The following is a 125,978-nucleotide window of genomic DNA, read 5'->3' as shown; positions in this document are numbered from 1 at the left end:
ATTGTCATTCTTCATTTTGTGTTCAGTTTGCCGTGAACAATTGATGTTTTTTATTTCTTTCTTCCGAACTCCAAAATTGGCTACCAATCTGTTATTATCAATTTGTGACACACTGGTTAGTAGTTACCACTTCTGAAGCCAACAAGACACTTTAAGAAAATAAAATAAGGAGTTATAATTATGATATTAAAAAATCAATAATTAAGATGTAAATAATCATTTAATTGAGAAAAAATATAATTATATAATTAATCATAAATGCATGTCGATTCAATTGTGATCTTAATATTTTATTTTCTCTTTCAAGTAAATTTATAATTTAAAAGAGTTAAATTCAGTCAATAAGCTTTTTTTTTAAAAAAAGAAAAAAGTCCATGAGAAAAATAGTATTTTACTCGTTACTTGACGCCTTGAAGCCCACAAAGAGTTGGATTGGGCTTTAATGGGTAAGAACTTATGATGCTTTGCTATTCCTACCTATATTTGATAAGTTAACCTCCAAATCTCCATTGTTTTAAATTTTTAAAAACAAAAATACATTTGATGGAATTACATTTTCATTCTGTATTTCGATAAACGTTGACATTATCAGTGTTATTGAAACAATCCAACTAGAAAACAAACATAATACCAGTTCAATTGAGTTAATGGATTGTGTGTCATTAAATTGGGTTCAACCAGTAAAATTTATCCCAAATGCACCCACCTATTATTTTCAAATTTTATCTATTTTAGCCTACCAAGCAGTTAGGGGTGAAAATGAGCCGAGCAGCTTATCGAGGGCCTTCGGCTCGGCATATGTAAGGCTCGGCTCGGCTTGTTTACTATAAAGATCAAGCTCAAACTTTTTAAAAAGCCTTTTTAGATAAAAAGGCCAAGCTCAAACCATAAAAAAAACTTGTTAAGCTTGACAAGCTAGCTTGTTTAACTAATAATAATAATAATAATAATAATAATAACTTTATTTTATCAAATCTTATCTTATCCAGATTTTATTCTATCTAGATTTTATTTCATCTCATCTCATCTTATCTTATCTAAATTTTATTTTATTTCATTTATGGGTTTGGACTTAAAATAGATTTGTAAGCTTTGGGGCTGAGGACTTATATATCAACACAAAGGTTTTAGTTTAGGGAGCTTTTTTCAGAGAGGAGAATAATTCTAGGATTTTAGAATTTCAGTTTTTATTACTGTTCATGCACATTGTTCACGTAGAATAAAATTCATTTTTTGCAAATCATCTTTAATCCATACATTTTTTCATATTATGCTCTTTTTATTTTCTTTTGATATACTTTGTGCTTTAACGACTTGAATTCAATATGATTTTGTTTATCAATTATTTTTGGATTTGTACATTACTTATACGAAATTTTATAAGTTTCTTTTTTTAGTTAGTATTTCACTAGGTTTTAAAATAATTAATTAATCAAAGACGTCTTTAAGCAGACTTTTAAATAGACTCGTGGGCCAAGTCAGGCTTTTATATAAGCCGAGCCTTGTCATGAGCCAAGCTCAAGTCTTACGTATTCAACTAAGGCCGGCTGGACTCATTTCCATTCATACATGCAGATGACGCTTGCTCACCTTCTACAACTAACAATTTAGATATCCAAAATTTGTTCAATTAAAAAATAATGAATAAACAATATCTCAATAAAATAATGCACATTTTTTATATAGTTTTTCTAATCATTGGGTTTGTTTGATTTGCAAAAAATTGAGAGCCCAAACCGATTTGTTCCATTTTTTATTTGAAAGTTTATTATATGACAGAACAAAACAAGTGATGAGGGAACCACAACACAAACTGATTTATTCTATGTTTAATTCGAAAGTTTATTATAGACAACAAAATAAAAAATCAATATTGTCCTTCTTATATACTCCTCCATCTTTCGTAAGTTTTCTACTTCAGTTCAGTATCTATATTTATATTTATACCAATATACTATAATAAAACAATGTCGTTCTTGTACACGTGTTAACTTTTGGTGAAAAATTTTATCTCCAAAATCTTTTTCTTTTTTTCTTTTTTTTCACTTTTTTGTTTTTTTATTTTCCCTTTTTTTATCATCTATCTATTTTATATAGGATTTATTATTATTATTATTTATCCTACTCAAAATTTCTTTATTTCTTCTTTTTCAATTTTTGTTTTAACGTTTATTCTTTCCTTTTCTTTTATTATTTTATATTTTTCTATCATTTTTATTTATTTTGTGTGTGTTATTTTTTTTCTTTTAATGTTTTCTCTTTTATTTTCCCTTCTTATTTATCTATAATAAAAATAATATATATCTAAATTCAATATCTATATCTATATATCTTCTATCTTCTATCTATCTATATACTATAATAAAACAATGTTCTCATTAGACACATGTCAACATTTTGTTCCTTCCAAAAACTCTCTTTTTTTATATTTTTTCATGTATTATTTTTATGTTATTTTTTGAGTTTGATTTTATTTTTCCATTAGAACCGAAGACAGTGTCCGAAAGAAAGTTAGCCAATAACTTATATTATCTATTACTTTTATTATTGATCACAAATTTTTATCTTAGACAAAGATTAGGAATAAGAATCAGAATGAGAATAAAGACATATCTATTCGTAAACATCACTTATACATTTTCTTTTGTTAAATAATTATAAATTTGGATGTGATTAAAATGTCTTTTAATGTTTGAGTTATTTTATTTTTTGGTTTTTAATTTTATTAAATAGAGATCAAGATGAAAAATACATATAATTATCTGTCTTATATTGTTGTCATGTCTATTTATATTAATTACTCATATTTTTTTATTATAAATGATTATAGATTTGGATAAGATTTAAATATCTTTTAGTCTATTAATAATTTTATTTTTTGATTTTTTAAAATTAAAAAAATACTTTGGTCCATTCGAATGTTTTTATTAGATAAATCTATCATATAAGGTTATATTATTATTATTACTATTATATAAAAAATAGTTTATCATGTCCTTTTGTTGTGCCCGGTAATATACTAAATTTGAATTCCATCCACGATTATCTTATTTTATATTATATATCATATTTTTTAAAATACAATTCCGAATTGTATTTATTTTTACCCAAAGATTTTCATCTTATTGTTATGTATTTATTGGACACAAAAAAATATAGTTTAAACTTTTATAACTCACCATATAAATATTGATTTTTTAAAAAACAATAATGTTAATAAATTAAATATGTACTATATTATTTATTTTCCTATTAAACATGAAAAAACAGTTGACTCCTCCATGCATGAGTATCTTGTTAGTTCTCTCCACATATTTGGCAGGTAATCCCTTGATAAATGGAGTTGTTTGGGGCACCCACCAACTTACTAAAATGTCAAAAATACCCTTATGGTATTTTTAGTTATAAATAGTAGTTACATTTTTTCATTTTTCCAGTGTCATTATTTTTTTTTTGCAAATTTTTCATAACTTAGTGTAAGTTGTTTCTGTTAAGAATGGTTTGAAAGCGTATTTGATCTCTATTGGTGTATGTTAATTTTTTAGGAGTATACGGCAATTTTTTGTCAGTTTTCATCATCAAAAAATGAGACGAGTGTAAAAAAAAGTTGACATAAGATTTATACAGATTGACGATCCGTATGACTCATACGAATCATCAATCTATATGCTCATACATCGATCCGTATGAGTTTTTTTTACTCATACAGATGATCTGTATGAGTTTTTTTTTATGGATTGTCAATCCGTATTGGGCCTATGGATTGTCAATCCGTACGTGGCCCATAAGATTATTTTTTATTTTATTTTTCAAAAATATAATTTACAATTTAATTTAAAATTAATGGTCTAAGAAGAAAATCAAACTTATGTCACTTGCATATTAATAGAACACTCAAACCAACTAAATTAATAGACATATTATGTTATAAACAAATAGTGTCGCTATATATAACACTAAAATTTCTAATTTATATTTAATGTATATGTAAATTTACATAATAAATTATGTAATGATTATTTTTTATATAATAATTAATTTGTTTACATCTATAAATTATAAATAAAAATGATAGGTTAAATAAGTATTTATATATGTAAAAAAATATCAAATTTATTTAATTATCAATTGCTATAAAAATATTTAAATACATCATTCAATTAAATATTAATTTTTTAATTATCAATTTTTGTAAATAAATTAAATGAATAAAAAAATTCTAAAAAATATTTTTTAAAAAATTAAAACAGATGGATTCATAAATAAATTTTAAATCTTAAATTTTGGTTTCAATATTTTTTATAACTACTAAATAATTATCTTAAACTAACAATCTGATTATATCTTAAATTTTAGTTTCCATATATTTTATAACAAGATTGATAAAAAATTGTTTCACCAATCTAATCTTAATTTTATCAATCTAATATAATTTTAGTAATAACTAATATATTTTTAAATTTGATTTCAATCATTATCATAAACTAATCATCTTATCATATTTAAAATTTTGATTTCAATATTTTTTATAACTACTAAATCAAATATATAACAATTTTGGTTTCAATATTTTTAATAACTATCAAATCATTATCTTAAACTTACAATCTGATTATATCTTAAATTTTGATTTCCATATTTTTTATAACAATATTGAAAATTAATTATTTCACCAATCTAATCTTAATTTTAGCAATCTAATATAATCTCAGTAATAACTAATATAATTTTAAATTTGATTCCAATCATTATCTTAAGCTAACAATCTTATCATATTTTAAATTTTGGTTTCAATATTTTTTATCACTACTAAATCAAATATATAACAATTTTGGTTTCAATATTTTTAATATATTTTTTAAATTTGATATTTTTTTACATATGTAAATACTTATTAAACATATTATTTTTATTTATAATTTATATATGTAAACAAATTAATTATTATATAAAAAATAATCATCACAATATTTATTATGTAAATTTACATATACATTAAATATAAATTATAAATTTGAGTGTTATACATAACGATACGATTTGTTTATAACATAATGTGTCTATTATTTTAGTTGATTTGAGTATTCTATTAATAATGCAGGTGACACAAGTTCAATTTCTTATTGGATCATTAATCATAAATTACATTTTTGTATCATTAATCGTAAATTATATTTTTGAAAAAAAAAATTAAAAAAAAATCTTATAAACCACATATGAGTTGACAATCCGTAGGCCCAACACGGGTTGACAATCCGTAAAAAAAAAAAAGCTCATACGGATCAGTGAGTAAAAAAATTCATATCCGTATAAAATGCTAGATGCACCAAGTAACACCCTTGATAAATTGAGAATATAAAATTCTTCAAGACTTTTTTATTTTTTTATAAAAAATAAAATTAAAAATATTAATTTTAAAGGAATAAAAATCATAATTCCAAACTTAATTTACATTTTTTAATTTTTATATATGCTATTATATTATATTATACATGTGAATGTCATCAGTTTTGTGAGTTGTTATTTAACACAAATGTTTTTAGGCTATATTTTTAATATTTTTCTTCAATTAAAATATTTTTATAAGTTATTATCACACTCCTTGAGCCACATGTTTTTTTTCTTCTTAATCTCATATATTAATTATCTATCTCTTTCAATATATCATTTTTTTTATCTTTACTTATTTTAGGATGTATTTTTAGTAGTTTTCTTAAATAAAAATACTTTTAGAAGTTATGATTACTTCGGTTGAGTCACATGTTTTTTTATTCTTAAATTTAATTTTAGTATTTTTAAAGCAATTATCAATAGTTAAAAATAACTTTTTATCACAATAATTTATCATAAATTTGAAATATAAAAAATTATTTATTACAAATTTTAACTATAATTTAATATATTTTTAAAATATTTTTTATTTTCAATTTAATTTTATGTAAACAATAAATATTTAACTTTACATTCCACAAACTAGGTTGTTGATTAAAATTTAAACATTAATATTTTATAAAGAAAATGTTAAACAAAAATAAAATTATATTTAATCTCTTGTAAATATTAAACTCAATTAATATTTACTATAAAAATTTATTAAATTAATAATAAATAGTTATAAAAAAATTTAGAATTATTGAGAAATAAATATAAATTTACCTTAACCGTTTAATTGAAGGATCACACAACATCATCGCCACGTGGACTCGTATAGTTGGTTACACTCAAGAGCCAATGCCACCATGACTCATGAGGCAGCAGAAATTAAAAAAAAAAAAAAAAAGAGTGTAAATAAAAACGTTTCTCAAATGATTTTTTTTTTTTTTTCCTCACCTTATTAATATATCATTTTCTCCGTGTGTCTCTCTCTAGAGGAAAATAAAAAGGGCAACAAAAACTCTCTTTCCCCCTTTTCATCTGAATATCATCGTCCTTTAATCCAAATCGCTTCGTCGTTTTACTCTCTAAATCGGAAGTTACAACCCGCCGCCGCTGCGGCGCTCGGCGTATCTCTGCCGCCGCTGCTCCTTCATTCGAATCTCGCTTTAACGCGATTCCTCAAACATCAACCGATTCTTCTGTCCTTTTTCTTTCCTACCTTCTCTTCTTTTGATATTCGCAGCCGGCGATTCTGTTTCCGGTGAGTCCTTATTGGAGGAGGAGCGCGCACGATTATTAACCTGTGCATCGTTGCTTGTCGCGGTTCCTTCCGTTTGAACCAAATTGCCGGAACTGTTCCGCTCTCTGCACGTGGAAAGGTGAGAGTCGCTCGCTCGCTCTTGCTTGCATCATCGGTTCATGGATTCGCTCATTGCGTAGTGATTCAGTTTCGGAATTAGGGTTCCGATTTCGGATTTAGGTTTGTTTTTTGTTCCGAAGGTCGCGCTCTGCAAGCCTTAAGGGTTTTAGTGACGAGCTTCGTTCAGTTTGCTGCTCGATCCGTTGCTTTCTCCCTTTCGATTCGGTTTTGCCGTTGCTTTTCGGAGATTAACTTGTTTTTGATATGATGCTGATGATTTTGTGCATTGCACGGTGTTGAAATTCGATTTTGTCGAAATACGAGTCTTAACGGAATTCAGTTTTGACCGTTAAACTAGGCACTCGTTTGAAGCAGTGCTTACACTCCTTGATCAATGTGGTTCATTCGTGAACTTAGGATAATGCATATAGGACTGTTTTTAACCTAGAATTTGAAGCTGAAATCGAATTTGCCATGCCTTGTACAAGTTCCGCTAGAATTGAACCTGGAGCATGGTTTTCTTATTTCATTTCAAGTTGCACATTTGCTAGAAAATGTGAGCAAATAAATAGCATGGGAATTTTAACTCACTTATTAACCAGTGGTTTGTAAAGGAATTGCAACTCTATGGAGTCACTGATGATTGAACACTTGAACCTGCTAACTTGTCTATTAAGAGCTAAGCTTGCTTGGTGGTTTTGTAAGTATGTATTTGTAGAAGTAATGCAGAAGATGTAAATTGGTTTGATGCTTTTCCTCTAAGTCCTCTCTAACTTGCTGGATGGTTGTAATACGGGATTCTATTTTGTTATTTAATTTAACTTGCATTCTTTTGTATTATATTTATATCATCAATGTCTGATCAATGGCATGAGCTGAGCATCATTCAGGATCTTACTGACCGTATATCACTCTTTGTTTTTTAGGTCTTGGGGACTGGGGAGACAGAGGATAACTGAAGCAGCACTTGATTTTTGTCACTCTTTTTTATATTATGATTAGTCATATCGACAGTCTGGAGAGTGAAGTAAAGATAATAGCAAGTTAGTCATATGTTACAGGATGGCTTTCTTTAGGAACTTTTCAAATGATACAGTCTCACATGGTGTCATGGAAGATAAAAGCCAAGGACAGAATGCTAATAGAGTTCATAGATCAGTAGGTAATGATTGTACTGATGCAACTTCTAGTGAGAAGGAATTTGATATGAACATGGAGGCACAGTATGATAGTGATGGCGAACCAGATGGTTCCAGTAGACTGCAAACTGAGGCAACAGCTGATGATGGAGATGCTGTGAAAGAATCAAACTTGCAGACTACTGGTAGTAAAACAGCTATGGTCGGAAGGTGGGGTTCAACATTTTGGAAGGACTGTGGGCAAATGGACCCTCAAAATGGTTCTGAATCTGGGCAGGAATCAAAAAGTGGATCAGATTATAGAAATGCAGATGGGTCTGAAGATAATTCATTGGATGGAAGAGCGGGAAGATTAGACTCAGATGATGATGATGGACAAAAGGAGGCAGGAAAAGGTCCAAGAGGTCACTCTGATGTTCCTGCTGAAGAGATGTTGTCTGATGAGTATTATGAGCAGGATGGGGAAGAGCAAAGTGACTCATTGCATTATGGTGGGATCAAAAAGCCCACTGGATCGAATTCATGGCCACAACGGATGTCGACCTCTGCAAATAGAACTTTGCATAGGAATTTGAGGTTTTCAGATGATGTTGAAGATAATGATGGTGAGGATGAAGATGATGATGATGGTGATAATGATAATGATGGTGATGATGCTGATTATGAAGAAGAGGATGAAGCAGATGGTATGTTGAACGTTTTATTTATATAAAGATTGTTTCTTAAGTATGGAGTACTGCTTTTAAATTAGCTAATGTTTAGCCCTTATTACCGAGTTCTGATTAGTGATGAAATCCTGTGATTTTTTAATGTTAACATCGTGCAGAAGATGATCCTGATGATGCAGACTTTGAGCCCGCCACAAGTGGTCATGCTGCAAACAAGGTCGTTTATTTGTGGTTATTGTTGTTGCTGAATTTTATTTCGTTTATGGTCTTTTATCTAGTAAGGGGCTGTATATGTTCATTAGAGGACAAATTTTGCTTTACTGTTAGTTTTGACTTTTGAAGTTAATATAATGTCTTGGTTTTCTGGGTTTTTTTTTTCTGAATATCAAATGGTTTAACTGTTGTTATGTTACAGGATAAAGATTGGGAAGGTGAAGGCTCGGATGAAGATGATGACAGTGACGCAAATATAGTTGTCTCCGATGATGATGAACCTTTCTATGCTAAAAGACCTAAAGGAAGGCAACGAGGTAAGATTGGACAAAACATAAAATCTACCAGAGAACGTAAAGTGTATGCTGCATCTGGTCGACAAAGAAGAGTTAAATCGTCTTTTGAGGACAACGAGTCAACAACGGAGGATTCCGACAGTGATGGTGATGAGGATTTCAAAAGCACAAAAAAGCGGAGTGTTCATGTCCGCAAGAACAATGGTCGCTCGTCTGCAGCCACAGGCTTTTCTTCGCGCAACAGTGAGGTTCGCACTTCTAGTAGGACGGTTAGGAAGGTATCATATGTTGAAAGTGAAGAGAGTGAAGAAGCTGATGAAGCGAAAAAGAAAAAGTCCCAAAAGGTACAGCTTTCATTATACACATCTGAGCATGGTTTCTACCTCCTATCTGTTGGGGTTTATTTATCTACTAAAATTAAATGTTAAATATTGATTCTCACATATAAGACTCAAATCATCATGTCACTTCGGATAACATGGGTTCCATAGGCTGTTTTCACTTGCATTGCAAATGACTACTGGTTAGACATTTTTTTCTTCTTATTGATTAAAAAAATTGGTAGTATGTTACGAGGAAGTTGTGGTTTTATTTAACAAGGATAGGTTTTACATATATTTGATGACAAAAAAGATTTATTTATTAGAAAGAAGAGAGGGAAGTGACAACTCCATTGAAACAACCATTGGATTTGAGTAGCCTAAAGTGGAGCCAAAAGGTCAATCCTAAATGAAATTAAGCTGCAGAGTAGAGAGACACCCCTAAAACCAAGTACATGAATGGGCTGCACAACTGTGTAGTTCCCAGAAATTTTCACCTACTTTTTACCATCACCATTTTAAACCTAACCTGCTAAAACTGTTCCAAATTAGGATACATCAATTACAACAAAGGCTTATCACACTAGGTGAAGGTTGGCTCCAAATTTGGATACATCAACGATCACAAAAAAGTTGCCCCAATATTTTTTATATCTGTAACTAGTTGTGTTTTTTATTTTTTTGGGGGCGAGGGGATGTGGGATTGCATGATTTAAAGTTCAGATTAATATGTTTCGTAGGAAGTGTAGGGTTTGAATGAATGCACTTGAAATCTGAAAATAATGTATTTTCTATTCCTCTGTTTCAGTTTCAATGTGATGGGAAAAAAATAGAAAATGAAATTATGTTGTGATGAACTGATGATTATTTAGTTATCTATTATTTTGGTGTTTCTTTTAAATTTTCATTATTTATAGCATGAACTATCATGCATAAGAGATAGGATTATTAAATTTATAGGGTGTTTTACTGAGGAGAATTGGAATAAATCCACTCAAGTCTTGTGTTAAATCACAATTCAGAAAATTGAGAATTTTTAAGGATATAGGTAGGGAGGTGATGCCTTTTATCCTTTGTGTATTGTCTTTAAGTGAGAGATCAGAGAATGATTATTGGCTTGAAGAAAGCTTATGAAATTGGATATTTTGTTTTAAGAGAGTGGTAGATGACCACTTAGTTGGTGGAGACCATTAGCTTATGTTTGTAATTTGTGCCAGCTGTTCTATTCTTTACTTTTGGTGTGGTGGTGGTGGAGAGATCTCAGGTATGAGGTTTGCTGATTGCTTGGCAGAGTTTAAGCTAAACATGCAAGATGGTAATTTCAGTTGCATTGGTTTTGATGTTTGAGATTTCCCATTCTATCTCTCTGGAAGGATAATAGATTTGTTAGTACAGAGTGGATATATTTCATTTTTTGTAGGCACCTTCTTTAATTCTAGTTCATTATATCTATCAAAAGGATCAGCCTACTTTAATCTAGCAATCATAATTTTATAAGGCTATTAAGATTTTTATTTATATGGGAATGACTTTCTGGTGGGAGTATGATATGTTATTACGATACCTCCTATTTACTTAATTTATACTTTTTATTTCTACTAATGTGATTCTTTTAAGCGTTCTTCAGGAAGAAATTGAAGAGGACGATGGTGACTCCATTGAAAAGGTGCTCTGGCATCAGCCAAAGGGCATGGCTGAAGATGCTCAAAGGAATAATAGATCAACAGAGCCTGTTTTAATGAGTCACTTGTTTGATTCGGAAATTGATTGGAATGAGATTGAATTTTTGATAAAATGGAAAGGGCAGTCACATTTGCACTGTCAGTGGAAGTCTTTTGCTGAGCTTCAAAATGTATGATGATATTTATTATTATTGTTTATTATGCATTAATGATGGATACACTGTTATTATTGTCTTTCTGTCTGTCTCTGTTTTTTATTATAACAATCCTGCTTCTTATTGTTTGGCTGTTTTACTGTTCCACATGTTGAGTTTGTTTGTTTTTTTTTTTTCTGGCCGAAATTAATACATTCTGTCTCTGTGAGATTGCAGCTCAGTGGTTTTAAGAAGGTTTTGAATTATACAAAGAAAATAATGGAAGACATCAGGTACAGGAGGACAATCTCAAGAGAGGAGGTAATTATTTGAGTTCAGCCAATCAGTTTAGATGTTCTGGTTTATTTAATAGGTCTGGAGGCTATGAATACTGCATAAGTTTTTGTGGAAATTTATTTGGAGGAATTAGTTTATCTGGAAAAAGAACATTGATATTATTTGTGTTTTTTTAATCATTTCTTGTTTGGTTGTTCCTGTATGCAGATTGAGGTCAATGATGTTAGTAAGGAGATGGATTTAGATATTATCAAACAGAACAGTCAGGTTTGCTTTCCTGCATTCCAATATTTTCATTACTTTGGTCTTGTTTTCTCTGATGTATAGCTAATCGCTAATTGGATTGTTTATTGCATTTTCAGGTGGAAAGAATAATTGCAGATAGGATCAGCAACGATAATTCTGGCAATGTTATTCCAGAATACTTGGTCAAGTGGCAAGGACTATCTTATGCTGAAGCGACCTGGTACACTATAAAAATTTAGTAATGATTTACTTATTTTTTTTGTTTCATTTTCTGTGCATCGAGTGTCTTCATGTTAGAGAGGAGGATGAATTTATCTCTAAGCATTGTGTACACTAAGTTTTAAACTTTTAGATCCTTATTTAGCAAGTATGGTGGTAGTATTCTCTGTTATTAGACATCTATTCTGTCTTAATGATTCTATGCAATTTGTCACTTTTGATGTACTAGGGAAAAGGACATTGATATTGCTTTTGCTCAACATGCTATTGATGAGTACAAGGTAGGTCTCTATTTCACTGTATTCTCATTATCATATTGGTTTTGAGAAGCTTGTTATTCGGCTATAGTCATTCTTCTTATGGAAGTTATTATCCAGCTATCTGGCTTGTATTTGGGCTTTGTGCAAATTAAGATGGCATGGCTAAAGGAGAGAGAGATTTGTTGTTGAACATAGAAGCACGACACATGGACACAATTATGTTTGTGAATATGGGTATGACTGTATGAGTATCGATACTGAGTGGATATGAGGACATGATTGGTTTAAAAAAATAGGATGCGGGATACAACTAACATTCAATAGATGCTCTTGGAGTCATCTCAAATGACCGAAGATAGAATTTCATGTAGTTTTTTATTCCTTGGTTTTCAGATTTGACTGTTTGCTTTTCTATGGTCTAGTCTTTATCTTTACTGAGCTGAGTTAAACTATCTTAGACTGTCCGTGGCCAAAATAATAAGCTTCAGAAATACAGGATACATTCTTGATAACTGTACAACTAGATCCAACATTTGTATGTGTCAGATACTATCCATGTATTGGCTGGTTTTTCTCGAGTGTCCATGCTTTTTTATTGAACACTTAATGGCACATCCTTTGAACTGATAAACAGGTAGTTCCCCTTGTGTCAAGAACACCCATGCTCTGAGCCTTTATTAGTAGGGATTTGGATCAGTACAGATGTTCGTCTTGTTTCATTGGAACTTTCCTTTTTTCTTCTTTGACTTTTCACGACAGGATCTATGTTCTCTTATGTTGGATTTTCCTTTTAATGTTCTTGGTCAGTGTGTATTTTTTCTCCTGTATTTCTGTCTTCAATTGAATTAAACTTCTGGTGCTGTGCATGCTTGGGTGAGAGCAGTGCTAAGAATGGTTATCCCCTAGGGTTGTTTTGGGAGTTTCACATCTGAAGTCTGAACCCACTGGGAGTAGACTAGGCTTGGTTGTTGTATTTATGTTTATCAGTGCTGTGCAATGCATACATGTTAGTAAGATTTATATATAATAATTTGTATATTATCTATTTATCTTACAGTGAACTTTTTGTTCTGCCATATTTGAACAGGCTCGTGAGGCTGCTATGGCAGTTCAAGGAAAGATGGTAGATTCTCAGCGTAAGAAGAGCAAAGGTTGGTAGACTCCTTGGCTTGTTTATGGACAATGATCTTTTTTCGATAAAACCTAGAACATTTCCACAGATTCTGTGTATGCACTTGACGTGGTTGCTGGTGTGGTAAACTTGTGTTATTATCATTTATCTACAACAATATATTTTCTTAAGTTCTTGGCATTAAATTACAAAACTAAAGACCTACAGTATTTGGTACACCTTTACCAATTGTGTTGTATAACTATAATTTGTTTAGTGTACCGGAAATCCACTTCTGTTTTGTTCATATCATGAGGGACTTCTCAGTCTTGATTTACTGGATTCTATTTCAAATTAGGTTCATTGTTTTAATAGCATGTCTTCTCTATTAAACATGGGAGCAGACTGGGACATGATTGACCTTTTTTTTTTGTATGAATTCCGTATTTCTTTGGAAAGACATTAGACTCTAGGTGTGACTTTTTACTAGTTTTATATTGTGAAATCTTTTAGGAGAATCTGTCATCTATTGCTTTTGACCATTCTCTCTCTCTCTTTCTTTTTTTTTTTAATAAAATTGCTTTATCAAGGAAAATTTATACAGTATTACTGTAGATTATTAACATAATTTTTAATATGCAAAACTACAATTTTTAATTGATTACATTAAAGATAAACTTTGTAGTTGAGAAAACCTTATAGATATAGGTCTAAATTTCTTTAGTGATTTATGTCCCACCATTTTATTTTACATGTTCTTATGTAATTTTAACATTGTATTAGACTTTCTTAGACAATTTGACTTTTTTTTTTTTCATTTTTTCTGTTTCTGGGAAAAGATGACGTGTCTTATTTATAATAATATATCAGATTATTAACAATTAACTTTGATCTGTCCATTCTAAAATTGCATTTTATCATTACTTAGGCTTAAATTTGAGAAAGTTGATTTTGGGAGGGGGGGGGTGATTGAGAATTATTTGATAGTTTCCTTTTGTTTGTAATTCCTGCCTTCTGAAGCCTATTTCCTTTTTGGTTCTATGGTTATTTTAATATTTTTAATACCATATAAAGAATATTTTGGTTCATTATTTCATGTACGGAATATAATGATATTATCTACCTAAGTTCTGATTTTAATATTTGGTTGTGATGTTTAGCAAGTTTGCGGAAGCTTGAGAAACAACCTGAATGGTTGAAGGGTGGAGAGCTCCGTGATTATCAACTTGAGGGTCTGAATTTTCTTGTTAACAGGTATGCATATCTGTATATTTGTCAAGGTACATTTTAATTTTTTGGTGTTCTAAATCTGTGTATGGCAGTTGGAGAAATGATACAAATGTCATTTTAGCTGATGAAATGGGCCTTGGAAAAACTGTTCAGTCAGTATCGATGCTTGGTTTTCTACAGGTATAGTATCTCTATTTGATTACACTTGCCCTTGCAATGTAATAATACATGCGCTTTTGTTCCTTGCACAGAATGCCCAGCAAATCCATGGTCCTTTTCTTGTAGTTGTTCCATTGTCCACTTTATCAAATTGGGCCAAAGAATTCAGGAAGTGGCTTCCTGATATGAATATTATCATATATGTAGGTACTCGTGCAAGTCGAGAGGTGAGACATTTCTCTTGAGTTTTTGGTTAATGTGTAAATGAAAGGATAAAATCTGTCAGATATATAACATATTTCAGCAACTTTTATTTTCATTAGAATACAGACTACATGTGAGTGAAGTTTTCTGTCTGATATGTAGAACATTTCAGCAGCTTGTCTTTTTAGATGGTAGATACATATGCTGAATGTGATAAGTGCAGGATGTAGTCCCTAACAAGTTACTTCATCAGTCCTTAAGATGTTAACTCAGCTTATATGTCCTACATCTCTGGTCTTTTTGTGCTGATGTTAGCATGGTCCTTCGCTATTGTTTAAGAACAAGCATTATACAGAAAATAATATGTGAACAAATGAATTTGGAAAGGGGGGGGGGGGTAGTTTAGCTTGGGTTTGTACCATAGAAAGCTCTTACTGAATTGTACTTGTTCTATGCTGTTTACTTTTTTTGTCTTGTCTTTGTGATCATTTTATTATGGTAGAGGATACGGGTAATACTCGTTTAGAATATGGACTTTTTTTCATGGTCACCCTAATCTCCATCTTTCTTATTATGATCATTATGAGTTGCTGTCAACTGTGGTCATGACTCTGTAATAGGGATCTTAAATCTAGTCATGAGCAATTAATGGATGTGATTTTCTTAAAGTTGTTCAAGTTTTGAATTACTGCTTTCAATGCTTAATCATGTGTGTAAGACACTATGCACCCATCTTTTAGGACCTTTTTCTAGTCCTAATCTCTATCATCCTTCAGGACCTACACTGATTTAGCTGCGGAGAACAGGGTATAGCTTTAGTTATGATTTATGGATTTTGTCAAGTCTTCCATGCTTCAATTTTTGTCTTCCTAGCATTTAATTACCTTTTTCCTATATTGCCATGGATGTTTATTTCTCTAATACCCTTTGATGTGCTTTGTTATTTCTTGCTACATGAAAACAAAAATTTAAGGTATACTCAGCTTAGTAAGTGGATGTCGTTTTGATATTTTTCTTTCAATTTAAATTATGTTTAAAAAAGGCTAGACTTGAACAGTTTTCTATGGTAAGATACCTGCAAACAGTGTAACATGTATGTTGGGGCTTAAATATGTTTTTAGTGCATCAAATTTTTGGGTGTCTTTTTTAGTCCCCCAAATTAAAATTTACATTTTTTAGTTCCTCTTGCGATAAAAAACTGTCACATATTGTGCATCCAAACTGCCAAAAATCAGTCAGGAGGGACTAAAAAAGCATTTCACAAATTTGAGGGACTAAATAATGCAAATTTTAATTTGGGAAACTAAAAAAGATAGACCCCAACTTTGAGGGACCAAAAACATATTTAAGCCTAAATTCCGCAAGCTTTTTATTTTATTTATTTCTTTTACATATGATTTTTGTTTTACATTTTGTGGCAGGTTTGTCAACAATATGAATTTTATAATGAGAAAAAACCTGGGAAGCCAATAAAATTCAATGCACTGTTGACTACATATGAAGTAGTTTTGAAGGATAAGGCTGTTCTCTCCAAGATCAAATGGAATTATCTGATGGTGGATGAGGCTCATAGGCTAAAAAATAGTGAGGCACAATTGTATACGACACTTTCAGTATGTAACATTTCTCTTAATTTATTTTTGTGCAATTGTTTATGATAGAGTTTATTTTTTATGGTTTGTTTTTTTGCTAATCTTTTAGGAATTTAGCACCAAGAACAAATTGCTTATCACTGGCACTCCTCTACAGAACAGTGTGGAAGAACTATGGTATCATTAACATTTTCCTTTAATATTTGACTTTTTCAAAAAGGAAACTTACATCTTTTGTGGGTTTGATGGATTTATTAATATTGTTGTATGGATAAGTGCTAATAAATGTTATTTACTGAATATTCCTCTTGTCTTTTGGTGAAGGTGCCACAGAAAATGCATATAATGATATTATTAACTGCTTGATGTGTGGTCTAGTAAATAATGAGTTATTTGTATATCATTTACATTTACAATAAACATTTAAAGCAGCTTACATCAATGGCATTCCTTCAGTCTTACCCCGCAAGGGTGCTACTATTCTTGTTTTTTGCTTTTTTATTACTGTATAAATAGTATGTATATTTATGCATGCTCACAAATCCACAGTTTAGTAGTTTTTGGGAGACTCCCTTGATTGATTGTTTCTTATTATATGTCCATTAAATTGATTTCTATTATGTGTGTTGTCTGTTATTTTGTTTCCTTTGGTTTTCTTGTTTGTTTGACAATTCGCCTCCCCTCTCCCTCCCTGTTTTGTAGGGCTTTGCTTCATTTCCTTGATCCGGACAAGTTCAGGAGCAAGGATGAATTTGTTCAGAACTATAAGAATCTGAGTTCTTTTAATGAGAATGAGGTATAAGTTGTCATGGATACCCTTTACATTTTTAATCTGCTCCTTGATTTTCCTTGATCTAGAGATTCTCGAATTTTGGCTTACTGTAATTTGATGTGCATAAATTATTTTATATTAGCTTGCAAATCTGCATATGGAATTGAGACCTCACATACTTCGAAGAGTTATCAAAGATGTGGAGAAATCATTACCCCCCAAAATTGAACGTATCCTTAGGGTTGAAATGTCTCCTCTTCAGAAACAGTAAGTGCAATTTTAGTTCTGAAAAATTTTTCCTTTGGAAAAATACTATTATCATAAGTTCACTTTCTAAATTCCTGTTGATGTATTCCTTCGTTTAGGTATTATAAGTGGATTTTGGAACGTAATTTTCACAATTTGAACAAAGGAGTTCGTGGGAATCAGGTTACATCCCTATCTCGTGTTTCTAACAATCATCTGTTCATAACATACATGGATCATGTGCTTTCATCTGTTCATAACATACATGGATCATATGCTTTCATCGTGATGATGATTATAGGAAATGCCTATACTTGATGCGTGGTTTCTTTCCACCATGCAAACTTCATTGATTGTCAAAAGTAGCAAGCTAGAGTTGGTATAGTTTATTATTATCATTTATGATTTTCTTATTTTTATCGGGAAAATAACATTAAATTTCCCTAAACTTTACTTCTTTTACAAATAGACACCCTAAACTTTGTTTTGTTTCAATTAATCCTCAAACTTTGCCTCTTTTGCAAATAGACACCATAAACTTTAAATTTATTATGATTGATGTTTAAACTTTAACCTTTTTGTAAATAGACATCTTGAACTTCAATTGTATTTCAATTGATCTTTAAAACTTATCCTTTTTACAATTTTTTTTTTCAAGTTATTTATCTTAAATGTTAATCATTCATTTTTTTTGTTACAACTCATTGTTCATATTTAAAATATAATAAATAATATGAATTTAGAAGATATATATATATATATACACACACATATAAGGGGTAATAATAAAATTAATAAAAAAATATTTTATTTTTGATTCTATATTTTATTATGTTTTAATGTTTGAAAAAGTTTATAAAAATAAAATTAATAAATTGTTGAAATTAAAATAAATAAACACTTAAGATTTCTTTTTGGTTGGTAAATTAACTTCAGTTTAACATAAGAAATTATTTATGAAAGGATAATATTTTTAATAATTAATTGAGATGAAATTGAAATTTAGGTATTTATGTGCAAAAGAGGTAAACTTTAAGGAATGTTTTAATCGAAAATATAGTTCATGGTGCCTATTTGCAAAAGAGATAAAGTTTAAGGATCAATTGAGACAAAATTAAAGTTTAGGGTGTTTATATGTAATAGGAGAAAGTTTAAGGGGTCTTTATGCTTTTTTCCTTTTTTATTTAAGTGAAAAAAATACAGTATAAGGTATGTTTATGTGCACATCAAGGAGCTGAGGTACATTTTTTTAAAATTTTGGTAATATATTCAATTAGAGGGAGAATATATTATGAATAAAAGAAACACCAAAAATGAATAGAAAGAAGAGGGAGAAGATATATGAAATGTTGCATCTGTTTATTATCATCTGGACTGACAAAATTATTAGAAGTTTTATTTCATAATGTATATTTATTTCTATATTATTTTCTCTTAAAAGATTATCTCTAATCTTTTTCTGCTAAATATCAGGTTTCTCTTTTAAATATTGTGGTGGAATTAAAGAAGTGCTGCAACCATCCCTTCTTGTTTGAAAGTGCTGACCATGGCTATGGTGGGGACTCAGGAAGTAGTGACAACAGTAAACTAGAGAGAATTGTTTTTAGCAGTGGCAAGCTTGTCATACTTGATAAGCTGCTTGTTAAATTGCATGAAACCAAGCATCGTGTTCTGATTTTCTCTCAGGTTTGTTGTTGAAAATTAAAACTGCTTTACTGGATGTGCTTCTTGATATAATTGGAAGCTTTTAGCTCAACAATGTTTCATCATACTTTTTCTTGAGTAGTTTAGCTCAACTATGAAATCTACTTTTTGTTCAGTTGCAATAAATGTAAAATGTTCTATCAGTTGTTTTAAAGATGATTTACTGGAATGTTTGTGTGATCAACTTTTTATGTGCCATTATTCACTTAAACTAAGTGGTGTGGGATAAATTTCAATTATGTATATCATATTAAACTATATATTTCTGCCTTTGGTCTCTTGGTGGTATTAATAATGCTCATTTAGCTGGTATTGCTATCTAGGGGTCTGCAAAAATCCGATTGGTAAAAAACCCAGACCAAACTGGTTTCGAACTGTTTTAACTGGTTCAGTTTAATATCCAATAGTCAAACTGGTTTAGAAAACTAGTTCAAAACCGAATTGGCTTTGAACAAGTTTTTAATTGGTTCCAACAGATGAACCAGTTCTGAACTGTTTTTTTTTTAAATCGAAAATAATTTTTCAGGTGAAACAATTTGGAACTGAATTGGTTTTGTAGAAACAATTCGGTTAATCAAATTGGTTTTGTAAATCAGTGCACTTCTTTTTTTCCGAACTAGTTTGGGTAAAAATCAGTTTGATTTAGGTTCAGTTTCGAATCGGTTTTTTTGCGCTCCCTTGTTATCTACTTTACCAGGGGTAGTTGAAAGAATAAGTTGTTCTTATGCTTCTAATTGTCCTAATAGAACTTGGGAAGGAAATTTGATTGAAAAAAATTTATCAGCTGTCAAGTGTCAATTACAATAACTCTTCAGTTACTGATGCGTAAACCATTCCTCAAAATATGTTACAGTACAAGTGCTCTAGTGAATCAATTTTGTTGTCTAATTGTTTTAAGTCCCCCCACCCCCAATATGCTGAACATTGTGTATGTGCATATGTTAAAGGGTGACGGTTGAGTATTTTTTTTATCTTTTACCTGACTGTTTAGCTTTTTATGTGAACAAATTTTATTGTCTACAGATCCAAAAAAATAGGGAAATTATTTGGTCAACATTGCTCTTCGAGAACTCAAATCCTTTTAATAATCTATGAACTGAAGCCAAAAATTCATTTAATTGATTAGGATAAACCTACTGCTGATGAAAATACTGATTGATCTATTATTGATTTCTGGTGAACAAAGATGATTGCTGGTCTCTCTGAAGTCTTAATTCTTTCACTATTGATTTTGTACTTATTTCTTGTGCATAATTCATGAACAGGTGGATGTGAAGATCATAAATAACTTCTAACTATTGATGCTTACCTAAACATCCTAGCCTGCTTTAATTTTTGAAAAAAATGAAATATGCTTTAAGGATTAATTTATGATGATACTAACTTAACAGAGGCGTAATGCAGATGGTTAGGATGTTAGATATACTGGGAGAGTATATGTCACTTCGAGGGTTTCAATTTCAGAGGCTTGATGGCAGTACAAAAGCTGAGCTTCGACAACAAGCAATGGATCATTTCAATGCACCTGGTAGTGATGATTTTTGCTTCCTTCTTTCAACACGGGCAGGAGGTCTGGGTATCAATCTTGCTACAGCAGACACTGTTATAATATTTGATTCTGATTGGAATCCTCAAAATGACCTGCAGGTATTCAGCTGATTTAATTTTATCATTAATCAACAAAATATTTGGTGTTTACTGTTACTTCTATGTTTTTTAGGCAATGAGTAGAGCTCATAGAATTGGACAACAAGAAGTTGTTAACATTTATAGATTTGTGACAAGCAAAAGTGTTGAGGAAGATATTTTGGAACGTGCTAAGAAGAAAATGGTATGTTTAAAATCATTAGATCATTAGATATCTGGTGCTGTTTTTGTTTCATTTCATCTCTTTTTCTCCACCTTTGGCATCCTATATTTTTATGTTTAATATATATTTTTATATATTTTTCCCCTAAAAGACATGCAATTGCTTATTGACATGCCTTGAGGTCAATAATTTTATGTCATTTTTCATGTGAATGTGTTCCATAGGTTCTGGACCACTTGGTGATTCAAAAGCTAAATGCAGAGGGTAGGCTGGAGAAGAAAGAAGCCAAAAAAGGAGGAAGTTATTTTGACAAAGTAAGGACATTTGGGAAAACTATAATTTCCTGTGAATATTCATTACCTTGCTTTCATCATGCCATGCTTTTGTAGATACTAACCACCAAACTACTACAGTGATATTGTCTTCTATTTTGTATTTTATGGACTGCATTGAATTGTTTTTGTTTATGCAGACTTGTTTTTTATTTTTTTTATTTTATTTAATTACACAATTACTGTACCCATCATTTGCTTCTGAAACGACAGAATGAGCTGTCTGCAATCTTACGATTCGGAGCAGAGGAGCTTTTTAAAGAAGAAAGAAATGATGAAGAAAGCAAGAAACGACTGTTAAGTATGGATATAGATGAGATTCTTGAAAGAGCAGAGAAGGTTGAAGAGAAGGAAACTGACGGGGAACAAGGAAATGAGTTATTAGGTGCTTTTAAGGCAAGATATGTGGACAGTACTGTGAATTTTGTTGTTTCTGTTTAAAAATTGATTTTTTTGGTTATTGTCATCTTTATTTCTCTTTACTTTTCACAGGTTGCCAATTTTTGCAATGATGAAGATGATGGAAGTTTCTGGAGCCGTTGGATAAAGCCTGATGCTGTATTTCAAGCAGAGGTTTGATCCTGTTCTTTTATAGATATATTCTTAAAAAAATTCTAAAATGTTGTTGAGTTTCTAAGAATGTTGTGTATGTAATGTTTGTTTCATTTAATGCTTAAAATGATTTTCTTTTACTTGCCTTATCTTTCTTGGTTCTTTTAGGAAGCTCTTGCTCCTCGATCGGCTAGAAATATTAAAAGCTATGCAGAGGTTGATCCATCTGAAAGAAGTAATAAAAGAAAAAAGAAGGAACCTGAACCACCTGAGCAAGTTCCAAAACGCCGGAAAGCAGAGTATTCTGCTCATGCAGTACCAATGATTGAGGGAGCATCTGTCCAAGTGAGAAATTGGTCATATGGGAATTTATCTAAAAGAGACGCACTTCGTTTTTCTCGTTCAGTAAGATTCTATTACTTCTCACAATTTTCGGAGTTGTCTCGCTATGAACAAAATCTATTCTTTTTTTGTATCTTCCTATATTGGAGACCTCTAAGCATTTCCTATATTAGTATATTGTTGATGATCTTCATCCCACTCATTCTCATGCTCTTTTCTCTTCCATTCTGAAAAAAGTTAGCTAACTAGGTGCTGTAGGATCTGCATTTAAACTTTAGAACGTAGAAGTTTGTACTGGGAAGATTATAAATCTCAGATAGAACCACAAAATTGTAGCTGAGCAGAATAGAACTGAATAGTTAATTCTTCATATTCTACTTAGCCTGTTGGACAGGCTAAATTTTTGGTTTATGCATGGACCAATGAAGCTATGAGCTTGAGGTGACACTGAATTTCTAACTGATTCTAGAGTTTGTTCCTTTACTAGTATATTTAATATAAAAATATAATTTGTGTTTCCATATACATTACTCAGAAGCAATTAATATTTGGTATTCTTTTCTTCAAGAATTGTATAAAACTCATATGGACTTAAGCTCAAAATGGACTCAGAAGTGTTTGCTTTCTCGAGTTTTTCTGTTTTTGTTACAGAAATGATATGCTTTTTATGGTCACATGTACTTGTTCTTTTAATTTCTGTTTAAGTACGGAGTGATCTACTCCTTGCCAGGATCTAAGATCTCTTCCTTGCTCCTTTTGTTGGATAGAGTTAATTGTTGTACTGCTCTGTGGGTCAGCCAGTGGGTGTGTACTGTGTTGGCATTGCATTTAGAGCTCCCTTGAGTTAATGAATAACCGTTTCTTTTTATTGTTCTTGGGGCTTTTCTAGTTTTGTGCTTATCATTTTTGTGTTTGTTGTTTGTGCATGTATGTCTTGTATATTCTTCATTTTGTTATTTTCTTTAGCAGTAAATAAATTTTTGCTGCTTTATGTTCATCCCCAATTAATTTGCCAGGTTTTGAAATATGGCAATGAGAGCCAAATCGACTTAATTGCTGCTGAGGTTGGTGGTGCTGTTGGGGCAGCTCCACCTGGAGCACAGATTGAACTTTTCAATGCTCTTGTTGATGGTTGTACAGAAGCAGTAGAACTTGGAAATCTAGATGCAAAGGTTAATATAATGATAAGTTCCCTATAACAGATAGGGTTTAAAATGGTTATTTGTATTCTTATTTTTGTAGAAGCTTATAACATGTAATAATATTGCATCCAGGGGCCTTTGCTGGATTTTTTTGGTGTACCAGTGAAGGCAAATGATCTACTTACCCGTGTCCAACAACTTCAGCTTTTGGCAAAGCGCATTGGTCGATATGAAGATCCTGTCGCACAATTTCGCGTTCTGTCATATCTCAAACCATCGAACTGGTCCAAAGGTTGTGGATGGAATCAAAGTAGGTGTTTCCTCTTATGTAATTTGTGTTATTATTATTTTGATTTAATTGCTGCTTTGCTGATTGTATTTTTCTTGTTTACAGTTGATGATGCTAGATTACTTCTTGGAATACATTACCATGGGTTTGGTAATTGGGAAAAGATTAGATTGGATGAAAGACTTGGCCTTATGAAAAAAATTGCTCCTGTAGAACTTCAACACCATGAAACTTTCTTGCCACGAGCTCCAAATTTGAAAGACCGTGCTAATGCCCTTTTGGAGCAAGTATGCAATTACCTAAATTCTAATTTCACCATTATGTTCTTTTGTTTCTTCTGTATTTACAATTTACGAATCTTCCAAGTGATCTTTAATTTTCATTTTTTTTGCTTCTTCTTTGCTCTTTCTTTGTTTCTAATGCTTTTACATGCTTCCTATTCTTCTATGTTAATTACCCTTCATGACATTGTTTGGTATTTAATGTTTCACATGTATTATATACCAATCACTAAGGTATTTACTAGAAAGAAGAGAATAAGAGGTGGAGAAACCACACATGTTAGTACAGTGGTCATGATGTGAATTGAGGGTAATATGCATGCTATTAGTTAGAATAGAGTTGACAAAAAGTCGTATAAGGGAATTTTGTTGAGTGAATGTATATATGAGTGTATAATCTCAGACTGATATCAGATTCAGAATCAAGAATATTTTAATACTTACGTAAATAGTAGATTTCTGGCCGTGTTTGCTATCATCTGGGCTATATGATTTACATGCATGCTTGTTTATTTTTGTCAATTAGTGGACTTTAATTTCCGAGGGCGAGCCCTGGTGCAGCGGTAAAGTTGTGTCTTGGTGACTTGTTGGTCATGGGTTCGAATCCGGAAACAGCCTCTTTGCATATGCAAGGGTAAGGCTGCGTACAACATCCCTCCCCCATACCTTCGCATAGCGAAGAGCCTCTGGGCAATGGGGTACGAAGTTTTTTAGTGGACTTTAATTTCCACGCTAATGATTGTCCTGCACAGCTCTGAATTTTGTTTGACTTGCATTCTTAGTATCCATTTCTGTAACATGTTCCAAGACATTTGTTTTACAAAATTTGTTTGTTTTTTAGTCTACCAAAGGAATGTGAATGCGAGCATTTTTATCATTGGTTTTATGCATTCCAGTGATTAAAGATGATTTGAAGCAATACCTCAATCTTTTCATGTGCATGTTAAAATTCCCCACCCACACCCACCAATTTATGATCTACTTTCCTACTAGGCCTTTTTAATTCTTCCTGTGGACCTTCATTTGTTGATAGATGCTACGTTCTTTGTTGAATCTATCTTCATTGTTTGTCACTTACCACGATGTCTTCATTTTATTGTTGTATAGGAACTTGCTGTTCTTGGTGTGAAAAATGCCAACAGCAGAGTTGGACGGAAGCCTTCCAAGAAAGAGAGAGAAAATATGATTAATTTATCACTGTTACGTGGGCAGGAGAAAAAGAAAAAATCGAGTTCTGTTAATGTCCAAATGAGAAAGGATAGATTTCAGAAACCCCAGAAGGTTGAATCTATAGTAAAGGAAGAGGGTGAAATGTCTGACAATGAGGAAGTATATGAGCAGTTTAAGGAGGTAAAATGGATGGAATGGTGTCAAGATGTGATGGTTGAAGAAATGAAAACTTTGAAACGTCTTCACAGGTTGCAGCAAACTAGTGCCAATCTTCCAAAGGAAAAGGTATGTCTTTCGGCTTCTTGCCTTGTAGTATGTCTTGTTTTTAAAAAATAATGTCTTACTGTTTCCCTCCTTTAGGTGCTTTCGAAAATACGCAACTATTTACAACTTCTTGGGAGAAGGATAGATCAAATTGTGTTAGAACATGAACAGGAACCCTATAAGCAAGATAGTAAGTTTTCATTCCTCTTGGAAAGGTTTTTGCTTTGTTCATGTGTATGGAATCCTTTTGTTTTTGTTGTTGGTCTCCTATTGGCTCTTAAGAGGATAGGATAAGATAGTTGTTGGTTAAGGGTTTTACGATTCTCTACTACATGTTGATTTTTTTTTTGTGTATGCTTATTTACAGGAATGACCGTGCGACTGTGGAAATATGTCTCCACTTTTTCCCATCTTTCAGGGGAGAGGCTTCATCAAATATATTCCAAACTTAGACAGGAGCAAGATGAGGCAGAGGTTGGCCCCTCTCACACAAATGGATCGGTATCTGTTTCATTTAGCAGAAATGGAAATCCATTCCGTTTCCATATGGAGAGGCAAAGAGGATTAAAAAATATGGCTACCTATCAAATGCCAGAACCAGTTGATAATACTGGGAAATCCGAGGCATGGAAACGAAGAAGAAGAACTGAAAGTGACAATCACTTCCAGGGTCAGCCACCACCTCAAAGGACCGTTAGTAATGGAGTCCGGATTGCTGATCCTAACTCACTCGGGATCCTAGGTGCTGGGCCGTCGGACAAACGCTTTGCTAGTGAGAAACCTTATAGGACACAACCTGGTGGTTTTCCTTCAAGACAAGGCTTCTCTTCAGGTATAAAGTAACCAGCTTGGTGGGATTAGAGAGGCTGATTACAAGAGTGTTGGCTTTCACTCTGCATTTATACAGCTTCAGCTATTGTACATTCTGTGGAATTTTTTTCTTCCACCCATGCGAATAAGACCTTGTGGGATCCCTTTTGGGTGTGTTTTGGCGGATATGAGGAATATCCCTACACTGGGATTCGCATCCTTGAAGATGGCTGAAGCCAAAAAGATCTAATGCAAGATGAAAAATTAGTCTTGCCAATTGTTTCTTTTTCCTTTTTGATTTCTACTCCTTCGAAGATGACCAAGCAAAGTGACATGGCGAACATCTTGAAAAGTGAAGAGTTTTACCCAATTCTATAGAGACATACTTAGGAAACTGTACATTGTCAATTCTGCAATTTATTGGATTTTACTACTCACTTCATAAAGTATTATGTTAGCTGATGTAGACAAAAATGTATTTGATTTTTGTGGTAATTATAGCTTTAATTTCCGAGATTTTGTAGCTCCTTCAAGTGAGTTTCCTTGGTGAATAGTGAATGAAAAGTGATTTCTCGGCTTCTGGCCTAAAGTTTCTTTCATTTGATTAAAGTTTGATGCTATTCCAGTATTTCATAGAATGCATGTACCCAGACTGAGATTGTTCCAGCATCTTTTAAGATTTTTGGATTATTCCTTTCCTTTAAATTTAAATGTCAATCTTTGACAATCATAACTAGTAATATAGTTTATTCTTGGATCTTGTTTTATTCTTTTGCTATGACCAGGTCTCTGGAAATCAAGAGAAGGATTCTAATGGTTCATGCATGGCTTCTGTTCTGTCCTTGATGCATTGGTTATTGCAGGCAGTAATTAGTGGGACATACCTTTTGTTCTTAAGTTTATTTTTATTGGTAGATTAAATAACTATTTTATATGATTGTAATATTTTAAATACAAAAATAACCAACCATTGATATTCATTGAAATCAATGATATAAATACTCTGTTAATTATAAATTTAACATTAAGTTAAGAGAATGACCTATTAAAACAATGATAAAAGTTTATGTATTATTAAGATAAAATGAGAGTTAAGGGCAGAACAGAAGCCATCCATTATTTTTCGTGAAGGTATCATTTAAAAATCAACGAGAACTATACACTGTTACAAACCTTATAAAAATCAACTAAATCAAAATGAAATCATATGGAATCAAAAATTAAATCTAATCGGAAATTAAAACTAGACCACGCAAGGTTTTGGGACAACAGCACAACCTCAAGGCGAGGTGTCGTTGACGAGCTAACATTGCGGTGACACTAATCAACATTGAACTGAATACCATGAATGCTTTGGAAGCCATGTGGTGCTCAACTAGGTAAGTAATGCAAAGCTTCGTCGTATCCATGCATTTTGACATGTTCATGCATTTTTATATATTGTGGGAGTTTTTCATGTTGTATCCATGCATCTTGACATTTTTTTCTTCTTCTGAAAAACTTGCAGTTTGTGCAAAACAAGTGTCCAAGAGCTTTCATGTAGAAAAGAACTAAGAAAGATGCAATTAGAGCATTGACATATGAACCACAATCGTGGTAAACTCATGATGGTCGTGCTATCAACCATGGCTGAGGTTAGCTGACCACAGATCACAAATTAACATCCAATCTTTGACCATGACCATAGTGGATTTTGTATGATTGTGGTAGAGTTTGTACGATAAACGCCAAGATTTTGTACGTTTCTTTCCTTTTTGTACTTTCTATGTTCTCTATCGAGATACAATAAGCACGAGGTAACAATCGTCGGTGGCTTCTTAATATGTATTTCGCATTAATTATTTTTTTTTTTGCTCTATACTCACCTTTCCTACAGAAACAATTGAACACAAAAAATAATAAGTAAACTTTTAAAAACAAAAGTGTAGTTTTTTCTTTGCCAGGGGAGAGCTATCTGAAACTTAGTATGTGAAATTAAGTGCAACTAGAGGCAGCAGACATGGATAAATATATAAATTGGCAGACCCATTATACTAATTCTAATTTGATTGATGAGATAAAACTTTATAAAATCAATCTTGGAATGAAGCTATTCTTTTGGGTGATACCTTTTTTTCTACCTTACAAAAAACACCATCTTATTTCTACTTCAATATTATATTCAAAACTTCAATTATGGATATGTTTCACAAATCAGGTAGCTTTTAGTTTCTTTTACTAACTAAACAGTTTATTTGACTGGTCGACAAACAAACTTTTTAAAATAATTTATAACATTTTTTTAGTCATTTTTAGGGTTTTTTGAAATAATACTTGAAATAATTTTTTTAAAGCTAGCTATGTGTCTTGGTGCGACAAGGGCTTCGCGTTTCTTGGGAAATATCCAAGTCTCACATCGGCTGTCTCACTCCTTGGAGTGCAGCTTATATATCTGGGCAACTTTACTTAATGCCAATTGGTGTTAAGATGAAATCTAACATGATATCACGCACCAAGCCCAAGAAATACTCTGTGTGAGGGGGTGTGTTGGACAATACCCAAGTCTTACATCGGCTGTCTCACTCCTTGAAGTGCATATGTCAATTGGTTTTAAGATGAAATCTAAGAGACACGTGGTGAACGTTAGTTCTATTTTCTAGTTTTTTTATATTTCATTCTCCTTTTATCCTTAAAGTATTTATTCTTGATACAAGGTTGTAGGCTATAATGGGTCCGACCAAAAGACTTAGTTCAATTCAAACTTCTAAATGATGCCTAAGTTCATTTGGACTCTATTTTGTATAGGGTTTTTAAGGCTAAGGTCACATAAAGATAAATATATTCATGTTCAAAATTCAAAATTTATCTAGTGAGTGTAGGTTAGGTCGATCACAACTATACCAAGTTGGGTCAATATGCCTAATTTCAAAGAGGGTCAAGTTCAATATGTATAATTTTTTTTTCGAGTAGCCTCAATTGAGACATAGTTATATTGAGTTAAAAAAAATCAGATTAATTTTGTGCTCACAATTTAGAATTTTAATCTTATATTTTATGGTGCAGGCTTAAGTTAGGTCGATCATGAACTTAATATGGGTAATAAGTTATAGCAAGTAAGGTTAAAAATCCCATATTCAATTTGAAATTTTAAAATGAGGCCCAAACTCACTAAAAGTTTGGTTTGTAACGTTTTTTCCACTTTTGAATCAAAACACAATCTGATCAAGCTAATGCTTAAAATTTGAAGTCCAAATCTTGCATTTCTTTAGCAAAATCCATGTGAAGTTAATTGACTACCACCTTTAGTGAAGATTAAATGAGAAGGGAATAAGATTGAATGGGAAGTGAAGAGTGAAAAATATATATTAAAATAGACAACACTTTTAAAAACTTAAAAATAAAAAACGTATTTTCAAATGAGTTAAAAAGGGTTTTGAAATTCATTTAAAAACTCCTTCAACCCTGTTTTATCCAAACAAACTTTATTTTCAAATTTTTGAAAGCAACAAACTAAAAACTCACAGCCACTTTAAATGCAACCTTAATTTTGTCTGTGTATTAATATTTGTTGTCTATCAAATGTTAATAGTATATTTTTTATTTTTTTAAAATTCTTAAAATTCATTTCCCCTTAATTTAAACAATTTATGTTTTCATTTAAATTAAAAAGAAAAACTTAAATAATGCACCTAATTCTTGGTTTATGGAGCATTTTGAAATATTTTCTTAATTGGTTGCCGACATTGGGCTACAATGGGTCATGTTAGATGCCCACATGTGATGTGAGTACTTACTGAATACTGAGTAAGACCAACACAAAGCTATTAGCAATGTCATATGTGATAGCCTCACATCAAGAAATCCTCACCAACCACCTAATACGAAACACGTGTCCACGTTACATTTGGCTACCATGGAACGATCCCCATAAGATGCTTCTTCAACACCACACCACACGGGAGCTTCAAGTGCACATGCACTAAGTCAACACGCATACTCACCTTAATTTTCCCGACACCATCACAAAAAAATTCAACACGCGGTACTATTTGTATTATTTTTTAACTTTGTTTTTTTTTTTTTATAAATAAAATGCCACAAGTTGTAAATTTTTATAAGATAAAGTTAGTGGATTATTTTAGGCAGTTTTATTTTGATTATGTGTGTAGGACGACAACCTATTAGACCAGGTTGTAACGTTCCCACTTGTTATTTTAAACCAATTTTGAATAGTATTAATTTTTTAAGTAAAACTTTATTTTTAATTGAAAAATATTATATCTAAAATATACTTAGGTTTTATCCTTTTCTCTTTCAAATTAGCCTCATCGAATTTTAATTTTAATTAGAACAACTTTTATTCTTTATGAAATGTTAAAATTTAAGCATATATAAAAAAATATTATTAAGAAATTTTTATTCATTACTTTGAGTAGCTAACTAGTTTCTCATGTTTTTTTTTTACAGTAACTAATTTCTTATGTTAGTAATGAAACATCCCGTGCAAAACCAAAATATAAATGTTAATTAATGCTTAATGAAGATAAAAAATATTAAAGTATATATTTCAAATTAAAGATACAAAAAATATTTAAAAAATAAATGTTTTTTACTAAATTAATTAACTTTTTCATTAAATAGGAAATATTATAATTATAAGCATTAAACAATGCCACATATTTTTATTGGTGTATTGATGAAATAAAAAAAAATTACAAGACTGAAAAGTCAGCATTAAACAATGCCATATACGTTATCACAAATCAAGGATTCTACTGTATTATAATACTCCTCAATTAGGTAACATTGTAAAAAGACTTCAATTGACCATATCAGGGCAAAGAGAATTCAATTAAAGGTTGCGTTAAAACTTTAAAAACTTGAATGCTTCCCTCGGAGAAAAAAAACGATTGGATTAGAACTTGCATGTTTCCTTTAAAGTCAGACCTTATATTCATTAATATGTCCGCAATAAATGCGAAAATTCTGAGCATACTACTATTAAAAAATGGTTAAAAATAACAAGTGGGGCCCTCACAGGTGGTGTAGAATAATAAGGTTGTGGTGGTACACACTCTATCTTTTCCTGCTTTACATGCCACAATCATGAAACAGGCAATGATGATGATCTGAGGAACCGTGTTTGTCTCGTGTCTCATCTCATCCATGAAGAGAAGGAGAAGAAGGGATCCAAAATCAGAAGAAAGTTACGATTTTTCGAGATGGGTCTGTCCAAGGAGAATCTGAAAGGTCTCATACTAGCTTTGGTGTCAAGTGGGTTCATTGGGGCAAGTTTTATCATTAAGAAGCAAGGCCTTAGAAGAGCTGCAGCAGTTTCTGGTGTCAGGGCTGGTGGGGGAGTTTTCTCAATTATAATTTCTATTTGGAAGCTTGTTTTTGGTTATGCATGGTTTTGTAATTTTTTTTTCTCATTTTGTAGGTGTTGGTGGTTATTATTATCTCTTGGAGCCACTATGGTGGGTGGGAATGATCACAAGTAAGCTTTAAATACTGTTTAATTTTGCTTCTATGCTTTTAGTATTGTCATTTTTGTTTTTTTTTTTTTTTGGGTGTAGAATCTAGATTTTCTTGTACCTTAATGGGTTTTGTTTTGTCTCAATAATTGCTTTTGATTTTATCCATTCATTGTATGGATTTAATTGGATTTTATTCTTAATAGAATTTTTGAATCCCGTAAGTTGGCTAGAATTAATTTCGTTCTGCATTGTATAGTGGAACCTGGATTTGATGTTTCAGAGGCTTTACTTATTTGCTAGATTTCTTTATTATACACACGCACATGGTAGATAAGTTGTACTGCAGTTGAAGGTTAATTAAAATATGCGAATTTTAGTTTATCATGGTCATTTTTTCTTTATCTGATTTCTTGCAGAATTCTTTTCTGTATGGTTTATTGTTCAGTGATTGTAGGAGAGGTTGCAAACTTCGTTGCATATGCATTTGCTCCAGCAGTCCTAGTTACTCCTCTTGGTGCATTAAGTATTATTGTGAGGTATTCCCCTTAATTTTCATTGTTGATTGAGAGTTAAGGTGGCATTAGCTTGTAACATTGGCGACATAACATGGTTGCTTCTTCAATGATGTTTGCATGGTATCCTCTAGTGCTGTTTTGGCTGACATTATTCTGAAAGAGAAGCTACACAATCTTGGGATATTGGGCTGTATAATGTGCATTGCTGGTAGTATCATTATTGTTATTCATGCTCCTAAGGAACAACCTATTACATCTGTTCTGGAAATATGGAATATGGCCACTCAACCAGGTTAGAATGCACTGTATTTTTTTAAAAATGCAATTCACTGAAGTTCCTTGATAACAAAGATATCCTCCTTGCTTGCAGCTTTTCTGGCATATGTGGGCTCAGTAATAGTGTTGGTTTTCATTCTGGTCTTCCATTTTGCACCAAGATGTGGGCATACGAATGTGCTAGTTTTTACTGGAATTTGTTCATTGATGGGTTCCCTCTCTGTAAGTAAATTAATTTACTGTTATCTCTCCTGCAATGTCTCTTTGATGATTGATCTAAACTTCAAAGTTTTGCTTACTCAAAGTTATCAAGTTTAAAACATATACAAACTAAGGGACCTGATTTCATGTTGAAAGTAATTTGGTTTTCACCATTCATTCCTATTTTCTATTAATGAAGTTCATTTCATAAATATAGTTTCAGCTTCCATATAATTTTTATATATTTTTTTTGTGTAGTTATATGAGACTTCTATGGCCTAAAGTTTTTTCCCTTTCCCCCAATTACATGGATAATTATTTCTGTCATAATAACTGATTTACTGAAAAATGTTTTCTTTGTAGTAACACTGCAATAATATGGTGGCTGATCTATATTGAATTGCTATAATTTTGCAGGTGATGAGTGTTAAAGCCCTTGGAACTTCTTTGAAATTAACTTTTGAAGGGAAAAATCAGTTAATCTACCCAGAGACATGGTTTTTTATGTTAGTTGTTGCTATATGTGTCATCATGCAAATGAATTATCTTAATAAGGTTTGTTACCTGATGTCTCTTAAAATTAGCATGCTGGGCCTGTCGTACATATATTTTTATCAATGACCTGGAAGTTCAAACATTTGACAAATTCTTAAGTTGAAATATAACTTCTCGTTGTAATTTGTAAGTACATAGGATGCAAATTATCTCTTTTCTATTTTCTGTTTCATCCATTCTATCTTGATCCAATTATTTCATAGGAACTGCTCTTTGTTTTGAGCCTTTTGGGAGGGGGGGAGAAAGATTTACTGTAAAGAGGAGGGAATAAAATACTAGGGAGGAGGATATCATTGGGCCTAAGAGGCTCAAAAATGAAATTATGCCCATGAATAAGGATCTGAGAGATTATGGAGAAGAGATAAACAAGTTTCACAGGAGGCAGAAGTGGGGAGGAGTGCAACATGTGGATGTGGTTGAAGGAGAGAGAGAAAATAACTGGTGGCAAGGGGAGAGAGGGAGGAGAGAGTGAGAAGGATTATATGATGGGTGTGATAACTGAATAGGGAGAATGACAAAATTGGTATCAATATTGGCTACCCTGAGTGAAGAAAAGGGGTTCTCTAATTTCTGCTATTTGTTTATTTTGTATTGTTCATCTTGTAAGAAGCTAGTCTCCACCTATTACCCTAGCTTTCTTTTTCATTTTCTTGGGTTGCACCACTGTAGCATAGGTTTATACTCAATTTATAGTATTTGGTGTTTTGAGGAAAATATAGGTGGTCTTGTTGCCAGACTCTTCCTTTGAATTGGAATGCAGGGAAGCTTAGCTACAACTTCATATACAATTGAAGGAAGATGACAACTGAACATAAAACAGAATGGAAAAATCTTACGAACTGAAACTCTGCTAAGCTATTTAAAAGATCTAGAATTCTTTTAATACCTCTTTTTAATATTTCTTAAGTTAATCTTATCAGACAGTAAGAGGGAAATTACATTCCACAGGAGGACTGTTTCTGATAAGATAATCAGTAATTGCTCCTATGATTTTACTAGTTGCATGTTAAATCCTCCATACAACATACAATATTACAACATGTGAATTCCTATGTAATGTAAATTCAAGATAGAACAAACCTCAGAACTCAAGACAGAGTACCCGACACTAAACCTCAGAACTAAGAGATTACATAATACAGCAAAAGTCAAATCAAAGATACAACAAAAGTAAATGGTTTTACAACAGAACTAGTAAAGGTTTGGTGTTTGGTACTCTATCATTGCTAACTGATAATCTTATCAGAAAGAGTCCCCCACTATCAATTGATTATAAGTTCTCTATACAGCATGCAACATGATTTTACTTTTATAGTATTTATTAGCCTGATTAGGCTGTTACTTTTCTGTTTCTTTACTTTTGTTGGCTTCTTAATCTGTTTGACTGTGCTATCCCTTGATGTAATGATTTGATCTTTTAGATGTTTAAAATGAAAGAATTGTTTAATTGTTGAAAATGCTGGCATTTATATTGCTAAACTAGCGGTATCAAGAACTCCTCACAATGACATAGTGATCCATTATATTTTGTGAAGTTTATTATTCTTTTTTCTTTATGAAGTCTTGTTTAAAATGATGTCCAATTTATATTCAATGGAAAAAGAAATCAATTCTAGAGAATTCAGATTTTCTGTGTATTATATACAAAGTTCTTATATATATGAAATTTTGGATCAATTACTAATTACTCTTCACTGACATGATTGTATTGTAATTATTTCAGGCTCTTGACACCTTCAACACAGCAATTGTATCTCCTATATACTATGTCATGTTCACAACACTTACAATACTAGCCAGTGTAATAATGTTTAAGGTATAATCAATTAGTTTTGGCATTTAATGCTAAATGCATAAGATGTTTCTGTTGTCTACGGATTGTACAAGAACCTATTTACATTTAAAAATAATGCTTACAGGATTGGGATGGACAAAGTGGTGGAACTATTGTGTCAGAAATATGTGGCTTCATCATTGTGCTCTCTGGAACAATAATGTTGCATGCGACTAAGGACTTCGAGAGAAGCTCTTCTTTTAGAGGTGTGGTAAATTTGATCATAGCACTTAATTCTGCTGCCACTGACTAGCCAGATGAATGCATGGAACCATCATTGATATTCTTTCATATTTGCATGTGTTGAAACAATTGCAGGTAGTGATCCTTTATCGCCTACGCTATCTGCCCGACTTTTTACCGGAAATGGTGACTCATTACTTAAGCAAGATGAGGAAAATGGATCTCCCGAGAGTAATATGCGCTCAAGAAGGCAAGAATTGTATTAGATGGTTAAAGATCTTAATTTATTTAATTGTAGGGGGAAGAAGAAGCCTTTCCCTGGAGAATCTGAATGAGATGCCCATCAGATTATACTACACCATGAAGCTGTAGGTACCAATGAAACCATAAAATGATGGAAGATTTGTGAAGCCATTCTTTTACCCTGAGCATCTTAGGAATTTATCCTCATAGATTTTAGTTCTGACTTTGAAAGATGGTTCTGGAACCAATGCTTACATAATGTATAGCTTGTCCACCGTTTCTTGTGTCATGAATGGTTTGTTCACTAGTCAAAAGTAGCTAATATGCTCCAAATAGTTATTAGATTGAGATGATTAGTTGTATTTGTGAGGCTCTCTTTACATGAACCAAAAAAGTGAGTGGGGGATGGAGATTATTAGTTTGTGAAAATTATATGCATGGTGATTTTGCTTTCTTTTTCAATTTTATTTATTTGTTTTCTTTGTCAATTTGACTTAGCATAGAGAGATTCATTTGTGGTTTGTAAGTAATGAGATATGTACAGGAAGCTAAGAGACTTCCCTCAATTTTAGTTTGCTATGAATAAGAAATATGTCCTCATTCTTACATTAACATACTATGTTTGTGAAGATCTCAACATTATTTGCATAATTATGTGCTATGCGCAACTAAACATATGTTATGAACTTAACCATTGTGGTGTGGGGGCTTCGAAGTTTCAACTTCTTTGATGAAGCCAAGAAGTGAACCTCACCTCAAAAGTGTATTCTTAATGTTAGCAAGGCACCTCGCAATTTCCCCAGCTGTCTCTTTCGTCCTTGTCTCAATTTGTGTTTAGAATAATGTTGTCTTGGGAAAACACAAATATAACGGCAAAAAAGGCATGTAAAAAACTGGGATAGTATAATAACCTAAATTCTAGTGCTCTTTTATATTTATGCAATTTTGATTTTTAATTGAATGATTTTTAGTTTATGTTTTTTTATCAAATTTTAAAATAGGGGTTCTCTTTGTTAGTTTGACATTCAAAATTTAACATTTGTTGACATTAGTCATCTACTTAATTGATAGGATGGATTGTAACTAATCAATAACATGAAAAACATTTCAGATATCAAAATATTTTTTTAAAAAATAATACAGAATTTAATATATTAACACATTTAAATTCTAATATGGATATTTTTTTAAAGATATTATGATATTTAAAATATTTTCCAAATATTTGATTAGTCAGATGTTAGTCTGTTAAATAATTAGGCTAGGGATAACTGGTATCAACGAAAAGATCTAATTTTGACATCTAATAGAATTTAGGCACTAAAAGTGTTTAATTAGAAGAAGTATCATGTTTGCACAAATAACATGTAATTTTGTGAAATACGACAATTTGCTGAATAAAACCTCTTAGAAAAACAATTAAATTATTAAATGCAACGAACCTTGAAGAATTGTTTTCTGGCCCCACCAGACCTACTTTGTTTGCCTGTCACTAATATTACCAGGACTTAATTCTTAAGTTTTCAAAACGCGACAATAGAAGCAGTAATTTGGCATTTCACAAGTTTATTGTATTACAACATCAGATTCAGTGGGCTTTAATTAATTAATTAATTAATTAATAATACTAATAATAATAAGGATCTTATTTACTAGTATTCTTAGAATATTATTAATAATCTAAAAATAAAATATTTATTATAAAAATTATAGAATAGCATAAAAAACTTTAAAAAATTATGAAAAATACAATTTTACGTATTTTAATTTTTTTTTCTTTTAAATTTTTAACCAATATATTAAGAGTATTAGTTATTAGTATTTGGCTATGATAATAAAAAAAATAATTGCAGAAAAGATATTTATGGAAGTTAGTACATAGGAGGCGGTGTCCGCGCGATATCGAAATCTAAGAAGTCTGCTCTGAATTTATCTGAGAGCTGAAGAGAGGGAACGAGTTTGTGAAGTAAAGTTGACTCAGTGGAAACTCGGTTGAACTCGAAATGGCGAAACTTGAAGCGAAGCTAGGAATGATCGTGGACTCGGTGGGGCAGTTCTTCTCCGGCAAAGACCATCTTCCTTATTGTGACTCTGACGTCGTCGCTGTATGTATCATCTTCATATTCTCTTTTAGGGTTTCAAATCTCACAATTTCTCTTTTCAATCAATTATGTATGTGTTTAAGTGTTTGAGATTGCAATTGAATGTTGTGTTGTGTGTGACACTGCGCTGGCAGGGATGTGAAAGAGAGGTATTGGAGGCTGAAAAACAATCATCTGAAGAGCATATGCAGGACTGTCTCCTGCGTTTATCATGGGCTCTTGTTCACTCCAAACACCCACAAGATGTGCACCGTGGGATAGCCATGCTTGAAGGTCTCTCTCTCTCTCTCATCTTGCAATTCAATTATGTATGTATGATAACTGATAGTTAGATGACATGCATGTATGTGATTTCATGGAAATGGCAGCATCTTTGCCTGCTACAAAGGACCCACTGCAGCAAAGGGAGAAGCTTTATCTTCTGGCTGTTGGATACTATAGAAACGCTGATTATTCAAGGAGTAGGGATCTCGTCGACAGGTGCCTCGCGGTATGTATCCATCTATCTAAGGAATCTTAATTGTGATATTTAATCACATTTATAATTTCTTATACATGTCCATGACATATCGATCAATGATTTTCTCATCAATGACTAAGATTAGTTACTTTATCTTTAATCAGGACTTTACTTTAGAGGAGACAAATCCTAATTATAATTATACATCATAACGTTGTTGCTTTTTCTTTTTGTGGGAAAAAAAAATATCACCACCCTGTGTTTTCTGCTATTGATTTCCCCTGATCAGTGTGGCAGAGGTGTATGTTTTGCACCTGAAGGAGGCCATGCTTGTGTTGTGTCTCTACTCTCTAGCATAATAGCCTGAACTATATTTGATAATATACTCTGAGTTTCAATGTGTAGCTAGTTGTCATCTGTATCTTGCCTTCAAAACGCATCATGTTTTGGAATAGTATTTGAATTCTGTTTACGCATTTTCTGAAGCCTGTACATATTTTACTGTAACAATGTGTTCACAGAAAGGAATACAATACTTCATTGTCTGTTGGGACGTCTCTTACCTGATGTCTCCGGTCCACACAATTTGAAATTGAGTTAACCACCTTGAACACAAACACTGGTTCCCAAGAATCATGTCCATTTTTTTACTCTTCTTTTCCCTTTCATATACTCAAGTCTTCATCAAGTCTTCACTGTTTCCTCTTTTCACTTGTTATAGAGGAAAAAGTTACAGATGCAATATCTTTAAGTTTTGGATTTTTTGTAATATACCTCTCCAAACCCAACAACAAATTCCAAGCAAGGGCAAAGCACACCTTCATTATTTTTAAAAAATTTCAAACTATAGCATATGCATCAATGCAGCATCTATGTACTTTAATGTGATATCATGTTAATGTTTTCTTCCTTAGCTTGCACCCGACTGGAGGCAGGCAGTGACACTCAAGAAGACGATCGAGGATAAGATCACTAAAGGTTCCCATCAATTCTTGATTTTCCACTTAACATTTTTCTCTGCTTCTTTTTTCTTGCTAAGAGCAAGAGGAAAATGGGTTGATATTGGATCTTATATAGCACTGACTGTTTCTTTTCTTTCATTGTAGATGGTGTCATTGGCCTGGGCATTGCCGCTACTGCTGTAGGACTTATAGCAGGTGGGATTGCAGCAGCTGTGTCTAGAAAAAAGTGATAGAATCATTTCTATAAAACACACATGATCTGATATGTAAGAGGCAAACATCTATAATACTGTGAATTTGCTGCATCTTACTGCTTTTATGAAAAGAAGGGCATGAACAATAATGTGTACAAAGCGGTGGAAATGATGTCTCAGTACTAGATGAGAGATGTATTGCGTGTCTTCATGTTTAAAAAAAACATATACCTCTGTACTTTTATCATTTCTATGATTTACTTTCTTTTTATGTTTTTATCTCTGTCAATACACCCCTCAACCTCCCTGCCCCAAATTTCTTATATAATGCAATCCAATTACGCTAATCTCTTTGAGACTGCATCTAACCTCCTTGAATGATAATGTACCAATAATTTCAAGTTCGGTCTGATCATTGTTGAAGATTTTATTCATTTAACGAGAAAAACTTAAAATGAAATTAAGACATATGTGAGGATTGTAATATTTATAGATTAGAACGGAATCTCTATGCCAACTGGATTGAATCAAATTTGGGAGGCATGTCCCACTATGTGTGCTTTCACCTGGAAATCTCGTATGACAACATTGACAACAAAAATGTGTTTTTCGTTAAATAAATTCAAGTGAGTGAACTGCAAAAGCGACTAATGTTGATTTTTTAGTTAAGCTAGGCTAATCAGGACACTCGCCTTGGAGGAGGAGTTAGGAAAGTCAACATTTGTGACTGCGCCGGTAAAATTGATCATAAATCGTTGCAATGGCAGAATTAGAATTGGGAAGTGAAGGGTAATAAACCTTTCACTGCTGATCTCCGTGTCATATCCAATATTTGGGTTAGATTTGCGTACGTCAATTCAAGATTAATGATCAAGAGTGTAAAGACTGATACAATTCACGCCAGCTTTGACCACTTGTTAATGGTTATGATTTGACATAATGGCTTGAAATTGCTCAAAAACCAGTCGTCCAAGAAAGAACTAATTCACGGTTGTTTCAAGGCACAAACAAGAAAATAGTTGCAACTCTGAATACCCCGAGGACCAAGGTAGGCCATCGCCAACAAGGCACTTTTAGGAAATCCCTTGAAGCTTCTTAATCCTAACCCACAAGAATCACTGAATCAACAAAAGTAGTTAAATGAAGGAAACTTCCGTGTAATTCCCTCTCAGTACACGGTCAAGACAAACCACAGAACATTTTTAAGGAGTTGCAATTGCTTTAGGTTTTGAAGAGTGAGGCATCGGTGGAGAGAGACCTTCCATCGAAGGTGAAGATTATGCATCACTCAAGTTTATGCTAATTCTACTCTTATCCGTAGCATTCTTTTTAAAAATTAAAAATCATGTAACAACATTGAACCATTAGCCTGTGAAAATATGATCACACGTTTCCTTCCAAAACCTCAATACAGGAGTACCTTGCACACATCATCACACATTTGATACTTTAATACTTCAATATACATGATTCTGAAGTAATAATTTAAGTATTAATTGTTGAATTTTCCATCTGCTGGTTTGAAAGCTATCCTGCATACACCATCAAACATTGATGTCTCCAATGTAATAATTTTGTTTGGCCATAGCATTCTTGGTTTTCAATTCAACACTTAAAAAATACAAAGTGTTTACTTAACTCGCACTAATATCGACATTAGACCATGAAACCACTTGTCAGTTTATATAATTGCAGATTGTATTACTAAGGAATCCACTTGACCTTTGCTTGTTTTTCTCATTTCTTGAACAAATTCTTTTATCTGGCTTTTTTTCCCTTGACAGTGTTGTACTCTTTTAGCAATCTTCCCCGATAATATATTTTGCAGCATTCTGATATACTGTTTTTTTTTTTTTTGTTGAATTATGAAATAATCAGGATATATATATCATTATATACTGATTATTTGATATGGAGTTACCAAGACTTTGGAAAATGTCTTATTGGACAGACTACAATTTGGAATTGCTGCCATTTTTTGGTCTTTTCGGTAGTGCTGGAAGCTTAACACAAACTCATTACTGCGGGATAACAAAAGTCTGTTAACACTACATTACCTGTTCCACATTGCTTGAGTACTGGATCTGATGTTTAATTGTGACAGAAACTAGAAATTCAGTCAAATGAAGGGATTATGCAGCAATATCGAGAAAGAAATGAAAAACGAGGCTCAATCATTCACATCGGTGGGATCCACTTGTTCTATTACAAGACAAAAGAAGCAGTAGGTTACACTTGGACAGCAATTTCTTCCTTCAGAACAAATTCAACTTCTTCATTTTGCCATGCAAGGGGAGATGGTGGAGAGTCCCATGATAACGGAGAAGAAGGAGGAGAGCTCCACTGCATTGAATGGTCAAACCAATCAGAAAATTGGGACATTGGCAATTCTACAGGTTCTGGGTAGCATTGAGGGGAATGAGGAACCTAGAGCCACAAGAAAAATGAAAATGGAAGATAGAGCAAATGTTAGACAAAGGGGAAGCAAACAGTAAAAAGCTTCTAATCAACAAAATGCTTAAATTCATATCAACTTATAGTGAATTGATTCTTAAATGCTTCAATCAAGATTTAAATTAAATCATCTTAAAGCATGTGATTTTTATTGTATATGACAAAAATGAAATAGTACATATACAATGGTTGTTCTCAAAGCATCCCTCAGCTTCAAATAAACCAAAACAAACTAAAAAAGGGGTCCGAGATACATTACCTTTATCTGCTCTAGGATAGATATGGAATCTGCAGAGATAAAATGGTGTAAGGAGTTTTATCAACATAATCTAATAATAATAACCATCAACATGATAGTCAGGGATATCCAAATTTAATTCACCAAAAGATTGAATAGGAGTATGTTCAGATATATTTTAAATCAACTCATCACACAAGAAATCCTTTTTGTCAAAAGTTTAGAATGCCAACTTCAATGCCAAATGTCAACTATCTCTTCATTGTATTCTAATAAAAGACAGCTAGAAATAATTTTCTTAAGAACTCACTCACATGCACAATCTCATCATAAGATTCAATACCACATTTTACTTGTAACTGTAAAGTTAAAAACTAAGTCATTGATTTAATTGATGTCAAAATTACAAGGTAACAATTTGTGGTAAACTAAGACAGTAAGACATTGATTTAATTGCACCATAAAGATTTTGGCAACTCATGCCATACATCGAATATTGAAGTAAAAGCCAGGTGGGGATTACCATCTTGTGGAAGAACTGTCTCAAGATTGAAACTTCTCATAGCAGCATTTTGAGCCTCGATGCACTTCTTGTGATCATGCAAGAACATTTCCTCCTTTACATTAATATCTTCCTTGGGTAAATTCCTTTTCTTAACCGGGGCTTCAGGGTGGTGAAGTGAACTTTTGTTTGTTATATCATTTAGAGCTTTTCGACCTGCAGTCCCTGAACCGCCTTTCTTTCCATTTGTCTTGGAATTCTTCGACTTAGTAGTCTCTATCCCGATCAAACGAAACCAACATAGTATGAGAAGAGTGCAGTACATAATAAATGGTCCATCAATAATGTTGCAGAATGCAAAGTCAATTTCCAAACTTTTTCATTACTATTTCATAATGAATCCACTATAGTTGCTGAAAATTGATGTTATAGGCAACATAACATAAAAATGCTTACTTTTGGAATGAAGATTCAAGTTTTCATCTTTGATAATCAGGTGGCTAGGAGCAACAAACTTAGCCATTATCCTATTTCACTTTTGTCAGAGAGCAAATACTTTGATACTGGACTCTGCAAAACAAATTATAAAACTTGTGTGAATAATAATAATAACAATAAAAAAGGGTTATGAATACCATGAAGAAGAAAAACCTTTGCCAGTATTAATATTTTCTTTTCTATAGCAAAATCCCATAAGTTTTCTCCCAATTCCAAGTATCAATTAACCAATCAAGTAAACTAAGTTTAATGAACATAAATCCCAATTCTTAAACATTAAAAAAATTGAATTCAGAGATATAACACAAGGAAAACAGAAGCAATAGAACAAACCCCAAATCACAGAAAGGTTAGAAGTAAAGAACGTGAATAGAGAGCAACGAAGGTGAATGATTACGAGATGCAGAGGGAGAAGAAGAAGAAGAAGACGACCCAAAACGTCACCGTTTGTTGGATTTTGAATTTTTTGTCGAAGCCCGCTACGGCCACATCTTTATATATATATTTGAGGAGTTTTGGACAACACAGCCCTTGACGAAATTTCAAAATTACCAACTTGCCAGCTTCCCTTTTAATTTCTAATAGATTTACGGCTAGACTACTATTATATATATACTTATTTAATTATATAAATTAAATTATTTTATTTTCTTATTTTAATAAATTAAATAAACATAAAAATGAAATTTATTTAATTTAAATTTAATAATAAGATTTTAAAGGTAACAATTTTTTTAGAAGTTTAAAATAAAAAAGATTTTATTTATATTTAAAATAATAAGCTTGCATGATTGATTTACTTGACGTCTTTAAAATTGAGGGTAAGTTGCAAATTGCAGGGACTATAATGCTTGAGAGTTGTAAAATTTAGGAATTATAAATTTTAGTAAGTTGTAAAATTTAAGGACTATATATAATAATAATAATCAGTTATACTTATTATTAAATGTCATATTATTGTCAATGTGCTACATCACCATTTTACTTATATTTTTTTCAGGAGAACTTATATTGTTAATAGAACCCTAACAACATAAGTTAATTTGCCTAATGAAAAAAAAATAAACAACTTAATTGATCATTATTTAATTAAGATCCTTATTTATCATTATTTTATTTTGGACCCATAAAATGTCATAAAAAGAACTGTTGGAACTGGAACCTAACCCTAATAAGGGTCCCAACAAGCCTAGCAAATCCACGATGGGTCCTAGCTGAAGGCTTGCACCATTGAAGGGAAATGGGGATGTAACAAAATATTAGGTGAGATTCAGTAAATAAAAATTGAAATTATAATATTTTAAATTTTTTCATAAATTTTAGTCAATAATAAAAATAATCTATATTAAAAAGTGTTATTTATCAAAATTCCGTTTATCAAAATTCCGTTTAAACAACACCTATAAATCAATTAAATTTATGTGTTGTTCAACGGAATTGAGAAATTTTTTTTTTCCATTTTAATTATGCCTGTTTTTTCTTATTTCTGTTGATGCTTTCTGAATTGCAAACAATTATCATTGTTATGGGTTTCTGTTTTGTGTAGGACAATTGTTCTGAGAAAGGAAACTGTTCATTCAAACTCCGGGTTGTGATGGGGATCAAGCCTCTTCAATGTTGGAGATTCAAGTCATGACAATACTTTTCATACATTCATACACTGAGAAGTGGAACTTTTGCTATGAAGTATTAGCTTTTGATTTGTATTTATGTTTTAGTTACTAGCACATGATTAATTAAACCATCAATGTTGATGTAATGGGTTTAACTTGCTGAAGTCTGAAATGTGACAGATTATTTAGAACTTATTGTTTGAAATATGTACTAGGATTTAGCAGCGGATGCTGATAATGTGCCGTTTCTTGTTGGGTGGCTGTCGTATCTTTTTTCTGTTGTATCATTTTTTCCCCACTTCTTTTTTGTTGTTTCTCCCTCACATTTTGTTAGCATAGCAGCGGTGTAGCATGAAAATATTGTGTATGATGTAGAGAGCTAACCATTTGATCACTGTAATCATTCAAAGCTGGAGAATTGTACATGTTTTCATGTATATATTGATATTAACTTTACTGATAAAGGTAGAATCCAGCTCCAGTTTTGTTTTATGGTCTTGTCATGTTTATATATCTAGTCTAATAGAATCCAACAGTTGAGAATTGGAGGGTCATAGTGTATTCATTTGTCTCTCTTTGCATCTTGAATGCTTCTAATACAGAGGAGGGAGCCAGATTTTTCAGTTTATGAAGAAAATTTATATTAAATTTTCATATATTATATATAGAGAAATGATACTAACATTCTCTTGACACTTTTTCTTAAGCACTCTCTGATCACTGAAATTTGTTGAAAATTTTAAAATTCGTGTGGTTTCATTTCTTCTTTAATGAATACCATTTATAATTTTGTATTTTGTAGTGAATTGCACATTAATAAGAGTGTTGTTGTGTTGCTGGCATTTGTCTTGTGAAAAATACTAGCAATATTTTATCACATATTCTTTTGAATACGTTTTTTTAATTGATTAAAATTTATTGAAAATATAATTGTGAATTTTTTTATATTATATCCTAATGATACTTGTTTTGATAATCACTCCATCTAGTCTTATAAGGAAACTGTTTAAATTTAAAGGACAAAACATGTCCTACTAGATACACACCAACCTTTGTATCTAGAACGATCTTAGATACAAAGAAGAAATGAGATATAGAGGTGATAATGTCCTAATCCCCAACTCAAATCCTAACGAGAAAGCTAACCTCCCTCTCTTTCTCTTTCTATGTGGCAATTTACTTTGTATATTGTTATTAATTCTTGCAAAGTGACATGTTGTCTCTTTGGCAAATGCATCAAATTATACAAATAGTATAAAACGATAAGATTGAATATCGAGTTCCACAAGGACTATGGTTATATATATATATATATATATATATCTAACAATTAAGTAATTAGTGATTCAAATCAAATTTTGTTCATTGATTAACTACAAGTATAAACTAAAAGGAATTAACTAAAAAGTAAGGAAGATGAAGGTTAAGAAACACAAATGCTCAAAGTTGTCAAATGGTGTTGTGATGAGTTAAAGAACGGGTTAAGAGTGGAGTATGCAGATTAGTCGATATTTTTTAGAAGGTGCATGCACAATGCATTTACTCCATATTTACTACTAGGGAGTAAATATATTTAATTGATGTGTTTTATCCTAATTATTTTAGCTTATTAGTGTATTACCATAGGTAAAGAGGGTTTCAAAAAATTTGCACAATTTTAAAGTAAAAATAAAAGAAAAGAAAAGTTAACAATGCTTCAACCTCCTCATCTTCTTGACTTCTCTAAACTCTCTCAATTCTTAAATTTCTATTCGCATATAATATTTTGTATGCAATATGATAGTACATCGTTATGGAATATGTTTCTACATTTATAGAATACCTGTATATTATAAATTAAAAGATTACTTCTTCTTTTTTACACAAATTCAAAGATTTTTATGATAATGTTTGACAAAATTACGAATTAAAATTATTTTAGCTTATTAAGTGTTTACTCATTTTTTGAAATTGAGCTAATGACCGGAATTCCATCTCAATTTAACGAAATTTTTAGAAGGTGCATGCATACAGGTACAAGAAACAGAACAACGAGCTAAGATGAGAAACAGAAAGAATAATAACTGATATATACTTTATTCTGTTTGAATTTATTCTGTTTGATATCTTATCTCATTAGTTTGGATTTAGTCTGTTTTCTCATATTATCTTGGTATTCTGATTCTTGTACCTCTATATAAATTCATTCTCATGTATCAAGCAAATTCCATTCAAACCATTGTTTCCTATATACCTTTTTTTCTTTCTCTTTCCGAGAGTGTTCTAATTAAGCAGTGAGTAATAATGGAGAGGAAAATGCACAATCCTACTTCTTCCACAGTGTTGACAATATTGCTACTTGGAGTGCTTTCTCAAAACCTTGTCGTCCCTGTAACATGCACTCCCACCTCCTCACCAACTCCCTTCACTGGAACAAGCTAGTAAGTTTTCCTAATCCTAGCTATTTTAATTTTTTTTTATGAAAAAATGTTAACTAATTTGATATATATATAATGAAAATTAAAAAAATTGCAGCTATTGGAGCAGTAACCCAGGAAGGATAAAGGAGGTGCTAGGGTGGGTGGGAACCATAGGCAGTGCATTTGGTGTGGGTAGTAGTAATAATAAGATTCCAAGCAATGTGAGCTTGGTACATGCACTTTCCAACACTACAAGTGATGGGCTAGGAGCACTGTGCAGAGAAGGGACAGCTTCCTTTCTCAACTCCTTGGTCAACAACAAGTTCCCTTATACAACCCCACAAGTCAGAGACACTTTTGTAGGATCTCTTGTCTCAGATATCGCTGCAGCAGCACAAGCCAACCTCTTCTTTAATGTATTTTCTATTTTCTTAAATAGTCTATATTATAATTAAATAGTTAATATATATTATAAGTAATTTCATTTTACGAATTAATTAAATACATACGTGTGCATTATATTGATACAATATTGTAATTATTTTTCATTTTTCAAAGGGTGTTCTGTGAAAATAAAAAACGGCATATACAAAATGTGACAGGGATGCATAAGTGAAATTAAACTTTATTAGAAAAACGATATCCATATTACACAAGACATAGAATCCATATTTATTAGTAGCGGGAGGCATGGAAACATAGATAAAGTGATGGTCATGGGTTGATTCGGCCCTCGTTAGCCATCTTGAAGAGGTTGGCTTGTGCTGCTGCAGCGATATCTGAGACAAGAGATCCTACAAAAGTGTCTCTGACTTGTGGGGTTGTATAAGGGAACTTGTTGTTGACCAAGGAGTTGAGAAAGGAAGCTGTCCCTTCTCTGCACAGTGCTCCTAGCCCATCACTTGTAGTGTTGGAAAGTGCATGTACCAAGCTCACATTGCTTGGAATCTTATTATTACTACTACCCACACCAAATGCACTGCCTATGGTTCCCACCCACCCTAGCACCTCCTTTATCCTTCCTGGGTTACTGCTCCAATAGCTGCAATTTTTTTAATTTTCATTATATATATATCAAATTAGTTAACATTTTTTCATAAAAAAAAATTAAAATAGCTAGGATTAGGAAAACTTACTAGCTTGTTCCAGTGAAGGGAGTTGGTGAGGAGGTGGGAGTGCATGTTACAGGGACGACAAGGTTTTGAGAAAGCACTCCAAGTAGCAATATTGTCAACACTGTGGAAGAAGTAGGATTGTGCATTTTCCTCTCCATTATTACTCACTGCTTAATTAGAACACTCTCGGAAAGAGAAAGAAAAAAAGGTATATAGGAAACAATGGTTTGAATGGAATTTGCTTGATACATGAGAATGAATTTATATAGAGGTACAAGAATCAGAATACCAAGATAATATGAGAAAACAGACTAAATCCAAACTAATGAGATGAGATATCAAACAGAATAAATTCAAACAGAATAAAGTATATAGATCGGTTATCTTTCCTGTTTCCTATCTTATCTCATTAGTTTCAATTTATTTTATTTTCTCATCTACTTTCTTGTACCTCTATGTGGTTACTAATAGTTCAAAGGAAAATTACATAGAAAATAAAATGAGTCTTTTTTTTACATAAATCATTCCTAACATAACATTATAGAGCGTATAATGTATTTTAAGAAAAATATACTTTAAACACATACTTTATTTTGTTCACACCACCCGTCACAGACATACTAAAACAAAACATACAACTCTGTCACTCGCACCACATGAAATCCTCTTTTTTTTTTTCCTTCACAATATCACACTCACCCATCAACAGTGAACATATTGAGATGGAATCCCGGTCAATAGCTCAATTTCGAAAAATGAGTATAAACACTTAATAAGCTAAAATTAGCAAAAATAATTTTGGTTCTTAATTTTGTCAAACATTATCATTGAAAATCTCTGAATTTGTGTAAAAAAAAGAAGTGATATTTGAATTTATAATATACTGCTATTCTAAAAATATAGAAACATATTCCATAATTTGAATTTATAATATACAGCTATTCTAAAAATATAGAAACATATTCCATAACGATATACTATCATATTGTATACAAAATATTATATCCGAATAGAAATTTAATCTTTCTGCTAAAATTGAAATTTTATTATTTTTAATGTTTCAATAAGTTGAAATTTAAGAATTGAGAGAGTTTCAGAGAAGTCAAGAAGATGAGGAGGCTAAAGCATTGTTAACTTTTCTTTTCTTTTTACATTAAAATTGTGTAAATTTTTTGGGACCCTCTTTAACTATGACAATATACTAATAAGCTAAAATAATTAGGATAAAACACATCAATTAAATATATTTACCCCCGGTAGTAAATATGGAGTAAATGCATTATGCATGCACCTTCTAAAAAACATCAACTAACCTGCACACTCCCCACTCTCATGCCTTCTCGAAACTTGTTGGAGTCATATATAATATAACATAATCAAGTTATACATCATATATTCTTTCGTGTCGTACGAGTGACAGAGTTGTGTGCTTTATTTTAGTATTTGTGTGAAAAAAAAAGTATATATTTAAGTTATATTTTCTTAAAACAAAAGGATATGCTCTATTATGTTAGGTTGAGAATGATTTATTTTAAGAAAATCTCATCTTATTTTCTTTGTAAAAATTTTTTTGAACTATTAATCACCCACCACAAATGAGATACGCATCCGCTAACATAAGATCCTTTAGTGGGGACAAAAAAAAAAGCACTATATTTCCTTCATGAAGGATACAAGGGTAATTTCATTTGGCGTGAGAAAAACCCTTCCTCAACCCTTACCCGCGAATGATGATGGAGAAGTGCAAAAGCACAGAGAGGTGAAAATGTTGAGAAGCTTCTCTCCCAGAAAGTTCCTAACCTCACTCTCTTGCAAGAGGCTGTACACGAGCGAAGGAGAGGCCGCACGTGCGATCCTTCCGAAGCTTCTGGTGGTTCAGCCGCGCGTGCGCCCGGAGAAGCTGTTGCAGGCGAAGCTGAACGAAGCTCTGTGCCTCGCGAACTCCCTCGAAGACCAGCGCGATGGCTACTTCCACACCGATTTCTTCGACAAACCGTTGCCACCTCACGTCCTCGTCCAGAACCGCCTCCCACGCGCCGACACCTATTTTGGCCGTGGAACCGTCGACAACATCAAGGTTCACATCGACGCCGCCGCCGAATCTAAGGTTGTCTTGTCTTGTCTTGTCTCTTAATGTGATTCGGTTATTTGGTCCCACTAAACCAATCTTATAACTCACGAGCTTTCACTCTCTTCCTTCCCCTTTTACCACTAAAGCAATCTTATAACTCCGAATTTGATTGTGACTGAGTGTGTATTAACTGTGACAGGGTGACGTGGATGCGGTTTTTGTTAATGCTATACTCTCTGGAATTCAGCAACGGAACCTTGAGGCAAGTGTTGTGTTGTATTGTATGAGATTATGATTTTTCGTATTAGTGGCATGGGGGAATTGAGGTTTATGTACTTGGCAGATGGCTTGGGGGAAACCTGTGTTGGACCGTGTGGGACTTATAATTGAGATTTTCAATGCTCATGCCTTTACCAAGGAAGCCAAACTCCAGGTGGGTGACGTTTCATGGTGCCCTTGCTCTCAAATTGAATTGAATGTGTTGTGTTGTGACTGTGTGTGTGTGGTTTGGATATGGTTTGGCTTTGGCATCTGTTCGTGCAGGCGGAACTCGCAGCTCTGTCCTACAAGAAGACCAGACTTGTTCGCATTCGTGGCCCTGATGGTCGCAATACATTTGGGGCTTCTGGAGAAGCTGAAGTTGTTAGCGCCCGAGGGTTAGTTTATTTCCTAATTTTCAACTATGAGGAGTGCTAGCAAATAGCAATGTTGTCTAACACACTATTGTTAGGCTAAAATTTATGAAAAACTAAAAAATCACGAGAGGGACTTATTAAATAAGAGGTGGGGTTCACAAAATTTTTAAATTTTCCAATCAATTTCAACCAATACTAGAGAGTTTGTTCAAAAGAGTGTGGTGGCATTTCTCGCTATGATCTTCTATACCAATAATATCCTTTGAATTGGACCACTATTTTTTTTAATACAGTGGTTAGAGAAATTTGGGGCTGGACAGAGTGTTGACATATTTGATAATTTTGATGTTGATTATGGACAACACTTCCTAAAATTGGATGAATTTGTTTGTGATTCCTTCAGTGGGTTAGCTGACAAGAATAATCAGGCACGGACATATACATGTTACTTAAATTGTTTGCCAGAATCTATTTCTTTTCGATTTTACATCACCAAATTTTTCTTGTCATACCTATTTAATTTTTGGTTTACCTTGCTGCTATGAAGTACGAACACAGTTGAAGATGAATGCACTTTTTCTTATAACTTATCCTCACTCTTTTATGCATGTGTATCTGAATGCACGCGTTATTCTGTGAATCTGGGTATCCTCTGGCCCACTTTATTGTAGTAGTTAACTGTTAATTAGAGTAACATCATCTAAATTCAATACTTGCCAATTTCAGGAGAGGAAGTGGGGGACAAGGTTTTATGAGTGGTGCTGGAGAAACTGAACTTCAGCTTCAGCGACGAAGGTATGACTGACATTTAATTTTTTAAATACATTTATTCTAAAGTGATATATTTCTGGTTTTCCCAACAAATCTCATGGTTTCCTTATAAACCTGTGTTGTTTTCAAAGTTTAATTTTCACTTTCTAATTGCATCAAGCTGTTGCGAATTTTTGCTGTAATTTTGCTTAGTGCAAGTAATATTTCCAAGGGGGGAATGTTGAGAAAAATGTTATGCTTTGGGTTATGTTACTTTAATCTGCACAGAATTAAAGTTTAACCCCACTACGCACAGGTCTCACGGACTGCCATTAGATACATCAATTACAAGTTGTATTGGTAGTTTGGTACAAGTTATGTGGTGCTTGCAAACTACAATGCTTGCAGTCTCATTTGAGATTAAACTGTTGTTGGTATATATAATATAGTCTTGCTGGATATTTTTGTCTGTACTCCAGTCTATGAAATAGGATCTACTCATTGGTGCGCTATCAAACAATTTTTATGATGATTTTTTATTATGCATAATTGGGTCACTGAAGTGTGAAATACCCTTAGAATCCTAGAGAGGAGAAATTATCTATTATCTCAAATTGAAGAGGTCCGCCGCACCCGGGCTTTGCAGCGTGCTGGTCGTAAGAGACGTGGAGGTTCATCTGGAGAAGGATTAGCCACTGTTGCTGTTGTTGGGTATACAAATGCTGTAAGTGGTCTAAATATATGTGTTTGCTACTAGTTGTAATCAGAAGCATAACTAATATGCCTTTCTACATGTTTTATTAGGGGAAATCTACATTAGTAAGTAGGCTATCGGACAGTGATCTGTATAGCGATTGTCGGTAAAATCACCTTTACTGTTGCCTTTGTGCACTTGTGTCCTCTAATTCTATTATAATTTTTAATCTTGGCCTTTTCACTTTCAATACTTAATGGTTCTACATGAATTGCAGACTGTTTGCAACAGTTGATCCTAGAGTAAGAAGTGCTGTTCTTCCTTCAGGGTAATTTGATCGGCAATTTACCATTTCATCTAATCTTAGAAGTCTCTTTTTTGTACATTGGTTGATAGTGTTGAATATATACACTTCACTATATATTATTCCTAATTTTATTTTCAGGAAGAAAGTGCTTTTCAGCGACACTGTGGGATTCATATCTGACTTGCCTGTACAGGTAATGGTAAAACATGAGCAAATTGCCATGTCAGTATGACTGTTTATTATTTTTATCAATATTATTCTTCAACTGTCTTCTTTGACAATAACCCAGCCTACCTTTTTCTCTTCTAATTTTTGTAGCTGGTGGAAGCATTTCAAGCTACCCTGGAAGAAGTGGTGGAAGCAGACCTGCTTGTGGTATGATTTTGCATTTCTTTTGTTTCTGGAGAACAGAAGTGGTTTTTTAGTATTATTTTTGCATATCATCTGATTTTAATTCTTTAACTAGTTTCAAAATCTCACAAATCTCTTCCTTTACCTCTTAACTAAAAACAAAAAGGAGAAAAATAAAAAGCATCAAAGTAAATGGTGATACAAAAAATGATCACTGCACTGAAGATTTCCATATTAGGGCTTTCTTTTGCTACAAATATCCTTGATGCATGGTGGTTTTATGCTTGTGATGTAGATTGTGTTGGCCTTCTTACATCTGGTTTCTCTTCATGGTACATAGGCTGTTACATAGTGTGTACTTTAGACTCAGTTTTGCTCTAATACTCAATTATTCATCTATTTAGAATTTAATCTTTTATTTGGTGATTGACTAGTCAACTGACAAATCTATCTTTCCTTGAAGCATGTGGTGGATTCAAGTGCTCCCAATCTTGATGAGCATCGCTCAACAGTGTTTCAAGTTCTTCAACAAATAGGGGTGTCAGAAGAGAAGCTTCAGAATATGATTGAAGTTTGGAATAAGGTAATACAAGTATATAACTTATCTTCTCTTCAACCAAAATGCAAGAAAAACTGTCGACTATATCTCTCTCTGCTCAATCTCTGGAAATGCTTAGATTGATATGGAAGAAGAATGCATGGATGTTGATGAATATCTTGATGATGAAGACAAAGATGGAGATGCTGATGAAAATAGCAGCTTCAGTGGAGAAGATGATGTGAAATCTGAGGTATTACCAGAAAGAGAGAAAGATCGTGCTGGGAGTATTTCTGGTGCAGAAAATGAAGGCATCAAGGAGGTTGACTGTGAGGGCATGGAAGAAAAAGAAGACTATTCCGATGGTTGGCTATATGATGATGATTTGGTTGATGAAGATGAATTTTGTTCACCTTCAACGGTGGCCGACCAACAAAATGAGTCCTATAAAAAGGACAACAGTGTCGTGAAAGATGGCTCGATAGGACAATCTGGTCCTCATGTGAAGACATCTGCTGTCACAGGAGTTGGGTTGCAAGAGCTGCTGGAATTGATAGATAAGAAACTTAGTGTTCAGAATAAGAAGGGTGCACGAGTGGTTGAAAGAAGTATCTATGACCGAAAATGGAGGCCCTCCCACAATCAGGAGTCTGGCATAGCAGTTGAACAGTAGATAGGAAACAGTTTCTTTCCATGCTTTCTTGCCATGTGCAAGTTTGGTTGCCATAGAAAAGTAACTGGCCCGGAGAAGTTTGTTGTTAAGCTTTTCCCACCACTTTGGTGGAGTCATTATGTGCTAATGGGACAAAACATGGCCTCTACAATCCAGAAGATGAAGTGTTTAAAAGCTGCTCGTGTTAATGTGGCTTTCTTCTGTCTGAACTCTGAACCTGCAAGTTATGAGCTTGCAATGGAGCATAGTTTTAGACTTTTAGTTCTGAAAAAATTGAATAAGTTTAACGTGTTTTCCTTCATAGCGAGTCACATAGGTTGTATGCTTCCTGCCAAAAAAATGGGTCCATCCGTGGACAATTGAAGTAATAATTGCATAATAGTGATATATAAAGTAACACCATACAGAGATTCATTATTTTTTTTCAGAATAGTAGATTTATTTTGTGCAAGGTTAATTATATTGTGGCAATTTGTATACACAATACAATCACCAATCTAAATATCACCATATTTCACCGTTTAATTAGCAGCTTGGAATCATCGTTTGTGTATAACATCAAAGTGATGTATTTGTTACCTCTCTAAACACCTTAGAAGATTTTTTCATGAACTTGCGCTGATAAAATTATGTAAATCCATAAGAAATAAGGACTGGACTTATTCAGATGAATACTTATGTTTTATGTGATTGATAGATTCACGTTAAGCATTCGGGAAAATGTATTGACATTGAAAAAAAACACTTGCAAGATTGACAAAAGTTGCAAAAAAGAAAAATTCCGTTGCCGGGAATCGAACCTGGGTCTCCTGGGTGAAAGCCAGATATCCTAACCGCTGGACGACAACGGATCTTTTGGTTATTAATTTATATTATATATTACATAACCTGGACCAACATATTCTCACTTTCAAATGTTATTTGTTACTCAATTTATTTATGCATATAATTTGATGCCATATAAAGTCTCGAGTGGTATATGACAATTATTTAAGGTAAAAAAAAAAAGGATTTTGCCAAAGCTAAGTTATTAAGGCCGATCATGAATAATCATTTTTAAGGGGTTATTAAGCTGCCAAGAGTCTTTGGTTCTTTAGCACTTACTTATTTTGTAAGTTACACAAAAATTCCTTGAGCCACTTCTTCTGTAATAAAAAAAGTGGAGTTCCTCAATAAGGTAGGGAAGTCATTGCCATGGAAGGGTAAAGTTTAGTTTTGAATTGCGATCCATGATGCATCTAGAGAAATCAATGTAAATTTTTTTGAATGGTCTCCACATGGATCAAACTAATTGCAGTGGTGCACCAAGTTATCACTCCTAGTAAGTAATCTTCCTCAGCTTGCAGGAAGGAAGCTTCTAAGAATTTTATTCTATTCATCCTCTCAAAATCATTTTTGGAAGAAAGAAATTAGAAATTTAAAGAACAATAAGTCAACAAGAGTTGTGTTGAGTAGTCTGACCATTGCAAACTTTGTTCACAACATACTAATAATCCAATTTTGGGTTCCCTTTTTTCACCCTTTATTTTGTAGTGGGTTGCAAAAGCAGTGTGGACAGCAGGTTAATCTTTGGGGCAATCCAGAAGATTATTGAGGCACGAGCTGCTAGAAAGAAGGAAGAGTATCTGAAAAATCCGGACCTTGCCCAGATTTTTTTTTATCAGCAACTGTTAGTTTTTGTTAGCTTTCCCCTCTTCTCTTCTCTCTTAACCATCCAACTCACCTTATATCTCCTTGCACAGATGTTAAACTATACAAATGAGAAAAGGTCATGTAAATACTAGTTATAATAAGTAACATTTTCTCTATTTTTGTTTTCATTCTGAACTTCACCGTGTTATATGACCATTAAGAAGCATCAATATATGTCTTGCAAGTGGATAAAATATTTAACTGAATAAGCTAGGCATGAAGAATCAACTATCATATGAATGATCCACACACATGCTTCTCTAAAGTACAATTTGTTTTTTATGAACAAAGATGAGTTTAATTAAAAAATATCAGCCCTGCATGAGCTATCAGATAGCCTTGGCATGATTCGTATATCATATTTATGCAGCTTTTTGGTGTTTCTAAAATCTCATAAACAGTAAACATACACTTATGACTTATCCCTGCTGCAATGTGTGCATGTTCACTCTAAAGTACAATTCACATTCAATGATTTTAAGCTTATCCAGAAAACATTTCAATGATTTAAGCTAAAATTTTGGATTAAAATATGGTATCGGATTCAATAGTGTGATTGTTCATGGTCCATTGATTTGTGCCCAACATTATCCTCAAGACTCACACCAGCCCTGCCTAATTTAGCTCTTGATTGTTTTTGTCTTGGCATAGGACGTACAGCACCGTGAGGATTGAGCATTGATCCATGACTCTGTGCATTTTTTTTGGTCAGTTTGTTTTCCGGAAGTGTGCTTAAAGATAAGAATTCAGCATTCACTAAAGCTCATATTTGCTTTTCTTTTTGTGTGTTGAAGCAAGAAGCCATTCGGACACCAATTGAGCAGCAGCACACAGCTTTTAGGTTGTCAGATATTCCTATAGACTCCAAAAATCCAACCACCGTCCCAGTTTTTAATTAAGTTCATTGAAGACATATTTTTATCTAAACATTCATTAAATTAACATCAATATAATCTTTCTTTACCGTTCATTAAATTATGCTATTTTGTTCTTTATTTCAATACATTGTATTATATTCTAAAGATATAAAGACTATTTGATATACATACATTTTTATATTTTTATTCAACCAAATAAATAGAAAAAATAGTTTTGAATAAAAAAAATGTGATGCCTTATTTTTTATGTACTCCATTTATTGATTCAAAATTAAATAAAAGTACGAAGATACAAGATCAATGCTCAATGGACACTTATTAAAAATGGTTAAATATGATTTTATTTTGATGTAAAATATGTCAGTTTTGATTTTAATTTTTGTAAAAAAAATCATTAATTTTTTATCCCTTAAAGATATGAATTGACTTTCTGTCAAAATGATATGAAATTATTATTTTTTATCTTTTGTATTCATTAACAGTTTATGTTTTCAACAGAAGATCAATTTACCGTTCGAGATAGCACACAAATAGTGTTTATGATATTACGTGGGCATAATTTTTAAAATCTAAAATAATATTATTTAAGTACCCAAATATGAATGTTAGATGTAAAATATAGTAATTTTTTTAAGGGATGAAAATTAAATAAAAGTATTTTGCAAGTATCAAAATTAAAATTTTCTCAATTTACATGAACCAATAATAATAATTTTAAATTTTACAAGAATGAAAAAATTACATAATCAAAATCAAAATTCACATATTTTAAAATGACTAAAAACATATTATAATATATAGTGTGTTTTTATTATAATTGTTTAAAAAATCATATGATAATTTTATTAATAAAAAATAAAATTACAAATGAAAAAAGCAAAATATAAAATAGAATGAAACATGAGATATAAGATTGGTTTGATAGTAAAAGGAGAAGGAAAAAAGGTAAAACATGGGAGTTCTATCCCCTCTAACAAAAAATTAACAATTAGTAAGTAACATTTACTAATAAAAAAAATTGAAACAAAATTTGGAAAAACAAAATAGGTAAGAGAAAGTGACCCCTCTAACAAAATGCATGGAAAAAATTGATAATATAAAAGTATACTGAGATAGTAGTTTGGGTGTGATTCCAAGTTGCAAGTTTTCTTTATCTTTGTCTCAACATCTTTCCACACACACACACACACACACACACACACACACACACACATATATATATATATATATATATATATATATATATATATATATATATATATATATATATATATTCAAGCACAATGTTAGGTGTTCATCAGTCTAGGTCAATTTAACAAATTCAACAATCTAAACCAATCCGAACCAAATCAAAAGTATATATTATTAATTCTCTATTTTTTAAATGCTAAAATTATTTATATTTTTATGTCGTTTTGTGTATCTCTTTTGCATTTTATATCCATCACACACACTCACAATGACTCATTTTAACACTTTCATTTTCCATTCTCACATAATTCTAAAAGAGCATCACATGCACACAGACACTCAGAGCTTCCTCCGCTTGTTGTTTTGCTTCCTCACAATGGTCATTAACATCGTCGAGCCTCCTTCGAACCTCTGCCCAGTCGACATTAGTAGTATAATTTTGACCTCTAGATCTTCTCACGATGGATTTGACTCATATGATATATGTCACTGAATTATTTGTTAACTTTGAGATAAAATTGTTATTTTATATATTTTTTTATCGAATATTCAATGATCTGAATTGAACCATTCATTCAATATCAATTTGGTTTTGTTTGGTTTGATTCAGACTAAGAAAAAAAATTATGAAATTCTAACCAAATCAATCCAACTCATGAGTAATCCTAACATAAGTTTAGGAAACCACTACTAGCATAGCATGCTCTCTTATCTATACAACCAACCTCACCTCTCTCTAGCTCAGCTTTTTCTTTTCAGATAACACTCTATCTGCACGCCTACGTACTTATCAGTCATGCACCTCACAATCATATCATCTGGGAGTTATACGGTTTGGATTGGTGGTAAACAGAAAAAGAAAGGAAAAGATTGTAAGTTTAATTTTTCCTGCTAACAAAATTCGGATAATTAATAACTAATATTTGAGACAAAAAAAATCATATCATATCACACACTAACCTCTCACTCAACAAATCAAAGTCCAACCGTTGATTTATTGTCAAATAATTAATTCCAATTTTCAACTAGATGTAACATGTAGCCATGATTATTGTAAATGGGTTTAGTGGTTTGTAAAAAGCTTAATTTTATGGATGTTTTACTAGGCCAACATAATGTAAAAGTTTAATTAAAAATAAGCTTTTGGATGGATATTTTCAATTCTTGTATTCGTGCAGTTCTTTTTCTGTTTTTCTACAGGTTTGCTAAATTGACACTTGTTTTGTTGTTGTTTTTGCTGCTTTCCAGCAACTTAATGGTATTTTGGAGAAGTTACAGTACATTTGTATGAAACAGCACTCTAGTTATGCCAAGCAGATGATATCAATGTCGATTTGGAAATAGAAGATGAATATGGGACATGCAGCTTAAAGGCTTGCACCAAAATGGTTTTGCATAATTGTTGTCATGCCATGTTGTATCAGATGCCACCGCAAGGCTTGCACCTTATTGTGTGTTCAAATTGATTGGTTTATCATCTTTTGTAACAGCCCTAAAACAATTTTATCCATGAAATCATTAGAAAGAAATTTGAAAACTGTTTCAAGCACAGGGTATTATGGTGTTGTAGGCAAACTGACTCTATCTCCACAGATGACAATTCGATAGAGTCATAGCACAATTGATTCCTACTCTATCTTCAACTATCCTATCTTCAGCACTGCATTACCATTTAAAACTTTCCAAATTTCTGTTAGTATACATTTAGTATCGATCCGTACATATCACTTACGGAGTGCTAAAGTGTATGAAATTTTAGTGAAAGTAAAGTACTAATTGGTCATTGGTATCATGGAAAAAGATATAAATCAATGACACATCATTATAATTAATCTTCCACATCCTTTTTTATCTTGATCAATCAAATTATATCAGAGATAGATTACATCACTAAAATCCAGTAGTTATATACAAGAGTTTATAAAATGAGTTACATATCTAATGTAGCCGTTGCATCTAATACTTTCACATCTCGTCGCAAACATGAATTTTGGACATGCATCTAAAATTTCAACTACAACATTTTATGTAGATACCTAAGAAAAAAATCTATTAGATGTATATGTAATGGGATCAATATCACTGATCATAAAAGGGTAAAAAAGGCAGAAACAATTTTTGGTATGTTATGCCAGCATTCCAAAACTTCATGAAACAATATGAATTTTCATATTCATGGTGCCAACCCTTTAGTAGTGGAGGCTTAATACTACAATCATTGTACCTGTAGGGCCACCAACTAAAAACCACTCTTACACACAACACCACTTGCATTCGGAAAAACATAGCCATATCCATTTAACCAAACAAAGAAATCTCATTTATTTCATTCAAAATCACCAAGAAACATCTTTTATTCCATAAACATAAAACCAATAGATATCAGAATCAAACAAGGGAGGTAGAAATGTAAAAAATGAAATCGTAACGTGAGACATTAGATCCTACTCTACAGCATAAGAGGCTTAGGATTGGAGCATAGGATTTCTTTAAGGACCATAAATGAAATTAGGCTGATTAATTAATGACCATAAGTTTAGGAAAACATTAGAAAAACTTCGAGTAAAAGTGTTGCAGGTCATATACTTAGTTTGAGCATTATAGCCTTATTCTCCTACATCAACATATACACTAGCTCTGAGTATGATCAATCTAAGTATACTCACAAATTGCATTCATAATCAACAATGAAATCAACCAAACAGATGCAAATCCGAGATGGTTTGGTGCAAATTAATGAAATCAATCAATGAAAACAAAATTGAAACACAAATGAACATATAGTATGCAATTTAGAACGTAAATAAATTCTATATCAATTAAAATGCAACGGTGTTAAGGTTAATGAATAAAGTGGCGTAACCCGGTAGGATCTGCTCGTTAGTCGTTAGATATGTCCCCAACTCAGTATTACTACAACTACAAGTGCAAGAGCAGGAAAAAAATAAAGATATGCAATTGGCATGGCCATGTATATTTAACTACTTAGTGCCGTTTTCCCCATGGCTAAAGGAATTTATATCCCGTGTAGAAGAAAAATTTGCAAATGCATTCGCTTATGAAATTTACACTGCGGCTCCTTTCAAGCAGAGCCTGCAACCTAATAAGAATTTACATTTCTCACCCTCAACCCCCCACACAAGGTACATCATATAGGGAAAAAATGGAAAGTGAAATCAAAGTGAAAAGAGAAGAATAAGAAGAGGAATTACAAAATCATAATCAATCCCTATTCTCTCCTACTATGCCAATCCCCAGCTACCCTCGTTGTTTTATATTAGATGGAAGCCAAATGTAATTGATCAGTGTGATCTTGCTCTAATCCCAGCCAAAATGTCGCAAAAATATCTCATTTACAAGTTGTCATGTCAATGAGCCAGGTCTTCACTCCCAACACCAACAGAAGACTTGTCAATCATGCGCACATTGTACTGTTCGTATACTCTTCCGCGATTCTCAGCCCACCATTGCTCTGCTTGCTTCTCACTGAACCGCTTCCGACTACAATAACCAACCTTAAGGTTAAAAAACTTCGGTTATAAAATTGTTTATCGTAAAATAGTGTGTAGTTATCTGAATTGTCCCACCAGATACAAAACTGTAAACATTACGGAGGGAAAGGGAAATTACTTTCTACTTTCAAATAGAGGTAATATGCAACTGATCAAGACATGAAACATAAGAATATGCAACCAAATTGCCATTAGAATCAAAATGTGTCATTGATGTAGGAATAATTCTTGTCAAGGCATTAACACCGTGTTATATTCTACTTTTTCTTCTATGAAAGTATATCATATTCTACATTAACAAATATCACAGATGAAGTTCTGTAAGTTGACAGAAAAACAATGTCTACAGAGCACTGCATACCTGAAGCGAACTCTCTTAAGATCTATTATACCTCCTGGAAGGGAGGTGAGTGTAATATATACACCAGGTTCATCTTGTTCAACCCATTCAGTTTCATTACGGGATTCACTGTCCTTAGTTCTGCTCCCATTTCTATTTGTTGAATCTGATTGGCTCTGTTTAGTGTGTCCTGTGCTACGGCTACTGACAGTGCTTGATCCATTTGAATGTAAATGGTTGTTTGATCCAGTTAAATCTGCCTCTGGGCTTGTAGCTTGAATATTTAACCGATCAATGGAAGCATAGCTAACATCATTGGAACAAGGATTGGAACCAAAAGAAGCAGTAAGAGTCGGTGATTTCACAGTCCTAGCAGCTCCTACAGGTAGCCTCTCAGCCATGTCCTTCAACTACTCAGCACAAGTAACAAATAAACATTGGATCAGTTGGCCTTGTTTTGATACATCGAGTACAAATCTAGAACAAACCTCTAAGCTTAAAAGATATCTAATTTTTTTTAAAAAGAAAACCACTATTTTGGGCATAAAATTGATATTGGGATTGACTGTAGGTGTAACATTTCATGGCTTTATGATTTATTTTTAGGGTCAATTAGTAATTCAGACAACCTTGAATATGTTGCTTTAGATAAGAAAAATTTCTTTGAGATAACAGTTGACTTGTTTCAAAAAGAAAAGAAAAGGCTCCCACTCATTACAAGTAAAGATCTTTACTCTTTTTAGCTTTCTTATGAGTTTTTGGCTGTAATGGTCTAATTTGCTAAATTAGTTTAAGGGATTAAAGTTTCTACCTGGGCTGTAAGTGACTTTATTACTTCCTTTGCTGCTTTACATTTGGCAGTTTCTTCCCCAGCAATTGCTATTGCATCTTTTAGCTGTTTAGTTGTTCTTTCCAACTCAACTTCTTGAAGTTGAGCCTTCCGAGTCAGGTTTTCCACCTACAAGGGAAAAAACTACTTGTGAAAAAAAAATGAATTGTTGACAGGATAAGCTCTCTAAAATTGATTCATTGAACCCTCCTTAATGGTAAAGGAAAAAGTGCACTATCAAAATAAAAATCTACTCACTGTTAGTGTTAATATTTTATTATGAGATAGAAGTATAAATCACAAACCCTGATTACCTTCAACAGTGACTTGCCACATGTTCTGCAATGAAATAATACATTAAAATTTACATGGAAATACCTCATCTCTAGCACACATGTGGTAACTTTATGATGACCTGGATTTTAAATTGCAATTCATCTCTAGATTATTATCATACAATACAGCAAATAATTGAGCAATTCACCGACTTGCAATGAATAGGCATCTTGCTATCTACATCCAAGCATAATAGTATATGAACTAGCATGATAGCATATGACTCCCTTCTTGCCTTCATTTCCACAGTGTCTAGCTCATTTCATCAGACATAATTCACATAAATTAACATCATAACAGATGACCAGTTGTAATACAAAATATGGTACCATGAGAGTCCATTTTGTTAAATTTCTATTCAAACCATTTACGGCAAGAAAGTGAATACTGTTAGTGAATGCATAAAGTAAGATACCTGTGATCTTAATTTAATAACCTCCTGACTGAGACTATCATTAGTCCTCTTAGCATCATCCACAACTATATTTGGGGATGTAAGACCTCCCAGTGTTGGGGTTGGTGTAGTCGAACGAGGTGGACTAGGCCGTCTAGATATTGGGGATGTTGCTCGGGAAACAATTCTAGATCCAGGAACAGAAGCAGAGAAAAATTTCTTTGATGATCCAAAAACAGGATTAAAAGATTTAGAAATATTCGATGCTCCCCATTGTGAACCCCCATTTGGAATGGGCGAGACACGGCTGCTGTTGAATTCCAATTTCTTGTTTTTCTTCGAAGATCTGCTTTCCACCTGTTTGAAGGATTCCATTGAAGAAAACCTGGCAAGTTGATTACGAGATCTGGAATCCAATTTATCATCCTTATCAATTAACTCCAGAGGCCCCTGATTGGCAACTCCTCTTCTGCTCACAGAAGAATGAGATGAAGAATCAGTTTCTACCGTTTTCCTAAGTTTATTAAAACAATTATCACAGACACGATAAGGTTTGTTGGGGTTTGGTGCCATCGAAGCCTTGAGAGACTTCTTACTGCTACATGAATGACAAAAAACAAGTCCACAATTATAACAATTGTGGCGTTTTCTTTTGAAATTAAATGGCATACGACAGCCCGAACACATAGACTGGTCAACACCAGATACCCACTTATGCAAACAAATAGCTGCAGTGAAATTAGTTCCACAAGCAATACTTTTGACATCTTTGTCTTTCAGAGCTTCTACTAATGTTGGGGTATTTCTATCATCTGTATCGCCATGGCCTAAACGGCCATTTGCACCCTTCCCCCAAGTGTAAACTTCAGTCCTTGAAGTTAAGACGGCAACATGATATGCCCCACAAGCTATCTCCTCCACAAAACTCTCTGACAATTTCCATTCAACACAGATTGGTAGCTTCCCATCAGCTTGAGGAATTCCTAACTGGCCATAGACTGGACTACCCATTGTATAGACATGGCCCTTAGTGGTAAGTGCAACAGTGAGACTATGACCACAAGCAACTTGACAAAAATTGGGTTTAACATTAACAAGGGCAACACGGGTTGGAACAAGTTTTGCTTCCTTATCACCATGCCCAAGTCGACCTTTGTCTCCATCACCCCAAGTAAACAGCTTCCCCGAAGAGCAGTTGCTGGAACTTGAATTTCCAACCATGACTTCCACAACTGCAGCAGTATGCCAAACACCACATGCAGCCCGCACTGTTCGAAGACCCTTGAGAGACTCTACTTCCCTTGGTAATGAAACACTTTTCCTGTCTCCATGACCCAAAGCACCAAATGTACCATCACCAAAAGTAAATAATTGACCAGCAGATGTTACAACAGCAGTGTGCCACGGTCCACAAGAAATATATGAAACATGTATGCCTTCCAAGGGGCCGTTTACTCTTTTTGGTACCCAGTGGCTCACTTGATTTCCATGTCCTAGAAGGCCACAATTGTATGTGCCATTACCCCATGTATAAAGATCACCAGAAAGTGTAACAGCACATGTATGATATTCCCCACAAGCTACAAGTTCAATATTTGTATTACTTAGAGCTTCTATAAGCTTAGGATGGAGAACATCAGAGTCAACACCGTGCCCAAGTCTGCCGCCTGCTTCTTCCCCCCAGGAAAAAATTTCGCCTTGTTTGGTCACTAGGGCCGCATGTCGTCCACCACAAGCAATATTCTGTACATCAAGAACTACTGCAGATTCCAAAGATTTGGGAAATAGAGAATCCATTTTTACACCCAAACAACTCCCAACTCGGTGATTCCCACCACCCAAAACACCATCACCAGTGCCTTCCCCCCAAATGAAAACATCCCCTAGAGCATCACCATCATCATGACCAGAACCTTGGCTAGATGTGCTAACAGCACTGGATAGACTAACTCTAAAAGCATCCATACCCATTGTCTTCATCTGACCATGCATACTGTCTGATCCTCCAGATGACACAGAATGTACTGAAGCACTGGCAGAATCTGGAGGGAAGAAACCCTTCTGAGGGACAGCATACAAAACCACATCTAATGCTTTATCCAAACCATTCTTAGGGGGGCTCTCGTATGGACTATGAAGGCGAAGGTGATCCCCACTGTCCTGAATAGGACAAATAAATATTATCTTAAAAACATATTCAACTGCAATAGAGAGAAAAAGGGAGAAAATAGAAGGGACATAAAGAATAAGTTTATACCTTTTGCAGGCTTTCATTACTGCCAAAGGGAGAATTCATGGGAGAACTTCTTCTGGTGTATGTTCGAGGACTATTAGCTTCAGATGGAATACCATCACTTCTTGACTCTGTTCTCCACTTCCGGTGATGGCTACGAGAAATTAATGCTTTCAAACCACTGAACCAAACTTCAGCTTCATCTTTATCCTTGCATATCTAGTAGAAAAGAATCAGACCACCAGATTGTGTTAGTTAAACTTATGCATACAAAATTTATTGATACTGTTCACAATATCAATAACATCTGTACAAGCAAAGCAACAGGCCAACTGTAGCTAAAAAATCCAAAGTGGGGAGGAATGAAGAAACTCATACCAAGTCCAGTGACCTATCATTGTAGATAAGAGAAAATGACTGGTATTCTTTCTCAGGTCGTGGATATCTTTGAAAGATAGGCTGAAAAAAGTAGGAGCCATGTTTTATCAATCATAACAGAGAACCTTATCACTTGAAATGACTTCACTGTAGATGCTGAAAGTCACGAAAGCATGAGTAATGGCTTTTTAGATAAATGTCAACTTATTAGACTAGGACACTGAAACAGCACACAACATCATGTTCCTCAAAGCAAAACATAATCTAATACTTACCACAAACAAGCCTATTGTAAACTATTCATAATACTAAGGAAACAAAGCCTTTTACTGTAGATGGATAATGAAATAAATCATATTTAAATTTCTTGACTTCCGGCACATGGTGGTCACACTCACATCACAAGTGCATATAGAGAAAGGTGACACAAACTGTATTAATCATACAAACATCAAATTGAACAGAACTGTCAGAACTAGTTATCTCAACATGATAAGGCACTGTTGGCTAAATCTGATGAAGCAAAACAGTATCGTGATTTTGCACTGCCAATCTAAAACTTACTGTGCGTTGCCCAGATATAATTCTAGAGACCTGACTCAGTTTAAGGTGCTTCTCTTCTTTCCCGGAGAACCATATCAAAACAGATTCGTCCTGAAAAAAGTAGAGAAACCAAATCTTAATTTTTGGCAACTGGAAAACATCTAAAAACAAACTTTAAATTATGAAAATAATATAAATAAACCAGCAGCAAGATTAGGGGAATAACAAAATAATCAAATGGTTTTCAAACCATGAAATGGCATGAAAGTGATTCCATAAATGGCATGCATAATCACCACCAAATACAAAAGTGTTTGATATGGTGTGGTGGTCAATAATAAGGTAACATGCATGCTTACCTTCAAATATACATTCTAGATATGCAGATTAGAATGTTTGCTTTAACAAGATTGAGCAAGTTTTTAAAGGCAGGTTTCCCATTTCTTAATATTGGCACAATGGGTGTCTTAAGCGGATCAAATCATTCTCATGTGGGAGAGAAGTTGTATCCAACCATACACTAGTAAATTTTCCCTGTAAACTAGTCAGGGCTGCCCATAATTATTACGACTCCATCAAATTTTCATAATGTTGTTACTGCAAACACTTTGGAAAACCTAATCTTAAGCTAACCTAATTGATGTTAACAATTGATTAACCTTTCTGTAATAATTGTATTTTTTCTAGTAGATCATGAAGTCTTTAGATCTCCTAATTTTCACGGTTTAATTTGTTTGACAAGTACTTCACATTTTTGCTCCTCTCTTCCACAAATTACTCACACTATGCCATTCAACTTCAAGGTCCCCTACCCTACAATCTCTTAAAAGAAATATTTCCACCACTATCTAAGAAAAATAAATGCAAAATAAAATCAAATATAGCAAGACCAAGGGTTTGAGCTTGGTTTTGAAACTATATGGGGACAAAGTTATTAATGCCAAATACAATTCTTTACAAAAATGAAACACACTTTAACAAGGATTAATTTAATTTGAATCTACTGAAAAAGTGTACAAAACTCACATTGGAAAGACGGAAGGGGCAAATCTTGGGCCTTCCCCTTCTTCCATACTTGAGCAAGCAGGCCCCTTTCTTTAAAGCAGTAATGGCCTGTCAATAAGATCAATAAAGGACATCAGCCAGCATATACAACACATCTGAAGATAAAAGAATACTTATAAGATAGAGGAATCATTGAATAAGCATAGTTTATGGATAAAATTCAACTGACAAGCACCAAGAGCAGCTACTGAAGTCCAAAAATTCAACAACATACTATCTATTAGTCAATATAATAGTAACAGTATAATGCATTTGACTTGTATTCCTGTGGCATAACATGGTATCTAACACCCAAACAATCTATAAAAGTGAACGATAATTAAATAGAAAGATCTCCGAATGGTCAAATTAGTGAAACATAAATTCAAGAAAAAAAAAATTAATCTAATATTCACATAGTCAAATATCTAGAATGTTTAGTCCACTAAAAAAGAAACCAAATCTTCGAACAATACTCAGAAATCATAACACATACTTAACTACATATAAACAGACTCCTTAAGTAAGTTATTAATTAAAAGAAAATTTCCTAAGCAACTAGCTTGACCTGATGATAATAATTTCTAGCTGGCAGTCAAACTAAGAAACCAAATTCATTGCAACTGGACTTCCATCAATATCTCCAAAATCTTTAGCTCTTAGCGAAATTTAGCCAATTACCTATTCCCAATGCCCCCCAACAACAGCAAATAAGAACATTACCACCACTGTACAGCGCACGCACACCACATAGATACGCAAAATCTAAAAGCAAACAGTACTGCAGCATGAAATTCAAAGCACGACGCTACTGAGAAAAGGTTTCCAAAGAAATGGACAAAACAAAGATAGATAGATAGATAGATAGATAGATAGATAGATATATACACCTGTTCAATGTCTCTTTCCACAGGACCGGTTCTGCTAAGATCCGAAGCCATTCTACTAGTCCGCGACATCACGCAAAAAAAATAAAAAAACAAGAATAGCACTAATTAGAAACTTTCACTTTCTCCTCAAATCTAAACACTAATCTTTCACATTCACCAGTTTTCGTACCCGAACCCTTCCATTCATCAATTCCCACACTCAAACCCTCGCTCCAACAGCTCCGAGCCTTCTCCGGCGCGCGAATCCACCATAATTATACCTCCGTCGCGCACTCACCGAACTAGAGCGTTGTTCCGCTGCTTGATGCGGCGCAGGAACTGCTCGAGAGTGCTCCGAAGTAGCGATTGGCACCGGCGCGAGGTGATAGGTTGCGGCGGAAGGTGCGATCGAGGTTCCGGCGGCGATGCTCCGCGGATTCCGGTGATCGAGAGGTCGGCAAGCTCGCGGCGGCGCGGCGGCGCGGCGGAGGAGGAGAAAATCGCGGCGAGGAAGTATGATCTGGAAAATCAGTTGCAGAGGAGAGAGAGGAACGGAGCTAGAGAGAGAAAGTGAGGTTTTAGAGAGAGAAAGCGGAGTGGAATTATAAAAAAGCATAAAAAAGAAACAGTGTCGTCTATGGCTGAGGAGTGAGTGTGTTGAGAGCTCAATACAGAAGCAAGCAAAATTCATTAATTTAAAAAAAAATTAAAAAAATTAAAAAAAAGTGAAACGGACACAGAAATCGCCCTAGTTGTCGTGTGAATTTACGAGTTTGCCACTACCCTACGCTTTTACTTTTTTGGTTTTTACGTTATTGTTCTGATTAAATTAAATTCTTTTGGTTGATAAGAATGTAAAAAACACAGGCATAACATAAGGAAAAATGTTTAAAAAGAAACGGACAGATTTCAATAATAAAATAAATATTTGAAAAAGGATATAGTGGTCATGGTTGAGTCAATACTACAAGTATTATTATTTATTTATTACTGACTAAAAACAAAGCACAATTATTTAAAAAGAGAAATGAAAAAATGAAGAAAAAAAAAGTAGCTTTGGAAGGTGATTTTGTTACATTTGAATATAATTGCAGTTCCGAAAATGCCGGAATCGCTAAAGATGAAATTATTTCAGGATTAATCTTTTAGGATTCCTTTTTCTATATTTGGAGCAGACTGTATCATTAAAATGATTTTATTTTTTATATTTTACGAGAGATGCCAATAATAGTTTTTTAAGTTAGCATCAATTACCTTTGCACCTCTTCATTCAAAAAATTATGCTTACCTCTCTTGCACTGTCCTGAATTTATTATTTCTTAATGTATTATGTGCATAATCTATCTATACATGAAAAAATAGAGAAACTATTCATATTTTTTTAAAAAAAATTAATAGACGTCAATGTATAAAAAAATACTATAAGTATAAATTTTATAATTGTAAAACACATATACATGTAATTAATACTAGTTTCGAGAAATGTGTAAAATTTGCTAGTTTCGAGAAAAGTTGATATAGTAGTTATTTATTACAAATAAAATTTGAAAATAATCGTGTTGGTGAATATGAAAAAAAAGTAATGCAAATGAAGATCTTCAAAGTAGATGAAATTATGAAATGATATTAAATAAGAAATATAGCTTAAAAATATAATAAAAGACTATTCTATTTCATAAAAAATCGCCTTTTAAATAAATAAATAAAAAATTTCAAACTTGCAATTGTAAAGCAAAACATTATCATTTATATATTTAAATTTAATGCTTGATTTGGATTTTTTATGTATAAACTATCTTTAAACAAAGTAATTTAATTGAAATACAGCATTTTGTAATAGAAAATTGTTATAATGTTCATATTTTTATGTTGTTGCCTCGCCAATTTTTCTTATTTTAGTAAGAGGTATTTAATACATTTCGATTTTAAAATCGTACAATTCAAAAGATTATTATTTTGTTAAACTTATTCAAATTTAATAAATGTATATAATGCACAAATACTCGTTAATTAAAATTATAACTAAATGCTTATTATTTATCCATTATAATTATAAAAAATAGGATAAATAATTATATTTGTCTCTCTAAGTACATAGCGCCTTATAAATTATCCCTGAAAAATGAAAAGTCAAACTTTAATACCCGAAAGTAAAAAAAAAAAAAAAACGATAAATTCATTCATTCCGTTACCAGTTAATGGAAGATTCAATATGACACATTTAGGGATGAATTTATCAGCGCTTTACACATTTAGGGATGAAAATTATTATAATTTAATTTTCATCTTTTTCCTTTTTTTATTCGTTGGCATAGCATTATAATAAGTACTAAAAAATTAGAAAACAAGTACAAGTTATAACAAATATTATAATAAGCATAATATTGATTAATAAGTATAATATGTTGTTCTAAAAATTTTATTATGATAACATTAAGTAGTGACAAAGTCAAGAGTTAATCATAAATTCCTAATAAAAAAATGGAACTCAAATCGGAAATTTTAGAACAATAAACAGATTATACTTGTTAATTAATATTATGTTTGTTTACTTATTTTTTAAGTGTTTTATTGTAATGTTATGTAGACAACGATTAAAAAAAGGAAAGATGAAGATTAAATTATATTTTGGATAAATAGTCATTTTTATCTCTAAATGTGTAAAACGCTGATAAATTTATCCCTAAATTCAATATGTAGGCTTTCTCATTAAAAGTAATGAACGAAAGTTAACAGATGAATAGATCTTTCGTACTTTTTCATTTTCAAAAAATAAAATTTGAATTTTCTTTCATCGGAGATAAATTTATGAACATTATATTTTCATGTAGGAAAATGATTATTTTTTAAAAAAATATTACTCTATTCATGCCACCAGCGGCGTTCATATGCCTTTTATCATCTCTGAAGAAACATTTTTAGTCTGAAATCCTCTGAAGCATGTACAATGAACCGGTAACACATTAACACTTGATACATCATCATCTATCAAGTAGAAGTATATGTATCAGGTAGAAGTATATGAGATAGTGAAATGCAACTATCAATTTGAAAACCCATGTCTCACTTTTGGTGTGACATATGAAAATTACTTAAATTAATGAATTTGAGATATTAAAAAATATAAAGATGCTATATTTTTTAATACTTTTCATCCTTATCGTGATGGTGCTAAAATTTCTCTAGAACCAATTGGCCCGCCGCACCTTGACTAATTCACTTTCTTTTATAATTGACTAATTCACTTTTTGGATAAAAAAAAATAAAAAAAAGGTCCCCCTTCATAGATTAAAAATAAATGACCATCATTTTTTACTAAATTACTATGATATAAAATTAAAAATAAAATAATATATATATATATATATATATATATATATATATATATATATATATATAGTAAATGATAAAAAGTTTAAATATGTACTCTTTTTTAAATGTAGTTATTTGTGGTCAAAATTCTTACCTGTCTCTACATTCCTCCTTTTCTTTTCGACACAAAACATTCTTACTTTCTTTATCATTTAGCAGGGATATTACATATAAGACCCTTAATCACGAATAAATTACCTAGACTTGGGTCTATATTAGTGACAATTATCATATGAAGGCTTCGTTTAACGTTAGTAGTTTTCCTTAATCAAGCCATTATTGTTAAAAGTCTTATATTGGACTTCTGCCATTACTTAAAATATTACGGTTTCCTGTTTTATTCCGCTCTCTTATAAGGTCTTTTTTTTCATCTTTTCCTCTTGTAACTATTGCACCATTGATCACACATCAACCTTGTAAGAGCTTAAGTTAATAATGCTCTTGGTTACTGGACTCTCTCCCTTTAATTCTCCTTAGCAATACAATGCCTGTATAGCTTTTCCACAATCCCATGTTCACATTTTATTATGCTTCCATGTTGTTTGTCGTAACTATGACAATCACTTTGGATATCTTTTCGTTAAGGCATTGAGATGTTTCAATATGTTATTGTTAGATTGTTTTTGCCTATATGTAGATTGAGAAACAATTCTTAAGGTTGACCTTTACTAAGAATTTCTAAACTTATATTTTAACTCCCTCTAAAAAAATTCCGGCTTTAATAAAAAAAATTGTGTATAATAAAATAAAATTATTTCTTTTTTACTTTATTGCATTTTATTGTAGTTTTTATTTGTTAAAAAATAAAAAGGAGATATAAAAAGATGAAAAGGCTAAAATATGAAAGTTTAAAAACGTATAGATGAAATAAGTGAAAGTTAATTAATAAAACATATATAAATATTTTTTAAAGAAAATTATCGTCACAAATGTTAACATAATACATGAGAAATGTTTTAGGTTTAGTTAGAGACGAAACTAACGTTAATATGTTAACACATCAGATTTAACCCAACCATCATCTATTTAAGCTGTCTCGAGCACACTGCATGCAGCTATAGCAATAATTAGGCACTGAAAGCGCAGTGAGCTGGTTCTTATCATAAGCCCCTGTTTGTATTATTCTTTTTCAAATTAATTAACTTTGTGGGTTGCTTTCACCCTAGCTTGTTTCATGAGGTTGATGTGTGTGAAGTTATTAATTAACTCCACACACAATCAAATAAAGTGATGTAACAAAATCAAAAAGATCTAGCAAATGGGGACATGCAAAAACCCACCAATTCCATTGGGTGAGTGTAAAAATTAACTATCTGAAAATTAATCAATATATCCATGCATGTGCACCATGGCTGGAGTTCACAAAAACCCATGATACCCTTTGGCAATGGCACTTGTCCATCCAACCCTTTGTTAGTGATTGAGACCAACACCACTGTCCACTGGTGTGGTACACTTTTTTGGAAAAGTTGGCCCTTAGCCACAAGTCATAGAAATTCATGGTCCCCTTCTTCTTTCCCTCTAGTGGTCCTAATTGCCCTACACTTTCTAACTTCTCTTAGTCCCACATTCACAGAATTTACACTGTAGGGTGATGGAACACACCCTTTACCACATGAAATCAAAAGCCTTTAATTTGCTCTCGATCGAACCTCCTTGGAATTCATAATAGTTACGTTACTTTCATATCATGTGGGAAAAGTGAAAAGGATACCATGTATAGAATTTGGAATGTTTTTAAAAAGTATGCACATATGATATATAAAATTCACTAATTTACAATTTTATCTTTGTTTCTCCTGCTGTATTGAATTGGCTGGAGATAAATTAAATTGACACATTAGCGTGTGTAAGTTCACACACAAATTTAAAAGATTGTACTTCCAAGAGTTCCTTTTCAAATTCATGTCCTCTGTAAATTTTTATCCATGAATCACTACCTATGCTAAATTTGATATGTTTATTGATTTTGTTTCGAATATTCACACGTTAGGTCACTAATTGATATGTGAAACATCATAATAGCTCTGAGTTGTTCCAAAATATTTTAAGAATCAGTTATGAGAATTTGATAATGAGTTGAAACTTGCGTATCAAAAATAAAAAATTTATCTAGGATATTCTAGCATATTAGTGTGACACTAAAAATCTTCTGCGTTTTAAACGAGTCTTTTATTTGCCAAAATAACAATAGAGATTTGAATTTGAGAGTGTTTACTGTAAGTATTGAAAGTACTCACCCACACACTTTGTCACTTCAATTTGCCAAAAGAAGAGTAGTAATACTATCGTTTGTAGAGGAATATATGTGACTTGCTGAAGGGGTTTGAAATTATTAATATATTAACATATATTTTTATGTAATGGTTAATGTAACATAAGCTAATTATAATGTTATTAGTTTAAACCTTAATCATAGAACTTTGCAGTATTATTTTGCAAAACCGGTACATGTCAGTTTAACCTAATTAATACTAATTAAACCTATTTTAGATTTGATTATTGATCGGTTTGCATTGCTTCAATTGTATAATCAATCTAATAATTCATTACCTAACTAATTTACCAATTTAGATGTTGAATCAAATAGTATGACTTGATTTTGACAACATGTACTACTCACTACTTATACTCTTCTACATTTGCTCCTTCCATCATGAATAATATTCTCAAAAGGAAAAGGAAAATAAAGATAAAGCAAAACTATTGAGATTTACAATAAGCAAAACTATGAGGAGTTAATTAAAGTTCAGATAAAAGCAAAAGTTAAAGATAATTAAACTATAACAAAATTTATTTGCATATTATTATATAAACTAAGCTATATTTTCATGACATGGTGCTATTAACCAAGGATGGATATTAATATATAATTATTTGGAATATGGGGGTAATGTATGTAGAGATAGATATTCTTCAAATTGAAGTAACGTTTCAGTTTGCAATTATTTTGTGAAGTCGACCAAACCTTTTAAAAGCTTATTAATTTGTCAATTTTGACCTATATGGGAGAGAGAACCTATCATTCACCCAATGTTTGCATTAGTGCTCTTCTTTTAAGCATGACTATTGTGGGGGGTTACTCTTTCGATCCATTCTGCGTGGCTAACTGTGGTCCTTGCCCTACAATTATTAAAGAGAAACTATCCAGCTTTTGTCGTAATTTCATGTTCTCGGCTCAGGTTCATAGTATGGTATTATACATAATCCTCAATTCCCTATGGAGGATCGATCTGCTCCATATATGATGTTAAAATTCATATTGAAGCTAGATTTTCTTAGCTTTGAATATGGGAAGCTGACTTGAATCTAGGGCATATCCATGCCACCTTTCAGTTTTTGAAACTGTGATGTTGGATGTTCATTTTACCAAAAGTTAATATTTGTTTGATGATATTGTAAAAAAATTGTCTAAGTGTACAAATTATTGAGTCCTTAACTAACTAGATATATAGTAGCACCCAATAAAACAAGTATGAAACACATTTTCATGAAAAATAATGTATGATTTAGCAATTTGAATTCGCACGTATACGTACACGATAAATTATAAAATTTTACCAAAACGCTACCCTATAAAAAGAATCCGACACAAGATTTTAGCCTTAGGTATCCTTCTTTCATTTTCAAAACGATTCTGCTTTTGGATGCATTAATAAAAACCACCTAAATATCTAATAGTATGTGAGAAGGGTTGGGCATACGATTTATCAACTGAATTTAAGAGCGTCACAAGTTAGATTTAGAAAGTTTAATACCCTACACTAAACTTTTGATGTGCGAACACCGTAGAAAAGAAACACACATGTTTATTTGTTAAGGTTGATGAAATCTTTCCTAGTCACATGCTTCTTACGTATCCAATTCTGCACCTATTAATTAATTAGTTCATCCTTATCTTGTTTTCACGATGACTAAAATAAAGAACAGGGTACGAACTGGTACATACATCATTTAACAGTTTCCTAGTCAGGTATCCATTGTACAAGGATTTGGTGGTTGATGGAAAGAAAATCCAAAAGGTAGAACCAATTCACACAAAACAACACACACATTTGTACATTTTGCATAAATAAATAGCATTCGGCATTCATTAGGCCTCTGAATCGTATTAATTTAAGATGCAATTTGAGGAGAGATTTCTAGATGCACCACACCTCACCACCCACACACACCGCATCACCACAACAATTCTTGTTGCCATGGGCCACTACCCTAACAAAGGTGATTTTTATTTTTATTTTTTTATGATAGACCGAAAACACAACCAAATTAACAAATGAAGGGTCCAAATTCAAAATCACTTGCAAAAATATGTCCCAACTTGAGATTGAGATTGAATGGTTAGATTTTTCTGTATATTAGCCATGGAATAATTTCCTTTGTTTATATTCATCATTTTCTAATCATGTGAGACTTTTATTTATTTTTAATCATAGGAGAATGAGGAAGGAAGGAGGAAATCATTAAAAAAATAAAAAATTGGAGACACAAGGATAGAGATGAGATACAAACATGTTTTTAATCCTTCCATATATAAAATAGAATAGCTATTTCGAAAGAGTGTTTTTAGTTATTATGTAACGAGATTTTTTTAGGTTTTTTTTAACAAAAAGAATTTCTAGAAAATCTTTTTCAATTTATCATTTTCAATATCTTTAGTTATAACTTGAATTTCAATATTTTTAAAAAGAAAATATCAATAATTAAAACTAACATTATATAATAATATAAATTATTTATCATAAATCTAAAATATAATTATATATTCTAAAATATTTATATATTACCGATTTTAATTATAATATAATCTATATATTTACAAATATTTATTTATTGTAAATTTTAGTTATATAGAACAAATATTTATACCGTGCAATGCACAAGCAATCATACAAGTTAAATAAATGTTTTATAATTATTGAATAATAAACTAATACAAGATTATCAAATAAATAACATGAAAATATTAAATTACACGTCCTACAAGATAAAAAATTATAATATGTATTTAAATAATAATAAAAAAAATTCAAATGTAGATCTTATATATAAACGTTTGTTTAGTTAAATAATATGAGAATAAAAAATTAAAGACATTAAAAAAAATAGTTCAGGTTAGTTCTAATCTAATTTTGAGAAGCTTTACTTGGTTTTTGACTGAACTTTTACTATATTAATTTTCTTTGTTGCTCAGACTAAAAACTTAACTAGTTTCTGATCAAATTGACTGGTCTAATTTATTAAATTACAGATATAAAAGACTAAGATGGTTGTTAAAGCATTCTAAAAAATGTTTGTGATTTAGAAGGGAATGATTACACATATTTAACAAAGTAACACGACGGCAAAATGTTCATGTTTAGCCAAGTGTGAAATAGTAGTATTCACACTAGAAGTAAGCACTAATTGAGGCACACTCTTGTAAGAGCCACAGCCCTCGGGAAACTCAATACACCTCTCCTATACGCAAATCTTGTCCTCAAACAAATCTCCCAAGAAAGGGTTGCTTACTTTAGGTTCAGAAACAGGAAATCAGTTTTTCCGTTACAATACTTCTATTATCGTTAAGCAAGAATGATAACTTAGTATGGGGAATATAGGCCATTGGACTAAAAAGTTTAAGTCCCAACCTACTAATCAATATTATCCTCACTAGATCGACATGAATGTTGAGTAAGCAATGCAAAACTTGTGAAAATAATTGTTAAATCATAAATTAGAAGTAGCCAACACTCCAAAACAAGAGATCAAATTGTTAAATCATAAATTAGAAGTAGCCAACACTCCAAAACAAGAGATCAAATTGGAGCAAATTAGGATGCCATACACACTACCATAATTAAATCAATAAAAGACAAGTGACAAGTATATAAGCTGCATTAAACCTACCACAAGTAGCTTCAGGAAATGAGATTTTACATCAAAAGAATAACCTGGGGTGTATTTTTTTTCTTTTACAAAGGCAAATAGGTGAGCACAAAAAACAGCAATGGAGCGAGTTGCTGCTATTATTGCCAGAAACAATGGTTCCCACGTTACAGAGAAAAATGTATGTCTTTTTAGGCTGTACATACCCAATGGCTTAGAGAAACCCCACAAACTTGCTACCATTTTATCAACAGCGCTTAATAATCCAGTGAGGAACTGGTGTCAGCAGTTTCATCCTCGCTAAAGCTAGAAGGCATCTCTGCAACAGATCTGCATGATCATACAAAATGCCATTAGAAAAGAGACCTCTATACATATCCCATAACAACTTGATACAAAACTTTCTAAGGAAAAATTGTAAATTGGGTAAGACCATGAGGTGTGGAACTAATCCATGCAAGGGTATAGGCTTTAACATTGACCAAAAGGTGGTTCTAGTGGGAAGTTTAAATACTTGCACTGCAAGTAAATTGCCCCCACATGGAGGTCGATTTACTTACTCCACCACACCTGGTGTTTAGAAATCCTCTTTTACTAAAAGAAAGCTTTTTAGACAAAATCTTGTGTTTTGATTATTATCTTTTTTTAACTAAACACACATGACGACTGGTGATAACACTACATGTTTGAATGTTTGATCTTTACCACTAACAAAAAATTATACTTGATTTCCAACAATCATTACTGTCTACTGCCTTACTGTTAGCATGTGCAATAGAAGAACCCTTATCCCATTTTCATGAGGCAAGCAACATTCATCTGAAAACAAAAAATCTAAACACAAAAATAAATACTACTAAGGTTGTATTTGGCCCCAGCTTTTTTTAGGTTTCTTTTCTTCTTAAAAGTAAAAGCTCTTCCAATTAGCTTCTATATAAACTGTTTTTGGGGTTTAGGGTCATTAAAAAAACTACTTATATGTTGAAAGGCTTTTTTTAAAATTATATTTGGCCTAACTTCTCTTTTTAAAGAGAAGAGAAACCTAAACAAAGTCAAGTCAAACGCTACCTATATAAACACACACACACAATCTAAAAAATTTCTATTGAGGACCCGAGTGATCATATGATCGTGAGAAAGAAAAAGAAAACATACATATATACCCACCTCTGAATTTTCTTTAGTTCCATCTCAGCAACAGGTGATTTTTTCACATTGTATTGTTGAAGCATGTCAACTTTAGCTCGTTTTGCAACCTATAGACGTAGTAAAGCAAAACATCATATACATGCTTGGAAGGAGGGGAGAAAATTCAATAAGAAATCAAATAATCACATTCCAGGACAGTTTAGACATCTAAAACCAACCATGATTTCATTTGAAAGCATCCCTGCTCCCTCTACATCGCAGTATGTATTTTTTGCTTTCCTGTTCCCCTTAAACATCTCTTCCTGCACATTTGACACAAAATATAAGCATTTTAAACCATCAGTAATCAGGACAAATCGATCATTACAAACACAACACACAGAGAAAGTGCAAATATATTAGTGAACCTTTGCCATCCTAGCAGATAACCCCCGTTCTTCAGTATCCATAGGAACACGGGAATTATGGATTGAACTAGAAGGTTTAGATTTTACATGTTCACTCCTTTGTATATTCTTTGGATTGATGTTATCATAACCATGCAGCATCAAGGTTTTCTGCTTAACTGTAAGCTTCTCTTCATAGTGATCACTATGGTTAGAAGCAGAATCAGATCGCATCCCCTCAACACCATGTTTAGTGCTCATTCTATGACTCTTATTGCTATTATAAGCAGATGCTTCTCCAGTAGAGTCTTCATACAAATCTGGGAAAGTGTTCCTTCCAGGAAAATTATTGGTATAACCGTATAAAGATTGCCTTTGTTTTATGTTCTGACATGCTTTCTTATCTTGTTTATCCTGGAAATCAGATTCATGCAAGGAACCAAAGTCAGCTCCTTCCATATGCGAATCTTGGGAACGAAATTTAGTATAATATGAATCATATCTCTGCAAATACACAAGTAAAAGAGAGTGAGAAAGCAGGGAAATTTGTATCACAGAATCAATGTTGTTATGTTCATAAACAGGATAAGTTTAAAAGTGCTCAACAGCAATTAAAAGATTTTACTGGAGGAATGAGTAAACACAAGTATAAAATTACTGTTAGTACTTATAAGCAAGCATAGCTTCTAGTCCAATGGAAATGTTGTCAAAATAATTTGAACTAATGGAAATGTTGTCCCTAGCACTTCATTTTTTCTTTCCTCTTAAGCAAAGGTAAGAAAAAGGGTCACATTTGGCTCAATAAAAATAAACATTCCATTTTAGCCACATTTTATTTATCATTCTTGGGGAATCACCATTCTTTGTTTTGGGAAAGAAATCTCATTCCAAGGATATGCTCATTCCCACTAAGAAAGGAATCTTTTGCTATTTTGTCGAGTCTTGACAAATTTTATCTTAATTTTTTTTTTTCTTAAATTTTATCTAGACAAAATGAAAAGTTGTCCGCAAATTGTGTACGCATTCAACTCATGTGTCGCATAATATTATAATGTTGATAAAATTATCTATTTGCCTTCCAAAAAAAAATATAAATTTTGGGAGTCAACAAGTCAGAGCTGGGTTTTGTTCTGAATCTTCTGACACAGCTTCAGGGCTAGTTTTAAGTAAATTATTTTTTCTCATCAAAAGCTTGTAACATAAATAATTAGGTCACTGTCCAATCTTTCAAAAATGCATCATATAATTTAGACAGACAGTACTTAATTACTAAACTCATAAAAAATGCATTAGAAAGGTCACTTACAGAGCTAAGACTGGGTTGTCTTTTTGCAGCAAAGATTTCTGGAGAATTCGAAAGCAGAGGATTTGCAACAGAGTACGGTTCTGCCATAGCATCCATTAGATTATAATGGTATGAATCTCAATTCTCAACCTACTCTTAAAATGACTCAATGCAGATAGAAAAATGGTCCACAGTTAATGAAAGCGCAACTTACCATTAGCTGTATCTGCAGTTTGGCATTCAAATGCCCCTGGAGGAAGTGGATCGAATTCTATACCAAGTAGTGGACCATCTTCCAGATAATGCCTTCCTAATTGCTTTCTAACAGCAGTTATAGCAGCATGCTCTATCTCGCCCTTCACTTTCAAATATCCTGATGGTTTGTGCCCCATCTTAACTGCACCTTTGGGATTTAGGGGTGGAAGAGCTCCATTAGGTGTAAGATGTCTAGAAGGCTCCATATCATACGGATCCTGACCTTGAGAAAACCTTTCTTGCAAAAATGAGCTGCTCTCAGATGATGTGTCATCCACCCCACTAACATTTTCAGGATAATGGTTCCTACGTCTGTGGGTCATATCTGCAACTGACAATTCGTGATTGTAGAGGCCATGGCTCTCAACCTCCTTCGGATCCAGATACCTGTGATCAGCATGCTTACTGCTTCCGCATGAATCTTGCCCAAGTCCACTGCCACGATCTTGGATGACACCACTTGAACGATCTTGTCTCCCATTAGCAACGGCTTCATCTTTCATCAATCTTTTATCTTTTAACCTTCTGTGGCAAAACCATCCAGATATTTGCTTTTCTGTCAATCCTAACTCCTCAGCAAGTACTAATTTCATTTCCTCCGTGGGGTATTTGTGCTCTGTTAACAAAGGTAAAACAAGGAAATTTCTCAAAAATTACCACTTTGCAAAATGCATTAACACCCATTTACAAAAAAAAGTATTCTTACCATTATAAAAATCCTCCAAGGCTTTAAGCTGCGCCGGTGTTTTCAGCTTTCTTTTCTTATTTTTCTCATTGGAGACTTTATTTTCTTCTGATTGCAATTCACTTGATTCTAAACACCAACAGAAATGCAGGAAGTTTAGTACATGTCTTTTGTGTTGGAATGGAAAAAATAATTACAGTAATATATGCAAGAAGACACAACAATCAAAAAATATCTTATGACATATTAACCACTCAAATTGATCCACAAATGTTATGGAATCAAAAGATACAACTATATGCTGAAGTCCTGAACAGTTATGACAATATGGAAAAGGATGCATGCATGGGCAATTAAAGAAATCCTAGAGAACTTCCTTTAGGTGCGAAGTACTCCTCCAACTCAACTCAGATACTCTCTGAAAGGAAACTATTATTCAATAGCAAAAACCTGCATAAGGTCAACTATGAGGGTCTATATATAGACCATCAAAATAAAGATAAAACCCCTAAACATAAGATAATGATAATCAAATAAAAAAGATAACAAAAACTAACTAATTACCCAAAATGTAAAATATGAAATCAAAATTAAAATACTAAATAATAGTATATATTTAGATCATAATCCAATCTCCATCACAAGACAGAAGGGAGCTGCAATCCCAAGAGTGAGTATTGTGCAGTTAAAAAATCAGGGAAGTGAACAGCCAAATAAATCAAAATTTAGATAGTATTGTTCATTATCTGAGATATCAATACATTCGAACTCTATACACTAGTGTTGTCTTCCTGCCATGATTTTGCCATGACTCGCAACCACTGACATAATACCATTTTTGGTATGATACAAGTTTGATACAACCAGTTTATTTCATGAAACTAATCAGTTACCTGTTCCATATTCCTTCAGAGTTTTCTAATCTCAACTGAGCAAAGAATAATTTTAAGAAAATTTATAATTTCATAGAGTCTTTCACAAAGAACCCACGATTTGTGCCAAACAACACTAAGTATGAAAGAACAAGAAGGGGAACAATAACAACCAAGCCTAATTCCACCCATTCCACACGAAAAGTAGATCCAAGCCTAGACGCAGTAAATGGTCATTGACGGAACAAACAAAAAAATCTCCAGTCCATAGAAAAAGAAAACGTGGAAGAGAATAATTAATGTATGAAGACATAAAAAAACTAAATTTCAATTATGATCAAAATTAATCAAACCCCATCGGTACCCTTCAGTTTGACTCACTTTTTCAGACCCCAAATACCCCAAATAGAAGACCTTGGAGCTATACCCACCATTACCACAGCATAACACAAACAATCCATATTATGGGTTCCAACAATCAATTTAAAAGCATGGAAATTGAAGTAATCTGAGAAAAATCAACCACAAAATCAGAGACCCAAATCTCTGATAAAGCCAAAGCTGAAGAGGAAAACACGGTACCTTCCATTGGGGTGAGGAATTGCGGTGAACAACGACCTCTGTTAAAGTTTAGGGGCGAAAGGAGCAAAATTTTTCAGTGGCTTATGAGAAAAGCGAGGGCCCCCGTTTACGGCAAAAGGAAAAGAGAATGCAACAACATTAACAAAAAAAAAACGTGTTTGTTGTAATTGAATGCGTTTTCAATTTGCCCCCATAACTCCTCTTAGGAACAGAGAAAGGAGCTTATGGTGAAGGTGGAAAGACAAAAGGGAGAAGAAACAAATTCAATTCGTCTTATGTCGTATTTTGCTTGCTTGTTCCAATCAATCTTTGCATTCCCAAAAAATAAATGAATAAATAAATCAGATTTGCCTCCACTAAATAAAGTAAAATGCATTTTAAATAATACATTTTATTTTAATCGTAGAATAAAAAAATTGTAACTAACAGTTTGTCCAGCAAAAAACAAAATCTTAATCTTAATGATAGTAATATTATTGTTATTTTATTTTGACCTTAATGTTATTTTAGTCCTCGTCTAAATTTTTATTTTATGAGTAAATGTAAAGATATCATAATTGTTAGTGTGTATTTGAAAAACGGTTATATCCACCCTAACTCAAGTTATTTTTTATTAACCTATACTCCTATAGTTTCTTCTCTTGTTATGGTTTTAAGGAGTGCAAACAAACGTTTTGATTTAACGTTATTTTCATCCTGGTCTAGATTTTTATGAGTAAATATAGAGATATCATGAGTGAAAATTGAAAAGAAAAGAGAAAGATTCAATAAAAAGAAAATGGAAATCATATTTGTTACTGTATATTTGAAAAGACGGTTATGTCCAACTTAAGTCAACATATTAGATTGATCTTATTTACAGCTATCCACGGATCTGATTAAATTATATTTTTTATATTTATATTCAGTATTGTTTTAAAAATGTAAATGATAAAATTATTATTTTTTTAAATATTTAATATCATATTAAATATGATAACATTAAAATTGACTAAATAGATTAATTATATTTTTATTTGTGCATATATTCTCTCTAAAAATATTATATATATATATATATATTTTTTTTTTTTCTTTCTCAAAGCACACACACACATATATATATATATATATATATATATATATATATATATATATATATATATATATATATATATATATATATATATATGTGTGTGTGTGTGTGTGTGAAATTCATAAATTTAAAACAAAAATAATAAATATAAATTTATAATTATTTACATTCAAATTTATTAAACCTTTACATTGAAAAAATTTATTTAAATATAAGAAGACAATTTAAATACATAAAATATTAAAAAATCAAGGATGAGTATCAGTTTATAATCATACCATAGGATAGGATAATTACTATGTCACAACACATCACAAGATTGCACATAATTATATTTGATTCAATCAGTGGACATCGATATAAGATTTGATGATTTCAAATATGTCCCACCTGATGATATATTTATTTTAAAATATATATGCATTTTAATTGAATCATTTATATTATTTTGTGGTTGTTGCATCTTATAATTATCCAAGTCATTTTCATTAATTATACTGACTTGCTACCACATTAATTTTAATAAATTTTGATTCCATGTTATTTATAATTATACCTTTTAACCATTTAATACAATTTCACTGATAAAAATATAAACATAATTATATTATTGTAATTGTAACCTGTAACTAAATATATTTTTTTATGGAAAATGTTTTATTTGATCTTAGAAGAATAATATTGTCAAAGTCAAATTTAAAGTTGTATTCAAATTAATTACATTTAATTATATTTATTATTTCTTATTAATATATAATTTCTATATTTAAAGGCATTTGAATTGATTATAAATTATCTTTTCAACAATATAACAAATTAATGAATTTATAAGATTATAGATTATTTTCTTTTTTATTTTTTTTTCATCCTATGGGTACTATCTAGTTTATTATAAACTATTCATTGTAAATGAAGTTTTCAAGTATTATTTATAATTTTCAAAATATCTAAACATTAATTATCAGTCTTTTTCATGAGCTTATCATTAAAAAAAATATCAAATATTATAATTTATTAAACTAACTTATCAAATATTATTTTATAAACTATATATTTTATATTTATTAACATCTAACTAAGAAAAAAATATAAAATAATTAACTTAACTATAAAATTATTAAAGTTAGGAGTCTAATTTTACAATACATAATTATAATAATGATTCTAAAAAAAATAATTATAGGTGTGAGTAGTTTCACATTTATATAATTTTTTGCTTATATAATTATAAGGGAGAAAAACACTAGGATAAAAAATTATTTTCATTTTCAAGTTTTTTTTTTAAAATATAAGTTAAGAAGAATCTAAAAATAATAAATATGAATATAATTACTAAATTTATCTATTTATTTAATTTTTGGTTGATATAATGTTAATATATGATAATTTGGAAATGTATTTATTAAAATATTATAATTTTTATTAAATAGATATAATTGTTAATTATTTTAAAATAAGATTTTGAATCCTTACCACAAGAAAAAAAAGATTTTTAATAACTTGAACTTTGTTGAAACATCTAGTAGGAGGGTTCATTCCGAGTGTCTTGTGTTCCCCTTGGCATCAATGGCGAAGACACTACTCACACAACATTCTCAGACCTTCCTCCTCCATCAATCTCACCGCAGCTCCACTCACGCGGGTCCCACAGTCCACGACCTCGTCCGCGCCCGCAACCTTCCCGGTGTTGTTGCGGTACGGGGTTGTTCCTGATTTGATTAGTTTTGGTTCTGTGATTGGAGTGTTCTCTAGGAATGGGCGATTCGATAAGGCGTTGTAGTATTTTGGGAAGATGAAGGGTGCTGGTTTGGTTGCTGATACGGTGATTTATACTATTCTTATTGATGGGTATTGCAGGAATGGCAATGTGGCTGAGGCGTTGAACGTGCGTAAGGAGATGGTGGAGAGGGGAGTTTTTGCGGATTACTATACTCTTACTACCCTATTCATGGGTAGGGCTCTTGGTTTGTTTGAGACGCTGACTCAAAGGAGCCTTGTGACGTATAATACGTTGATGGATGGCTTCTGCAAGATTGGTGAAATGGAGAAAGCTAAGGAGTTATGGTGTGATATGGTGAGCAGGGGGATATTGCCCAGCTACGTATCATTTAGCATTTTGATGAATGGGTTTTGCAGTTTAGGACTTATGGGTGTGGGATGAAATGATAGAAAAAGGTGTTAAGCCCACGTTGGTAACTTGCAATACAAATTCCCAATATATAAGGTTGGGTATTCTTTCATTGAATGTCATCTAAATTTGCCTCATTCTGTTGTAAGCATTGAATATGTATTCTTGTGATAATTTTACTTATTCCGATGTATATTTGTTATGTGTAAGTAGGTCTAGTTGTGGACTATGCCAATGCCATCACTGGTTCTGTATATCACAGGAAGCACAACCCTGGTGGATGTCTTCGGAGCCCGGACATAATAGTTGAGCCTTCCTGCCTTGGTTAGTAACAAAGAAAAAAGGAGACACCCCTTACTAGTTTTTTATAACTGTGCAATTATGAATGCCTTGGTATTGCTTGTTTCATGCTTATATATATATGTATATATTTGAATTTAATTAAAATTCTTTCTTGTAATTTTCAATTTGAACAGAAGAATCCTGTATGTTTTAGACGCTTGGAAATACAACCCGTCCATGTTTCTAAGCATGGTTTGCAGGAGCCAGGAGGGGGACTCCACCATCTTTCATGAACTTCAGACTAATGTTTTTGTAAGTATATTTTATTGAAGGTGGAGCCTGGATAGAAGTCATTGCAATTATGAAGTGTAGCATGGGAGATTGGAAGTTGAAGCATTCTTTTTTCTTGCTCTCAAGTAGCATGAGAATGGTCACCAGTCACCACCTAAGTTCTGGTTCAAGTTAATTTTAATGCAACAATCGCATACCAATTAAAGTTTATTTAACAGTTATACACATGTGAAATTTACCGTGGCTGGTTTGTCTGATACAATTATACCTGTCTTTGGGGTGTACTTTTTGAGAGTTAGAAAAGCAAGCAACAAATTGTAGATTTTTTTTTTGTGATTTTTGAAGATGATCCACATGGAATTGTTTTCCCAATTTGAAGCTCTTCCCGTATTGTTAAAGTGTTGGTATATCCACAGGTTAAGAGGGATGTAAATCTTTTAGCACATTAGTTGCAGCTGCATTGTGATTTGAAGGTCATAGGTTCAATTTAAATCCTAGAAACAGTCTGTTGGGACTTAGGAAGTTAGGATCCAGTTGCAAGGCATGAGACTTGAGTCACATATTGGAAGTATGGCATGTTAGTGTGGGATTTACAACAACAGCTAGTTTTTGTGGTGTGGTTCTTCTAAAGTTTCTCATCAATTTGTATCAGAGCCTTTCACTATGTCTCCCAGCTGCAAACAAGTGGTGCTGGTTGCGATGATGGCATCACTGTGTTTGACCGGAGCTAGTGCATATCCAACCCACATGGGCGCAGGCAGGGGCTGTGGCCTGTTTAGTGTGGTGGAATATTGGGATCCAAATTCAAGGTATGGAACTTGAGTCCTACATTGAAATTATGAGATTCTAATATGAGGTTTATATGGCTTTGGACTCTCCAACTACAACGGTTAGCTTTTGTGGTATGGTTGCCCATCATATCATTTGCAATATACATACTATACTCTTCACATTTGATGTTTCGGGAGATGGGGATACTGTTTGAAATTGAAGTCCACACTTGGTATGAGAAAATTCAGCAACATCATTACATAAGCAAAAATCAGGTAGCACTTTCTTTAACACATTTGCAAGCTGTACACATGCCAGCAGTAGATGGTGTGTGTTGTCTTTGAGACTCTTGACACTGGCATAACAACATCATGCTACTGAGTTCTAATGAGCTACCACAGGCTGTCTTAGAAAGATGGATTTAATTCCTCTGTGAAATAAAGCTGTGCACTTTTAAGAATAAAGTGCAATTGTAACCAACGGTTGAGATTATGATAAAATGCGCGTACTATGTACACTATGGAAGTTAAGATTTTATCTATCTAACTATTGAATTATATAGTGTTACCTTCATGAGTATGATTTATATAGGCAAAATTATAACTATCATAACTTTACTTTTTTCAAATATTAAAGTTTCATCGATGTAATTGTTATACTAAAAGTTATCATGGTAAATTTTGTCTACAAAAAATTATGCAATTTATAATCTAATTCATAATTTGTTGCATCGCAAAACTATTTAAAATATAAATAAAATCTATTTATGGTTATCATAATAATGATGATGATTTAATTGCAGTTCTATATTATTTTGTAAGATGCAATAACTCATAATAATCATAAAAATAAAATAACTCGTCTATAAATTTAATGTTAACCATCAAAATTTTGGTTGTAGTTTTGTTTTTTTATTCATGCAAGCAAAATGAAATTTTTAATGTTTAAACTTAAGATAAAGGCTCTTAACAAGTCCTGCTTGATGCGGGCCTGGCTAGAGGCGTAAAAACTAGCTAGGGGGAGTTTCTTCCTATACTCTAATTTTTTTTGCCAACACCCTCTTTATTACATAAAAAGGTAATCTAGAATGTAAACATACATTCAGAATTACCGTTTACCCCTCCCGTAATGAAAGTGAGTCTTGGTAGAAAATTTGTAGAGTGCATGAAGTTTCAGTCCTAACCAGTTTGAGTCTGTAAAATACTATTTTGAAAACTATTAAGGCTTATTCGGCTTGATATTATTTATTTATATAATATATATATATATATATATAGACAAAAAAAACTATCAATTTGATCCAGCTCAACGGGCCAACGAATTAAATCAGGCCAGAAAAATAGTTCGTGAAAAATTTGGGTCAAGCCATATCAGCTAGTTTTCCATACTTAGTTCACTGAGTAGAATTGGCTCAGCCCATTTAACAACTCTATCCTAATTCCCAAACCATTTGATAAATAGATATAAAAAAATGTAATAAAAGTGAATAAATGATGCTATGTTTTGGCTTTGCTTTCTTTGTCTGCCTTCCATTTGCTTGGACCAGATTATAATTTGAAGCACAGGAATGATGCATTGTAATGACTAAATCTTCCTTTTAAAGAATGGATCAATTCACCTTTTCCTTCAAGTTTAAACAAAATACCAAACCATATTCCATTTCACACAACAAATTAACTAGCGCAGACACCCAACTTTATATTATTAATAATCATATTAGCAAAAAGGAATGATCAATGTCAGCTTTTCATCATTATGCCCGTTTGAATGGTGAGATTCGTGCACGCACGAATCATGATCCGGAATGTATATGGACCTGTAGTTTGTTGAGTGGGATGATATCATGATGAATTGAAGTATTCAAAAGCCTTCAAATTAGAAGCAACCACAATAATGTATCAGCCGAAAAAATAAACAAGCAACGACAAATGGATTATGACCAGAATACATAGGAGGGGTATATATGATCCATTCAGCTTAATCTGCTTACTGTTGTGTTGGATGATATAAGCATTGCTATATGTCTGTAAATATTTAATGTTAATTTAATTTTGTATTGCTTAAAAAATATGTGTCTGAAAATGGAAGTACCTGAAAATGTTTAGTTTATAAATTGCTTAAAATATAAAGAGTATATTGTTTATATTTTATAAATTCAATGTACGTAATTCTTAAAATAAAATCTAAGCATATATATGTGACTGTCGTAACAACTACAGCCAATTAGGATTATAATTTTGATATGTTGTAGGGGTTCACATGAGAGGCTGAAGCTAATATAATATTTTATAAGGTCATTTTTGTAGATCCTAACCCTATCGGGTCATCTGTTGATACATGATAATGATTAAGAATGTGTTCATCGATTCCATAGTTTGATGACATATAAATTTAAATATTACAAGTATAATTATATTAAAAACTAAAGGATGTTGATTGTTGAACCATATATATTCTAATACCAATTATATATATCAACAACTATATTCACATATTATACTAGCAATGAATTTACTTCACCTAGTTAAGCATAATGAATTATTGTAAATTAAAAAACATATGTATTATTAATTATCAAAATAGTTATAAGTTCATTAGACATCAAACAATATTAGGATAACTAATTAAATAAAAAAAAACCGATATTAGGATAACTCAAAGCATAATGCTAACCAAACCCAAAAATATATGAAATCGAATGCTTAAACACAAGCCACCCCATTGAACTCCATGGAAAAATGGTTTATGTGATAAGAGAATCCCCATTATCCCCATCAAGAAGGTAGCAAGAACGATCCACAATTTGGCCACAGGGATTTTAGTCTATTAATCTAGCAACATCATCATTGCTTTGTCTAAAGATGACATGCTAAATTGTTTCTAATTGACTTGTATTAGACATGGGAAAAATTGAATGGGGACCTAGTTAAGAATGCTCCTGCAAATTGCTCAATCAGACAAATTCAAATTTGCCCAAGTGAAAAGTTTAATTATATTTAGTATCATCCCACAAAGCACTTTTTTTTTCCTTCATGAATATGAAGAGAAAGAGAAACTGCGGCTGCATGATGTTTATAACGGCTGAGAGGTTGAGACTAATGATGAAATTGACAACGATGGTAATGATGTTCATACGATCAAAATTAAGAGTTTTTCAACTTTTCAATGAACAAAGGGGATATATTTCAATATAGTTTCATTGTCATTGCTGATGATGGAGGAGAACCAATATACATAGATATATATATACTGTGGAAACGGATAAGTATGTGGTCATAGTAAGTATGCTTATAAAATTTATTATCTTTAATTTGTTCATTAATTTCCCTTTCTTTGACTGAACAATTATCTATTGATCAAGTGCATCATATAAAAAGTTAAAAACCACCTAATAAGAACTTTGGCAAAACAGTATGCGATGGCAAGTTTTACCATTCTTAGTAGTTATAAATAAATAAATATACGTGCCAACGATTATTGTGACTTGGATAAGGACTTGTTTTGAACTATGTACATTATTTTTATCGGCGAATTATATATGTACATATATAACTATGTGTTTTGACGATGGCATTTAGTAAAGAGTTGTTAACTAAGAATGTTGAAAAGTGGTAACTGCTACATTTGACAACAAAAACCTGACAGCATGAGAAGTACCTCGTCGTTGATAATTAAGAATGCAAAAACAATATCTTGAACATGTAGTCATTTTACCCAAAATTTAATTATCAAAATTCATCTTCACGTGAAAATGATAATATTTTATTCTATCAAAAGGTAAACTATATCTTTAATGTACATGTTTAGGTACACTAAAAATCTTATATCACCTAAGGTGGAAGATAATTTATAGACGCTTATCTCTTGATTTATTGAGGTATGAATAAAACTGTCACAGACCATCAAACATTGAAGCTAATAATATTTTACATGTGATATCTCTAAAAAAATGTCAGTCAACTTTGAGCTTAGAAAAAGATCAAAAGTAATAATTCATAAATACTATTTTTTAATTTATCAAAGATAATTTTTAAGGACAAAATTGTTATAGGCCACTAAATACTAAAATAAACAATACTTTTTGTTACAGTACCTAAGATACAGCTATCCTATCCATATCAACACACTTGAGCTTGTAACAGTATATAATGTAATAACCAAAAAAAAAAAATATTAAACTAAGAATGACAAAGATATATATATGATGACTGATATAGTAGGCGCACAATTATTTCAAATTTTAGTTCTTGGAAAAAAAAACACATAACATTAATTAAAAAAAGTCTCGTTTAAAATTCTGCCTTGCATCCTAAGTGTTAATTTTTTGAAGCGCATCATCAATCAAGACAAATATATAGCTAGATACTTATTAAATTTTGAGCCTTAATTTGTTGGTAGCTACAGTGGTTGAGACTTGAGACTGTGGCCACCCATGTCAGCTCAACTATTTTTTGTTTGCTTTTGTTTGGTAATTTCTTGTCTTTTGATGACAAATCTGATGCCTATCATCGTATTTATTTGAAGTTATCTCACTGATTGATTTGATTCGATTCGACGGACCCAAAGAGAGAAATTAACTGTTTGGATTTTGGAAGAGGGCATCACAAATCAACCACCAAAGTTGAGGAAATTGCGCAAAGGCAAATTGTCAATAGTTTTTTTTTTTTCAAGGCGAAAATCTATTTCTTTGATCATCTTCAAATTTTGGTTGATTAAATGTTTAAAGACTTTCTTTGGGGTGGTGTTTTTCTTAAAAAAATAAATTTGGTACACGGGAAATAATTTTTCTTCAAATTTTGTTATCTGTAATTCTCTTTCTTCAATTTTTAAATGGTTAATTAATTTATAATTTTTCATTTCTTGTTGCAAATGCTAGAGTTACCAAGTTGAAGTTTCTTTTGTCTAATATTTTCTTAATCATGGTGACGATGAATAAAACGACAATTATATTTTGGAGCAAAAGAAGATCAGTAAATTACACTTAAACTACTATCATTTCTTTCAAAACAATTTTTTATCGCCACTAGTTGAGAAAATCAAGAAACAAAAAAACTTTAAACAGTCGTCTAGACATGCCAATTTCAAGAATTGTGCAACTAACCTCAACGCTTTATTTTATTTTTTTTAAAATAAAATATCTATACAGAAGAAAGTCACTTGACAGTTAACATCTGTGTACTCTTTTCAAAACTACTTAGAATTTATTATCCCTTTATTGCCCAAGGTTTAAGCTAAACAGATTGAGTAATGCGCAAGTTTTGTAATTGTTGATCTACCAAATGATTGTCACAAATTAGGGGGTGTATTGACCTGTAAATTTGATTAACTAGCTAATACTAGTAATAACATTTCTATAGGGTTGGAGCAAAGTGGTCGTAAATTTAAATCTTTCCACTAATATAATATACTAATTATTAGTATTTATTCATAAAAAAACATTTATGTAAGTTGAATTCGCTCATCAAGTCAGTTTATCTTTCGACAAAATTAATTGAAAAATTTGTTAAAAATTGAAAAATTAATTTATTAAATTATAAATATGATAAAATTAGTTGTTAAAATAGATAAAAAATGTAAAATGATTAAAAAATAATAAAATTTTGATTTATTTAAAAAAGATAAACATGAAATTTGATAAATATATTAAGGATAAAAAAAAGAAAATATAAAAAGTTAAAAACTAATATTTTAAAAAATATTACTTTAAAAAATACTATAAACTACTAAAAAAAACTTTTTAATTAAATAATCAAATAAATTTTTCAATAAGAAAAAAATTAAAAATTAATTAGATGTCTTGTCAAATATAATTTCAATTGACCTAATTATAATTAGGTTAAGTTGTTTGTGAGGTTAATAAGTTTCAAATTTATTTACCCAGACTCCTCACTTAATATTGTATACATATTTATTATATATGTAATTTAAGTAATTGTTAGTGTTGTTTGAGACATGTATTATGCCATTTGGGATATCTATTTTTTTTTAAAATAGTGTTTGATTTATATAATTGAATTGGTATTTTAATTTAGACATATATTAGAGTCTTTGATAACATTGTCCAAGTTTTTATCATGTTTGAATTGAAATAGTCTATCCATCTGTCATTCTAAACTTTTTACTTAGTGTACATTATCATTTTAAGCAAGGTTTGATTGTACCTAATTATTGTTTTGATTGTTAAACACCTCTAACCTAACCTATATTGTCATTTTAAGAAAGATTTGATGGTTTTTTTTTTATTTGCGAAAAAGAATGATATATATAAATGGGCACAAGGAATACCCAACCCATATACATGTCAAAGAATGATAGCAAGAATGAGATTCTGGCAAACATTTTTTATTAAATAAATAGATCAAGTTAGAATCTGTGATTTGGAATGTAAATCAAACTCGAGTCTTGTAAAACATAACTTAGGTTAATTAACTTATTTCCACCTCTATTAACTAAAAATTCTTGCGTAAAAAAAAACTAAAAATTATTGCTTACCTTATGCATGCACGGAAACACAGAAGCCATCAAATTCTAGTCATATATTTAAGGAACATGTACAAGTACAATAGCATTTATATTTATCAATTTATGCATCTCTTATATACAAGAACTGAAGAACGGCCAATTGTGTACACTCCTCCATTACATATATATACAGATTTGAGATTTGAATTGGCTACTTGTATATGCAGATAGCTACAAAGAAATTAACACTATAAATTCTGCACAAGTATGAATCACGTGACACTCAAGCTGAGAGTATTCAAACATTTATATTATTTGCACTGTAATCCATGCTCATTAAAAAAAAACTAACCTACGTGTTAAGACGCCGTGAAACTTGTTAACATTTGGCTTCAGAAACCTTAATCCAGCACATATTTTGTTTTTGATATCCAAATTTAAACACAATTGTTTGTAAGTTTAATATATAATTATTTATAATTAGTGAATGCATATTTATAATAAGAGAAATGCAAACATACTCGCTAATGTTAATTGAAATTTATTAAAAATTATAAAATTGTAAAGGTTTTATTTTTTTATGTGTTCCTACTTTTTATTTATTTAATGTATCTCACTCATAATTTCATAATTTTATAATTTTTAATTTTGATAAATAGAAAAAAAGTACAAATGTTAAAAAAAATATGTAACTTGCACTCCTCTTGTAATAATGGGCACGTTATATTAACATTTGTACGATAATACTATTAAAACATAAGGAAAAAAGAGAGACGTACGTCAAGTCTCAAATCAATGTTTTCACAAAAAAAGAAAGAAGGTCAATATCCTAAACATTTTTTATTGGTCTCAAAATAAATTCATAAGATTCTATTTTTCATAGAATCTATTATTGGTCATTCTCGAGGATTTCATTATGAATGCCAATATTTTAAAGTGTATTGATATAGGTTGTTTGTATAAAACAGATTTTATTGAAAGAAATAAACTAGTTACTTTAATGATTTCATATTTCTCTTTAATGTCCATATAATGATAATGTAAAAATAATTTTACATTATTTTTATCCAATCACAAATTATCGTTTAAATTAAATTAAAATAATTATTTTAAAAAATTAATAATCTTATTATATATAGGAAAATGTAATTGAATTATCGTGTAAAACTTTTTACACCATATGTATAACAATTATTCTAAAAAATTAATCTCTAGCTAACAGAAAAATATTTTTAATAAACAAAAAAATAGTACAAGTTCAATTTATAGGAGTAGAATTTGTAAAAATTAAAGTAAAGCCTTTAGTCGTCAAACATCAGTATATCAAGTTGTCAACAATTTTATTAAGGCCGGTATGGTATCTTAAATTTATTTGTTTTTTTAAGTAAATTCGAAATTTTTAATTTTGTAAATACGATATTGGTGTAAGAATATTTTATATTGCACCTTTTAAAATATTTTAATTATAACATTTAGTTAATATTTAATTTTCCATATAATATGATGATGACAAGAATAAAGACTACAAAATTCTATATTAGCAAGTAATGAACCACATTTATCATGCAGTCTTATAATATTAAAATTGAAAACTCCCCCGAGTTGGAGCACTATGTATTTTTCCACTCTTATATGTTCATCATAGCACAACTACCCAAAACAAAAAGAAAAAGAAAAGAATAGAAAAACTATAAATTAACACGGTAGGGAGTCAAGGATACAATTTGTCCTAAAAAACGGTTTTGGACTGTCCTGGAATATTCAATTATATAAGAACAATGATTAATGCCCAAAAAGGATAAATTTATCATGTGTCCAAATCATATTAGAAAAATGAAAATTTTCATTTCTTTACTAGTGCAAAAAGGCCACCACCACTACTAGTCTTCACTTGTCATCTGTCTTAATAAAATAATAAAGTTTCCAACTGCCGCATTGTTTGTACTTTGCAGTCACATGCCCTAATCTACAAGAAAGACGTAACTATTATTGGAACTTTCGAAGTATTCTACAAAATTAGAAGTCTTACACAGGAGTACGTACACAAATAGAAATTTGTATATATTGGCCTTTTACATTGTTATAAACATTTTCCACAATTACGTACAGTAGTTTTTTTTTTAACGATAATTATAGTCGCAGAAAATGTATATGTATCATATTTTTATGTTATCATTTTCCGTCAATTTACTTAGGGAAGGGTCAGGTAGGAGAGGGAAAGAAGAAAAAGTATCGATCTATTGAAAAACATAAAATCAACTTGGTTCTCTTGACCTGTTTATTTTCTATGTTTAATTTGTTTTTTTCTTTCTCGTGAGCATAAGTAATGAAATTCATTTTAGTTTGTTTATCAACTTGACACTAGTAGCATTCATTTTATCTTTAATTTATCTCTTCTTAGATGTGGAATTTATATCTTCTTCCTCCCCCCTTGTTACAACTTAGTCAATGAAAAAAGAACATGAAATATGAACGTATAAGAACTTTTCTTCTTTAAAACTATACATTTCTGCACGTAATTAAATTACGATTGTTTCTCAGGTGTTCTATTGACAATGTAAAAAGTCAGCTCTTTAGCTCCTTGAGGATAGGTTACACAGATCTGTATCACATGTGAACTTTGAACAATTATAGTTATTGTTCCCATTTTAGTTATTTATTAGTTCAAATTACAAAATTATTTAAAAATTATAATCGCATTCACATTATATTTTCTCCTTGTTTTTCCGAAATAAGGAATTTATTAATAGATATGCAATTTGACATCTGACTAAATATAAATAAATAAAAAGCAGCAAATTGACACGTGAAAGTCACAAGCTTGGTCTTAAACCGACAACGTGGGTTCGATTAATATCAGCCTATGACGACGGGAACTTATGGCTTTGAGTGACTTGCACAGACTTTCGTTTTGAGAACCAATCAATATTAGTTGAAAAGCACCAAACTAACACCTACTGATTTTGAAATATTAGTGCCCTTAAATTGTGAATATTAAATTAATTAGTTGGGTTATTAGATTAAAAATCAACACATTTTTAAAGCTCAAAACACGGATTAGATAGACTCAACGAATTCATCAAACTTAGAGATGCCTCCGCGGATGATTTGTTCGTTCATATTTTCAATGACGTTGGCACAAATGAAAGAGTAATACGTTAGTTAATTGAGATGACTGGATCTAACTTAGTCGTTGGATAATGATTAAATTTCTATATCAAAATGAGTATGTGTGAAGATAAAGCACAGAACTTAGGTTTGATTTATTTTTTTTAATTAAGCTGCTTTTCTTTAAAGTGGTATTTTAATTATTCGGTGCATCTCATAAAATAAACATTTTATATAATTATAATTTTTATTAAATAAATTAGGGATTCTAATTTATAATATTATTTAAGCTCTATTCATTAATAATGTAGAAGTTTTAATTTTATTGTCGTCTTCACACCATGTAAAGATGATAAATATGACTTAAGTATCTTTTACAAAAGATAATAAATTTATTATATATGACGATTGTTTATTAAATGATATTATAAAAATTCTGTATAATATTAGTGTAAGGATTATTTTCTCTTGATAATATACGAGCATATGTAAAAACAAATTTGAGTTTATCGGTAAGACTTAAACAGAGAATTCGGTAGGTTGTGCTATCATTTTAATCCAAGAACAAAATTATATATGGTTGATCAAAATTTTTTGGAGATAAATTTGCTAACGTCTACAGGATTTTTTTTCCAAAAAAAAAAATAAAACTGCGTACACGTCTTCTACCCAAGAGAAAAATTTTCCAACACCTTTTAATCTTTAAGATGTGAAATTTATTAGTCTTTAATTGTATAAGTACTTCCGCCCCCACGCTGGACCGCATAAGGTACTATTCCTACGCAGTTAATCACAATTAAGTAAGAATTTTAACATCTTTTAATTTCTCTTTTAGGTCTTTAGAACAAAAATATCTCCGCATACATGAATTATAATCTTCACACTAAAATAGGAAGATCCCAAATACTCCCCCTATAGTATTAATGGGAGGAGAAAAAGGGTAACCAACTAGGTTTGAATATAAATAGTAAAAGGCACACAAGGTCAAGGGTTAAGCTTGTGAAGTTCGTGTATGAGTAGCCTGACACAAGAGTGTGTCCTAAAAGAGCCCACATATCACGATATAGAAAGTGAAATTTTCAAAGCCGGCATGGCTGACCAGACCACCGACCCCATCAAACTTTTTAATTGATTGTGCCAAAAAATTAAAATAAAAGGACCACATTAGTTTATCCAAAGTCAACATTATCATTATCTTTATATATATAGCATCATAATCTTCCTAATCTCTTCATCATATTCTTCTCTAAGCAGCTAGCTAACACCACTTCTCTCTCTCCCTCTAGTTTTTCTCTCTTCAAATGGGAAACTCATTGAAGACTCCATGCTTTCAACTCAACACCAATTCATCATCATCATCAAAATCCGTGAAGCTCATATTTTGGGAAGGAACATCAAGATCCCTAAAGGGAAAACACATAGCCGGTGAGATCATGTTTGAGTTTCCTGAAATGATGGTGTGCCATGCAGACTCTTTCTTCATTGGACAACCAATTCCTGTTCTATCAATTGATGATAAACTCATGCCTGGCCAAACCTACTTTATTCTCCCCATTGATCTCTTTGCATGCAACAACCTCACCGTGGCTTCCATTTCTTCCCTTGGATCTTGCCCTAACAAGTCCCCTATCAAGTTTGGTGCATGCCCTTTCGAGTACTTGAAGGGCTCTGATGGAAGGGTTGCTATTAAGGTCATGCCAGAGTTCATCACTAGGCTCATAACTGGTGGAGATCAGAAAGAGAATAATAATAATATTGTTGGAACCCCTGGTAGCCCCTCTAGTTTTCTGTGTAGTACTCCTGAGTTGCAAAAGCACTATGAACAGCTTGTGAAGTCTAAGGATCAGGTGTGGTCTCCTAAGCTTGAAACCATTTCGGAATACAAGATTAGGTTTTCACCATGCAGATTCATAGGATTAGAGTGGAAAGAAAAAGAAAAGCCCGTGGAAATGTTTACTAGGTAGTTCAATTTTCTTAATTAATTAGAAGTACTCCACACATACATAACATCAATTTGTACACTGATATATACATTAATTATATTTCTTTCTGGCCTTTCAGGATAATTAGCCACTCGTTTTGATTTTGCCTGGTTGTTAATTTATAATTTTGTGAAATGATATTACGGAAATTAATTGTTTCAACTTTTTCAAGAGCTGTTAAATACTAGTATTTCTTTGTTGATGTACAAAGTGAAGCTAATTGCATTTATTAACTTGCAATTGTTCTCCAATTTTGAGTCATGTTTAATCATCTTATTCATTGTGACTACTAATTAACTATATATTCATTTGTATTATATCTGTTGCAAGTGGAAGAAATTTTGCTGCAGATTGGTTTAAAAAGATTTGACTCGTGGTATTCGTTTGTATTACGTACATCAATAATGATCACAGACGTACCTTTCTTCACTCAGTCATCTATTTGGTCTTCATTTGTTTCGATCTCTCCCTCTCAATTATAAGTTCATTTTCTCTAAGTTTTGTGGTATATATATATATATATGGCTTTCGTGTGTAAATAACTACAGATAAAATTATTCTGATCATTAATAAGTGAGCAAGAGACAAAAAATTAATTACAAATTCTATAGAGTAATCATAATATATATGTGGACACTTTGATATATCAAACAGTTGATTAACACTCATCATTTTTCTTTATTTTTCTATTTTTATCACCTCATTATATTGCTTATTATACATATACTTTCCTCTTTTCTTTATTCTAGGTGTCAAATAGACAAGAGGTGTTCATGAATATTTTTGAATTCTATTAGACTGCCAGTTACTGTTTCTATACATAAATTTTGAAGAAATTACATAGATAGAGCTATACAAAGGTGTCTTGAGATGAGGAACTTTGAAGACGAACTTGGTATGAGACATCAGTTTTGCCGAGAGTTGAAGTTACCCTTGAGGAAACCTTCATATATATAGATCGACTCTCAGAAGTTGAGCATCTGGAAAGCATATAGTGTGTCAAAGAGGAAGTTAAGCTAAATGTGCCTTGGGAAATTAAAGCCTAGTTAGGAAGCATTGTATGTCCTCACATGTAAATATTTTGATGAGGACGTTCTCCTAGCCAAGACGTACCTAGGCTTCCTTCCCCTTCGTCCTATAAATATGCTTTGTTTTTTGGTGAATTCCTATAAATGTGCTTCAAAACCTATGTTATGTTATTAGATTGATAGAAATAAATGAAATAGATGGAAATAGAGCACATAATTATTAGTTGTCATTGTATAGATTATTTTTTATATGCAAATACTTCATTTCACATTTTCATGACATTTTTCTTCTGTATTTTCCTTTTATCATCACCTTACACTTCTATTTTTTTTTTAATTGTAAAATTTATCATAAGAATGTGACATAGGAGTGGCAAGATTCTTTTAAAAAGGATAAAATATATACTAATAAAATGAATTTATGTCATCCATTCATTGTATATAATAGGATAGATATAGTCCATCTATGACAATTACAAACAGAAAAGGAGTACTTGGAGATTATCAATAACTTGCCACAGAAGCAGCGCACTGTGTTTTCCTTATGATACAATATAACAATATTCATTATTTGGGGCAAGGCATAAATGGAAGACTCTAATGACCAAACTAGGATGCACTTTTACATGGAGCAGGAAATGCACTGAGCGGTACCGGTGTACGTATATATACTGTATACAAGCAATATTTGGTTCAGTACTCGACACATTTTCTTTTGATCTTTTTATGGTTATGTTTGGATATCTAAAATTAATATATATGTAGCTACATAAAATTATGGGATAAAATAGAATGCAATAAGATTACCACAGACGGAATGAAGTAAGATTTTATTAGCTATATATAGCTTCTATTATATTCCTACAAGACTTAAAACTCTGCGAAACCAAAACAAGGAGTCGTTGATAGGAGGATTTGGAAGCGGGACTGTATAGGAATATATACAGTTAAATTTGCATATGGTGTGCTACAACAACCATATGACCATGATTCCATGAATACCCTTTTTTTTTCTCTATCCTTATGGGGTATACACAACTAATCAAACATTTCAGCTTATGTATGGAGGATGACACTTGACAGGATACAATTTAAACAAAAGAGAACTTGAGAAACATCATGCATATTACAAAAATCAAGATGTCAATTGCCCATTCTACCTATTGGAGGAAAAAACAACTGCTCATATATATGTTCTCTTGCAGGTTTTCATCACACATTTGGAAAGAGTGTTATAGGTGGCTAGGGGGTCTGAAGTTGTTGTATTGCCCATAGAGACCAAGGTTCATTTTCTTCAACATATTGGTGGCCTCTATATGGGAAGAAAACTAAGATTACATGGTGGGTTGCTATTATTTGGACTTTATGGCTACATGGGAATAATATTATTTTCAACAATAATTGTCCTTAATACTGAACATGTACTTGAAATTAATTAAATTTAGATCTTGAGTATGGCTATCCAACAGGGTGAAAGAGTCAAGAAGTTAGTGGTCAATGTACCCCATGGAATGTTTGAAGGGGATGTAACTTGTAAGATCGTAGTAGGTTATGGGTTATAGGCATGTGCTTTTCTTGGATAGAATATTTGTCTATGCTTTTTGAAGGGTTGCAAGTGCTTCAAGTAGAGCTTTATTATTGGTAGGGTTTCTATATATATTGTATACGGATTGGAGTGTCCTTGTACCTTCTATATATGATATGTTCTCATCTTTGGTCGAAAACAAAACATTAGAATTGATATGTAGTCGTTTGATGTTGAGAATTTAGATAGTAAAAATGAAATTATATAGAAGAAAGAAAGAAAAGGAAAAATGAATGATGCAATGTTAGAATTTTGTAAGCATGTGAAATAAATAAAAAATTAACAAAAGAAAACATAGCCTGATAGCCAACGCACATACACAAATATAATGCGTTGCATTATCAAGTCGTGAGCATCTTAATATTAAGCAAAAATAAAACTGGACAATGAATCAATGATATAATACTGTGCTATATTTTGAGTTTTGATATTTTAAAAAATATTTTACTTTTTATATAAAAAATTGATAATTTATTCCTCATAACAAAACAATTATATATATATATATATATATATATATATATATATATATATATATATATATATATATATATATATTGAATTTTCTAATAGTTCTCTTGTGAATAGATTATTCAGTTAATAAGTTAAATTTGTACTATCCTAATAATTAATTGTATTCTTCGTACATGTTTATTGTGTATAAATTATATCGTTTTGTATATAAACATTTTAAATTTTCTTGTGGTATATAATGAACTGAAAAAATTATGAGTCAGAAAGGTCAATCCTCTTTGTATAGAAGAAAAGTCAATGCTCATAGATGCATTGATTGAAGGGGTATTACTTAAGGTACTTTAATTTTTGTTATGGATTGTCCAATACATAATGCACTTGAGCTGTATCAAAGCTAAAATTGAGGTGCATTAAATAATTATATGATTGAAATTCTTTTCATTTTTGACAACATCTGAAATGTTAACTTGGGCTATAATAAGTGGTTGAATGGCCCAATACGTCACCTGTTAATCGAAGTAATCCAATTTAATTAAAGCCCAGTTCAGTGTATAAGCTACAAAAAGTAGTGCAATAACGAAAATATCTGCAACAATTATGGGGGGAAATAAAAATGAGTTTGAGCAATCAACCGTTACTGAAGTAGGTAAGTGGCAATATCAATTTTACCAGTCTGAACTCTGAAGAGGAATAAAAAATTGGCGCTTCCCATATAAACAAAGTATTAAATGTAAAAATGAAAAAAAAATTCTAAAACTAAAATGAGACAACTTTTTGTGTCTCTTTTAGTTTTGCATAAATAAGTTTTAAATGCTTATATGATAAGAAGTAACAAAGAGATAAAAAAATTATTAAAATTTGAGTTTAAGTTTAATTTAACTCTTGTAAAGTAAATGTTTTTTCTCATGTAGATGTGTGAACATTTCCAACACGAAATTTACAAGTTGGACGTCTATGAGAGCGAGTGATCCCATAAATCTAACAACAACAAAAATAAGCCTAACAAATGACAATCATCATTGGAATATACTCTAATATCATATTTAATTATGAATTTAAATCTAACTCAACTTAAAAAAGAACTAATAGAAAAAAAAATATTCTTCATTCATATAAGTTTTTTTACTAATTAATATGAAATCTCCAATAATCTTTCTGCAATGTATTTTTTCAAACCTTCCAACTTAATAATAGAAAAATAATTGAATGTATTTATGTCCCGGACAAATTGAATGATTTTTTTTTTTCATCAAGTGTTATTTTGTAAGGTATTAAGAGAGTTTGAAAAATGACATATAGTAAGTATATAATTGAGTAGTGTTATATTATACATGGTGTGAATTATCTGATATTTTAAGAATAAAATTAATATAGAAAGAATGGTGATATCATATGAATGGCTGGGAAAAGAGGGAGAGGATGGGGTTGTGAAGATTTGAGCAATGACAGTGAGATTGCATAAAAGACACAGTAGGTGTGTAGGGGTCTGTAATGAGTGTACTGACCCAAGCAAACAAGCCCAGCCTTTTTCTCTGCTATTGATATTTATGTGAGGGACCACTCTACAAACTAGTACACTTTATAGACCATCGTAGGTGATTAATGCATTGTGCTTGTGCACGCATTAACCCCCTTGGCACCACTCCATTCACGGGCCCAACTTTAGCCCAACCACATGCCCTGCCTCCCCAACAAAACTACCTTATCTCGATGTAGCATAATGTCCATGCAAATTGGCAAGTTCTTTTATTGTTTGGGTACAAATCCTCGTTCCTTTGTATTCTTGTTGGCAAATTGATTTCGATAAGTTTTTGAGGAAAAGGACAAATTTGTTTTCATGTTATTATTTCATTCAAGTTTATGCATTATCTGTATTTTAAACTTAATGGGCTCTTATGTGGAGGAGTGTTAAAATTATTTGTGCATTAACTAAATGAATTTTAGGATTTTAGAGCAACTGATTCAGCACAACATGGCATCAATTTTGGGCATGAAGAGTGTGGTAAGATTTTTCATATTGGTTAGGAATATAGCCATGATCTTCTTTAGAGCATTCACAACACATGGATACTTAAATGAGTAGCTTATCTCAATTTTATAAGTGTTCTAATGTCATATAAATTTAAGCACTTATACAAAATTTCTAAAATAGCTAGAGTCAATATTTAACTTAATTTATAAGTTCTACAATCAATTAATTTTTCTCTTTTTATAAATAAACATATTTTTATTTATATAAATAATAGTGTTTGTATAAGTAATGTCAAATCATGTGTTTCAATAATAAATTTTATTAAATAGTGTTGCTTAACTTGAAGTGACGCTTAATTATAAGGAACGGCATTGAAAATATTTTATGTAAGTAGTGATTTTTTGAGTTTATAAATCAATATATGATGTATTAATTTGTCATGGACCCAAAGATATCTAATCTTCCGGGACAAAACTTTGCAAATTCACAGGTTATTATTTTGATGTATACATGTTTTACATGCAAGTAATTGGCACTGCTTATTAAGAAATATGCTGTTGCCATGATCATCAGTATTGTAATCAGTTGGGTGACCTATCGTATCATGATCAAAATATAGTGACCCACTTAAGGTAACTTGATCCAGAGCTTAGATTTTTTAGGTAGTTTGGACCCAATTAGTACCTATTAGAAGTGTCAAAGTACATCCCCACAACATCGTCTTTGTTTTTTGTGACATGATGTGTATTGGAAAGTGACATAACTAATCCTAATATTGTTGATTCAAGACTAGTTGATACTCGTTTGAATTGTTATTGTTTTTTTTTTTCACAGCACTCGTTTGTTAGTAATCGCCTTTGCCCATGAATATGAAAACTAGCTTCAGAATCACAGTGAATAATATCTTCATCTTCATCCTAAAATACAAGTGGTATTGTTGTGATAATTTCTATGCTAACTTGAAAATTAGTATTTTTGTGAGATGAGAGATTAGATTGATTGATGGTTGTCACTTACAGGGCTCGAGGCACCTCGTCCTCCTCATATCCCCTTACTTTCTTTCTATACTAAAATTTTCATTTTATATACAACCTATTCACCCTACTCTACTCTACCACTGGTAATTAATTACTGAAACTTTAATATTTTATTACTTTCTTTTTGCCTCTCTGCCTTCTCACCCTCGGTAAAGCCACCCCCAACCATCCATTTTCCTTCACTCTCTCTCTTTACTTTAACTTTTCCTTTTCTTATTTCAAAAGAAAAATAATTCTTCTAACAGCTTCAGAAAAATAAACAACAAAAAACAGAAACATTGTTATCATAAATCATGTGAGAAGAAAGAAACGATAATACAAAATATGGATGATTGATTGGATATGTAAAATAAAATATTACCAAAATATCATCCATGTTTTAAAAATATCGAGTACTATCAAACAAACAGTACGCCTTTCAATAGATTATTATAATTTTTTTAACATCTAAGAAAATTAAAAATATTTAAAATTATACAAAATTAAAAAAATTATTTGCTTATTTTATTAAAAAATAAAATTTAAAACTCAAACTAACACTAAAAATAACCTATATGCCAGATAACTTTAAATAAACGAAACCTTTAAAACAATAGCAAAATTAAAATAAAGATGTAAATTTTATTATAAATATTAATTTAAATATCTTTTCTATTTCATCTCATTTCTCTTCGACCAACTCAATTTTATTTATACTCTATTTTATTTTATTTTTTACTTGTTTATCTTATCTATTTTTTTCCCTTATTTCCTTATCTCATCTCATAACCTATGAAACATGAACATATATCGGACACGACCGACACAAACAACAAAGAACTAGAATATTCGTGCTTCATAGCTCATAACCAAACACTCTTGACAGACCTTGACCTTGAATTCTCTAGGAGAAAAGCGTTTTTAGTTTTTGCCGATTAATTTACACTGAAATACATGTGAGAGAGACTACTGACTGTGATTTCATATTATAAACTGAAAAAACATCGATCATGCTTTTGAAACGCGATCTTTCAACATACCAAGCCTAGGTTTAGGTTAGAGGGCCACAAAATAACCCTGAAATTAGAGGCACGCACTTGAATGAAATGCCGATGCAACCCGCAAAGTGCGAATAAAGATATACTACTCCAATCTCCTTTTTTATTCTGTCTGGTTCTTAAAAAAATGTTTTTATTTATCTGGTAGTAGTTTTTAATTTGAGATGGTTTTTCTATTTAGTTTTTGAATATTTTAATACTATAAATAAAATAATAATAGTAATAATAAATTGAAAGTTATTTTAGTATAAATAAACATATTATCAAACTTTTGAATGGGTACACAAAAAAAGAAAGTAGATAAAATAAGAGTTTTTGATGAGTGACTTAAAATCACTAACTAAATAATAAACAATGAATTCTGATTAAAAATGAATGTAGAATTACATTGAACGTCACCGTGAAAGTATGTAATTAACACTTATTTGTAAAAGTATTACACTTTTAATTCCTTCATCAATCCATTAGAGGCATTTGTTAGTGTTCTCATTACATAATAGTTATTTAATTTTTAACTTGTACACTTTAAAAAACTGACAATGGAATTATGATAACTACTAGTATTTTTATGATACAAGTTAAGAAAATAATAAAACATGTTGATTAAATATATCAAGCATATTTAAACTTTTAAAGTACTGAATATTTTATAATGTCTTAATTAATTTTTTTATTTCCTGATGTATACCTTAAGAATATATTAAGAAAAATTTGAAAGGAAGGTAAACTAAAATGATTTTGAAAGCATCTTTTATATAATAATACGAATAATAAATTGTGCACGATATTGGTATTTTTTTTTTTTTACAAATATATTGGTATGTTTAAACCAGAGTAGTTTCAATAAAAGACTTTAATGTTGACTAAGCTTTATTAACAATGACTAAATAGAAGATAATGCCATTGAATAAAAAAATTGTGATTCTAATAAGAAGTCAATCAAATTTGTTTGTATATAAGCCAATCGAATGGTCTATTGTTTATCAAGGATATCTAAATCTTAAGCTAATTGACATGCTATTGAATTCAATTTAAGTTGTATTTCATTCTCTTATTTTTACATTAAATAATATGAGCTAGTTTCTGTCAATTTAAAAAAAAAAAAAAAGAAGAAAAGAAGTGTGATTCAAAAAAAGTTGTAATTCTAATAAAGTACCGTTAACAATTGTCAATTTAAATATTATCGCATGCCTTCTTAAGAATTGAGACGAGTTCAATTTTTAAAATATTCCTGGGTCCCTCCTCGACCCCTAATTCCCAAAAACAAAACAATATTTTCTTTTATAAGCATTAAATATGGGCTTAATTTTCCTAAAAACGAATTTATATTATCATTTAATTATGTGTGTGAAGAATTTACTGATTTTTATAATAACTATTTTTAAAATTATATCTTGAGTACTAATAGTTTTTATTAGTTAACAGTCTAAACCTATTAGATTGAAATTAAACTCAAAATATATGACATTTTGAGAATTGAATGTGAGTGTAGAAATTAGAATATACGAAATCAATGCCAAAGCAAGAAATAAATTACCACTACTTGTTTTAATTTTTAAAATCACTATGCCATTTCATTCGGAAAAAAAAAATGTTTAAAAAGCTCATTGTATTATCATGACTTTTTTAAACCAAATTATTTCACTTCATTCAACAGAAGAACATCAATAGAAGATGGTATTATTATGATAGTATTATAATAATTATTCATTTGTTTCTGGAGATTTTTTTAAAAAAGTTATTCGTTATCGAGTTATTACGAGTTATTATTCCTAAATGACGTGAAAACACATTGATCCCAGCTTGGATCAGGCTTGCGAAATCAACTGGGCCCTAATTTTCTAATGAGTCCACAGGCCGAGGCCTGTTTGGCTCTTAGTTTCTTTATTAGTTCGTCTTTCCATTATTTATTTCCAGATTTAGTTAATATTTAACCAAATTACATAGAAACTTAGATTACTATTAAAACAAATCAATAGGTCAAAATTTCTATTTCAAATATAGTACCCTCTAAGTTTTTGTTTATTGTGGACCTTTCTGGTACCTTGTTAATCTAAGAAAAACCTCTTCGTTTTTTTTTTAATTTTATACATAAAACTTCGTCTTTTTTTCTGGTAACGTAGTTATTATAAACGTGATGACGGTTTGATACCGTGGATAACCTTTTTACAGAACTTGTGATGGTTAGTAAAACTTGTTCAATCAACAATTAATGTTAATGAAACTCTTATTTAATATCCGGACTTCCAATATTGTTTTATTTAACAATCCATATCTCCTATGCTTTAAAGAAAAATTAGTAGCGATCGGGGCAATTGAAAATTTAATAGACTATAGTGGTTATCAGTTTTTTTTTGTTTGACTGCGATGATTTTCAGTATTTTTTTTTCTTTGTAAACATTATTAATCAATAAGATGTCTTTTTTTTTTGACAGATTAATAAGATGTCTTATTAAAACATTGATTAAGTAATTGAAAAGAAAAAAAAAAGCTTTCAGAAATATGATTAATTTATTAATTAATAAGATGTCTTAAAACATTGAATAAGTTATTGGAAAGTAAAAAGGTTTCAGAAAATATGATTAATACCATATTTCACTATAATTTTACAGCAACTTAATTTTAATAAAAACTATTCACCATTTTTTTTTATCGGTGCTGTTAATAAAATACTAGTTAGCAGGTCCTTTCCCATATGTTATAAAAGAAAGTAGAGTGGTTTTGTTTTCAAGTGGCATATGATATCAATGGGTACAAATGATGAATAATACTGTACTACATTGTGCCTTACCAACTGCAAGTTGCATAATGGTTCATCTTTTTCTTTACTTTTAGATTTGGCATCCATAATATACTCGATTTTCTAAATCTTCGCATGCATCAGAGTCATCCATTTCGATTACGTTCTTTAAGAATCTTCTTGAGCTTATAACCATGTCTAAATGATGTTCCATTTTCGAACATATGAAAAACAGACTCCGCCGTTTAATAATTGTTTCTATGGTTTTAAAAGAGTCTCTATTTCATATCCTCGCGATGAATTAATTACTACTACAAGAGCTTCTTTTTTTTCTCTTCTGGTTTGTATACTCTACAAATTATTAAAGTATCCTCATTTTATTTTAACTAGTTAAATTGTAATAAATGTCATTAAATCAATGTTTGGTGAATATATTTTGATATTTAATTTGTACAAAGGTGACTGGCAAATTAACCTATTATGAACTATTTTCAGGCGTATATATGTAGGTTTCTTTAAGTTTTTCAACGTTATTACTATAATTGTTATCATTCACAAACAATTAAAATTATTATTATTTCTGATTCATCGTATTTTCGTTCTCTTTTTTTGCTCTTGTGTTGTTTAGACCGTCTTTACATTATTTTAAGAAGAAGAAAAAATCGAATCACATGAACTAAGGTATAATTTTCAAGTTTGTCGTGACCTTCAAATTTAATATACAGACGAAAAGTATTTGTCACAATATCTCAGCATCAAGTTGTCATTGTATATATTTGATAGTCAAGACAAAACTCCTATTAATGCACAATAGAAACGTGGATGAGATCGAGCCAGGGAGTATGAAATTAGGAACGGACAAGAAAGATAGCAAATTAAACAAATGAAGAATTCAATCTAACTAGTTTAGCCTATAATTCCTTAATCAATTGGACATTAATTTTAACTGCAATGCTAATCGAATTAATTGAGATGTTGTTTTTTTTAAGTATCACCATAACTCTTTAATTTTGAGTTCTGTTGTCTATAGAAGAATTCTTAATTAACATTTTAGATACTTTCAACCTAAATAAAGTGACTTTTAATTTCATAAACAATACGTGTAGTCTATAGAAAAAAGAAGAAGAAAAGTATATAAAGCAACCATTTTAATAAATGGTAGACGCTTGCGACTCAAAAGACGTTATCACCTTTTTCTTTTTGGGTAAATATAGGCCCAAAGAAAATAGAACATCTTTACATGGCGAGGAGTGACAACTTCCTTGCTACCCTGTGTACATCGATCGTTATCTCCCAATTTTACGTAAACAGCTTTGTTACTTCCTGTCACAAAAAATTGTTATTAGTTTCCTTTCAATGTTGACACGTTATCTACACAAGAGTTATTAGTTTCTGTACGAGATTTGTCTATATACTATAATTATCTTGCAATTTATGGTTAGCTCCCCATCTTATATAATCCCAACATCAATAGTTTTCACGATGAATGTTAATTCTACAACAAGTTATATAACAACTTTTATAATAAAGAGAAAGAAAAAGAGAAGAGAGAAAATATAAGATATAATAAACACAACAATTAATTAAGAGAATTAGACATATAAAATATTGTATGAGAGCTGTTATATGAATAACAAAACTCTTTTAGTTATTTGTAAAAATTGAATTTCCAAGAAGGAAAGGTGAATCAATATAAAATAGAGGGATAAGAATTAAAACAAATAAAATCATGTTTGGATATGAACTAAAATGTAGTGCATGTTTGGTTGAACATTAACAACACTAAACATGAATTAAGTTAAAGCCCCCCAAAAAAAAGGTTGCTTCTACATCACTTCATAATTTTGGAAGTGAAAATATTAGAAAACGTGGATGACAAATTCAAATCCAAACACTCCAATTAATATTGACAATCATCAGATGATTAATTAAATTTTTTCAGTTATTCTATAAAAATATATAAATAAAAGAGACACAGGGAAAATAAGTCATTTTCTGTTTGCTATATATATTTTTATTTATTTCTAAAATAAAGTTAATCCAGAAATTTATGACTTTGGGGAGAGAAAATGACAACTCCATGCACTTTTTAGGGTTTTTCTGTAGCAACTTGATTAGTTGGCAAGCTTGGAGAGGTACATACCCCTACAAATGTACAATGTGTAGCCTTCGTCAAACTAGGAAGGGTTTTGTATAGCGACCCTGGCAGTCAAATTTTGTACAAAGTGTTGAGTTTGCAGGAGGAAGATATATGAGGCCTTGTTTGCCAATCTGATAATTAAGCAGTGATAGAAGAGGAAGAAGTTTCCTTAGCATGGATTCCTATAAAGTCTGTGCCACATGTTCATCTTTTAGCAAAAGTATTTAAAAACTAATTGAAAAAGCTATGCAAATGATCTCCTCGAAATCCCCGGAAATGCATGGTAGCAAATGCAAAACCATCTAGACCGCATGTGTTCGGGGATCCAAACATACTACTACTACTATATACTAATTAACATCAATTAACCTATTATGTTGCTGGATTCTTTTGGTGTGTTATCCAAGTAGATGATAACATGTTGGAGGGAAGAAGGACAATTATCCACGCAAATTAATACACAATGTCCACGAAAATGCCACATACACAAACTGGCAAAAACACTGCATGTCCTACTTATATCTTCAAAATCCGAGATTTAATTATCATAATGATATCTTCAACCTCAGAAGAACATACAAGAAATTAATGAAATTATGCTTTCTCAGTAATATTATGTTTAGCCGTTAATATTATGCTATTGTTTTGAAGCACCATTAAAATTTCGGGTAGGAAAATTACAAAACTTAAGATTTTCTAATAAAAGTCATCGAAATTTGAATTTGAATAATAAAATTAATAATATTTGGACTCTTTTCGTTGCAGTATTTCAAAATACTTTTTTAAATCTTTTTTTTTTCAAAGAAGAAAAAGCTCCGTGAAATAGTGCATATAAAATTAGGAGTATGTTTGAAACAGTCGTAATCATAAATTTATAAGAATAATAATTTATTATTTTACGCATATTTTATAAGGTTTTACATAGAAAAAAAATAATCACATTAGTTATTTTATTTTAAATTTCTCTTCGTTTGTTTTATACTTTTCCTTTAATTAAAAAACATATAAAAATAATGAGAATAAAAATCTTCAATTCTTAATGATATTCATAAATGAACAACGTAGATATACAGACCAAATTATTTCCAATTACATTATTGTATTGAAGAAGTGGTTGCATACGCCAGCCATAGGCTCAACAATGATGGACATATTGGCAGGCTGTCTTGCATAGGTAAAGGAAATTAAAGTAAGGAAGGAATTTATGTTTGGGCACTGAGCCCACAGTGTGAGGTTGGTCTGAGCCCCTCAGACAGCAAAATCTCCAACAAAATTCATTTTAGAATGTTAGGACAAAAACCCAGATTCTGCAATTTTGTTGGAATAATAACCATTAACCAATATACTCCTACCTACATAACCATACAAAATAATGATTATCAAAGGAGACAATTAGCTTCGGCATAAAAAGAAATAACGACTATATAAAGAAATAGAAAGGCATTTATGCTTAGTTATGGTAGTTAGGCTTTCTTATACAGTAAAGGATCTAAGTACATGTAATTAATTTACATCAACGATTTACATTGCTAGTCAAAACCAGTACTCCAATAGTTAGTTGATTTGAAAATTAAATGATAAAGAAAAAAAAAAGTACTATAGCATATAAAATTTGTCCTTCCAGGATTTTAGGTCAATTAGACTCGCGAAGTAAGGAGTATTTTATGCCAATCATGCCCTGCAAGAAAGGGCATTTTAAATGTTTTATACTAGTACTAGTACATAATATATAATACATATCATAAATGAAAGAGAAATGATAATAAATATTATATTAAATGGTTAAAATCAATTTTAACATAAACAAGCATACTTCTTCTACTATCTTATAGAATAGTTGAATAAAAGAAATAGTAAAAAAAAAATGTCATTCTCAAAATGGTGATGGAAGAGGATGTGGAAGAATTTATCACAAATGCCGAGAAGGTGGAGGATGAGATATTGGTTCCTGGATTTGAGTGGATTGGTGCTTTATTCTACATTTTCTACTACTTTTGCTCCTTTCATTCATTCATTCATAATTTCTGGCACACTGTTTAGCAGTCAATGGTGCGTAAGGATTGGACGGTGATGCGACTTTTGTTGACATTTTTGGACTTTACGTTTGATGTGACTCACACGAGTCATCACCATGCTTCACTTCGCTAGCTGTCTTCCTTATACAACTTGTCCCCACCCTCTTCTCCAATGGTTTCCTTTTTAATCATCCATTGTCCTCCTCGTAGCTTAATACTCTTTTTTCTATAATTTACTACCATGATTATACCCTTCATTCAAATACAAAGAAATCAAAAATAGTCATTTGTTGCTACTTTTGTTTCTAGAGTTAACTATAATTTTTCACTCCAAAGTTAAGTATATGTGGCTTAAATACTAATATTATCATATACTCAATGACCAAAAATAATAGAAAGTGACAAAATTGAAAATTTTGAAATTTTGTTGAAATGGATTACAATTTCATTTTTTTTCAAAATAAAATTGTCAAATCTAAAGATCAAAGTCATAGCCAATGACAATTTCAGAAATTAAATTGTTGATTTACTCTAATTATATTACATCCTTAAAAAAAAGAGAAAAAACGATAAATGACAAAAAAAAAGCTAATCAATATGGTAATGGAAAAATATAATAAGAAATTAAACAATATTTTGATACAAACAAAAAACTTTTTTGTATTTCATAATTCTAATATCATAACCTGTTTTGGACCTGACTTAGTCCAACTCTAGTAAGACCCGATAAACTCCATCTACTCACAAACAAACGATAAGTCTTTACAGGCATATGATGGAGCAACTAATGTAAGGCTACAAGCACATTAAAATTAAAATATATTTACTCTATTAACATATTTCAACTGAACGTGAATGTTAACCGGTATTTAAAAAGATACGGATTAAGGAAGTAAAATAGAATATTTTTTTATTGAGATACATGAAAATATATTTTCTTATAATTTTTAAATATACTATTATATGTTTTTCAATAAAAATTCTATTCTTTAATTTCTTAACTAATATTCTAATTAATGACATTAGTTAGTAAAATTCTTAAATAAATTTATTTATTTATTAATAAAATTATTGAAAATACAATTATTAGCATTCTCATTTTTAAAATCAACATATTAGTTTAAATAAAATCTTTGATTCATAACTCTTTTCCCGTGTAAATTATGCAAATTAAGCCGGAACTGTTTCTTAAGAATTCAGCGTCTTTTAAAATCTTAAAAATCGATAATGTCTTTTTAAAATCTTAAAAATTCATAATTTCTTTTTAAATTTTATGAATTTATATTTTATAAATTTATTAAAATCTGAATTACAAAATTTTAATCATAAAAGTATTTTTAAAAAAATCTTAAAAATTCATATATTATATTCTTACAAAAAAAAAATTAAAATTCACAAAAAAATATCAAAATATTCTTATAAAATCATAATTCAATACACTATCCTAAGTTTTTTTTTTCACTGATATAATTTTTTTACTAATTAAATAAAAATATAATCTTGAGTTTATTTATTCACTGATATAAACAAATTTGATGAAGTATTGAAGCAGTATAGTTCGAATAAAATACTCATGAATTAATTTATATCCTCGTTATGGTCTTAAAATTCTCATTACCGTTTGCAAATTTTTAATTTAGATCGTACTATGAAAACAAAAGCATAGTTCTAGAAGAAACATACGTGGTTGTATGTAGAAACCAAAAAGAGCCCATAGAGTCAATTATCAGCATGCATGGAGGGGAAAACAGCTTGTTTGGTGGTGGTAATGCTTTTGCCTTTTTAATTTTGTTTGGGTAGGAGTTAAGTGGGTGACCATGCATTGTATCTACCCAAAAGAAATTTTGGTCGGTGGAAATTAAAGCTTAGCTACTCAAGTAATACATTTACGATTATAAAATGGTGCACTTTTGCCCTTTCTGATTAAACGAAAATCAAAACCCTTATGTAGCATGATGAGATCCACTAGTTAAATAAATAGTCAGCGATGGCATCCATATATATATTAGAGCATCAAATTATAATGTATTTAATTCGTACCGAGCCAACAAAAGAAAAAAAAGTGTGGGATTAAAATCCACGAGGAATCATGCCATTAAAATAAATACTATATAGTTGTCATGAACATATCGTTTTATATGGTTTGCACTTTGTAGTAAATATTACCAAAAATACTAATATATTTATTCTAGATAAGAATTGTTTTGATTTTCGATCATGGGTAAAACAATGAGATTGAGGTGGGGGATATGTGATACAATCTGATGGGTAATAGGAAGAACCGATGAGACGATGAGAAAGTGAGAAAGAAGCAGAGCCCAGAGAGGACAGAAACAAAACTATAGACAGCACTAATGAATGAATGTGCATTTGTTTATGAAGAAAAGATGCTGCTTTTGTGCGTCAGAGCAATAATCTTTGCAAAGAAGGGCAACGTAAATATTACTAATTAAAGACTTTTAGGCCAAACAAGAACAAGCTGGACGGTGTGAGAAGTGATTGCTTTTCAAGTGCATCATTAACACACTTTGTATTGTGAGAGAGAGAGAGGTGTTTTAGAATGCTTTGAAAAAAGAGGGTACTTTCACACACACGCTTACAAGTCACAAGATCAAGAAGGTGAGAGAGAGAGGAATGAATTGAATGAACCTTGAGAAAAGTGTGTGATGTGAAGGAAGACTGAAGAGGGAATTAGACTCGTGGCCCCCAAAGGGCAACAAAGAGAGAAGAAGGTGCCGAAAGAGGACATCAACAGGCATTTATAACTTTGCTTTCTCTCTTTCACTTTTTTGGATGACTTATGTTGTTTTTTTCTTTCGAAAATGAATGACTAATCTGTTAAAGTAATGAAACTTATCAAAAGTAAAATCTTCGTATATGCATAAATTTGAAAAATGAACTTCAAATACTTGCTTAAATACGTACTTAGCTTATTTGCCAATTATATCACACAAGATTGATTTTCTTTGTTTCACGTGCCTTATCTAACAATGCTTCCATTGTTTTTCATCTTTGGGCCACTCTTAATCATCTTATATTAGCCAAAAGTTATGTGCCCAGCTAATTAACCGACCCCTCAAGTGACCTTAAGACACGAGCTTATCACAAAAGGCAAACACGGGAAGCCTTTTCCATGTTCCATTTTTTTTTTTGGTTTCGTGTTCCTTTCTTGTTTTTCTCATGTAAAAGTTTATGGCTAATTTACTCTCAGCCACCATGCATTTTTCACGCGCCAAAACACTCATAGAACTTTTTCATTGGGGCAAGTAATCAACTTCAAGTTTTTAATTTTAAAAAAATTATTATTCATACTAGTATTCATAAACACGTTTTACGTATATATAAAGTTTTTGAGCATATTTAATTCTCATTGTGCATGAATATTTCAAAAACAAATACAATGATCTATCACAAATTAAACACAAAAGAAAGGATAAAATACTTTTTTAAACTTCATTTTATCATCAACATTCGTTTATGATACTCCAATCATGTATTTTATCATGACACTGTCATAAAATATACAGTATATTTTAATATCATTTGCTTACATAAATATAAAACGATATACTCAATTCTAATATAATTCAATCATGGTTCTTTTACAGTAAAATCATAATATATTTTTTCTATATCCTATCAATTAATATTTAAACACACGATTTGGATTAATACATTTACTTATAAAATTTTCTAGAGAAGTTAAATATTTGATAATAAAACATGAGTTATATTAGTTCGTTTTAACTCATACAAAAAGTTTAATTTAATTTATTTTCCTCTTTCTTGAGTATTTATTTAGAAATTTGTTTAAATTGACTTGATCATTTTGAAAAAAAACTATTAATAGTAAATTTATACGTGTTGCATGACTTGCATCAACATATTTGCAAAATTAAATTAAATACAATGATTACATATACAAGTTTAACCTTTTTTAACTTTTTTTTATTATGTATGACTTGTAATTTATTATCTACATAACATCAAGTTTATAACAAGTTCGTAATATATACTGAATGGAAATAAAATAACTTTACCAAAAAAATTCTGCTGTGTCTATTTTATAACATAATCTTGTCACTTATATATCTAACTCAGTGTATACCTTATAACAACAAATCTTTCACCAACTAAGTGCATGTTTGACAATCCATTAGTAGAGCACCAAACGGAAGTTGACCAACGCATTTGCTTCCCTATTTTTGCATTCATCCGTGGGATCTTCCTTAGAACACACGCTGCAGCAAAACAAATGGAAAAATAAACATGCTTAATTAATTGTGGCTGCATTATTGATCATGAGCTCTAAAAGACTCTTAACACGTTTGGTTTCACATTTTAGATATAAATTGTCGTGTTTCAGATGAGATTAATAGTTATAATTTTCACGTTCAAACGCCACAAACCAACCCATCATGTCGTTGAATTTTCACCGCTGACTCTCTTGAATTCATCTTCTCCACGTGCCATACCATCTAATCCCAAGGCACCCGCCAACAAACTGTGCCATTTTGAACAAATTTACTGTCACTGGATCTGCTGCGCTATTGTCCTGGTTTTGTGTGTGGATTCGCTAATGGTAGAGAATCTTGTTTCTTTGTCTTCATATCTTTCACTTTCATCACTTACTTACATGAATGTACATATCAATTTTTTTACCGAAGGGTGCCATATATAGTAGCAGAAAACACAATTTCTGGGGTTAGCAATTTGCCTTGTTCAAGTGAGTATCCTAAGTTAGGTAAATGTTGGTATACCATGCATCGATCTATGCAAAAATTTCACATGAGTAAACTGTATTTCTTTTTTTATAAATAATAATAATAATAACAAAACTGTAATTATACACAAATCCCAGTAATATAGTTTTTCTAACATACTTTGGTCAAAATTTGTTAAAAATCACAACAAGGTGAGTTTTCTTCATATTTAATGAATTTCAGTCATAATTTTATATTTTTTTTAATAAAATTAGATAATGTGTTTCCAGCACTTGTTTTGCTTTCGTTTTTCAAGTTAAATAAAAAATTATATAGTGAACCCCAGTGTAGCATTCAGATGCACAGTGGCGGAAGGTTTCGGGTGCCTATTCCCAAACTTTTTTTGTATTGTGTATTGTCTTTATTGTATAAGAAATTATCACAAAACAGCTATATAAAATGTAAAGCAGCAGCAAGCACATTCATTTCACCGTAAAATCCCATATACAAACGGAAAAAGGAGAAGCTTTTGTGTCCAATACGTACGTTAGACGATTCTTAGCAGCACCCAATATATATGTGCATGTGAATAGCATTAATATAAATATAGTTGAGGTACAAAGGGTGCTATGAACCACAAGAAAAGTCTGTTTTTGAATAGGCTTTAAAACTAGTTTATGTGGATCGGATACTTTGCTTGCATTAACAGCACAACGTAGTACACTCACGTTTTTTTTTGTGGCTTAACAGACCAGAAGAAAAATAATAGTAAAAACATAAAGCTAGCTATATATTACAGAAAATAGATCTAAGATATACGGTAAAACTAAGGAATATAACTCAATTATCCTTCAACATCAACTAAAATTATATATTTTGATTGAGGTTATATAAATTCAGCTATTAAATATTAATTTGTTAATAAACTTGATATATATATATATATATATATATATATATATATATATATATATATATATATATTTATTGTAAAGAGAGTTTTATAGTATTATTCAAAAAAAATATTATTAAAAAAGAAAATAGCACTTGCATTGACAATGTAATAGATTTTACATCTCCAAAATCAATATGAGATAATCTTGTATAATCATAACTTAAAATTAATTTTAACATAATTAAAAATTAATTAAAAATATAAAATTATTTTACACCTATCTACACAACTTTTAATCATTAAAAAATGGCTGTAAAATAAGTTAAACGTACACATCTAACAACAACTCTTATAAAATTGGGTTGGATTGATTTATTTATATAAAGCCCGTTCTGCCCAACTATTGTATGGTCCAGTCTGAATTTATATATGATGATCAGTTTGTGTTTCGTATTATTTCATGAATCTGACCATGTTAAGAAAAATTCACAACATTGTTTTGTCCTCTCAAGTCTCATCTTAATTGCATCGTAACTCTTGGGATATTCTTTTTGTCTACGGGAGATGAAACTTTTTCAAATTTAAAAGATGCATTTTATTTCAAGCAGAGGAGTTTTCACTGCTCTAGTTTTGTACTTCATCTTTCCATTTTAGTAAATATAAATAAAAATATTAATTTTATGTCTTCTATGAAAGGTCTGTAAAAACACAACTTCGGAACTGCTTATGTTTAAGAAAAAACCAAACCAGCAAAATTATTTAGCAAAAGCTTTCCATGCTGTCTGTTGCAAAAACTGTCATATACCACCACAAATGTGATGACTTTACTTGAAGTAACCGAAACACTCTATTTCCTCCCATACAAGAAGAAGAAATTGAAGAAATTAGATTAATTCCGATATGTTCTTGTATTTTGTTATATTGATAAATCATTAAAATTTAAGCTTGCATAAAAAAATCTATATAACACTTTGAGAAAAAGTATAGAAGGATGAATTGTTACTCACAACTTTTTTATACGATCAAATATAATACTTTTTTAAAAATAATATTAAAATTTAAATTTGAAAATAATGAAATGATGTAAATACAAAATTGTTCATTGCTTGAGTTTAATCTTATGTATTGCATTTCATAGTTGGTAATTAATAAGAAACAAAATTATTTGATTTATATCTAACAATTTTTTAATATTTAGTAAAAAAAAGCGAGATGTTTTTTACTTTTTATTTGTGTACTTCTATTTTTCATTTTCTTTTAAAGTAACTTTTTCCAATTAGTTTCAAGAAAAGTTCATTTTTTTAGTTTTTATTCATTTAAAAAACACACTCTTTTTTTAGTTATTTTTTCACCGATTTTTCCTTCTAAACTGAAAGGTCCAACATTGGGATTATGTCTTCCCCTCCTAAGACCAGCAGTAAATTAATTCAAGCAAAGATAATATGTTATGGTATATTTTAAGTCTCACTTATGAAAAAAATATATTAAGTATTATGTATTAATTAGAAGAAATGAATTTACATTATAGAAGTATGATGATAACTTGAAAAATAAAATAAAAAATTAACCAAATACTATATGTTTACATATTAAAGCTAACTTTATCTTTATCACTACTACACCTACCAAAACCAAAACAATCCACCCAAACAAAAAAACTTCTATAGGTATATTTGGATGACTGGAGGAAGCTACATAAGAAGGCTAAACTCCAGCTGAAGAAGTGCCAAGGTCCAGCTACAATCTATTGTCTAGTTACAATAATGTGAGGTACAACAACCAGAACCAAAAGTATTTTAAAGTAATTTATGTAGTTAAATTGATACAGACAGAAGCGCCGGTGTATATACTTTGAAAATCTTATTGAAATATATATACATAAACTTAGCAACCTAATCTTCAACCATTTTGCCAGAGTCATAAAAAACAATACCTAAATCAATAAGCAAAAGCTTAAGTTCGATGAACTGCCATGTGAGCATATGCACATAAATTGCAACATGAAAAAAATCAGAGAAAAGCTTTTGTGTGTAACTTAAAGAGACTCACTCACTCACTCAATAAATTGATATCTGACAAAGACGATCTAAAGAAAAGAAATTCATAGATATGGGGTTGGAAGGAAGGACTATCTTAGGAAAAAAGGAAAAGATATGGATGACACCTTATATTATAGACCACAGTATATAGCTGAGTGCTACTCGATAACATGGTTTAATTTTATTCTAAAAAATAAACAACGCCCCAAATTACATGCGTGCCACAGAGCGTAGTTGCGTGCACGCGCTGTTCTGTGTGGGGGGGATTGAGACGTAAGTGAGTGGTGGTGTTAGTGTATGTATTCTGGGATGAGAAATTGCACTACGCGCGGAGAGTGAGGATCACGCGCCGAGCCCACAAGTAATGAGTGGCGTCATGTGAGTTTCATAGAGGGTCCATAAAATTACAAAAACTAGAGAACAAAAGTCTTTATGCTCTCTTCCCCTTCTTCTCTCTTTCTACTACTTATTATCAGAGCCTGATAATTGGAGAGAGAGAGGAGAAGAGTGTGTGGGAGATAAAATAAGGAGACATTAGAAGAACCCATTTCAGTTTTCACTTTCCATAGGAAACCAAAGTAAGAGCCAAGAAAAATAAAGGAGTATAGTTTCTTTGAGAGATAAATGGAAGAGATATGTGAAGGAAGGAAGAAGATGATGATATGAAGAGAGAGAGAAAAAAAAATATAGATATATATATAGAGAGAGAAGAGAAGCACAGTAAGTAACAAGTCGTTATTGCATTTTCTCATCCACTGCCCACTCTGCACTTTCTGCTGGCTGGACCCTTTCAGAAACTAATTTTCTTTCTCTCTCTCTCACTCAAACCAAAACTTTTTCTTCCTGTGGAAAAAAGCCAAAGTGACAGTAGTAGTAGCCACAATAGCAGCAGAAGAAGCAGAAACAGAAGAAGAAGCAGAGAAGTTGTTCGTTTTCCCTTCCTTTTCAGAGAGAGAAAAATCCAAGTCCACTCCACTCAACTCCCCCTCCTCACCCCACCTCACCCTAACAACACAACAAGATCTCCTCTCAACAACAAACTCCATCAAAAGAGAAAAAAACTTCTCTCTTTTCTTTTCCTCCACCAACAAAAAATTCTTTCCCTGCCACAAGACCCCACACCAAGAAGAATAACACCCACATTAGATACACCCTCACACTAATAATATATATACACCACCACTTAGACAATAGAAGATCTATGCTTCTATAGTTCTACAGTTAGTTCTGTCTATCAACCTACATACACTCCACTTTATTTTTATTTTTATTATTATTATTAACAGAAGAAAAAGCAAACTATATATTGTGTTTAGTTTGTCTCTTGATTTGAGAAGTAATCAAGGATTTTCAGTTGTGGCTACTACAAGGAGGTTACCTTCAGATTCTGGTGCCTTTGCGGACTGGGCAGCGACAGCTTCCTCCGGTGCTGGTGGTGGTGGTGGCCGCGCTGTCCCCGTCGACGAGCTCTCCCTAGGCTTCAATGCGGGTCCCGCTGCCGCCACAGGACCCACCGCCGGAATGTGGTCCACCCCAACTAGGTCAATCAATTACCCTGAAATGGGGATGTTCGTGGTGGCACCAGCTTCTTCCTTCCACCCTAATCTCCACCACCACCACCACCACCACCACCAGCCGTCGCCGAACGACCCCGCCGTCATGGTGGATTCACTCAACCCCGCCACTGCACTCGGCGTCGGCGTCATCCCCCTCCTCGCCCCGACGCCGTGCCACGAATCCGACAACAACATCCTCGGAAACAGGACACGTGGCGGTGGAATTCAGTTTTGGCAAGACCAACAACAACATAATCAAGGCAACTACACGAAGAAGCCCCAGCAGGGTCTTCTCGACCATAATAGTAACACCAGTTCGGGGAATTTGGTTCAGAACAGTGGCGGGGTAACTGCTTCTGGAACTAGTAGCGGAGGAACAACGTGCCAAGATTGTGGAAACCAGGCAAAGAAAGATTGTACCAATAGAAGGTGCAGAACTTGTTGCAAAAGCCGAGGCTTTGATTGCCCTACACATGTTAAGAGCACTTGGGTTCCCGCCGCACGCCGGAGAGAGCGCCAGCTCATGACGTCGGCCACCGTGGCGCCGGTTGCCGGCTCTAGTGGCTCCACTTCCGGCACTAAAAAACCTAGGCTCATTGCTTCACAAACCACAACAACCTCTCACACATCCACTTCTAACACCACCCCTCCTAGAAGCTTTGACACTAGCTCTAGCCATCAAGGTTTGTGCTTTCCTCTCATAACAATTACTCTCCTTTGCATGAATATACATTCGGTTCGAGACCTCTGGATGGAAAAAACGTGGTTGGCAGAGGAGAACCCTACTAAAAGAGATTACTCATGGGCAAAGCCGGATAATCCGTACCATTAACATGGTTAACAAAAAATATAAATATAAACTCATGCATTAACTTCTTTTTGGGTTGGTGCATTGACATGGGGTTTGGGACTTGAAAGGGTATTTAGGTTGTGGTTTAATTGTGATATGTTTGGTTTAATTGTGTGCAGATGCGGGGTTCAAAGAGTCATTACCGGGGCAAGTACGTGCACCAGCGGTTTTCAAGTGTGTAAGAGTGACGGCGGTGGAGGATGGGCAAGATGAGTATGCGTATCAGGCTGTGGTGAAGATTGGTGGCCACGAATTCAAAGGGTTTCTCTATGATCAAGGTGCGGAGAATAGGGATGTGTATCCTAACCTATCTGAGTTGCATTTGGGTGGTGGGAATGGTGGAAGTGGTGGTGCGGGAAGAAATGGGGTTTCATCTTCCTCTCCAATGATGGATCCTAATGATGTTTATGCAGCTTCGGGTGGAGGGTTATTAGGGGGTTCTTCAGCATATGGTAATCCAATGAATTGAACTGAAAGTGTCTCTTTCCGAGTGCAAGATATTAGTAGATGGGCTTGGAGAGGCTGATGACGTACCTTGTAGTTTAAAAATCTTTAAATTTTCTTCTAGGCTTTGTATCTTTATTGCATATGTCACTCTTTTCTTTCTGCCATTTTTCAACTTGATTTTAGTTTCTATTTTTTCTCTCGCCCCAATCTGGCCCTTGTCATTGCATGAGATCATCAGTGACAAGGAAGCATCACTATCTTCTAACTGTTAAAGAAATAGTTTCTTATGTACTAAAATTATTAACTCAAAATGGAAAGCAAAGGTGGATAAATCTTATTTTACTTGGTTCACTATTTTAAATTTTAATTTTATTTAACATTATTGATTGCAAGCTTGCAACAATTATATCAACTTTTCTTTTCAAGCAAATGCCTTTTGTTTTGCATTTTACTTCCCTTTATTTCATTATTTTATATTTAAATTTGCCAAAGGTGAAATTTACAGTACTATACCCACAATCAAATGCTACAGTATAAATGATGATAAAGATGAGTTTATATATGTTAATATCTAATGATAATTGTTACTGATTTGCGTTCACTTTTTGTGTGCCAGTGTATTTTTCAGCTTGATTTACTCAGTATTTTGGAATGCTTCAATTTTTCTGAATGGACATAATACACTATTTAATTCCCTAGTTCTATATGCTAATATGAAATTGCCACTTTGTAATAGCTAGCTCAGTTTGTTTAAATATTGTGGAATAAATAGATGTTGATTTTACAAGTAGCTGCTGTGCTGTGTTAGACTTGAGCATTAGAAGATGTTGTAACGTCACCATCATTGTATGTCTGTCCTTTTGGTAATCTCTGTTGCGTGATAAACCTGGAAAGTTTCTGTATTCATGAAAACTTAGTGTACTCCTGTTTCCTTTTGTTCTTTGTTTGGAATTTGGAGTTCAGGCAATAACAATTACCGAACCTTTCACCATCTAACAATAACACTCGTTTTTCCAGTGTCTATTGCCAAAATTAAAGCTGTTTGATTCTTCTGTTGCTCGATTTTGGTGCGCAATAGTGCTATGCTAAGCTTCAACTACCAATATGTGCAGCTTAATGTTTTCCTTTAAGTTGGTGTCACATTTATTTGATTTGCAATCTAGACCCATTTAGATTTAAAATGCCATTCCTTTCTCTTTAAAAGATTTTAATAGTAGTATTTGTAATATTATAATATAGCATGTTCATATCCTAGAATGTGCCTTGTATGATATTTCTTCTTATTAGGATAAGTTGATGTTGGGTTTGCATTCTCAGCTTTTATATACTTTATTGCCGGAGAAGCTGCAGATATGTGTCACTTGTTGTTTTGCTAGATTCTTAGATACCGTTTCTGACCATTGATAAACAAATGAATGATTGTCTCTATTCATTGCATATTTAGATTATCTTTTCCTGCACATGCTGCCCCCTTTAGTTGTCTGAATATATTTTATATATAGGACGACTGTGTCATGTGGATTGCAATACAATTTTTTATATATATCTTGTTTGTCTTGTGTTCGCTATGATGCTTACATATTCTACTCATGAAAATTCCATGAAGCATAGGATTGCTTGTGTTGTGGCATGCTATGATAATTTATTAATAGACTAATATGGAGAATGCAATCAAATATTTGTACCAGTCATTTTTTTTGGTGTGGTGGGATTTCTTGAATCACAAATCATAATGCTGATCTGTCCAACACTTCCTATCATGTCAATGAAAAGTAATGATTTACTTTACTGTTCCACTGATGTAGAATCAATACCCTGTATTTAGTTAATTCCATTTAAGGGGTGTGTTTGAACTTTGAACAATTTGTTTGTGCCCTAGAGAAGGCATTTAGAATGTTGATATCAGTTGGGAGGTTTAGCTTGTTTTGTGCTGGCAATTTGTTTTTCCTTCCTGGGATTTGGGAGCATACGTAAATATGTGAGCACCTTTAGCTCTATCATTACCTTTCATTGACATGATAGGAAGCATATGTGCGGGCTCCCTTTATCTTAGGGTATTTTTGTTAGAAACTATCATTTGATACAAGTTTCACATGGTTGGTGTAATTATGTTGGTACGTTAAGGTACACATGTCTGTGCTGGTGGGTACTCTACTCTTGAATTGCTCACATTTAAGTACACAGTAGTCATGTTCAGTGAACAATTAGGTTGTGCTCCGTTTGCTTTGTTGCTGCCTGTGTTCTATTATCATATATGTCTTCATTTTGTCATGTTCTGAGGCTCTTTTATTTCCATTTAAAAAATTTAAGCACATGGTTATGCATTTAGTTTTTGTGATTTTTCTTTACTCTTCTCTGTTACACTTAAGGATATGCATTTCGGATACTGGTTTTTCAGGTTTTGCCCTATTATTTGTGCTTTGTCAGGTAATCTTCTTGACGTGCCCTTTGCAGTGCAAAATTTTTGTTGGTTTTTATGTTTTGTAATGTGATTTCACATTGCTTATGCGCAATGAATTATTTCTCCAACAAATCATGGCTCTGCCATACTCCGAATTTAGCTTGTATATATGTTACAACAAAGGTTCTCTACAAGATAGCGGTTTCTAGGAAAATGATTGTTAAT

At 31.8% G+C, this 125,978-nt stretch overlaps 10 protein-coding genes and 1 non-coding gene across 17 annotated transcripts; 6 read left to right on the top strand and 5 right to left on the bottom strand.

Moving 5' to 3' along the window:
• Window positions 1–6,355: 6,355 nt before the first annotated feature.
• Window positions 6,356–26,809, top strand: LOC100808039 (protein CHROMATIN REMODELING 5). The gene is made up of 31 exons (XM_006575569.4): window positions 6,356–6,755; window positions 7,663–8,561; window positions 8,702–8,760; window positions 8,959–9,396; window positions 11,000–11,224; window positions 11,426–11,509; window positions 11,693–11,752; window positions 11,848–11,951; window positions 12,180–12,231; window positions 13,298–13,361; window positions 14,482–14,575; window positions 14,644–14,731; window positions 14,803–14,937; window positions 16,336–16,527; window positions 16,616–16,683; window positions 17,209–17,302; window positions 17,421–17,545; window positions 17,644–17,707; window positions 18,998–19,210; window positions 20,633–20,875; window positions 20,949–21,059; window positions 21,263–21,352; window positions 21,584–21,766; window positions 21,863–21,943; window positions 22,091–22,327; window positions 23,281–23,436; window positions 23,539–23,716; window positions 23,801–23,982; window positions 25,084–25,431; window positions 25,507–25,600; window positions 25,778–26,809. The coding sequence occupies exons 2-31, from the start codon at window positions 7,799–7,801 to the stop codon at window positions 26,251–26,253; spliced, it is 5,301 nt and encodes a 1,766-aa protein (XP_006575632.1). The 5' UTR covers window positions 6,356–6,755; window positions 7,663–7,798; the 3' UTR covers window positions 26,254–26,809.
• Window positions 26,810–31,282: 4,473 nt separating this feature from the next.
• Window positions 31,283–36,095, top strand: LOC100807502 (probable magnesium transporter NIPA3). 2 transcript variants are annotated; one of them, XM_003519468.5, is made up of 9 exons: window positions 31,283–31,551; window positions 31,640–31,696; window positions 32,122–32,212; window positions 32,323–32,483; window positions 32,562–32,689; window positions 33,086–33,223; window positions 34,947–35,039; window positions 35,143–35,263; window positions 35,376–36,095. In XM_003519468.5, exons 1-9 carry the CDS (start codon window positions 31,422–31,424, stop codon window positions 35,504–35,506), a joined length of 1,050 nt encoding a protein of 349 aa, XP_003519516.1. In that variant the 5' UTR covers window positions 31,283–31,421; the 3' UTR covers window positions 35,507–36,095. The 2 variants fall into 2 exon arrangements, with proteins under 2 accessions (XP_003519516.1, XP_014625839.1); XM_014770353.2 differs by lacking the exon at window positions 31,283–31,551 and having other exon boundaries at window positions 31,641–31,696; window positions 32,093–32,212.
• Window positions 36,096–37,332: 1,237 nt separating this feature from the next.
• On the top strand, window positions 37,333–39,488 carry LOC100305882 (mitochondrial fission 1 protein A-like). The gene is made up of 5 exons (NM_001251232.3): window positions 37,333–37,588; window positions 37,720–37,858; window positions 37,954–38,075; window positions 38,960–39,023; window positions 39,152–39,488. Exons 1-5 carry the CDS (start codon window positions 37,487–37,489, stop codon window positions 39,235–39,237), a joined length of 513 nt encoding a protein of 170 aa, NP_001238161.2. The 5' UTR covers window positions 37,333–37,486; the 3' UTR covers window positions 39,238–39,488.
• Window positions 39,489–41,354: 1,866 nt separating this feature from the next.
• On the bottom strand, window positions 41,355–43,364 carry LOC100806971 (protein PATRONUS 2). 3 transcript variants are annotated; one of them, XM_006575568.4, is made up of 5 exons: window positions 43,291–43,364; window positions 42,852–42,965; window positions 42,417–42,671; window positions 41,915–41,943; window positions 41,355–41,628 (listed from the first exon to the last, which is right to left on the bottom strand). In XM_006575568.4, the coding sequence occupies exons 2-5, from the start codon at window positions 42,916–42,918 to the stop codon at window positions 41,431–41,433; spliced, it is 549 nt and encodes a 182-aa protein (XP_006575631.1). In that variant the 5' UTR covers window positions 42,919–42,965; window positions 43,291–43,364; the 3' UTR covers window positions 41,355–41,430. The 3 variants fall into 3 exon arrangements, with proteins under 3 accessions (XP_006575631.1, XP_003519515.1, XP_014625832.1); XM_003519467.5 differs by having other exon boundaries at window positions 43,227–43,358; XM_014770346.3 differs by having other exon boundaries at window positions 43,258–43,358.
• A 4,255-nt stretch (window positions 43,365–47,619) lies between these two features.
• Window positions 47,620–48,178, bottom strand: LOC102666337 (protodermal factor 1). Its single transcript, XM_006576056.4, has 2 exons — window positions 48,042–48,178; window positions 47,620–47,947 (listed from the first exon to the last, which is right to left on the bottom strand). Exons 1-2 carry the CDS (start codon window positions 48,176–48,178, stop codon window positions 47,620–47,622), a joined length of 465 nt encoding a protein of 154 aa, XP_006576119.1.
• Window positions 48,179–49,665: 1,487 nt separating this feature from the next.
• Window positions 49,666–54,496, top strand: LOC100777376 (GTP-binding protein At3g49725, chloroplastic). The gene is made up of 12 exons (XM_006575567.3): window positions 49,666–50,127; window positions 50,291–50,353; window positions 50,435–50,524; window positions 50,635–50,747; window positions 51,453–51,521; window positions 52,056–52,200; window positions 52,281–52,336; window positions 52,448–52,498; window positions 52,616–52,670; window positions 52,796–52,852; window positions 53,292–53,411; window positions 53,506–54,496. The coding sequence occupies exons 1-12, from the start codon at window positions 49,684–49,686 to the stop codon at window positions 54,037–54,039; spliced, it is 1,797 nt and encodes a 598-aa protein (XP_006575630.1). The 5' UTR covers window positions 49,666–49,683; the 3' UTR covers window positions 54,040–54,496.
• A 322-nt stretch (window positions 54,497–54,818) lies between these two features.
• Window positions 54,819–54,890, bottom strand: TRNAE-UUC (transfer RNA glutamic acid (anticodon UUC)). Its single transcript has one exon. It is a non-coding gene; the product is annotated as a tRNA-Glu (tRNA).
• Window positions 54,891–60,828: 5,938 nt separating this feature from the next.
• LOC100806439 (PH, RCC1 and FYVE domains-containing protein 1) lies at window positions 60,829–68,953 on the bottom strand. Of its 3 annotated transcripts, none has more exons than XM_006575564.4 (10): window positions 68,469–68,953; window positions 68,300–68,354; window positions 67,392–67,478; window positions 66,387–66,476; window positions 65,823–65,903; window positions 65,469–65,663; window positions 63,233–65,371; window positions 62,464–62,610; window positions 61,674–62,062; window positions 60,829–61,301 (listed from the first exon to the last, which is right to left on the bottom strand). In XM_006575564.4, the coding sequence occupies exons 1-10, from the start codon at window positions 68,480–68,482 to the stop codon at window positions 61,169–61,171; spliced, it is 3,330 nt and encodes a 1,109-aa protein (XP_006575627.1). In that variant the 5' UTR covers window positions 68,483–68,953; the 3' UTR covers window positions 60,829–61,168. The 3 variants fall into 3 exon arrangements, with proteins under 3 accessions (XP_006575627.1, XP_006575628.1, XP_003519514.1); XM_006575565.4 differs by having other exon boundaries at window positions 68,300–68,351; XM_003519466.4 differs by lacking the exon at window positions 68,469–68,953 and having other exon boundaries at window positions 68,300–68,368.
• Window positions 68,954–77,456: 8,503 nt separating this feature from the next.
• LOC100805913 (uncharacterized) lies at window positions 77,457–83,039 on the bottom strand. Of its 2 annotated transcripts, none has more exons than XM_003519465.5 (8): window positions 82,736–83,039; window positions 81,303–81,410; window positions 80,556–81,212; window positions 80,363–80,442; window positions 79,078–79,560; window positions 78,889–78,972; window positions 78,689–78,777; window positions 77,457–77,851 (listed from the first exon to the last, which is right to left on the bottom strand). In XM_003519465.5, exons 1-8 carry the CDS (start codon window positions 82,740–82,742, stop codon window positions 77,779–77,781), a joined length of 1,581 nt encoding a protein of 526 aa, XP_003519513.1. In that variant the 5' UTR covers window positions 82,743–83,039; the 3' UTR covers window positions 77,457–77,778. The 2 variants fall into 2 exon arrangements, with proteins under 2 accessions (XP_003519513.1, XP_006575626.1); XM_006575563.4 differs by having other exon boundaries at window positions 79,078–79,470.
• A 15,048-nt stretch (window positions 83,040–98,087) lies between these two features.
• Window positions 98,088–98,918, top strand: LOC100776840 (uncharacterized). The gene has a single exon (XM_003518439.4). The coding sequence runs from the start codon at window positions 98,154–98,156 to the stop codon at window positions 98,814–98,816; it is 663 nt and encodes a 220-aa protein (XP_003518487.1). The 5' UTR covers window positions 98,088–98,153; the 3' UTR covers window positions 98,817–98,918.
• Window positions 98,919–119,982: 21,064 nt separating this feature from the next.
• Window positions 119,983–123,694, top strand: LOC100776306 (protein LATERAL ROOT PRIMORDIUM 1). Its single transcript, XM_006575562.3, has 2 exons — window positions 119,983–122,738; window positions 123,025–123,694. The coding sequence occupies exons 1-2, from the start codon at window positions 122,021–122,023 to the stop codon at window positions 123,372–123,374; spliced, it is 1,068 nt and encodes a 355-aa protein (XP_006575625.1). The 5' UTR covers window positions 119,983–122,020; the 3' UTR covers window positions 123,375–123,694.
• The last annotated feature ends 2,284 nt before the right edge of the window (window positions 123,695–125,978 follow it).

This window comes from Glycine max, chromosome 2 (assembly GCF_000004515.6).
Source record: "Glycine max cultivar Williams 82 chromosome 2, Glycine_max_v4.0, whole genome shotgun sequence".
Classification (NCBI taxonomy): Eukaryota; Viridiplantae; Streptophyta; class Magnoliopsida; order Fabales; family Fabaceae; genus Glycine; species Glycine max.
The sequence above is the reverse complement of the archived record's forward strand: the minus strand, read 5'-3'. Positions and strand labels throughout refer to the sequence as shown.

What these genes read in the sequence shown, in the direction of transcription:
- LOC100305882 (NM_001251232.3), top strand. Translation starts at nt 37,487, where the DNA reads ATGGCGAAACTTGAAGCGAAGCTAGGAATGATCGTGGACTCGGTGGGG. An exon ending in TGGGATAGCCATGCTTGAAG is followed by an intron (nt 37,859 to 37,953) that starts GTCTCTCTCTCT and finishes TGGAAATGGCAG; the next exon opens with CATCTTTGCCTGCTACAAAG. An exon ending in TCGTCGACAGGTGCCTCGCG is followed by an intron (nt 38,076 to 38,959) that starts GTATGTATCCAT and finishes TTTCTTCCTTAG; the next exon opens with CTTGCACCCGACTGGAGGCA.
- LOC100806971 (XM_006575568.4), bottom strand. Translation starts at nt 42,918, where the DNA reads ATGGCTAAGTTTGTTGCTCCTAGCCACCTGATTATCAAAGATGAAAAC. An exon ending in CTTGAATCTTCATTCCAAAA is followed by an intron (nt 42,672 to 42,851) that starts GTAAGCATTTTT and finishes TGATCGGGATAG; the next exon opens with AGACTACTAAGTCGAAGAAT. An exon ending in CTATCCTAGAGCAGATAAAG is followed by an intron (nt 41,629 to 41,914) that starts GTAATGTATCTC and finishes TTGTGGCTCTAG; the next exon opens with GTTCCTCATTCCCCTCAATG.
- LOC100808039 (XM_006575569.4), top strand. Translation starts at nt 7,799, where the DNA reads ATGGCTTTCTTTAGGAACTTTTCAAATGATACAGTCTCACATGGTGTC. An exon ending in AAAAGAAAAAGTCCCAAAAG is followed by an intron (nt 9,397 to 10,999) that starts GTACAGCTTTCA and finishes AGCGTTCTTCAG; the next exon opens with GAAGAAATTGAAGAGGACGA. An exon ending in CCAATCTTCCAAAGGAAAAG is followed by an intron (nt 25,432 to 25,506) that starts GTATGTCTTTCG and finishes TCCCTCCTTTAG; the next exon opens with GTGCTTTCGAAAATACGCAA.
- LOC100807502 (XM_003519468.5), top strand. Translation starts at nt 31,422, where the DNA reads ATGGGTCTGTCCAAGGAGAATCTGAAAGGTCTCATACTAGCTTTGGTG. An exon ending in CATTGATGGGTTCCCTCTCT is followed by an intron (nt 32,690 to 33,085) that starts GTAAGTAAATTA and finishes ATAATTTTGCAG; the next exon opens with GTGATGAGTGTTAAAGCCCT. An exon ending in CCAGTGTAATAATGTTTAAG is followed by an intron (nt 35,040 to 35,142) that starts GTATAATCAATT and finishes TAATGCTTACAG; the next exon opens with GATTGGGATGGACAAAGTGG.
- LOC102666337 (XM_006576056.4), bottom strand. Translation starts at nt 48,178, where the DNA reads ATGGAGAGGAAAATGCACAATCCTACTTCTTCCACAGTGTTGACAATA. An exon ending in CCCTTCACTGGAACAAGCTA is followed by an intron (nt 47,948 to 48,041) that starts GTAAGTTTTCCT and finishes AAAAAATTGCAG; the next exon opens with CTATTGGAGCAGTAACCCAG.
- LOC100806439 (XM_006575564.4), bottom strand. An exon ending in TGGAAAGAGACATTGAACAG is followed by an intron (nt 67,479 to 68,299) that starts GTGTATATATCT and finishes TCTTATTGACAG; the next exon opens with GCCATTACTGCTTTAAAGAA. An exon ending in CTTAAGAGAGTTCGCTTCAG is followed by an intron (nt 61,302 to 61,673) that starts GTATGCAGTGCT and finishes TGGTTATTGTAG; the next exon opens with TCGGAAGCGGTTCAGTGAGA.
- LOC100776306 (XM_006575562.3), top strand. Translation starts at nt 122,021, where the DNA reads ATGTGGTCCACCCCAACTAGGTCAATCAATTACCCTGAAATGGGGATG. An exon ending in CACTAGCTCTAGCCATCAAG is followed by an intron (nt 122,739 to 123,024) that starts GTTTGTGCTTTC and finishes AATTGTGTGCAG; the next exon opens with ATGCGGGGTTCAAAGAGTCA.
- LOC100777376 (XM_006575567.3), top strand. Translation starts at nt 49,684, where the DNA reads ATGAAGGATACAAGGGTAATTTCATTTGGCGTGAGAAAAACCCTTCCT. An exon ending in GATCTGTATAGCGATTGTCG is followed by an intron (nt 52,337 to 52,447) that starts GTAAAATCACCT and finishes CATGAATTGCAG; the next exon opens with ACTGTTTGCAACAGTTGATC. An exon ending in TGATTGAAGTTTGGAATAAG is followed by an intron (nt 53,412 to 53,505) that starts GTAATACAAGTA and finishes GGAAATGCTTAG; the next exon opens with ATTGATATGGAAGAAGAATG.
- LOC100776840 (XM_003518439.4), top strand. Translation starts at nt 98,154, where the DNA reads ATGGGAAACTCATTGAAGACTCCATGCTTTCAACTCAACACCAATTCA.
- LOC100805913 (XM_003519465.5), bottom strand. An exon ending in CTTGGAGGATTTTTATAATG is followed by an intron (nt 81,213 to 81,302) that starts GTAAGAATACTT and finishes CTTTGTTAACAG; the next exon opens with AGCACAAATACCCCACGGAG. An exon ending in AACTGCAGATACAGCTAATG is followed by an intron (nt 80,443 to 80,555) that starts GTAAGTTGCGCT and finishes ATGCTATGGCAG; the next exon opens with AACCGTACTCTGTTGCAAAT.